The 144,179-nt window shown below is 42.2% G+C and overlaps 3 protein-coding genes across 7 annotated transcripts; 1 reads left to right on the top strand and 2 right to left on the bottom strand.

Annotated features, from left to right (window-relative positions):
* Positions 1-314: 314 nt before the first annotated feature.
* Positions 315-48,837, bottom strand: nexn (nexilin (F actin binding protein)). Of its 4 annotated transcripts, none has more exons than XM_060930943.1 (13): positions 48,710-48,837; positions 35,191-35,497; positions 34,712-34,903; positions 34,397-34,484; positions 34,128-34,276; positions 21,799-21,975; positions 14,882-15,082; positions 13,270-13,464; positions 7,921-8,115; positions 7,591-7,812; positions 5,840-6,028; positions 5,111-5,474; positions 315-1,376 (listed from the first exon to the last, which is right to left on the bottom strand). In XM_060930943.1, the coding sequence occupies exons 2-13, from the start codon at positions 35,437-35,439 to the stop codon at positions 1,363-1,365; spliced, it is 2,235 nt and encodes a 744-aa protein (XP_060786926.1). In that variant the 5' UTR covers positions 35,440-35,497; positions 48,710-48,837; the 3' UTR covers positions 315-1,362. The 4 variants fall into 4 exon arrangements, with proteins under 4 accessions (XP_060786926.1, XP_060786928.1, XP_060786927.1 ...); XM_060930945.1 differs by having other exon boundaries at positions 14,894-15,082; XM_060930944.1 differs by lacking the exon at positions 48,710-48,837 and adding an exon at positions 44,001-44,043.
* A 12,038-nt stretch (positions 48,838-60,875) lies between these two features.
* On the top strand, positions 60,876-86,637 carry tab3 (TGF-beta activated kinase 1 (MAP3K7) binding protein 3). The gene is made up of 7 exons (XM_060932586.1): positions 60,876-61,044; positions 65,477-65,641; positions 66,910-67,942; positions 78,289-78,449; positions 79,327-79,420; positions 82,419-82,493; positions 85,807-86,637. The coding sequence occupies exons 2-7, from the start codon at positions 65,540-65,542 to the stop codon at positions 85,953-85,955; spliced, it is 1,614 nt and encodes a 537-aa protein (XP_060788569.1). The 5' UTR covers positions 60,876-61,044; positions 65,477-65,539; the 3' UTR covers positions 85,956-86,637.
* A 3,864-nt stretch (positions 86,638-90,501) lies between these two features.
* On the bottom strand, positions 90,502-139,987 carry tmem47 (transmembrane protein 47). Of its 2 annotated transcripts, none has more exons than XM_060932585.1 (3): positions 139,476-139,987; positions 110,746-110,886; positions 90,502-97,812 (listed from the first exon to the last, which is right to left on the bottom strand). In XM_060932585.1, the coding sequence occupies exons 1-3, from the start codon at positions 139,711-139,713 to the stop codon at positions 97,634-97,636; spliced, it is 558 nt and encodes a 185-aa protein (XP_060788568.1). In that variant the 5' UTR covers positions 139,714-139,987; the 3' UTR covers positions 90,502-97,633. The 2 variants fall into 2 exon arrangements, with proteins under 2 accessions (XP_060788568.1, XP_060788567.1); XM_060932584.1 differs by lacking the exon at positions 139,476-139,987 and adding an exon at positions 124,779-124,978.
* Positions 139,988-144,179: the final 4,192 nt, after the last annotated feature.

Raw genomic sequence — 144,179 nt, 5'->3', positions numbered from 1 at the left:
AGAATTGTGCCAAGAGAATTTATAATTTGTACTTTAATTATTATCTCACTATGTTGAATTTGTGTATTAAGGCTTTTTATTTCTAAAATTAAAACTAACTTGTTTAAACCCCAGAAACTCGGCAGAAACAGGAATTTATTCTGTAATTTTTTTTGTTGTTATTGTTGTTGTTTTTTGTGGTAAAGATCAGGTCAATAATGATGCCACACACAAAAAAATAAATAAATAACAACACACGACAGTTTCATTTGTATTCATTTTATTAAAAGTTTAAATATCACAAATATTTTTAAAATATATTTCTAATCTAAACTAAACTCACTGGATGCAAACCTCAGCAGAGTGTTTATGAGCTAATCATGATCATCTTTAATCCAACATAAAAACACATGGCCTTCTGAAAATGTGAACAATTCATCAAATGAGCAACTTTAAATCACAGAGAGGATGAAAAGTGCTGGTTTTGTGTTGCTTTTAAAAATAAAGCACTGTTAAAGGAACAGATCAGTCAGAAATCAGTGAGATAATGACTGAGGAGAAACACTCGACTCGTGTGGGTGTTGATTAATTTTCCATAACAGTGGATCTGAGAGTAGTGCAGGTTTATATCCATGCTCTCATCTGAATACGTTATTGTTTCTATCATAATGGAGACGTGTTCACAGGAACGTGTACGGCGATTACAAAAAATCGTAGATGTGGTGAAGTTTCCTGTGAGGAGAAAGGTGTTTCTGTAATAGTTAATGGAAGGAGTCTCCAGTGTCAGCGCTTTGTAGCAGTCAGATGTGACGCTGTAACTTTACATTTTCTGACATCTTTGGGACGGAGGAGTTTACACTTTGCTGGTTTTTTGTAACATGACACACTTTTTTTTAGGCTAGTGCCATCAATATAATGATTTTGAGTTTCATCTTTTTCAAGATTGTCATGATTTCTGAGAGAACTGATTCTCTTCAACAGTACAACTCGACTTCCTTCATTCCTCCGTAAAGTAGAAACAGCAGTTGACCCTGTTGCGTTACTGAAGCCGTAAATCTTTCAAAATCGAAGAGTATGTATGAACAACTTATGGAAAGAAACTGTGTGTCTGTTTCGTGTTTTTGGCACAAATTCACTGAAAATCTTCTTTCTGGCAGCGAGGGCAGCTTTGGCATGTAAACAACACATCTTTCACTTCAACTTCGAGCGGATCCTTTGGAGGAATGGTGAAAATAAAACACACACACAGGCTGCTTTCCTCCTCTGAAGAAGAACATTTGGCCCTACCATGAGATATGAACATTTTCATAAAAGAACAGACATGAAAAAGAAAAGTTCCAGAGAGAGAGAGAGAGAGAGAGAGAGAGAGAGTGATGTGGTGTGTCAGTAGTCCTCAGCTGGAGAGAGAGACAGAGAGACAGAAAGAGAGAGAAAGAGAGAGTTATGATCATGCAATGAAAAACACATTAGATGAGTAGAGATGGACGATTCATAAGTGATTCATTATTTATAAATGACTCCTTTTTGTAAGTCAACAGGAGAATTAATTCATAAACACAGACCAATCTTTAAAACAATTCAACTACCAATAAAACAAGCTCGAAGGACTGCATTCAGATTTAGTGGCTTTTTTTCCAAAAGTTATGTTAATAGTTATGCTGGGAAAGTCCTGAGTATTCAGAGTCGGGTTATGCAGCTGCGTAAGTGGATTTTCTGGGCTCTTTATGAATATTTATTAGAATTACCTCCCAGAATTTAAATACAAGCAGTCAATTTTAAGTCTGCAAAAAGTCAGGGATAGAAAATACGGACCGAAGAAGTAAATAGCATTTTTTTCCAGTCTAACTTCAGTCTGGAGTTACATCTGAGGTCTGACAAAAATCAAGATGGAGACAATTTCAGTATTAAATCTTTAGTGTGCACTCAACTCTGAATACGGCCCACAGAGTGAACGTCGGAAAACAATGTAGAAGCCGTTCAGTGCTAATCAACATTTCAAAATTGATTGACAAGATAAATTTTGTAAAAATGTCTGCTGTCATTTCATTTGCGTGTGGCATCAACTGAGCAAGCTGGCTTAAGTGTTGGTGAATTAGCTGATTTTATCATTTGGTGAAAATTTGTTAGTGGGCAAAATATGCTGATGTCATTACATTATTATAATTAAAAATTTACAAAATGTTACAGAGATATGGCCTCTAGGAAGAAGGAGGTGTGGCCTCTAGAAATACAGAGGTGTGGCCCCTAAGAAGAAGGACGTGTGGCCTCTAGAAAGAAAGAAGTGTAGTCTCCAGAAAGAAAGAAGTGTGGCCTCTAGAAAGACATGGGTGTGGCCTCTTGAGAAGTGTGGCCTCTAGAAAGACAGAGGTGTGGCCTCTAAAAATATAGAGGTGTGGCTTCTGGAAAGGCAGAGGTTTAGCTCTAGAAACAGAGGGGTGTGGTCTCTAGAAAGAAGGAAGTGTGGCCTCGAGAAAGACAGAGGTGTGTCTTGTAGAATGACAGAGATGTGGCCTCGAGGATGACAGAGATGTGGTTTCTAGGAAGAAGGGAGTGTGGCCTCTAGAAAGAAAGAAATGTGGCCTCTAGAATGACAGTGGTGTGGCCTCCAGAAAGAAAGAGTTGTGGCCTCTAGAATGAAAGAAGTGTGGCTTCTAGAATGACAGAGATGTGGCTTTTAGAAAGAAGAAAGTGTGGCCTCTAGAAAGAAAGAAATGTGGCCTCTGGAAATACATACAGTGGTGCTTGACAGTTTGTGAACCCTTTAGGATTTTCTATATTTCTGCATAAATATGACCAAAAACATCATCAGATTTTCACACAAGTCCTAAAAGTAGATAAAGAGAACCCAATTAAACAAATGAGACAAAAATATTATACTTGGTCATTTATTTATTGAGGAAAATGATCCAATATTACATATCTGTGAGTGGCAAAAGTATGTGAACCTCTAGGATTAGCAGTTGTTTTGAAGGTGAAATTTGAGTCAGGTGTTTTCAATCAATGGGATGACAATCAGGTGTGAGTGGGCACCCTGTTTTATTTAAAGAACAGGGATCTATCAAAGTCTGATCTTCACAACACATGTTTGTGGAAGTGTATCATGGCACGAACAAAGGAGATTTCTGAGGACCTCAGAAAAAGCGTTGTTGATGCTCATCAGGCTGGAAAAGGTTACAAAACCATCTCTAAAGAGTTTGGACTCCACCAATCCACAGTCAGACAGATTGTGTACAAATGGAGGAAATTCAAGACCATTGTTACCCTCCCCAGGAGTGGTCGACCAACAAAGATCACTCCAAGAGCAAGGCATGTAATAGTCAGTGAGGTCACAAAGGAACCCAGGGTAACTTCTAAGCAAATGAAGGCCTCTCTCACATTGGCTAATGTTAATGTTCATGAGTCCACCATCAGGAGAACACTGAACAACAATGGTGTGCATGGCAGGGTTGCAAAGGGAAAGTCACTGCTCTCCAAAAAGAACATTGCTGCTCGTCTGCAGTTTGCTAAAGATCACATGGACAAGCCAGAAGACTATTGGAAAAATGTTCTGTGGATGGATGAGACCAAAATAGAATTTTTGGTTTCAATGAGAAGCGTTATGTTTGGAGAAAGGAAAACACTGCATTCCAGCATAAGAACCTTATCCCATCTGTGAAACATGGTGGTGGTAGTATCATGGTTTGGGCCTGTTTTGCTGCATCTGGGCCAGGACAACTTGCCATTATTGATGGAACAATGAATTCTGAATTATACCAGCGAATTCTAAAGGAAAATGTCAGGACATCTGTCCATGAACTGAATCTCAAGAGAAGGTGGGTCATGCAGCAAGACAACGACCCTAAGCACACAAGTCGTTCTAGCAAAGAATGGTTAAAGAAGAATAAAGTTAATGTTTTGGAATGGCCAAGTCAAAGTCCTGACCTTAATCCAATGGAAATGTTGTGGAAGGACCTGAAGCGAGCAGTTCATGTGAGGAAACCCACCAACATCCCAGAGTTGAAGCTGTTCTGTACGGAGGAATGGGCTAAAATTCCTCCAAGCCGGTGTGCAGGACTGATCAACAGTTACCGCAAACGTTCAGTTGCAGTTATTACTGCACAAGGGGGTCACACCAGATACTGAAAGCAAAGGGTCACATACTTTTGCCACTCACAGATATGTAATATTGGATCATTTTCCTCAATAAATAAATGACCAAGTATAATATTTTTGTCTCATTTGTTTAACTGGGTTCTCTTTATCTACTTTTAAGACTTGTGTGAAAATCTGATGATGTTTTAGGTCGTATTTATGCAGAAATATAGAAAATTCTAAAGGGTTCACAAACTTTCAAGCACCACTGTAGGTATGGCCTCTAGAATGACAGAAGTGTGCCCACTAGAAAGAAAGAAATGTGGCCTCTAGAAATACAGAGGTGTGGCCTGTAGAAAGAAGGAAGTATGGCCTCAAGAAAGACAGAGCTGTGGCTTCTAGAATGACAGAGATGTGACTTCTAGAAAGAAGAAAGTGTGGCCTCTAAATACAGAGGTGTGCCCACTAGAAAGAAAGAAATGTAGCCTCTAGCAAGACAAAGGTGTGGCCTCTGGAAATACAGAGGTGTGGCCTCTAGGAAGAAGGAATTGTGGCCTCTAGAAAGAAAGAGGTGTGGCCTCTAGAAAGACAGAGGTGTGGCCTCTAGAAAGAAAGAATTGTGGCCTCTAGAATGAAAGAAGTTTGGCGTCTTGAAAGACAGAGGTGTGGCCTCTAGAATGAAAGAGGTTTGGCCCTGGAATGACAGAGGCGTGGCCTCTAGAAATCAGTTGGGCTGGAGTGGGTGTGTCCTCGTCTCTGTGTGTCAGTGAGGTAGGTGTGGTCTCAGTGTGAGACGCAGTGCAGCTCCCTGAAATGCATTAACCATAAAACTGTGCTGTAAATTGTCGATGTGGCTTTTCTATGTAAATGTGTGATGATGGTTCCATCAGTAATCAGACAGGATCGAGAGCGATAAGGAGAAAGTGGTTAATGTGATTCAGAACACACTTCACTGCAGGAGAGGAGAAAGGAGACAGCAGCTGATCTGGAGTTAGTAGCAGCAGGAGAAGGAAGCCTGGCATGCGCTGGTTAATAGGGCGTGGCAGCGGCGGCAGCTTACTTTCGATAGTGAGGATACACGTGCTGGCGGCGCTACCGCGGCTGTTCACGGCCTTGCACATGTACTCGCCCTCATCCTCAGGGAAGGTCTCAGGCAGGTAGAGGCAGTAGGTCTCGCCACGCTCGATGTACTGATAATCCTCGCAGTCCTGCAGCAGCTCTCCCTCGAACCACCACGTCACCTCGGGCTTGGGCTCGCCTGTGATCTTAACCGTGAAGCGCACAGGCTCGGAGTCCACCACCGTCTGGTTCTTCAGGGGCTTTTTGAACCACGGAGCGCCCGACCGGCTGTGATCATCATCCTCATCGTAAGCCGCCGAGCCGTTCACAACGCTGCCTTCCTCTTCCTCTTCATCCTCCCTTTCCTGACACACATACACCACAACATGTTTTAGGGTCCATGGGGAAAATTCCAACATCCAAAACGTGCATGCAGATCCATCATGCATTAAGGGGGATGGATCAAACACTGTCATTCGGGATTTTTTTTTCTCAGTTTAATCTGGATTAACAGATATTAAGCAGTTTGATCAGTGCATCCATTTTGGCACAAACTCACTAATTGATCTGTGAATAAAACACAAAAAAACTTCCACGTCAGCACGCTCCCACATCTAACAACCCTTTTCCTCCAAAATCTCACAATTAACCATGGCATGGAATTGTCCCCTGGTCCTGTGGAAATGTCCAACCGTTAGCTCTTAAACAAAGCGTCCCATGTGACTTTTACTTTTTGGAGAGCGGCGTCGATTTCCTGCTGCTCGAACTGCATCCTCTGGAGCTTCTGCTCTTCGATCCTCCTCTTCTCCTCCTCCTCACGCGCTTTGGCCATCTGCTCAAACCGAGCGCGCATGTCCACCTTCTGCCTGAACGGCACATCCTCCACTTTCACTGCGCCCTTCGTGTCCTCGTCCTCGTCCTGCAGGGAAGAAAAAACACACGTCATATACATAAACAAAACAACAGACACATTTCCACCAAGGTTCCTAAACTTTTGGAGGAACTTATACGTTCTGGAGCTATTCAAAACTAGAAGGTGACAGTTTCTGTTCCTGTTCTACATCAACATCGTCCTGGAGAAACTGTGATCTGTATAAAAAAATAGCCAGCGTGGTGGAGATACAGGATCAGTCCGACTGACAGGATCTCCTTCAGAAACTCCTTCCTACTTCAGGAAACTAAATCTACTTCTCCGTTCAAATACATGGTTCTCGTGCCACGCTGTCTGTGGGTTGTTCTGGAAAATGTTTCTGGCTTTCTGAAAAAAGTTTAAGCACTAGTGATGGCGGATGCCATGGCCTAAAGGTTAGAGAAGCAGCTTTGGGACCAAAATGTTGCTGGTTCGATTCCCTGGACTGCTAAATGCCTGCAATGGTGGAAAAATATATAGATTTTTTTTTTATCTAAAGAGTTTCCTGGAGTTAAGAAAATGTTCCTGGGTTTGTTTGAAAAGGTTTCTGGTTTTCTGGGGGGGAAAGTTACTGGTTTATGAAGTCTTGTAGATTTTTGGAAGAAAAAATAACATTTCTGGAGGGCGGCACGGTGGTGTAGTGGTTAGCGCTGTCGCCTCACAGCAAGAAGGTCCTGGGTTCGAGCCCCGGGGCCGGCGAGGGCCTTTCTGTGTGGAGTTTGCATGTTCTCCCCGTGTCCGCGTGGGTTTCCTCTGGGTGCTCCGGTTTCCCCCACAGTCCAAAGACATGCAGGTTAGGTTAACTGGTGACTCTAAATTGAGCGTAGGTGTGAATGTGAGTGTGAATGGTTGTCTGTGTCTATGTGTCAGCCCTGTGATGACCTGGCGACTTGTCCAGGGTGTACCCTGCCTTTCGCCCGTAGTCAGCTGGGATAGGCTCCAGCTCGCCTGCGACCCTGTAGAAGGATAAAGCGGCTAGAGATAATGAGATGAGATGAGACATTTCTGGATTTCTGACAAACATCCTGGGGGTTTGTTTGTTTGTTTGTTAAGGTTTCTGGGGGTGCTGAAAACAGTTCCCTGTTTCTAAAGGTTTCTGAGCCTGTGAAAAAAAGTTATTGGGTTTCTCATTATGGGTTAATAAAAATTTTATGCACTTCTGGGGGGGAAAAAAACTTTCCTTGGTTTACAAGGTTCTGTGGTTTGTATAAAGTTTTCTGGGTTTCTGAAAGAGTACTTACGTTTATGAAAAGGCTTCTGAGTTTCTGAAAAATGCTCCTTTTTTGCTTGCGAAAAATACTGGGATTATGAAAAGGTTTGTAGATAAAAAAAAAAAAAATTGGGTTTTTCTGAAAGAGTCCTATGTTCCTGATAGAAAGTTCCTTGGGTTGCTCAAAGGGTTGTTGTTCTTCACCTCTACATGGTGTTACGTGAGTCACACAGTTTGCTTTTGTAGCTGTGTGTATTGTGTGTTTTAATCCTGAAGCTCGATATTTTCATCCCACCATCACAATGTACACCATAGATAAACAATAAAACCCAAGCGAGGAGGTCATGTTTGTGGTTTGTACCTCCACACGGCGCTCTGCTTCCCTCTCTTTGATCTCCTCATCAATGGCTTTCCTCCTCGCTCTCTCCTCTTCGATCTTCTTCTGGATCTCCTCCTCTGTCAGCTGCTTGATTTTCTCAAACTTAACCTTCAGGTTCTTGGCCTGAATGGAGCCGGTTCGCTTCAGTTTTGTCAGCTCCTCATACTCAGAGCTCACGATCTCCGTTGTCTCGTTGATCTCCTCCTGAGACACACGCAAAGTTTTTGTGATGCATCACTTCATTGATAACACACACACTTCTAACACTGTGTTTCCATGAGCAGTAAGAATAATAAGTTATAAGCTATTTACCTCACCCATCTCCTGACGCAACTGCTCAAGCTCTTTCTTCTCCAGCTCCATCTTCTTACGACGCGCTTCCTCCTTCTTCTTCCGTTCCTCCTCCTCTTTCATTTTCATCATCTCCTCGAAATTGATCTCCAGTTTCCCGGGATGCATTGCTTCCTGCGACTCCGTCCTCACCAGGGTGTCGTCCTCGTCCTGTACCTGCAGAGACAGACAGTGACGTGTGTCTTATAAGTATTGGCACCTCAGGGCCAAGTAATATAATGTTAATAAACTATACATTTTAAAGTCTTGCACTTTTATATTTAACTTTTATGAGATTTATAATATTATCAACTATTAGTCTCATAGTAAAAGAAGCGAGCATCAGACACCAGACACCAAGCATCAGCGAGCATCAGACACCAAGCACATCCGACATTTTGATATTTCATGATATATCTCATCTTTATAATTATCTCCTGTAGGTAAAAATAATTTTAAGCCATAAGTGCTGAAACACACAGCAGTCACGGCTTCAGTCACTTCAGTAAACAGCATCAGACAGAATCACAGCCATGAACATCACAATACATCACAGTGTTATTTATACTGTTTAATATCACACGTGCTCTCTACTGGTGCGCCAGATGTATTCATATAGACGTCACAGAGCAGAATATAAAACAGCCGAATAGAACAGAATAAAAACCAAACAAAATAGAATATAATTGAATTCATTAGAGGAGAATAGAATGGGATAAAACTAAATAGAACACAAGTATTGAGAATAAAATAGAATTCATTTCAGTAGAATAGAATTAACAAGATCAACTGTGAGCGACTGCTCACTGACGTATCCCCCCCATTCTCGCTTATATCAGAACACAAGCAATCGGAGGAACAGGACACTTATTATGAATGTTGACTTCAACAAATAATGAACCCTGAAACAAGTAAGTAAAGAGCAGTGTCTCTCCCCAGGGATTTCAAACAGCATCCTGGTAAACTGACATTTTGAAATAGCATTTTGCTTCTTGAAATAGCGTCAAAATCCATCCTATACGTTTCATAAAGCGGCGGCATGGTGGTGTAGTGGTTAGCGCTGTCGCCTCACAGCAAGAAGGTCCGGGTTCAAGCCCCGTGGCCGGCGAGGGCCTTTCTGTGTGGAGTTTGCATGTTCTCCCCGTGTCCGCGTGGGTTTCCTCCGGGTGCTCCGGTTTCCCCCACAGTCCAAAGACATGCAGGTTAGGTTAACTGGTGACTCTAAATTGACCGTAGGTGTGAATGTGAGTGTGAATGGTTGTCTGTGTCTATGTGTCAGCCCTGTGATGACCTGGCGACTTGTCCAGGGTGTACCCCGCCTTTCGCCCGTAGTCAGCTGGGATAGGCTCCAGCTTGCCTGTGACCCTGTAGAACGGGATAAAGCGGCTAGAGATAATAAGATGAGATGAGATGAGACGTTTCATAAATACGTTCAGTCGGTAAACAGAAAGTTGATGTGTGACAGACCTGAAAGTGGTATACACGGTATAGAACCCCAAGCTGAAGCTCAGTACCAAATATCAAGCGGTTGTGATTTGTAGCTGCTGAGAAAAGTGTTATGAAAATTTTGTAAATCCATGCTATATGTTTCATAAATACATTCTGTCGGTAAATAGGAAGTTGATGTACAACAGACCTGAAAATGGTATACACAGTATAGAACCCCAAGCTAAAGCTCGGTACCAAGTACCAAGTGGCTATAATTTGTGGCTGCTGAGAAAAAGGGTGTTTTGGAGCGACAGAAATACGGAGATACAGACAGATGGATGGACAGAGGTAAACCAGTATACACCCCCTCCTTCGGAGCAGGGGTATAAATATAATAGAACATAATCCATATTTATGAGAATAGAATAAATTAAATAGAATAAAATTAATCTGAAGCCAATCAAATAGTACCAAGTGGAATGGAACAGAATCCAACCAAACAGATGAAAGCAGAATAAAACTAGAGAAACAACATGGAAATAAATAGCTTTGATAGAAAGATAATTCAATAAGAGAGGACAGAATGTAGTTAAAATTAATGGAAATAAATAGAGCTGAATAGAATGGAGTACAACTAAATAGAATAGAATTTAACTGAATAGACATATGAGAATAGAATTTATATATATATATATATATATATATATATATATATATATATATATATATATATATATATATTTATATATATATATATATATATATATATATATATATATATATATATATATATTCTATCTACAGTCACTTGATATGAGCAATCGCACACTATGATTGGTTACACTACTACTAGGATATCAGCTCATATACCATGAGTAGAGAAAAACAAAATGGCAGAGCACATCAAGTCAGATATATATCACTTTATTATGAAATCTTTAAAAGAAACAGAAATAGCTAAATAAAAGAATTGTTTTCCCCTCAGTATCTCCAGTTCCACACTCCAGCCCAGTTGGTGGCGGTGATGCACCTTTAAGTTGGTTTGCCAACCGCCAAAAAAAGAAGAAAAGAAAATGGCAGAGCATGTTACTGAAGCAACTGAATATGAAATAAAAGCTCTACTTGAAAACAAAAAAGCAACAAAATATGGTATAAAAGTATTTGATGGTAAGAACGTATCTTTTTGATGGAATGAACGTATCCAACACTTTATTCACCAGAAGTAAATTCGCAAGCAAAAGTCACGTGACTGAATACAACCAATACCCAGAGGCGATTCTAGAGTCTGTTGTGGCCCCAAGCAAAAATTTCCAGGGGGCCCTTCTGACCAGTGTTCATCACCAATATGTTATAAATAATCTGACACCAACGAAAAATGTATGAAACCAAAGTTTTTTTAAATTCCAAATGTGAAAATACAATGGTAAAGAACAATAAAAAACAAAACACATAAGCCCTCAGGCCCCGACTCTCGGGGGGCCCCTGGGCCAGGGGGCCCCAAGCAGTTGCCTGCCTTGCCTGTTCACAAGCTGCGCGTCTGCCAATACCAAGGTTCAGCATGTAGCCAAGGCTGTCAATCACTACATTCCCATGTGTATCCATGCCTGTAGTACAACCCCGATTCCAAAAAAGTTGGGACAAAGTACAAATTGTAAATAAAAACAGAATGCAATGATGTGGAAGTTTCAAAATTCCATATTTTATTCAGAATAGAACATAGATGACATATCAAATGTTTAAACTGAGAAAATGTATCATTTAAAGAGAAAAATTAGGTGATTTTAAATTTCATGACAACAACACATCTCAAAAAAGTTGGGACAAGGCCATGTTTACCACTGTGAGACATCCCCTTTTCTCTTTACAACAGTCTGTAAACGTCTGGGGACTGAGGAGACAAGTTGCTCAAGTTTAGGGATAGGAATGTTAACCCATTCTTGTCTAATGTAGGATTCTAGTTGCTCAACTGTCTTAGGTCTTCTTTGTCGTAGCTTCCGTTTTATGATGCGCCAAATGTTTTCTATGGGTGAAAGATCTGGACTGCAGGCTGGCCAGTTCAGTACCCGGACCCTTCTTCTACACAGCCATGATGCTGTAATTGATGCAGTATGTGGTTTGGCATTGTCATGTTGGAAAATGCAAGGTCTTCCCTGAAAGAGACGTCGTCTGGATGGGAGCATATGTTGCTCTAGAACCTGGATATACCTTTCAGCATTGATGGTGTCTTTCCAGATGTGTAAGCTGCCCATGCCACACGCACTAATGCAACCCCATACCATCAGAGATGCAGGCTTCTGAACTGAGCGCCGATAACAACTCGGGTCGTCCTTCTCCTCTTTAGTCCGAATGACACGGCGTCCCTGATTTCCATAAAGAACTTCAAATTTTGATTCGTCTGACCACAGAACAGTTTTCCACTTTGCCACAGTCCATTTTAAATGAGCCTTGGCCCAGAGAAGACGTCTGCGCTTCTGGATCATGTTTAGATACGGCTTCTTCTTTGAACTATAGAGTTTTAGCTGGCAATGGCGGATGGCACGGTGAATTGTGTTCACAGATAATGTTCTCTGGAAATATTCCTGAGCCCATTTTGTGATTTCCAATACAGAAGCATGCCTGTATGTGATGCAGTGCCGTCTAAGGGCCCGAAGATCACGGGCACCCAGTATGGTTTTCCGGCCTTGACCCTTACGCACAGAGATTCTTCCAGATTCTCTGAATCTTTTGATGATATTATGCACTGTAGATGATGATATGTTCAAACTCTTTGCAATTTTACACTGTCGAACTCCTTTCTGATATTGCTCCACTATTTGTTGGCGCAGAATTAGGGGGATTGGTGATCCTCTTCCCATCTTTACTTCTGAGAGCCGCTGCCACTCCAAGATGCTCTTTTTATACCCAGTCATGTTAATGACCTATTGCCAATTGACCTAATGAGTTGCAATTTGGTCCTCCAGCTGTTCCTTTTTTGTACCTTTAACTTTTCCAGCCTCTTATTGCCCTGTCCCAACTTTTTTGAGATGTGTTGCTGTCATGAAATTTCAAATGAGCCAATATTTGGCATGAAATTTCAAAATGTCTCACTTTCGACATTTGATATGTTGTCTATGTTCTATTGTGAATACAATATCAGTTTTTGAGATTTGTAAATTATTGCATTCCGTTTTTATTTACAATTTGTACTTTGTCCCAACTTTTTTGGAATCGGGGTTGTAAAATAACCTTTTAAAAATTAATTTCTGTGGGAATATTTAAAAAATGTGACATGCAGATATCAGTGTAGGGAAATCCAACTGTTCAAATAAGACACTGAAGTCAGAAAGACAGATTAGACGAGAAAAGTGACATGGAAAATACACTGATTTGTCATTGAAGCACATGGGGATGGGTGGAGCAATGTATTATACTGCATCCAGCCAGCAGGGTGCGCTCTTCTTGTTTTTGCTTCACTTTTTAGAGACAATATGCTGTCCAAGTTTTTGTTTTTTTTTTGCAATCATTGCAATAAACCATAAAGTTAGCTAGCTGTACTGTAGCATGCTAGCATTTTGAACGATCAGCTCCTGAGCAGCTGAAATTGGTTGACTGGCTACAAAAAGCACAGATCATAAATCTTTACAATATTTCAAATATTTAAGAAAAATAAGGCATACCTTTTACCAGTTTAATGTTGTGGAACAGCCAGTGCTTTAAGACCAAGTTTTTAAATCACACTGTTTATGAATACAGCTAATGGATTGAACAGAATTATTATCAAAACTAAGGTTCAGCTGGAGACAACTGACAGAACTGACTCCAAAACAGCTCCCCAAATATCTAGAAGCCATTTTGTGTTCAGTTGATATTAACTCTCATGCTAATAAGGCAGGGAGCGTCGCCGTTTTTGCCACCTCGCCTCACCATGTTCTTGCGAGCCTCCGCAAACAGCCTCTTCTCCTCCTCTAGGCGACGCTTGGCCTCTTCCTCCTTCCTCTTCTGCTCTTCCTCACGTCTCTGCCTCTCCAGTTCCTCGAAGCTGATGGACAGTTTACCCGGAGTGGCCCCGGCGTCGACGCTCATGGCAGCCAGCAAGACATCGTCTTCGTCGTCTAGATGCTGAGAACACACAAGGCGTAAGATGTGTTAGCGAACTGGGGATGTTCTTCAAGCCTCAAGACTAAGATCTGTAGAAGAAATACGTAATAATTAGAAATGTTTACGCTAATGGCGTCCACCTCTAGCTGATGCTTCCTGATTGCTGATGTGACATTTGAACTGAGCCAAGTTCAAATGTCAACCTTGAGGCTAGCATGTTAAAGCTAAGTCCCGGTGTTAAGCCATGCTAGCTCAACATGGCTAGTTTTGAATACAAAAAAGTTTATTTTTCATCCACTTGTAACAATAATCCAGGTATTTTACTGTATCTTGTATCATGAATCATGTACAGTTTATTCATAAATATCTTTTCAAACTAGCGATAAGTCAACGATTTAGCGGAAATACTCGAACACAAATACTAACTGACACTATGCTAATAAAATAAAGCCATGCTAGCTCATGGTTCCTCATGGTTAAATTTTGGGTTAACACATTTTCAAATTAGAACAAATAGATTACTTAAGACTGACTTTAACTCCAGGTATGATGGTGTTTCAGGGGAAGTGTTACATTTTCAAATTAGCAATAAGTCAGTGATTTACTAGGAATACTAACTTCATGATGGAATAAATAGTTTGTGCTTTTATGCTAGTAAAATAACTTTCAGATAGGATGCTAGCTAGCATTTATACAAGGTTATGCTAAAAATGATAGCCAGTCTCTTTTATTAACAGTTTTAGCACAGTCTATTTATATAACACACTAGTTGTTAAGTCATGCTAGCATGACAGGATCTACGTTTGAGAAATTAGCACAATTTCAGGTTTTAAAGGTTTGATTTCTTGACACTAGTGACTTGTAGAGTCATTTTGGGATCCATGAAGGTGGATTTTTTTTTTTTAAGAAACGGTTGATTAAGAAAGAAATAATTCAAGACTTCAATAAGTAACTAAAGGCCTCTTGATGTTGTTATCATGATGCATCACAGCTAACATCTTTTATTAGCTCTTAGCCATATTAGCATGTTTAGTCAGAGTACTCTTTCTAAAGACATGCTGGACTCATGGAAAAGTTGATCAAGAATCCTAATAATAAATGAAAAAAAAAACAAAGATTAGCAAAATTCTGCAAACATGCTACATGTTGGCTAATATCATTCATTCACTGTTAGCTGTGTTAGCATGTTTGCTCAGATTCTAAGCTGAAAGACTTTCACACATCTTAAAATGGAAACTCTGCGTGTTTATCAGTGCAGTAATGTGTTCAATTCGACAGTGTGTACTGTTGAAATCTTCAAAAAAAAAAAAAAGGAAACATCGGACCGGACACTTTTCACACTAAACCTTAGCGTATAGTGTAAGCACATGATCCGAGGAATAACTATAGTTTGTTTGCGATCTATGTTTATCATTCTGGGTTTTTTTTTTTAACCCACGTCTGATCTGACCATGCTCTTTCTGGCGTCTGCAAACGCCTTTCTCTCCTCCAGGATGCGTCTCTTCCTGTCTTCCTCCACACGTTTGTGTTCATCCTCCAGTCTCTGTCGCTCTAGCTCCTCGAAGCTGAGCCTCAGTTTCCCTGGCCGGATCTCTTCCTTCTCACCCTGTTCGATGGTCACGTCTTCATCATCCTGAGCCTGGACCACGTGAAGACACAAACCAGAGACGTGTCAAGTTTTTCTAAATGTTACAGCTTTCCTTTTTTCTAACAAGAATTTTATATCTTATTAGTATAAATACGGAGGTGATTATAGAAAATCGTGTGCGCTGATTGGTCGAGAAATTTGGACTATTTCTCAATAATCACCAAGAGCGACTCGGCAAAACGGCGGCCAAATTCTTCGTGTGCAAGTGACGTCACGCTTATTTTCCAAACCGGAAGTCCGCCATGTTGGGTGATAACAACAACCAAGATAGCATCGCTTCACATGTGAGCTGCTGCAATGCTTCGTGATTTTCTTTTGATTTCATTGCCTCTGAAGAAAGACAATGCCTACTTTGTGTGCAGGATATACAGTAACTGCGGTAATAATGCTACTCTGGACAAATAGAAACGATTCTTCAAAATAATAAAAATGGCCACAAAACAGATGAAGAACTGTCCAGAGAACGCTGTGTGTACACTGTGGTTCAAAAACATACATCGTAAGGACTTACAGTGATCAGCGTAAATGAGTGCACCCCCTTTGAAAAGTAACATTTTAAACAATATCTCAATGAACACAAACAATTTGCAAAATGTTGACAAGACAAAGTTTAATATAACATCTATTTAACTTAACGTGAAAGTAAGGTTAATAATATAACTTAGATTACACATTTTTCAGTTTTACTCAAATTAGGGTGGTGCAAAAATGAGTACACCCCACAACTTCAATTCAAGATGGCGGAAATTCAAGATGGCGGAAATTCAAGATGGCGGCGCGCGTGGTTGCAGCGGCTTATGGCTGTCCTTTTCAGTGCTCTTTTTGTTTGTTTGTGTTTGTATTTCTTTCTTGCTTGTTTGTGCACCATCAGTTCTGCGAACATCCAGTACACCCGCCAGACACTTTCAGCCATCGGTGACCAACACCAGATATCTGTTTCGAGTGACTTTCTCTTCACGCATAACATCCCAGATGACATAGCGAGACCGCCGGGCTCTCCGTGGATTGTTGTCAGGTCTAGGAGGCGGCGCAGACGGAGGAGGGAGAGGAAGCAGAAGCGGGGCCGCAGGTCTGGTGCTATGCTAAGGCTAAGAAAACAACCACACAAGCCACCTCTACCGAGCCTATATCTCTCCAATGCCAGATCCCTGGTGCATAAAACAGATGATCTGGAATTACAACTCGCTGGAAATCGCTATGTTCGGGACTGCTGTGTTTTAATTATCACAGAAACCTGGCTTCATCCAGAAATACCCGATGCTAGCTTGCAGCTAGCAGGCCACACTCTGCTCCGCTGGGACAGGACCGAGGACTCCGGTAAGAGCAGGGGAGGGGGGCTCTGTATTTACGTGCATGATAATTGGTGTAACAACGGAACAATCATAGATAAACACTGTTCCCCAGACCTCGAGTACATGTCTGTAAGATGCCGGCCTTTTTTTCTACCGAGAGAGCTAACTGTGGTGATTGTCACAGCTGTGTATATTCCACCTGACGCCAGTGTAAACACAGCGCTCTCTCTCCTGCTGAACACCATAAACAAACAGCAGCGGGCCCACCCTGACGGTGTTCACATAATAGCAGGAGACTTTAATAAGGCCAACTTGAAGACTGTACTGCCGAAGTTTTACCAATATGTTAAGTGTTCTACTAGAGGGGAGAACACTCTGGATCATGTTTACTCCAACATCAAGCATGCGTACAGAGCCATACCCCTCCCCCACCTCGGCCAGTCAGACCATCTTTCCCTCCTGCTCTCCCCAGCCTACACCCCCCTCAGACGCAGAGCCAGGCCCACCACAGGGACTATCACAACCTGGCCTGACAATGCACTCTCCAAACTACAGGACTGCTTTAAACAGACAGATTGGGACTTATTTGAACACCAGGAGCTGGAGACATTCACAGGAACGGTGCTGGACTATATCAAGTTCTGCATTGGGAATGTGACGGTGGATAAAAACATCCGGGTCTTCCCAAACCAGAAACCCTGGATGACCAGCCAGGTCCGCTCACTCCTTAGGGCTCGCGATGCTGCCCTCAGATCAGAGCTCTGTACAGAGCTGCTCGAGCTGATCTGAAAAGAGGAATAAATAAAGCCAAGGCGGACCACAGGCTGCGCATAGAGTCCCATCTGTCCAGCAACAACACACGGGAGGTGTGGCAGGGCATTCAGGACATCACAAACTTCAGAGACTGTGATGCGTCAACAGGAGACTGGAGTGCGCCGCTAGCAGAGGAGCTAAATCGCTTCTTTGCTCGCTTTGAGACATCTCAGCAGCACTCATCTGCTCCTGCCCTGCCCCCACCACCACACAGTTCGTACATCACCCCATTCACTGTACAGGAGCACGATGTCAGACGGGTGCTCCTGGCAGTGAACCCCAAGAAAGCTGCTGGCCCAGATGGTGTACCTGGTAAGGTGCTCAGAGCGTGTGCCCACCAGCTCGCCCCTACCTTCACCAGGATCTTTAACCTCTCCCTGGCTCAGGCAGTCATCCCGCCCTGCCTAAAATCTGCAACAATAATCCCAGTGCCGAAGAAGTCTCCCGTCACCAGCCTGAATGATTACTGTCCTGTGGCCCTCACCCCAGTAATCATGAAGTGCTTCGAGAGACTAGTTCTTCAGCACATCAAGGACCACCTCCCCCCAGACTTCGACCTCTACCAGTTCGCATATCGCACAAACAGATCCACAGAGGACGCCATCACTGTAGCTCTCCACTCTGCGCTAAATCACCTGGAGCAGCAGCAGAGCTACATCCACATACTCTTTGTGGATTACAGTTCAGCTTTTAATACAATAATCCCGGACATCCTTATTAGAAAACTGGACACTCTCGGCCTCCCCCCCTCACATGTGCCTGGTTAAAGGACTTTCTTACTAACCAACCCCAGACTGTGAGACTTGGCCCCCACTTCTCCTCCACCCACACGTTGAGCACCGGCTCTCCACAGGGCTGTGTGCTGAGCCCCCTCCTGTACTGCCTCTACACCCACGACTGTAGTTCGACCCACAACAACAACCTCGTCGTCAAGTTTGCTGACAACACTACAGTGGTCGGACTCATCTCAAAGGGAGATGAGGCAGCCTACAGAGAGGAGGTCCTGAAGTTGGCAGCCTGGTGTTCAGAAAATAACCTCGCTCTGAACACCAAGAAAACCAAAAAGCTCATTGTTGACTTCAGGAAGCACAGCACCGACCTAGCCCCCCTCTACATCAACAACAAGTATGTAGAGAGGGTCCACACCTTCTGGTTTCTTGGCGTCCTCATCTCCGCCGACATCTCCTGGTCAGTAAACATCACAGCAGTCATTAAGAAGGCTCAGCAGCGACTACACTTCCTGAGAGTCCTCGGGAAGTACAACCTAAACTCCAACCTGCTGCTGACCTTCTACTGCTTATCCATCGAGAGCCTGCTGACGTACTGTATTACAGTATGGTACGGCAGCTGCACTGCTGTAGGCAGGGAGAGGCTCCAGAGGGTAGTTATGGCAGCACAGAAGATCATTGGCTGCCCTCTCCCCTCCCTGATGGACATTTACACCTCCCGCTGCCTTAGCAGAGCTAAGAACATTATCAAGGACAGCTCCCACCCTGGCTTTGATCTATTCGACCTGTTGCCCTCAGGGAGGCGCTACAGGTCCATCAGGACAAAGACAAACCAATTCAAAAACAGCTTCTTTCCAAAAGCCATAACCGCCCTGAACTTGGATATGCTCTGACTTTATAGTCTATTTATTTTACTATGTGACTCTCCTCGTGCAATACTTTATAATGTGCAGTCCTTTATAAGGGACTCTCTCTGTGCAATACTTTTATAATGTGCAATACCTCACTCCATAATGTGAAACACAGCACATACACCTCACCTCAGGACTGTGCACCTTACACACAGCACATACACCTCAAGTCTGTGCACCTACCTTACCTTGCAATACTTCATAAATGTGTAATATTTTATTTTATTTTATAATGTGACTCTCTCGTGCAATAATTTATAATGTGACTCTCTCCGTGCAATAATTTATATGAGCAATACCTCACTCCATAATGTGAAACACAGCACATACACCTCAGGACTGTGCACCCTACCCCCCTTATACACTCTCCCCTTTTTTCCCCCCTTCCTCTCTCTCTCTCTCTCTCTCTCTCTCTCTCCACGCTGTTTGCACTGTTATTGGAGATGCTTTAATCTCATTGTACATGTGTATAGTGACAATAAAGGCATTCTATTCTATTCTATTCTAACAAAAACTACTCCATCTAGTACTTTGTATGGCCTCCATGATTTTTAATGACAGCACCAAGTCTTCTAGGCATGGAATGAACAAGTTGGCGACATTTTGCAACATCAATCTTTTTCCATTCTTCAACAACGACCTCTTTTAGTGACTGGATGCTGGATGGAGAGTGATGCTCAACTTGTCTCTTCAGAATTCCCCATAGGTGTTTGATTGGGTTCAGATCAGGAGACGTACTTGGCCACTGAAACACTTTCACCCTGTTCTTCTTCAGAAATCCAACAGTGGCCTTAGATGTGTGTTTAGGATCATTGTCATGTTGGAAAAGTGCACGATGACCAAGGGCACAGAGTGATGGTAGCATCTTCTCTTTCAGTATAGAGCAATACATCTGTGAATTCATGATGCCATCAATGAAATGCAGCTCCCCGTCACCAGCAGCACTCATGCAGCCCCACATAAGGACACTGCCACCACCATGTTTCACTGTAGGCACCATGCATTTTTCTTTGTATTCCTCACCTTTGCAACGCCATACAGTTTTGAAGCCATCAGTTCCAAAAACATTTATCTTGGTCTCATCACTCCAGAGTATAGAGTCCCAGTAGTCTTCATCTTTGTCAGCATGGGCCTTGGCAAACTCTAGGCGGGCTTTTTTGTGCCTGGGCTTTAGGAGAGGCTTCTTTCATGGACGGCATCCATGCATGCCATTCCTCTGCAGTGCATGCCGTATTGTGTCACGGGAAATAGTCACCCCAGTTTGGCTTTCTGCCTCTTTAGATAACTGCAGTGAACCTGCATGCCAATTTTCTTCAACCCTTCTCATCAGAAGACACGCCTGTTGAGGTGTTAACTTCCGTGGACGACCTGGACGTCTCTGTGAGATGGTTGCAGTTCCATCTTTCTTAAATTTTTGTACCACTTTTGCTACAGTATTCTGACTGATAAGTAAAGCTTTGCTGATCTTCTTGTCGCCTTCACCTTTGTGGTGTAAAGAAATTATTTTCTTTGGGGAATTCTGAAGAGACAAGTTGAGCATCATGCTCCATCCAGCATCCAGTCACTAAAAGAGGTCGTTGTTGAAGAATGGAAAAAGATTGATGTTGCAAAATGTTGCCAACTTGTTCGTTCCATGCCTAGAAGACTTGGTGCTGTCATTAAAAATCATGGAGGCCATACAAAGTACTAGATGTAGTAGTTTTTGTTGTGAGGTGTACTCATTTTTGCACCACTCTAATTTGAGTAAAACTGAAAAAATGTGTAATCTAAGTTTATATTACAAAGTATCTACCAACAATGTGTGCTTGTGGTAAACGTTTTGATGTCAACCACGCCATGTCATGTATGAAAGGCGGTTTTATACACAGACGCCATGATGAAGTAAGAGATCTTTTTGCAGATTTACTTAACGATGTATGTCAAGATGTTGAAATCGAGCCACAACTGGAAACGCTAACCGGCGAAGCTTTGCATAGTAGCGCCAACTCATCAGATGAAGCCAGGCTAGATGTCTGTGCAAGAGATTTCTGGATAAGGGGGCAACGAGCATTTTTTGACGTAAGGGTGTTCAGCCCATTTGCTAAGAGCCACTTGAACCAGAAACTAGAAACAACATTCTCCACTAACGAGAATGAAAAGAAACGCCAATACAACCAACGCGTTATACAGATTGAACAGGGCTCCTTCACCCCTTTAGTCTTTACCCCCTATGGAGGGAATGGAAGGGAAGCGGAACGTTTCATTAGCGAATTATTGATTAAAGTTTCAAGGAAAAAGGACCAAGATTACAGTACTGTTCTACACTGGCTAAGAGTCAAACTGTCACTCATTCTTATCAAATCAGCTGTATTAAGTCTTAGAGGATCGAGAACCATTAAGAAACTGAACAATTACTTTGAAAATGTGGACATAGTCAAAAATTATCGAATCGAGTAGTTTATTTCAATTTTGTGGACAGTATATATTTTGATCCCTGGACAGGGTTTTAAATGAGTTTTTATTCAATATATTTATTTGTATGTTGTAGTTTTATTTGTTGAGAGATATTGTTAATAAAGTATATTTCCCACAATCTAAGTTTATATTACTAACCTTACTTTCACATTATAAGTTAAACAGATGTTATATTAAACTTTGTCTTGTCAACATTTTGAAAATTGAGATTGGGCTTTGGACATTGGGTTTGGGGTTTGGAATGAAGACCAGAAGGATGTTGATGAATCTGATTGAGTTATTTTGGTTTTGCAGGATGATGGGGAGACCCAGGGGAAAGAGATGGAGTGCGTGACTCCAGGGAAACTGCGTTTGATATATTGTTTAGAACATTGAGATATTGTTTAAAATGTTACTTTTCAAAGGGGGTATACTCATTTACGCTGAGCACTGTATATTATATATAAATTATGGGCCTAAGTACTAAGTATGGACCAAAGGTGAGAGTAAAGTATGAGTAAAGTGTGTACCATGCCCAGTTTGGCCTCCTCAAAAGCTTTCCTCTCCTCCTGGAGCCTCCTCCTGGCTTCCTCCTCAGCCTGCTTCCTCTGTTGCTCCTGCCTCTCCTTCTCCTGCTCCTCAAACGTCAGACGCAGCTTCCCTGGAGTCACGCGCTCCGTCTCTTTCCCCTGGGTCTCCTCATCATCCTGCAAAACCAAAATAACTCAATCAGATTCATCAACATCCTTCTGGTCTTCGTTCCAAACCCCAATCTGTCTTTCTACCTCCACCGTGTTCGTATCTGATCTTCCCAACCTGGTTTGTGGAAACGTAGGCAAGGCAAGTTTATTTCTATAGCGCATTTCATACACAGTGGCAGTTCAATGTGCTTTACAGAGGTAAAAGCAAAACAGTAAACAATAGAAAATAAAATTACATAAAATAAAGGGGGAAGAAGAGAGAAAAAATAATAAGAATTAAACAATAGTAGAAATAAAATAATAAAATGAAGTAAAAGTTCAGTAAAAAACAGCAGAATAAAATAGAATAAAAGTTAAGTAAAGTTTAAAACATGCAGAGACTGTAAAAGTTAAGTAAAGTTTAAAAACATGTAAAGATGGTATTTATCAGTTAGCAGAAAGCATCTGAGAACAGCTTGATCTTTAGTCTAGATTTGAAGCTGCCAACAGCAGGAGCATTTTTAATGTCCTCTGGCAGTTGGTTCCATAGCTGCACTGCATAGTAGCTAAAAGCTGCTTCACCACACTTTGTTTTAACAACAGGTTTTACCAGTAAATTTTGCTGCTGCGATCTGGTAGATCTGATTGGGTTAGGCCACCACAACATATCAGAGAGGTAATTGGGCCCTGTACCATTTAGAGATTTGTACACCAGCAGCAATGCTTTAAAGTCAATTCTGTAGCTTACTGGAAGCCAGTGAAGGGACCTTAGAATTGGAGTAATGTGCTCTGTTCTTTTTGTTCGTGTGAGAACCCTCGCCGCTGCATTTTGAACCAGCTGAAGTCGTTTGATGTTTTTTTTTTGGCAGGCCTGTGAAAAGGCCATTGCAGTAATCAACCCTACTAGAGATAAAGGCATGTATTAGTTTTTCCAGATCATTTTTTGACATAAGTCCTCTTAGTTTGGAAATGTTTTTTAGGTGATAAAATGCCGATTTAGTGATTGCTTTCATGTGACTGTCAAAGTTTAGCTCGCTGTCAATGAAAACACCAAGATTTTTAACCATATCTTTTGTTTTAATCCCCTTTGTGTCAAGAATAGTGGTAATCCTGAGTCTTTCATCTTTTTTCCCAAATAGAATTACTTCTGTTTTATCTGTGTTCAGCTGAAGAAAATTTTGTGACATCCAGTTGTTGATTTGGTCGATACACTGGTAGAGACATTCAAGGGGGGGCATAATCATTAGGTGATGGAGCAAAGTAAATTTGGGTGTCATCTGTATAGCAGTGATACAAAATTGAGTTGTTCTTGATAATTTGTCCAAGTGGGAGCATATAAAGGTTGAATAGTAATGGTCCAAGGATCGACCCCTGGGGGACACCACAGGTCAAGGACATTGATGTTGAGGTACAATTTCCCATGGTAACAAAGAAGCTTCTATCTTTTAAGTATGATTTTAACCAATTGATAACTTTACCAGTCAACCCAACCCAGTGTTCAAGTCGATATAGCAGTATGTTGTGATCAACAGTATCAAAAGCTGCACTGAGGTCCAGTAACACCAGGACCGATGTTTTGCCTGCATCAGTATTAAGACGTATGTCATTTATAACTTTAATCAGTGCTGTTTCAGTGCTATGATTGGCACGAAATCCTGACTGAAAGTTATCAAAACAGCTGTTTGATATCAAGAAGGCAGTTAATTGATTAAAGATAATTTTTTCAAGGATTTTCCCGATGAATGGTAGATTTGATATTGGCCTGTAGTTTTCAATACTGAAGCATCCAGATTATTCTTTTTAAGTAGGGGCTTTACAACGGCTTTTTTCAGGGACACAGGAACAATGCCAGTCTCTAGGGATGTATTTATGATCTGAAGCACATCTGTAATTATGAGGTGAAGAACAGACTTAAAAAAGTTGGTGGGCAGAATGTCCAATTCAGATGTTGAGGAACTGAGATTTTGTGCAGTTTTTTCAAGAGTCTCGTAATCAATCAAACAAAATTCTGACATTGTGTTGAAGTTGTCTGTCTGTGTCACTGGTGATTGCAGCTTTTCAGTTATTTGCAACTGAGATATATTATGAGCAATATTCTGCTGTATTTTATCAATTTTACCTTTGAAGAAGGATGCAAACTCATTGCATTTATTAACTGAGAGAAGTTCAGGTGCTAATTGTGGTGGGGGATTAGTTAGCTTCTCTACTGTTGAAAATAGCACACGGGCATTGTTCATATTCCTGTTGATGATGTTGGAGAAGAAAGACTGTCTTGCTTTACCAATTTCATAATTATATTTACAAAGCGGCGGCACGGTGGTGTAGTGGTTAGCGCTGTCGCCTCACAGCAAGAAGGTCCTGGGTTCGAGCCCTGTGGCCGGCGAGGGCCTTTCTGTGCAGAGTTTGCATGTTCTCCCCGTGTCCGCGTGGGTTTCCTCCGGGTGCTCCGGTTTCCCCCACAGTCCAAAGACATGCAGGTTAGGTTAACTGGTGACTCTAAATTGACTGTAGGTGTGAATGTGAGTGTGAATGGTTGTCTGTGTCTATGTGTCAGCCCTGTGATGACCTGGCGACTTGTCCAGGGTGTACCCCGCCTTTCGCCCGTAGTCAGCTGGGATAGGCTCCAGCTCGCCTGCGACCCTGTAGAACAGGATAAAGCGGCTAGAGATAATGAGATGAGATATTTACAAAGCATCTCTTTATGGATTTGATAATGGATGTGAAGTTGAGATTTGTGCCATTTTCTTTCAGTCTTTCTACATTCTCTCTTTAGCAATTTAACAGCTGGGTATTGCTTCCATGGTGCTTTCTGCTTGTCATTGACTCTTTTGATTTTGAATGGAGCAATATCATCCATAATTTGGGTCATATTTAAATTAAAAATTTCCAGTAAGTCATCTACAGAGTCTGACATTTTGGTTGAGATCCGAGAGAGAGCTTGCTCAAAGAGAACACGTGTTGTCGTTTATGACTCTCCTACCTATAGTCGTTGAGCTGTTCTGAATGTGAGGGGACATAGAAACATCAGAGAAAACAGAGAAATGATCAGATAAGGCCAGGTCAACAACAGTAGTAGAAACAGTAAGACCCTTTGTGATGACGAGGTCAAGGGTATGACCACGAGAGTTGGTCGGCCCCTGTACATGTTGTACTAGGTTGAAGTTGTCAATAAGTGCAAGTAGTTCTCTGGCATAAGTGTTTTCAGTATTATCTACATGCAAGTTAAAATCCCCAGATATAATAAGACAGTCAAACTCTAAGCAAATGACTGACAACAGTTCACCAAACTCTCCCAGAAAAACTTTGGCTGAATGTCTCGGAGGCCTGTAAATAGTTAATAACAATATGTTAGGAGAGCATGTAACAAGTGCACAGGCCTCCGATTTTTGTTTCTTCATACAAACTTTGTTAGAGATTTCTATTGTATGACTTCTACATTACTGAATCAAAACATTACAAAAACATTTTAGGAGTTCCAAATGTTCATTTGGCTTTTTTTCCAGGACAAAATTAAAAAGTTACAGGAAAAGAAATGTGTTATATCTGAGCAGCATAGTCCATAAGAGAGCACTTTTCAGATTAAAAATAAATAAATAAAAAACACACATAATGAAGGCTACTTTTTTTTTTTTTTGGGTACAAAATTAAGAAGCAAGGCGGCACGGTGGTGTAGTGGTTAGCGCTGTTGCCTCACAGCAAGAAGGTCCGGGTTCGAGCCCCGGGGCCGGCGAGGGCCTTTCTGTGTGGAGTTTGCATGTTCTCCCCGTGTCCGCGTGGGTTTCCTCCGGGTGCTCCGGTTTCCCCCACAGTCCAAAGACATGCAGGTTAGGTTAACTGGTGACTCTAAATTGACCGTAGGTGTGAATGTGAGTGTGAATGGTTGTCTGTGTCTATGTGTCAGCCCTGTGATGACCTGGCGACTTGTCCAGGGTGTACCCCGCCTTTCGCCCGTAGTCAGCTGGGATAGGCTCCAGCTCGCCTGCGACCCTGTAGAACAGGATAAAGCGGCTAGAGATAATGAGATGAGATATTTACAAAGCATCTCTTTATGGATTTGATAATGGATGTGAAGTTTAGATTTGTGCCACTTTCTTTCAGTCTTTCTACATTCTCTCTTTAGCAATTTAACAGCTGGGTATTGCTTCCATGGTGCTTTCTACTTGTCATTGACTCTTTTGATTTTGAATGGATTTTGAAGTTGTCAATAAGTGCAAGTAGTTCTCTGGCATAAGTGTTTTCAGTATTATCTACATGCAAGTTAAAATCCCCAGATATAATAAGACAGTCAAACTCTAAGCAAATGACTGACAACAGTTCACCAAACTCTCCCAGAAAAACTTTGGCTGAATGTCTCGGAGGCCTGTAAATAGTTAATAACAATATGTTAGGAGAGCATGTAACAAGTGCACATAAGTGTTCAAAGGATGTAAAATCACCAAGTGAGGATTGTTTACATTGAAAAGAGTCTTTGAATATATTTGCGATCCCTCCACCTTTTCCATGTCGGGTAGCACTCATGAAATTAAAATTTGGGGGAGCTGCTTCAATAAGGGTGGTAACACTCTTTGCTTGATCCAGCCATGTTTCAGTTAGAAGCAAAAAATCAAGATTGTGTTTGCAAATAAGATCATTAATTAAAAATGACTTGTTTGAAAGTGATCTAACGTTCAGAAGAGCTAGCTTTACAGAAAGTCTAGAAGTAATATCCGCTTGGGCACTCTGATGTTGTTTTGAAACAGGAAGGAGACTAGACTGGTTTACCCCCTGGGTTAAATATGCTCTATGTTTTCTATTTCTTATCAACACAGGAATAGAGAATGGCATAGGCGTACTGGGTCCCAGCTTGTTTTCAAAACTACACCCAATGCAGGGACCCACAGCACATCATACAAGACTCTCTGTATTTTCCATGAGGTTGGGAGGGGGAAGGATTGGAGATGTCATGTATTTTTTAGATGGTGAAAAAGATTGGTAGCCAGCTGAAAGTCCTGGGCAAACACAATTCAGTCTGTTGGTTGATTTTCAATGAACTGGGTACACTGCTTGACGCGAATGATTTGGGCTGGAAAAAGAGAGTGCAGCCATTGGCAGCAATCTCTGCATACTTTTAGGGAAATCCATGCGGGGGGAGACGGAGATGGTACAATAAAGTCAGAAGATTGGGACTGAGATTGGGACTTTGGTGAGGTCTTTGTGAGTGTCTCCATGACTGTCTCTGTGGTGACTGTCTCCCTGACAGTCTCTGTGATACTTGCATGGGGTCGAGATGTGGATGATGCAGCCTTGACATGATTGTCTTTGGTCAGGTCCTCAATAGGGATGGGTGATGCAGATATCTGTGGCTGCCCATTCTTAACAACATGTTCACATTCTCCATGTGATTGTTGATGACCTTGGCAGTCTGCCCCTGATGGTTCTTGGCAGTCTGCCCCAGATGGCTGTGTGTCCTTGTTGAAGCATCTCTGCTGTGCTTGCATGGGTAATTGTTTTGACTTTGTAGAGGAATTGTTGATATCTGTAACTGGTTCAGTCTGTGAGCACTTATCAGCAGTTCTGCTCAATGTTGGCTGAGAAAAGAATGCATGCTGGAGAGAGAGGCTGTAGTGATCAGCTAAAACTTTGGTCCCAATCCGGTTGAGTTCAGTGCTATTTGGCTTGAAGAATTCTCTGCGATTACAGAAAAGGTTAAAATTGTCTATGAAGTTCATACCAAATAAAAAACAAGTTTTTCCAAGCCAGGTGTTAAGACTGAAGAGTCTAGTAAATGCAAAGCTTCCCCTTGCAGGGAGTGGGCCACTGATAAAAGATTGTATTCTAGTCTTATAGAGGTCAGAAAAAAGTTTTCTGAAATCATCTTGGACAAACAGCTGTTCTCTGAAAACATAATTTGCTCCCACATGCACAACAATACGTTTGATAGTTTTATGCTCGGACAAGAGTTTCAAAATGCTGTCTTTGGTGTCAGAGATGGATGCATTTGGAAGGCAGCAAATAATCATCCCATGTCCTTTTAAATGTCTTACAGTGGAATCACCAAGAACAAGGGTTGTGGGATCAGGTGGTGTTACGAGCTGCTTTTTGCCTCTTCCCACAGCTCTTCGGTTGTGGTGCGATCTCTTTCCATGATGTGCTTGTCCGCCTGAAAATTCTGCTTCCACATCCCTGAGGCATTCAAATTTGTTCTGAAGCCTTATGGGCTGTGGATTAATAGCATGGCTGTGGAGCATGGGTTGCATAGTATCAGAACGAACTGGTGTTGAAGTAATTACTCTTCTGTTTTTATTTTTGGGCCTGCCACCCATCTTGTGCCAGTTTTCTGTACTCATATTTTGCCCTGTTAGAGCGATGTATTCATCCACTCGATCTGCAATGCCATCGGCCTGTCGGGGTGCAATCTCTGCATTCTCAGCCACTGTTTCTGTACTCCTTTCATGAGATATCGCTCTTAGTTCGTCCGTCTTTGGCAGGGCATCAATCTTTGATTCCAGGATAGAAATCCTCTGTTCTAGTTCTGTGCATTTTCTGCAGGATCTCCTGGATTTTTTGCTCCCTGGCATTTTGTTTTAAAAGCTAACTTATCTTGTAAAGGTGAAAAACAAAATGAAGAAATAGTGGAAATTAAGCAGGAGAAATAGTGAAATTAAGTGAAAAAGTAAAATAAAATAAAGATCAAGCAGGAGCAAAGCAAAGAAGTGTCCTACTCGCTTGAGTAGGAGGAGCAAGGCACTGAACGAGTGCCGGTTCTCATCATATCTCTTCTTCTTTTCCTCCTCGCTCTTCTTCTTCATCTCCTCCTCTCCAGTCTTTTCCATGTCCTCAAAGTTCATTTTAATCTTCCCAGGTTGCTTCTGTGATTTAGCTGGGATGACCTGCACCAAGACGCTGTCGTCTCCTTCCTGTGGTGCGAAGTTCAAAAATCAAACATCATGAAATCGAATGATTACGATTAACTAACATCGGATTGTTTTGAAATGTACCAAAATGGACACGCTTAACACGAGATCTTTGCCTCCAGAAGCATTAGTAGGTTTTCCTCAAAGATTAAATTTGTTTGCTAACAGAATTCCAAACATGTTCCCATATTTCTCCATATCTCCACCTTTAAGTCTTTGTTGTGTCGATATTGAGTCAAAACTAGTTGTTAAACCATTAAGAGACAGCAACTATTAGCCGTTTAAAGGAAAGAAGCAACTGGTGTGCGAGTAGGACGTTCAGTATCAGCAGATTCTTCAGCATTTCTCCATCTCTATTCTGAATTAAAACATGAAAGAAATAAATTCATTATCTGATCATCAGCTGGATCATTTGTTAATGAGTCTAAAAATGTCTCCAGATCTCCAACTTTTTTCAGGACATTAGATCCATTTCAGGATTTCTCTGCCTCATTTTTAGAGAAAGGTTCCAGATTAGATTAGATTAGATTAGATTAGATTAGATTAGATTAGATTAGATTAGATTAGATTAGATTAGATTAGATTAGATTAGATTAGATTAGATTAGATTAGATTAGATTAGATTAGATTAGATTGAACTTTATTGATCCCTTTGGGTGGGTTCCCTCAGGGAAATTAAAATTCCAATAGCATCATTACAGGATAAACAGAGAATAGAAATAGAGAAAAATTTCTAGATAAATTAAATTAAATTAGGTATTTACATATACAAATATATAAAAGAATAAGAATAAGATATGGAGAAGAGGAAGGGAAAAATCCAACAGAAGAGGTATTGCACATTATATTGCACATTATATTGCACATTGTCCAGTATTGCTTATTGTTAGGCTAGGCTACTGCTCCTTCCCGTCCTCTGTCCTCCTGTTACCCCTCCCCCCCCCCCCCCCCCCCCCCCCCCAGAGAGGAGTTGTACAGTCTGATGGCGTGAGGGACAAAGGAGTTTTTGAGTCTGTTAGTCCTGCACTTGGGAAGGAGCATTCTGTCACTGAACAGGCTCCTCTGGTTGCTGATGACGGTGTGCAGAGGGTGACTGGCATCGTCCATGATGTTCAGTAGTTTGACCATAGTCCTCTTCTCTGCCACCATCACCAGAGAGTCCAGCTTCATGCTGACCACAGAGCCGGCCCTCCTGATCAGTTTGTCCAGCCTGGCTGTGTCCTTCTTGGATGTGCTGCCCCCCCAGCACACCACGGTGTAAAACAGGACACTGGTGACCATGGACTGATAGAACATCCACAGGAGTTTCCTGCAGATGTTAAAGGACTGCAGCCTCCTCAGGAAGTATAGCCTGCTCTGTCCCTTCCTGTACAAGTGGTTGGTGTTGCAAGTCCAGTCCAGCTTGCTGTCCAGCCACAGCCCGAGGTACTTGTAGGAATCCACAGCCTCCACCTCGACTCCCTCGATCAGAACCTGTTGTGACCTTGGTCTGGACCTCCCAAAGTCAATGACCAGCTCCTTGGTTTTCAAGGTGTTCAGCTGCAGATGGTTCCTGTTGCACCAAATGGCAAAGTCCCTCACCAGGCTCCAATACTCCTCCTTTCTGTCATCCCTGATACACCCCACAATGGCTGTGTCATCAGCGAACTTCTGAATGTGACACAGCTCCGAGTTGCAGCAGAAGTCCGCGATGTACAGGGTGGAGAGAAGAGGGGCCAGCACCATGCCCTGGGGTGCTCCGGTGCTGCTAATCACAGTGTCAGACATGATGTCCTTCAGCCTGACGTACTGTGGCCTGTCAGTGAGGTAGCTGGAGATCCAGGTGACCAGGCAGGGGTCCACTCGCATCCTGTTCAGTTTGTCCTGAAGCATAAGGGGCTGGATGGTGTTGAAGGCACTCGAGAAGTCCAAGAAAAGGATCCTCACTGTGCCATTTCCCTTATCCAGATGCGAGTGGACTCGATGTAGCAGGTAGAGGATGGCGTCTTCCACACCAACACCTGCCTGGTACGCAAACTGTAGACAGTCCTGGGTGTGTTGCACCTGGGGTTTGAGGAGGCTGAGGAAGAGCCGCTCCAACGTCTTCATCAGATGTGAAGTGAGTGCCACTGGTCGGAAGTCGTTCAGCTCGCTGGGCCGGTTCTTCTTGGGAACTGGAACGATGCATGATGTCTTCCAGAGGGTGGGCACTCTCCCCAGCTGCAGGCTGAGGTTGAAAATGCGTTGGAGTGGTTCACCCAGTTCAGCAGCAGGTTACCTGGTCTGGTACTGTATCAGCACCACACCCACTTACCACTGGTGTCCCTCAAGGTTCAGTCCTTGGTCTGCTTCTCTTCTCCCTTTACACCCAGTCTCTCAGATGGATTATCTCTGCTCATGGTCTATCCTACCACTGCTATGCTGATGACACCCAACTGTTTGTCTCTTTTCCTCCTTCTGATACAAATCTCCACTCGCATCTCTGCTTGCCTGTGTGACATCCAGAGCTGTTTGGACAACCATCACCTGAAGCTCAATCCAGGCAAGACGGAGGTAATCTACATTTCTGCTCCATCCTCTCCACCCCTGGGGACATCTCTAGGTCTCCTTCACCCAGTGCAAAGAACCTAGGGGTCATGTTTGATGATGGGCTCCTCCTCACTGAATATTGCTGCAGTGACCCGGACATATAGATTCCTCCTTTATGACATCCAAAGGATCCGCCTTTTTCTTACCACCTACTCTACTCAGCTCCTGGTCCAAGCGCTGATCCTCTCCCACTTGGACTACTGCAACTCTCTCCTTGCTGGCCTTCCAGCTTCTACCTATTACAGCTCATGTCAAATTTAAGACATTGGTGCTAGCTTACCAGGCTCTCAAGGGGTTAGGGCCAGCATACCTCCAGAGTCTGATCCACCCCTACACACCAGTCAGATCCCTATGCTCCACTACTACTGATTGCCTGGCCCCTCCTCCTCTCTGCTCCTGCCCAGCCTGTTTTAAGACTACTGTCTGTCCTGATTCCCCATTGGTGGAATGACCTTCCCATTGAGGTCAGAACTGCCGACTCCCTGACCACCTTCAAGAGCAGAGTGAAGACTCACCCCTTCCTCCCTGCCCACTGTGTAACTGCATTTTGGTCTCAACCAACCAGGCTGTGTATGGTCTAGCCTGGGGTTAGCTGTTTTGAGTTCTCTATTTAGTTATACTTTGTATGGTTGGTTGGTTTCCTTGCCTGTTTGAGTATTGGTACTTCAACAGAATATTACACTCAGTATTGTTGTCACTTGTACAGTTGGCACTAGAACTTTCTTGTCTAGAAGTTCAGCACCTCGTACCTGTACCTGACTTTTACACTCGTATGTCGCTCTGGACAAGAGCGTCTGCTAAATGCCATGTAATGTAATGTAATGTAATGTAATGTAATGTTCGAACTGCCAGCCTGAATTGACATGTTCCTGAATCCTATACTGTCTCTGACACACAAAGAAACCCAGGCGAGTTGTAGATAAGGCCTCGGCGTTCCGCTGGCTCAGCTGCCTCTGTTTGCTCTGCATGAGCCCCAGATAGCAGCGCCTAATTCAGTCTGAATAAGTGGCTGACGGCTCATTTTAGACTGTGTGGGAAACAGTTGCTGGTCACATGTCGTCTGGACCTGCCAGTTTTACAGCCTCAACAATCAGATTTCTGGGGCAGATGCGCTGGAGACAGTTGGTCTGTTTATTTTTAAACAAGCAATGTGAATGTTTTCTCATTTCAAAGCAATAATCACTGATAATGTTTATTAGATTTATTGACTGTTAGCAATCTAATTAAAGGTGATCTCACTGTCTAACACACTTCCACGAGTAAAAAAGACAACAGTTCACACTCTGTTTTAAACCACTGTTTCCACACACCATGTGTTTGCGCTCTGAAGTGATTCTTGACTTTGCTAAGACCAGCTGCTTCACTGACTGGATATGATATCTCCAAAGATACAGAAAGTATGGAGAGATTTGTTGGGGTTTATTTCTGTTTATTCTTTAATTTGTCGCTGTAAATAAGGAATAAAATTGTTACCGGAAAAAAACAATCAATCATCGGTAATCATTGATTTGCTAATTTTTATCTGTTTAAAGTTACATTTAATAAAGCAGCTATTTAACAGTTATTCCACGAAATCAAGTCGCAAATGAGCTGATAGCCAACAAGGTGCGTAGCACTGACTTGTCTATAATCCATGTATGACAAGATTGAGTGGAGTAACTCTTTTATTCTAGCCACATTCACTGTAAACAAACTGGTGAAATGACAGGAGCAATTTGTGAAAAATGTGATAATAATTCTTGAAAAATAAAAAAGATGCATTCTTACCAGGGTGGCACAGTGGTGTAGTGGTTAGCACTGTCGCTTCACAGCAAGAAGGTTCTGGGTTCGAGTCCAGCAGCTGGCGAGGGCCTTTCTGTGTGGAGTTTGTGTGTTCTCCCCGGGTTTCCTCCGGGTGCTCCGGTTTCCCCCACAGTCCAAAGACATGCAGATTAGGATAATTGGTGGCTCTAAATTGACTGTAGGTGTGAATGTGAGTGTGAATGGTTGTCTGTGTCTATGTGTCAGCCCTGTGATGACCTGGTGACTTGTCCAGGGTGTACCCTGCCTCTCACCCATAGTCAGCTGGGATAGGCTTCAGCTCGCCTGCGACCCTGTAGAACAGGATAAGCGGCTACAGATAATGGATGGGCGTTCTTACCATCAAATGCTTTTATTCCATATTTTGTTGCTTTTTTTGTATTTTGGGGGGATTTTGTTTTCGAGTAGAGTTTTTATTTTGTCTTTGGTTGGTTCAGCAACACGCGCTGCCATTTTCTTCTTCTTCTTTAGGGTTTTTTTGACGATTGGCAAACCAACTTAAAGGTGCATTACCGCCACCAACTGGGCTGGAGTGTGGAACAGGAGATATGGGATGGGGGGGGGGGGACCCACTATATTCTTTTAGCTATTTCTGTTTCTTTTAGATACTTGATAACAAAATGAAATATCTGACTTGATGTAGTCCGCCATTTTGTTTTTCTCTACTCGCGGTATATGAGCTGATAGCCTAGTAGTAGAGTAGCCAATCAGAGTGCATGATTGCTCATATCCAGTGAATGTGGATAGAATAAAAACAGTCATTCCTTTACCAGCTTCTCACTTTTCTCTCTCTCTCTCTCTCTCTCTCTCAGTTTGTCCTGTTACTAAGAAAGTGTAAACGCCTCCATTCTGTAGATGTACAAAGCCTGGTACAAAGCACTGATAATGGAGACTCCTTCCCTAAACATGCTCACTCACCTCCTCCGCCCTCTTGGCTAACTCCTTCTTAATCTTAGCCTTCTCCAGTGCCTCCTGAGTGACCCGCTTCTTCCTCTCTTCTTCCATCTTTCTCCTCTGGTCTTCCTGCCTCTGCTTCTCCATCTCAGCAAACTTCCCCTTCACGGTGCCTGTGGACACATTGGGAGCAGAAACAGGGTTAAGGAAAGATAAAGATAAAGGATGATGTAGATTTGGATTTTGGTTGCCTTCAGAAAGCCGGTGTCTGTGTTTTACATCTTCGGACTTACCGATGATCTTGGGGACGTACGATTTCTCAACCTTTGCTGATTTTACTTCCTCCTCCTCCTCGTCACTGGAGGCGAGCAGCTCTTTTATCTGTGGAGGATAAGACAGCAGGTGGTTGTAAGGTGAGAAAGGATTTATCTGCAGGATCATCTGCTTTTACACGGCCTGCATCGTGATCAGGCCAGAACGGCTGGTATTCCTGTAAGTAATTAAGCCTGCATTCAGGAAACTGATTGGACCCCCTATAGTCACATGACCAGGCTCATAATTTTTGAATACACACTTGTTTCATCTGACATTGAAGCTCATATACTGACCATTTGCTTTTTGCGGCTCCGCTCTCGCTCTTTGATGTACTGCTCCTTGCGCTTCTTCTGCTCCTCATCGCTCCTCATGCGGTTCCTCTCCTCCCTGACCTTCTGCATGGCCTCAAACTTGTTCTTTATGTTCCCTTTGCCCACTTTCGGGATGTAGCACTTCTGCACTGGTTTGTTGGACTTGAGAAGCCTCTTTGGGAAGAAAGCAAGCAGGATGATGACAAGGATGTTCAAAACTGACGTTCAAAGGAGAACGTGCTTGAACCTAACATGACTATGTGATTAAATTAAAAACCTTCAATGGACATCCTTTAGAGCAAGATCACCTCTTTATACCAATTTTATGCCGTATCAATAACATTTATTAGAAAATGCCCATTTTATAACGTTTATATTTCCACACTGATCAATCAAAGGCCTTGTCACTCTTGGAGATCGTTAGTGGAGATAAGGGATGCAGGATATCATCTTCTCCATACCTCTTGTTTGAATGCAACGTCTGTCAGGTTGGCTCCACCCTTCTCCGTCAAATCATCCTGCAAGTTTCCGACCTCGTTCATGTTCTTCACCTCAGTGATGCTGGCCTCGGAGCTCTTCTGCAGCCTTTCACGCTTTCTCATCCTGTCGGTCTTCTTTGTCTCTTTTTCTTCCGTGATGCCGTTCATTTCCTTGTCCTGAGTCTTGCGCTTTGTGTGCTCTGTTTTACTGAGGCTTATGACGTCGGTCATTCTGGCGTCTCTGTTAGACAGGATGACAAGGCCTAAAGATGGATTCTTCAGATGAAGGCTATGATGAAGCCACATGCAGGAAGAAGAGAGAGAGAGAGAGAGAGAGAGAGAGAGAAATCAACAGAAATCAAAGGAAAGTGGCGCATGGTACATTTTAATGAAGCATAATTAGGCACGCTAATATATTAATCACACTTTAGGGAAAATATCACCATCTATACCAGGAGTGCAAAACTGAATTTATGTAACAGGTCACATGACCCTTGATCCAATGGTGAGTGAGCGGGATTTAGGAAACAAGTTTAATGACCAACAACTGCACATCAATTTGTCAACATTTATCCGAGTGCATAAACAATTTCAACATACACTGTTACCAACAAAAAATCATTACCAAAACTAAAGAAAGAAAGAAAGAAAGAAAGAAAGAAAGAAAGAAAGAAAGAAAGAAAAATCCAAATCACAGTTTTAAAATACAGCATCTTGCATCTTACACAAGTATTCACCCCCTTAAACTTTTCTAGATTTTACAACCTTTTTACAAAGAAATGCTGAAAGAAACAAAGAAGCATTTACCAAGAAATGCTGTCGACCAAAAATGGCTTAAAAAATAATGAAATTAAATGTTTCAATGTTAAAAAATACTATAAACAGTAATCAGTAAGCCATAATAAATGAAACAAAGTCGGTATTTGGTGTGAGACGGATCTTTGCTATAAAAAAAAAAAAACAGTAGTCTGAGGTCCAGTGAGGTCAGTTTTATATGGAAATCATCTGCAGGTTTTACTGAGCATCTTACAGAACCAGCCCCAGTTCTTCTGGACACTTTGACTGTCACACTCACGTCTTCATTTTACAACAAAACCTAGTAGCCTTCATTAATGTGTGCTCGCAGCGCTGGAGCAAACTGTTACTTTCACTCAAGAGCTTTCTACTTTATTATTATTATTATTATTATTATTATTATTATTATCATCCTAAGGTTTTTAGGACGCTATTTCTCCCTCAGTTTTCAACAAATCATCACCAAATTTACATGAAGAATCCCTCTGGGCTGAATTAAGTTTATATGACTTTTGGTGCTGATCTGGATCACTTATCTGGAATGATCCATGAAAAACCGGATTTTTTTCAATCACTTATAACTCTGTCAATTTTCATGACTTTTTCAATCAGTGTTTTTTTTTTTTATTATTATTTTTTTTTATTTTGTTCAGGGCAGCAGGGCGTAGCTTTTCCTCACTGAGCTTCATTCTTTATCTCTTACCGTTCCAGATCTATAGGGTACGGTGACCAGACGTCCTGGTTTGTAACAGCTAGCACAAATTACTGTGACTTTAGTCAGAGTCTCAATCTAGTTCTGTTTTCTTTTTTAATCTGAAAAGTGGTTTCTTATGGAATATGCTGCTCAGACATATTACAAAAAAAATTTCTGTAACATTTAATTTTGTGCTGGAAAATGAACATTTGGAGCTCTAAAATGTTTTTGTTATGTTTTGACTCAGCAGTGTAGAAGACATAAAATAGAAATCTATAACAAAGTTTGTATGAAGGAAAAATAAAGGGGCTAAGACTTTTGCACAGTATTGTATGTCAATCATTTTAACCTGCTAGTGAAGAGTTACACCATGAGCACATTTTCCCAGTAGCTGAGTTTATCACCTAGAGCAAGACTAGCTCTTTATTTCTAATCGTCCAATTCGATTATGGGCTGCAGTACGCTTTTAATTTAGAGCGTAGACTCTAACTTCATTTAGAAATGTTATCCTTGGCACCTCTGATCCCCACATGTGCTTTGGTTCCATGACTGGTTTCATTGGTTCCAACTGATGACAAGAACCTATAGTGTTAGAAACCCAAGCACAAGGTCTTGGGGGAAGCCATGGCCTACTGGTTAAAGAAGCAACTTTGGGACCAAAAGGTTGCTGGTTCAATTCCCTGGAATGGCTGAAGTGCACTTGAGGAAGGCGCCTAATCCCCAACTGCTTCCCAGGATGCTCTGGGTGCGTTGTACCGTACATCGCTCTGGATAAGAGTGTCTGCTAAATGCCATTAATGTAATGTATGGGGGGATTTCATGTTTGAATCCATCTGAAATTGAATCTTTGACAGTTCCTGATGCTTCTTTGTAGCTTTTTAAGATGATTACAGAACACAGATGATTATATACATTATATACAACATCGCACAAACATCACACATCCCATAATGTGATTAAATACATTTTACTGGCTCCCAGACGCTATGTAGAAAAGAATGAACCAATCAGGATCATGCATTTAATCTGCCGCCTCCACTCTGAACGCAGGTAGATCAAGGTGATGACTGATGAAGTGCAGGAGGGAAAAGAAGAGTGGATCTGGTTTCTCATCTCATCTCATTATCTCTAGCCGCTTTATCCTGTTCTACAGGGTCGCAGGCAAGCTGGATCCTATCCCAGCTGACTACGGGCGAAAGGCGAGGTACACCCTGGACAAGTCGCCAGGTCATCACAGGGCTGACACATAGACACAGACAACCATTCACACTCACATTCACACCTACGCTCAATTTAGAGTCACCAGTTAACCTAACCTGCATGTCTTTGGACTGTGGGGGAAACCGGAGCACCCGGAGGAAACCCACGCGGACACAGGGAGAACATGCAAACTCCACACAGAAAGGCCCTCGCCAGCCACGGGGCTCGAACCTGGACCTTCTTGCTGTGAGGCGACAGTGCTAACCACTACACCACCGTGCCACCCTGGATCTGGTTTCCAAAGACAAAATGACATTTTTAATATTGTACTATTGTCTAACAAGTGCATTTCTGTTCTCAGTTTAATTGAACAGATCACACTGTAGTTATATTTTAGCGCAGGGGTTTTCAAAGTGTGGGAGAGTCAGCCCCCCCCCCCCCCCCCCCTCAGAGAGCAAATAAACAACAGCGCCCCCCCCCCCTTTTTGTTGTTGATATACTTAATGTTCCATTCGTATTTTAAAAAATGGTTGTTGTACACATTATTTTTTTCTTTTACACATTTTAAACATCTGTGCTTTTTAAAACATCTTGTTTTACACATTTTAAACATCTCATAGCATCGTTAGCTAGCACCTCTTGGCAGACAACACACTGTGGCAGTGGAGCATCTTCAGATCCAGTCCATGAAAATCCAAACTTTAAATAATCGTGGTCATACTTCCTTCTTTTTTCAGTCCCCCCAGGATTCCGCGGGCCTTTTTTGTGATTGTTGCGGGTTAAAATGTCTGATGTTGCGGAGGGTTTTCCAAAAAATTGCGATGAAAGTTGCGGTGTTTTTTAGGTTTTTGTTGCAATTACATTGCGGGAGGAAGTGAAAGCTGCGAGAAATTGTTGCAATTTTCTCTTTTTGTGATTAAAATTGAGTGATATGTTAAATATTAAGTTATTACTGAAAAACTATTGATTAAAAAAACAAAGACACTGAGAAATGGTCCTATAAACAACTTTACCAATATAAAAGATTACCAGGACTACAAAAATGCAGAAAAATAGGCTTTACTTATCCAAATGCTCCTGTTGGTTCAAAAGTTAAAGTGCAGAGAACCTCACAGCACAACATGAAGTTACCTTCAAATATAATATAAATGCCTCAGCTTTCATGTAAGAAAAAAAAAACTATTAATACTAGTACTGTGTGCAGGCAGTCTCTCCTGAAGACTAAATTAAACAATAATTATAAACTAATAAAATAAATGGCTCAGGCTTCATAGAAGAAAAAAACAATTTGAACAGAATCTCATAGTATGATGCTGAAGCTGCCTAAACAATGGAAAATAAAATACCATTTTGGCAAAAATGTTGGCATCCATTAATTTCTTGTATTAAGTAAAAAAATAATGTAAAGTGCACACAGTCCTTCACTGTAAACATAACACACTTTCAGTAACAGAATTTAAGCCTACAGAAACACTGACTCGCACATGCAGTGTTGCCAGATACTGCTGACGTTTTCCAGACCAAAATATGTTCAAAACCTGCCAAAATGCACTTTAAACCACCCAATCTGGCAACACTGCGCACATGCTGCTTCTCTTGAACGTATACACGGAAGTAAGGCGGAAGGTAGTTTGTCGACGTCACCTCAAGACGACGCCAACGATTGGTCAAATTTGCGGGAAGGTTGCGGTGATTGGATATAATTGCAACACCGCCCTGAATTCGCGGGGATTGGTTGAATTTGCGTTGACGTTGCAAATCGCAACATCGCGAAATCCTGGAGGCTCTGTTTTTTGCTTGGCCCAGACTCTGTCTCCTCACTCACTGTAGCTTTAGGTACTAAAAATCAATCCATTTAGTCTCTGGCAAAGGCTAGCTGAAGTTCGCTAAATGTCCGCAATAGTAACTTATTCTGGTTTATTTTTTCTCACGTTGCGCCCCCCCCGAAGAACTCTGGTGCCCCCCAGGGGGGGCGCGCCCCACATTTTGAAAAGCCCTGTTTTAGTGGATATCCCATTCCACCTGCCATGACTAGCTTTTCACTAACTTTTGCAAACTTAAAACCAAAAAACATCTGCTTTAGGTTCCTAGTTCCAGTGCCAGAACTAAAGAAGCAAACATCAGCCATCAAAATGCAAATGTTCCCGGCTGGACAGCTAAAACTCGAGTAAAGGGGACGCCGTGTAACTTGAGTGAAGATGCTAACACCAGTAAAAAGGCACAACTGTTACCCACAAACTCAAGCACACTAAGAAATATGAGGGGGTTTTTTTGTTTTGTTTTACAACAGACAGTAGGCTATTTATTTTCACCCCAGAGGGCTTTTATCAAACTATTATCATGAACATGTTGAAGTGTTGTTACTCTTCCTACATTCACTTCACAAACATTGACAGTGTTGTGTTGTGTGTGTTTGGTGAGAACACAGCACTACACACTTGCTAGGTTTCTGCGCTAACAAGAAATTATTTTCAGAATGCTACATGGGACAAATACAGCTAAATTTCTTGTAACATCACTGCAATACTGTAAACTGTGAGATAATTAATCCGATATTAGAGCTTCATTTAGACGAAGGACATAAATGAGTATTCCGTTATTAGGAATGAACAGATAAAAAAAATTGTGATCTCAAAGTGTGACTTTTTTTCACTGTGGCATGGGTGTTGGTTTGAGCCAGATGGACTGATTTGAGTAGAGTTTACACAGAATGGTGCAAAAAACAAAAAACACTGAGTGCGCGACAGTTCTGTGGGTGGAAACAAAACAAACACCTTGTTGATAAGAAAGGTCAAAGGAAAATGGACAGATTGGTTCAAGGTTTGAGGTTTTTTGCCAGGAAGCAGTGCTTAATTTGTGAAGTGGGAGGTCCTGGAACGCAGGAGGTGGGTGGGTCCGGCAACTCAAAAAAAAAAAAACGGCGGGGGGCGGTTTACTATAATTTTACACACACGCCTATTGCATGACATGTATTGCAACAGCACCAGTTATCAAATCCTGGACAACAATGGACAACGCTCAGAATGTTCTCCAAACAGGCACTCAAGTTCACTCTCGCTCTCCACACATACGTTAAGGCAGGGGTTGGGAACCTTTTGGCTGAGAGAGCCATGAAAGCCACATATTTTCAAATACATTTTCGTGAGAGCCATATATATTAAATTATATATTAAATTTATCTTCTAAAATAACAGACTGTACTCATATCACAACCGGTTTATTTCACCATTGGAGATCAGATCACACAAGACATGAGTTAAATGACTCATTTTAAGGATTTAAGTAGGGGATTTAAAAGCATAGCCTAGGATTTCAAGCATATTTCAAGTTTAAAAGCAGTGCCAGCAAACATAAGTGCAATCAATTCAAGTAATAGTTAAGAAATAAAGGGTTTACAAAACAAGTTGGAGACTGGTACACTTGCAGCTGGTGCAGTGTCACTGTGTCCAACGTCATCCATTTTAGGTCGTTTAAGATCCGGCTGTCCTGGGACTTTGAAAAATTTTAGTAAGCTTTCTTGTTTTTTTGCCATTTTTTCCACAGCACAAGCTAACAGCTACAAAAAACCCAGTGTTCTATTGAGCGGAGGTGTACACCCCATGTCCCCCCCCCTTCCCCTTTCGCATAGATTTTGTGGATGTCATAGGAGAGAAATCAACAACAGATATCAAAATCAAAACCGAACACTAAACAAATTTTATTTACTTATTTATTTAATTTATTGTTTGATATTTTTTTTCCCTTTGTGATGGTCACGGAGGTGATCTGATCCATTTAAATAGCTGCCGGAACACCGAATGAAATGAAAATAGCTGCCGGATCCGACGACAGAGGTTCCGGATCTTGTTCCGTCTTGTTCCGGCTCAAATTAAGCCCTGCCAGGAAGGATATAGTAACTCATATAATCACTCTTTACAACCGTGGTGAGCAGAAAAGCATCTCAGCATGCAACAGAAAACAGAAGAACACATTGGGTTCCACTCCTGCAGCCAAGAACAGGGATCTTAGAATCAACAACAAGTTCCTATTAAAGTGGCCGGGGAGTGTAATGTGCTCGAGACACGTACTGTACAAATACAGTTACAATTTCTTTTTAAAGAACTTGCCAGAAACAATCCAAGAAAAACATCACCTAAGTGTGAGGTGTGTACGTTCATGTGGCTATGAACGAGGAAGAAAAAGATTACAATGTTACTTAAAATTATTAACCACGTTAATTAACATATTTCGTAGCTAGCAAGAAATTTAGCGACTTTTCGCAACTTTGGCGATCTCTATCTCATTGTCAGGCAAAAATCATCCTTTATTCTTTTCTTTTGCTAGAATAACACAATCTCGCAAATGTTACTGATATTTCCGAGAGACAATAACAACTTCAGGTGAGTTTTTTTTTTTACAACACTGCACATGATGTGAGATATGCAAATTAGACATGGTTATATATTGTGTGATTGTACTGTCGACTTTTAGCAACATTTCAGAGAGACAATATCGACTTCTGGTGCAATTTTTTTTAGCAGCACTGGCATTGCAACATGCATTTACACCATCTGTAGTACAGTAAGTGCCTGGTTTGGGTCACGGTGGTTTAAACGAAACTTTGGCAGAAAATATCGCAAACAAAAATAACAAGAAGACAGAGTCATCTATATCCCCCGCCCACCCTATATACCAACTATATACCAAGTTTCAAGATATTATTTGTCACATTTTTCAAGTTCTGCTGCAGGAAACCAACCCGACCTCTTTACACTGGCCTCAGCAGTGACCCATGGTATAAACCCACCGGACCTTTGGTCCAGGTGAGCTAAAAATTAAAATCTCTCACATTTCTTAGTATCAAAAGGCACAAATACATTACTTAATCAACACATATACCAACTTTCAAGACTATACCACTCAGTTTTCAAGTTCTGCTCCGGAATCAAAACCTACCCCAAGACTAACCTGAGAGACTAAGTCTGAAACTGTTTCCATGGAAACATGAAAAATTAAAATTTCTCAAATTTCTTAGTATGAAAAGGCACATCTACATCACCTTGTTAACATGTGTACCGAGTTTCAAATCCGTATCATGAATAGTTTTGGATATATGCTCCGGAAATGAACATTGCTCTTAGAAACTAAGTCAAAATCAATTTTTTATGTAAAAATTTGAAAAATACTTTTTTTCAAAAATCCAAAATAGCAAAAGGCACCAGTTCACATCTTGCTTGATATGGATACCAAGTTTCATGAAGATATCTTCAGTAGTTTTAAAGATATGGCCCAGAAAGGAAAACGTGACCGGATGGATGGACAGCTGGACGGAACCCGTTTCTATAGCCCCCGCTAAACTTCATTTGGGCGGAGGATAAAAACTGTGTGAGCGGGAATTTAAAAATAACACTGCTGCGCCCATCTCTAGTTGTGACCTGTTATGAACTAGCATGATGTAGCTGAGATTAAGAAACTGTCATAGCCAGAATACACTAAACCACGCCCACTTCTGGCTTAAATGTAAATACAGATATGGATACAGAGAGTGTGTTAAAGCAATTAACCAGGAAATTTTGAAATTATGGAGTTATGAAATATCATGACTATCCATTAACACAAGATGTTCTAGATGACAAAAATTAAGCAGACTTTTGCTTAAAAAACATATTAAAATTGTAACATCAGTCTGTTGAGCCATTTCCCCGGGCGTGGCCGTCCTGGATTAGCCAGATACAGGGATAACGAAAACGAGGGCAGCGCTGTGTGATGTAGGATTCCACATGACAGCATACCATCTCACGCATCAAATGGATGGAAGGTAAGCAGGTACGTATATATATTTTTAAATAAACAGGCAATAAACAAGCCACTACTTTATTCTGATTCCTTTTCTAATACTGCATTGCCATAATTTTTGTGGAGGAATGAAAAAAAATTGACCGAGACTATAATGCACTACACCATAATATTATACTATAGTCTAGTTGTCACAACAGAAGGACTCTCAGGTGCGTTCTGGACAGCGTGGGCTCTGAACTGACTCACGCATGACATGAATGATGCACCTGCACAGGATTAAGACACAATCAGCGCACCTATATAAGGACTCAGAATGCAGACTTACTTTGCGAAGTATTGCGTTGTTGTGACCTGTTACTGAGCCGTGTTTCCTGACTGATTTCCTGTTTCCTGTTCCTCATTTTTGACCTTGCTTCTGTCTACGATATTCTGTTTGTGCCTCGCTCAAATTTTTGCCTGTTTTACCGTTCACAATATATACGCCTGCCAATTTGGACCGTTTGCCTGTTTGTAGTTTATAATAAAGATCTTCTGCACTTAAATCAGTCTCCAGCCCTTCCTAACAGAGCACTTCACCCTGCTGACACAAGTATAGCATGCACTTGTACACCTCCACTGTGCTTGCAGAAAATGACATCACACACGATGGAGTAACGGCAGCCTCCCTGATGAAAAATAGTCCTGTCTATTTTCATCACTTTAGTGGTTATATCATTAAAGGAGAACTGAAGGCAAATTTTTTTATCAAAATTCTATTTCTCTCATTTTATTAAATATAAGAATGCATTTTTATAGCTATTTTGTCGCTGCTATAGTAAGTTCTGAGTGTTTGAAATATGCTCTGTAATATATCAGTCCATATGTCAAAGCAATGGCCATAAACAAGATTTGTTGCGACCTGTGCGAGACATCGTAGGACGGAAGTAAAACGTACAGCGGAAATCAAAGTGACCAACATCTGCCAACATTGTCAAAAGACACGTGTGCCCTCTTTCGAATGCTGACGTAATCAAGCCGGAAGTTTTGTTTGTTTTGATAGCAATCAGGAGAGTTTGAAAAAAGTAGGCAGTAATCATCGTTTAAACTCGTTTTTGTGCAATACTTCATTTGGAAAACAGTTTTCAAAATGGCGGCACTGACACCTGGCTGACACTTCACGTTTCGAAGTCTCGTACAAGTCTCTTGAAGATCGTGCGGATAAGGGACGCCTGCCGTGGACCAAACGAACTAAATTCAACACGGCTAAAATCCGAACAGGCCGATAAGTATAATATTTAATTGCAATTAGTTGCCAATACGAGTCACGATATAAGGTTACTAAAACCCAAAACATCATTGAATAACACGTTAATTAAGAAATAAAGCAAGTTTAAAAATGACTTCAGTTCCCCTTTAAGAGCAAATTCAACATGCAGCTTTTTTTTTTATAAAGGACAGACATAAAGACCGACTTTAAGCTCAGTTTGTTTATTTGCAAGATATTTCCTTTAAACCAAAACAAACACATATCAAATATCAAAGGTCATGATTGACTTTTTAACAAAACATCTTTAAATACACAAACACATCATTTCAAAACACCAACAGCTCTACTTCCGTTTCTTTGTCATTGATAACGTAACAGTTTGAATGTGTGATGTCATAATAGTTCGCATTTTATGGTGTGATGAAACTGCGTTACTCTTATCACCCGGAAGTTGATTATTTTCCTATAACAGCACGTTTACAAGTGTTTTATTCCTCTTATACCACAGCAATTTTCCAACAATTACTTTGTCATACTTTTTTATTCGGTTTTTAGTTGCAGTTAATGTTGTTGAACGAGTTAGTTCCTGTTCTCGCTTATGTTATAGCAGCTGTAAATAGTCGTTCCCTCACTATCCTCGCTTTATTCTCTTTAAAAAAACACACACACAGCTTGTCGTGTTACTGAGAAACCAAAAAAATAGCGTAAACTCTTAAAATTTAAAGACGTCCTTAAAGTTTTACACTGCAAACTCTGACACTGGAGACTCCTTCTACACTGTAAAAAAGAATAGTTGAGAATACTTGAAATTTCAAGGCAACAGTCTGCATTAATAATTTTATGTTTTGCCAACGATGTGCCCATGATAATCCAAACTATGATAACACTGTTATCTTTATTAAGAATTCTTAATTAAGTCAATTTTCAATTCCTCATTCTGCCAACATAGATTTCTCTTTTTGCTGAACAGTGGCATTCACAGTAGTACAAAAAGGCAAATGAGGTTATCACAATTTTTGGGGGGGCTTTTTTCACCTTTATTTGGATAGGACAGTGTAGAGACAGGAAATGAGCGGGAGAGAGAGATCAGGAAATGACCTCAGGTCAGAATCAAACCCAGGCCCCTGGATTTATGGTATGGCGCCTTATCCACCTGAGCCACGACAACATGAATTTCAACCGGAGAGAGAACCACATTGCCCAGCCCTTGCATTTGGGAGCGGAAACCCCGTGTCTTGGTCATTCAGAGCATGCGCTGAATAAACACCTGTGACAATTATGTATTTTCAATTCAGATTATTCACTATTGTATATTTACACATCATTGAGGTGCACCCTATCAGTTTGATGTGGATTTTTCTTGATGTGGATAATTCTAAAAAATAGAATTACGCTTTGTTCAAGTAATTCCATATTCACAATTGAATGGACAAGAAAATATGAATAATTATTAACGAACAGAAAAATCCACATCAAACTGATAGGATGCACCTCAATGATGTGTAAATATGCAATAGTGAATAATCTGAATTGAAAATACATAATTGCCACAGGTGTTTATTCAGCGCATGCTCTTAATGACCAAGACACGGGGTTTCCTCTCCCAAATGCAAGGGCTGGGCAATGTGGTTCTCTCTCCAGCTGAAGATCATGTTGTCGTGGCTCAGGTGGATAAGGCGCCATACCATAAATCCGGGGACCCGGGTTCGATTCCGACCTGAGGTCATTTCCTGATCCCTCCCAGTCTCTCTCTCCCACTCATTTCCTGTCTCTACGCTGTCCTATCCAAATAAAGGTAAAAAAAGCCCCCCCAAAAAATTGTGAGAACCTCAATTGCCTTTTTGTACTACTGTGAATGCCACTGTTCAGCAAAAAGAGAAACCTATGTTGGCAGAATGAGGTATTGAAAATTGACTTAATTAAGAATTCTTAATAAAGATAACAGTGTTATCATAGTTTGGATTATCATGGGCACATCGTTGGCAAAACATAAAATTCTTAATGCAGACTGTTGCCTTGAAATTTCAAGTATTCTCGACTATTCTTTTTTTACAGTGTACAAATGTTAAGTAAACATCTCCTTACAGAGAATTTCAGCATGTCAGTCATCTTTATGAAATGCTCCAGATGTCCTGAGAACCTTTTGTTTTTTTGGTTTTTTTTTTTTTTTTGCGTAACGTTTAAAATCCCGCAACATTTTTGCAGCGTTAACACAAAAATATCAAAAATACGCTATTTTCATGATTTTTTTTTGTACACCTTGAAATGAAGATCATTGTGACACAAACCATTTTAACAAGTTTTCATAACATTGTGGGTGTAATTTGTGCAACGCAAACAGCTAAACCTTGTAATAATTTGTAGAATAGATTTGAGGAACGTTGTAAGAACGTTCTCTGTCAGACCAAATCTCAGTGTGATACGCAGAGACTAAATTTAACCCACTGTCGATGAGGGTCCATGTGACCTATGGTTATTTTTGAGGACAGCTATGTGGTGAGGTTGAAGGAGGGGGAGGAACACACACACACACACACACACACACACAAATATAGCTTATATCATTGTACATTTTAAAATATAATGAAACGTATGTTTTCGAAATTGTCACTAATTTTACGTTGATGTTTTTCAGCGTGGCCTTTTTTTTAATTTTATTTTATATCTAATAAATGACGTCGAGTTTCTATGTCATTTCTACTTGTACATCTCCAACATAATGACACACACACAACATCTAAAGGTCAGAATATAACTGACGAGTCACTGATAGCAACAATATCAACTCAATTTGATAGCAAATTAATTTAAAAAGTCAATTTTATCACACTGTACACAATGAAAGTTATTCTTATTCTTATTCTTATTATAAAAAATTAATTTATTATTACCATGTTATTAAATTAAATAAGTGAAGTGGTAATATAGTATTGTATTGCAGTGTAGTGTTGCAGTGTTCCCAGAAGAGAAAATAAAAAATAAAGTTTATTGCACCAAACACTTTATATATTCATCTTTTTTTTTTGTAAAGATTTGTTATAAAGATGTCATCTGGAAAGTATGTTTAGCTCGGATTAGCCTTGCGCCATGATGGCCATCTATTTATGGACAACATTATCTGTTTCTACGTCACTCAATCACTCATTTCTGAATAAATCTCAGATTTTAATCTTTTTATTTATTTTATTAAAAATGCTGTCGTCCGTAACTTTTACACAGAGGTAGGGTTTTTTTTATTAAATCGTGAATTATTGTGAATTAACTAAGCATGTCATTTTATAATTAATGTCTACATAATATCAAGTTTAAAGATTTACTCTTTTAAGGCACTGTTCGTACAATAAATAAAATAAAATGACACAAAAGATAATCAAGAAATAAAAACGAAAAGTAAAATTAGAACCTAGGGATGGAAAGATGAAAATAATAATAATAATAAGGTAAAATATTGGAAAGTGTGTAGAAATAGAATAAAAGTTGAATATTTGTAAAATTATACAAAATTTATTTTAAAAAAGAATTATGTAAAAGTAAAGTGAAAATAAATCTAGTTAAAAGCTAAAGTTTGTTTCTAGCTGGGGGTTTTCAGAGACAGATTGACCCTGATGATGATGATGATGATGATGATGATGATGATGATGATGATGATTAATTCTCTGAGAGTTTATTCCCATGTGGATATGAATTTAAACATTTTTTTAATTTCCAAAATATTTAGTAATCATTTCTACACATAAAACACTTTTATAATTTCATGCATTTAAAAAAAATTCAGTAATTAAACCTACTGGTTTGTAGTTCCTCTTGACTCTCATAAGAACTTCTGTATCTGGGAAAAAAACTTCTGGTGTCCACAACGAGATCAGGATCAGTAATTCCACACTGCACTGTGTGTGTGTGTGTGTGTTACTCTGACTGACAGGAGAATGACTGAGGCTTACAGACGGATCTGCCCTCGCCATAAAAGCCCTGTTATACCGGCCACCACATTCCACACGCGTCACCACGCCACAGCTGTCAAACACCCCCCCACCCCGTCATGCACACATACATACATACACACGGCAGACCATCTCCCCCCCCCATCCCCACCCTCAATTTCTTTTACTCCTGTCCTGTAGCCGAACACTGTGGGCTCCATCGACAAACTTTTGTGCTTTGAGTAATTAGTGTTGAATCAACACCTACAGGTTCACAGAGTTCCACTAATCCCAAACCAACACTGTCAGAGTCCATTCAACACCAGAACAATGAACACATTATTCAAACTCTCTAAAAGGTTCATTTCATTCAACACTGTGAGAGATAATTCAACACCACCCGAGTTACATCAGCGCTGCTGGGGTTCAACACCAGGAGAAATAACTCATCACCATTCATTCAGCATGATGTGAAGTCATTCATAATAATAATAATGATCATAATTAAATACTGTTGGGTTAAAGTCGACACTCTAGGACTTAAATCAACACTACACAAGTTAATCCAAAACACTGCAGGAGAGAATTCAACACCATACAGCCTTACTGAGCTCTCAGAGTTTCTGTAACTCTGTAAAAATAAATGTAGCATTGTAACGACAGTAATTCAACATGATCAGAACTGAAGGGCTCATTTAACACTGTCACAGTGAATCCAGCCTGAATACCACCATCATTACAGGCTTAATTCAATACTTCAATACAGGAGTTCAGTTTACATCATGAAAGTAAATTCAACACTAAGCGATGGTTCAATAATATGAATGTGAACACGGTACGAAAGTGAGTAAATTCAACACCACTAGAAATAATTCAGCACTGTTTTAGACCAAAATTCAACACTGTATGAGTTACTTCAGGATAATACAGTCAACTTAATACTCAATGATAGATTATCAAGAGCAGAATGATTCAATACTCGTCAGGTTAATTCAACACTTCAGAAATAAACAAGGTAGGAGACAAATAAACTAAGAAATGAACTAACTAACTAGTTAATCAATTAATCAACCAATCAACCAACCAACCAATCAATCAATCAATCAATCAATCAACCAATCAACCAACCAATCAACCAACCAACCAATCAACCAATCAACCAAGCAATCAACCAACCAATCAGCCAACCAACCAACCAGTCAACCAACCAATCAACCAACCAATTAGCCAACCAACCAATCAGCCAACCAACCAATCAACCAACAATCAACCAATCAAGCAACCAACCAACCAATTAACCAACCAATTAACCAACCAACCAATCAACCAACCAATCAACCAACCAACCAATCAATCAATCAATCAATCAATCAATCAATCAACCAACCAATCAACAATGAATCAAGCAATCAACCAACCAACCAATAAACCAACCAATAAGTCAGTCAATCAATCAATCAACCAACTAACCAATCAATAAATAAATAAACCATCCAATCAACCAACCGATTGATTGATTGATTGATTGATTGATTGATTGACAGGTTTGTTTTGTTTTTTGGGGGTGTTTGTGTTGGAAGGAGTTTGTGCCTGGCACCAGAAAGTGTTTGTTTGTTTGTTTGTTTGTTTGTTTGTTTGTATAATGTATTGAATTTGTTAAATAATTTTTTATCTTAATGGTAATGAACATTTTTGTTATACAATTGCTGTTGACCAAATATCCCCACAAGGAGAGTAAAATCTGACCATTTTGACCTTATGGGGACATGTGGCTGGTCCCCACAAGGAAATTGTTGTTATTGTTGTTGTTGAAACAAAAAAAATAAATTAAAGGTCCAAAAGTTTCCTTTTCATCACTGAGGTTTAGGTGTAGGGACAGGATTAAGTAACTGCATTAATAATTATGTTAATTGAAGGTCCTCACAAGGACAGTGAGACAAGTTCAAGCACTTTATTGTCATTGTTAAGGCACAACGAAATTATTTTGTGCTGCTCCCAAAGGTCCAAAATACTAAGACAAAAATAAAACTTACTTAGCAAATACCTGAGAGGTAAGAAAGGTGATAGATAAATAAATAAATAAATAAATAAATACAAAATGGACATAAATACACTTAACAGAAACAATATGGAAATCAAGCAATATGTACAGATTGTGGATTGAAGAGAAAAACGATGTATTGCACGTCATATCTCAGACTGTAGAGATATCAGAGTTCAATAAGTTTATTGCAGTTGAAAGGAAAGTCTGTTGGTATGTGTGTGACAAACGTGTGTGTGTGTGTGTAGCTATTAGTCAGAGTTATCTTCCTCACACTTTTTGATAACCTAACAGCTGCTCAGAGCCAAACACACACACACACACACACACACACACACACACACACACACACACACACACACACACACACACAGGGCCATGATTAACAGCTCAGACTCAGCCTCAGGCTCAGACAGTGTCAGTGAAATGAAAAGATCACATTAGATTAAAGTTACTGTAAGTGTTTATTTATATCCGGAGTTCGTTCTTCCTCAGGAACTTCCTGTGTACTGCGATTCCTCTCTGCTCTTCTCTGACTGAAATATGGAGGCTGATGAGACAGCTGTCCGACTCGAACACTCTGTCCGAGGAGAGCAAATGACTGCAGCCCAGAAACCTCTGACGTCTCAGAAATCTCTTCAGCCTGGTCCCAGTGTGATGATGATGATGATGATGATCATGATGATGATGATATTCAGAAATGTCCACAATGACAGCGCTGCTGAACTCTGAGCTCTGATTGGTCAGGAGCTGGTGATTCATTTTCAGTTCTCATGTCGTTTCTCTGAGGGAATCTGTAAAGTTTCAGTGCAGAACACAAACCGGAGTGTTTAACTGTCAGAAAGAGGTCCATGCAGAACCCTTTTTGTGGAGCTGAGAACATTTAATTATCCAGGAAACCCTGAAAGAACCATTAAAGAACCATTAAAGAACCATTTTTCTCAGTGAGTGTGTGTGTGTATAACTGAGTAAGTGTGCAGTACAAACACCAAATTATTGATTATTATTTTACAGTGTACACTTAAAGATGGTGGTGTAGTGGTTAGCACTGTCGCCTCATAGCAAGAAGGTCCGGGTTCGAGCCCCGTGGCCGGCGAGGGCCTTTCTGTGCGGAGTTTGCATGTTCTCCCTGTGTCCGCGTGGGTTTCCTCCGGGTGCTCCGGTTTCCCCCACAGTCCAAAGACATGCAGGTTAGGTTAACTGGTGACTCTAAATTGAGCGTAGGTGTGAATGTGAGTGTGAATGGTTGTCTGTGTCTATGTGTCAGCCCTGTGATGACCTGGCGACTTGTCCAGGGTGTACCCCGCCTTTCGCCCGTAGTCAGCTGGGATAGGCTCCAGCTTGCCTGCGACCCTGTAGAACAGGATAAAGCGGCTACAGATAATGAGATGAGATGAGATGAGATGAGATGAGATGAGACACTTAAAGATCCTTTTTGGAAGCTAGGAACCTTTAATTAGTCAAAGAACCCTTAAAGAACCATTGAAGAACCTTTTTTTCCAACAGTGTGTGTATTAACTGTTCGTGAGGAAATCGATGATAAATTGATATTTTGATAAATTTCTGAATGTGTCAATATAATAAAAAGAAAACCACATGTTGGCTTGAAGATATGAAGTTTATCTTCTCATGTTGAAAAACTCGCATTTTTTATACGAAATACATCGCAGATCTGAGTGACATCTCATCTCATCTGTAGCCGCTTTATCCTGTTCTACAGGGTCACAGGCGAGCTGGAGCCTATCCCAGCTGACTACGGGTGAAAGGCGGGGTACACCCTGGACGAGTCGCCAGGTCATCACAGGGCTGACACATAGACACAGACAACCATTCACACTCACATTCACACCTACGCTCAATTTAGAGTCACCAGTTAACCTAACCTGCATGTCTTTGGACTGTGAAACCGGAGCATCCGGAGGAAACCCACGCGGACACGGGGAGAACATGCAAACTCCACACAGAAAGGCCCTCGCCGGCCACAGGGCTCGAACCCGGACCTTCTTGCTGTGAGGCGACAGCGCTAACCACTACACCACCGTGCCGCCCCATTATTATTATTATTATTATTATTATCCATATACATTCCTTTTGGGTGTTCAAAGCATCTTTCTCTTTCAAAATTCTCTCAAAATCTTCCGTATTTAACAAAGCAAACCTGGCGGCCATGTTTGTTTACAAATTGTCGCAGTTGCTCTCTCACTAGCGTAGAAGTTTTACATCTCAGACGTGTGACGTCATGTTCCTTTGACAACCATGCAATATTGTAAACCATATTCAATGCTCATTCTCCATTGGGTAGAGTGATGTAATACACGTAGGATAAGTGATATGCTAACAATATTACATGCTATCAAACTGAATGAATGAAACGCGCTAGAAGGGAATAGAACATGTTTTTATTCCATTGAAAAAGTGTCCTGTATGGATAATAATTGCTGATATTTCACTCTGATGATGTCACTCCCAGTGTTTTCCTGCTGTATTGTCAAAATGGCGAACCAGTTCAAAATTAACATTCTTTTGATTACCTTGCTTATATTTTTTTTTTGTGGATGTGTCCATATCATACAACCCCGATTCCAAAAAATTTGGGACAAAGTACAAATTGTAAATAAAAACGGAATGCAATGATGTGGAAGTTTCAAAATTCCATATTTTATTCAGAATAGAACATAGATGACATATCAAATGTTTAAACTGAGAAAATGTATCATTTAAAGAGAAAAATTAGGTGATTTTAAATTTCATGACAACAATACATCTCAAAAAAGTTGGGACAAGGCCATGTTTCCCACTGTGAGACATCCCCTTTTCTCTTTACAACAGTCTGTAAACGTCTGGGGACTGAGGAGACAAGTTGCTCAAGTTTAGGGATAGGAATGTTAACCCATTCTTGTCTAATGTAGGATTCTAGTTGCTCAACTGTCTTAGGTCTTTTTTGTCGTATCTTCCGTTTTATGATGCGCCAAATGTTTTCTATGGGTGAAAGATCTGGACTGCAGGCTGGCCAGTTCAGTACCCGGACCCTTCTTCTACGCAGCCATGATGCTGTAATTGATGCAGTATGTGGTTTGGCATTGTCATGTTGGAAAATGCAAGGTCTTCCCTGAAAGAGACGTCGTCTGGATGGGAGCATATGTTGCTCTAGAGCCTGGATATACCTTTCAGCATTGATGGTGTCTTTCCAGATGTGTAAGCTGCCCATGCTACACACACTAATGCAACCCCATACCATCAGAGATGCAGGCTTCTGAACTGAGCGCTGATAACAACTTGGGTCGTCCTTCTCCTCTTTAGTCCGAATGACACGGCGTCCCTGATTTCCATAAAGAACTTCAAATTTTGATTCGTCTGACCACAGAACAGTTTTCCACTTTGCCACAGTCCATTTTTAATTAGCCTTGGCCCAGAGAAGACGTCGGCGCTTCTGGATCACGTTTAGATACGGCTTCTTCTTTGAACTATAGAGTTTTAGCTGGCGATGGCGGATGGCACGGTGAATTGTGTTCACAGATAATGTTCTCTGGAAATATTCCGGAGCCCATTTTGTGATTTCCAATACAGAAGCATGCCTGTATGTGATGCAGTGCCGTCTAAGGGCCCGAAGATCACGGGCACCCAGTATGGTTTTCGGGCCTTGACCCTTACGCACAGAGATTCTTCCAGATTCTCTGAATCTTTTGATGATATTATGCACTGTAGATGATGATATGTTCAAACTCTTTGCAATTTTACACTGTCGAACTCCTTTCTGATATTGCTGCACTATTTGTCGGCGCAGAATTAGGGGGATTGGTGATCCTCTTCCCATCTTTACTTCCGAGAGCCGCTGCCACTCCAAGATGCTCTTTTTATACCCAGTCATGTTAATGACCTATTGCCAATTGACCTAATGAGTTGCAATTTGGTCCTCCAGCTGTTCCTTTTTTGTACCTTTAACTTTTCCAGCCTCTTATTGCCCCTGTCCCAACTTTTTTGAGATGTGTTGCTGTCATGAAATTTCAAATGAGCCAATATTTGGCATGAAATTTCAAAATGTCTCACTTTCGACATTTGATATGTTGTCTATGTTCTATTGTGAATACAATATCAGTTTTTGAGATTTGTAAATTATTGCATTCCATTTTTATTTACAATTTGTACTTTGTCCCAACTTTTTTGGAATCAGGGTTGTATAAAGAACATTACATGGTGGTGTGAAGATATGAAGATTATAAACTTCATATCTTCATGCCACAGTGTAATATCCTGTATATACAGTACCTTGAAAAAGTATTCATACCCCTTGAACTTTTTCACATTTTTCCACCTTACAACCACAAACTTAAAAGTTTTTTACTGAGATTTTATGTGATAGACCAACACAGAGTAGCACATAATTGTGAAGTGAAATGAAAATGATAAATGGTCTTCAAAATTTTAAACAAATACAAATCTGAAAAATGTGATGTGCATTAGTATTCAGCCCCCCTGCGTCAATACTTCATAGAGCCACCTTTTGCTGCAATTACAGCTGCAAGTCTTTTGTGGTATGTCTCTACCAGCTTTGCACATCTAGACACTGACATTTTTGCCCATTCTTCTTTGCAAAATAGCTCAAGCTCAGCCAGATTGGATGGAGAGCGTCTGTGAACAGCAATTTTCAAGTCTTGCCACAGATGCTCAATGGGATTTAGGTCTGGACTTTGACTGGGCCATTCTAACACATGAATATTCTTTGATCTAAACCATTCCATTGTAGCTCTGGCTGTATGTTTAGGGTCATTGTCTTGCTGGAAGGTGAATCTCCTTCCCAGTCTCAAGTCTTTTGCAGCCTCCAACAGGTTTTCTTCCAGGATTGCCCTGTATTTAGCTCCATCCATCTTCCCATCAACTCTGACCAGCTTCCCTGTCCCTGCTGAAGAAAAGCATCCCCATAGCATGATGCTGCCACCACCATGTTTCACAGTGGGGATGGTGTGTGCAGGGTGATGAGCAGTGTTAGTTTTCCACCACACATAGCGCTTTGCATTTAGGCCAAAAAGTTCAACTTTGGTCTCATCTGACCAAAGCACCTTCTTCCACATGTTTGCTGTGTCCCCTACATGGCTTCTTATGCCTGTCTTTCAACAATGGCTTTCTTCTTGCCACTCTTCCAAAAAGGCCAGATTTGTGGAGTGTACGACTTATAGTTGTCCTGTGCACAGATTCTCCCACCTGAGCTGTGGATTTCTGCAGCTCCTCCAGAGTGATCATGGGCCCCTTGGCTGCTTCTCTGACCAGTGCTCTCCTTGCTCGCTCTGTCAGTTTAGGTGGACGGCCATGTCTTGGTAGGTTTGCAGTTGTGCCTTACTTTTTCCATTTTTGAATGATGGATTGAACAGTGATTCTTGAGATGTTCAGAGCTTGGGATATTTTTTTATAACCTAACCCTGCTTTAAACTTCTCCAGAACTTTATCCCTGACCTGTCTGGTGAGTTCTTTGGTCTTCATGATGCTGTTTGTTCTTCAGTGTTCTCTAACAAACCACTGAGGCCTTCACAGAACAAGTGTATTTATGCTGAGAGTAAATTACACACAGTAGGACTCTATTAACTAATGAGATGATTTCTGAAGGCAATTGATTGCACTGGATTGTATTTAGAGGCATCAGAGTACAGGGGGCTGAATACTAAATGCACACCACATTTTTCAGATTTTTATTTGTTTAAAACTTTGAAGACCATTTATCATTTTCGTTTCACTTCACAATTATGTGCTACTCTGTGTTGGTCTATCACATAAAATCTCAAAAAAACTTTTAAGTTCGTGGTTGTAAGGTGGAAAAATGTGAAAAATTTCAAGGGGTATGAATACTTTTTCAAGGCACTGTACCACTCAGTCCTGATGATCTTTACTCTTCTCCACCTGTTTACTGTAATGATTTATAATCAATTCACTTATGGATTGTTCATTAGGAATGTAAATCTATATCAGGATTTGTGTCTACGCTACTTTGTGAGAATGTTTTCTCGATGTCCTAGTGCACTTGATGGTGAAGCAGGGAGCTATTTTGGAAAGAAAAGGAAAGTAATGGTTCCCATCGCAGTTGCTGACTCACAGATCCTCGGATGCATCAGTGTGGGGTCGTCTTACGAGCCTGAGATCATCAGAGACATGATTTTGTGAAACACATGGATATATTTTGAGGTAAGACCTAATTTCGTGCGCTTTCCCTCTTCATAGTGAGATCTTGTCCTTGAGGAAAGTCAGCGTGTGAGTGAAGCGGTGTGGAGCTCAGCAGGAGCTCCTGTAACCTGAGGACTGACCCAGCATGCAGCTCTGTCTCATGGACGCATTTGGATTTCGTTTAGACAAAAGGATGAAGGTCAAATCTGTGCTGCCTTCGAGGAGATTCAGAAAATAAAGCACTCATTATGAGTAAAACTCTAAACAAAGAAAAGACGTCTCTCGGTTTTCTCAAGGGACGTAAAGGCTTCTGGAATCGGTTCCTTGGGCCAAAGTGAAGTGTAAAGGCTGAAAATAACACACACCTGTGGGCAGAGATCAGAGCAAGAGGACAGCTAGCTTACACACACACACACACACACACACACACACACACACACACACACACACAGCTGCCATCGTCCCGCCTCCACACCACCCTCACAACCCTACAATCTTTCCTTTTTTTTTAGTCTTTCTACTCTTCCCTGTCATTGCTGAAATTTTTCACATTTTCTGGAGTTCAATCAAAAACTATACATCTTTAAAAAAAAAAAAAAAAAGCTCTTTGTACCAGTTCTGTGTTCTGATTGGTCAGAAGGTGTTGATTAATGTTTTATAACAGCAGCTTTGACAATAGTGCAGGTTTTCGTTATCGTTTCCATGGCAACGGCTCATTCCCAGTGACTCGTACAGCAGATGGTCCACTGATAATAAACAGAATAATAAATAAATAATAATGAGTGTTTTCAAGAAGAGGAATAAAACACTTGGGACATACTGTTATAGGAAAATAATCAACGTTGTAGTAGTGACAGTAACTCTGCTTCTTCATATCAGACTCAGACTGTTGTTTGTTAGAACAATTCAGTAGACCTCATCCAGAGAACCTGGGACCTCAGAGCTGTGTTGCCAGATACTGCTGACGTTTTCCAGCCGAACATATGTTCAAAACCTGCCAAAATGCACTTAAAACCACCCAATCTGGCAACACTGCCTCAGAGCTGTGAGGTGGCAAAGCTGCTCGAGAATGTCCTTCAAAAGTCCTTCAGGAGTGAATAATGGTGTGTGGAAGAGCAGTGTGTTCTCTGACAGGTCTCCATTTCTGCTGGAGGGAGAACACAGCAGCACTCTCGGCTCCCAGTGGAGACTAGATTAGTGTGTGTGTGTCTGTGAGAGAGAGAGAGAGAGAGAGAGAGAGCAGCGTTGACTTCCTGCCCACAGTGACTTATCAATGCTGAATAACTTTCCCATGATTCAGTGCTCTCATCACAGTCACACATCTGATCCTGAGGAAAAAAAATAAAAAGAACACAAGCACGAGGTGATGTGGAGGGTATTTATAGCACACACACACACACACACACACACACACTTGTTTAATAATGAGTTGTGTGCAGTTTTATGAACCTGATCAATCTGTGACTGTAAATAAACTACTTGACTTCACACTCTGCTCTCTGCTGCCCTCTACAGGCCCAACAGGGAGCGCTCTGAGGAGTGACATTAAGGCCAATTTATGCTGACAACGCAGTCCTCGCAGATGGCGTCGTAGATGGCGTCGTAGATGGCGTCTGCGAAGCCCCCCCCCCCTTCGCAGACGCTCTGCGTGCACCTCCCAAAAATTGTGACCACCGCAGACAGCCTCGCAGACAGCGTCGCAGACAAGAGGGCTCTGATTGGTCCACTCTACATCTGCTGTACACGCACTTCCGCTTCCCTACTTTCTCGGTTTGGTTTGTTTTCACGACCGCCATTTTTAAAAACACGAGCGAAGATGGAGCAGCACGAAGAGCGGTTGATCGAGGAAGTGAGGAAGTACGTACATCTATACGATTCCAGTTCTAGTCATTATAAGTAACCGGAGGATAAACACTCCACTAACCACACCCACAAACTACTCCTAGCGATTTCGCAACTTCGCGCCCCCTTACGTTGTGGCGGTGAATAACATCGCGCACGCCTATTACTCCCCCCTCAACGATAAATTACAACTGTCTGCGAAAAGCTATCTGCGAAAGCCTTGTCACAAGAGCAGGCAGAGGCCTTTACACAACTCTACAGAATATTTATTTATTAATTTATTTATTTATTTATTGTCGGTTAAACAAATCAGTGTCGGAGTTGCATAGCGATAAATAGCGTTCGTGTAGTTGTATAAGAACAGAATAAAACAGAATGGAACAGTGTATGATATAAGAGAACAGTATAAGAACAAAACAAGAACAGGAAAAATAGAATACAACAGTATAGACAAGAACAGTATAGAATCTCATCTCATTATCTGTAGCTGCTTTATCCTGTTCTACAGGGTCGCAGGCAAGCTGGAGCCTATCCCAGCTGACTACGGGCGAAAGGCGGGGTTCACCCTGGACAAGTCGCCAAGTCATCACAGGGCTGACACATAGACACAGACAACCATTCACACTCACATTCACACCTACGCTCAATTTAGAGTCACCAGTTAACCTAACCTGCATGTCTTTGGACTGTGGGGGAAACCGGAGCACCCGGAGGAAACCCACGCGGACACGGGGAGAACATGCAAACTCCACACAGAAAGGCCCTCGCCGGCCACGAGGCTCGTACCCAGACCTTCTTGCTGTGAGGCAACAGCGCTAACTACTACACCACCGTGCCGCCCCCAGTATAGAATATAATAGAATTAATCAAAAATCAACAAAGAATGGCGTTCTATAGAATAGAACAGATTCTGTGTAAAATAAACTTCTGTAGAATGGAATGAAACAGAATAGGAGGAGAATATGATAGAGTTCAATAGAATGGAACAGAATAAAGTTTGATAGAATACAACAGGATAGGTGTGGTCTCCTACACAGGGCTCTATAGAATCTGTATCAAATAAAGTTATATAAAATAGAACAGAATAGGGGGAGTACAGAACAGAGCTCTGTGGAATAGAATAGAATTCTATAGAATAGAATTCTGTAAAATAGAATAACAGAAGAGGGGTGGTATCGAATAGAATTCTACAGAATAGAATCTGTATCCAAATAAAGTTCTGTAGAATAGAACAGAATGGGGGGGTACAGAACAGAGCTCTGTGGAATAGAATAGAATTCTGTAGAGTACAACAGAACAAAGCAGAATAGGATCATATAGAATAAAGTGCTTTTAAAACAGAATGGAGGTGGTACTGAATAGAGTTCTCTAAAATAGGATAGAAAGAAACAGAATAGAACTGTGTTGAATTAAGTTCTGTAGAATAGAACAGAACTGAATAGAAGCAATAGAGATGTATATCGAATAGAATAGAAGCATGTTGAATAAAATGTTATAGAATAGAATAAAGTTGAATAAAGTGCTGTAAAATAGAACAACGGGATAAGGGTGGTCTGTAGAATAGAATAGAAACGAATAGAATCATGTTGAATAAATTCCTGCAAAATGGAACAGAGCAGAATAGGAAAGAGTTCTGTCGAATAAAACAGAATAGAGTTGTGTTGAATTAAGCTCTGTAGAGTAGAACAGAGCAGAACAGGGACGGTGGAGAATAGAGTTCTGTCGAGTACAATAGAATTTTAATCAAAGCAACAGTTAACCGTTGTTTATACTCATTATAGTGAGTTTAATGTGTTTATTTTTTAGTTTAAATAATTTATCTTTGCCGAAATATATTCAAAGAAAAAAGTTTGGTATTATTATTATTATTATTATTATTATTATAACTGAAAAAGAGCGAAACCTGCACGCGGCTGCAGTGTCGGGGATTAAAACTTGCGCTGCTTCTCCGCGCCGCTAGGTGGCAGTAATGTCCCGCCGGTTCCGTGGATAAACGCCACAAAATAGGGTGAGCAGCAGCGGGTTCGGTGAGTTTAGCCTGTAGTGTGTTGGAGCCGCTGGAGAATTTGAAGCGCTGCAGGATTTGTACTGATGTTCTAACCGCAGCGAGCAGAAAATAAACTCCGAAATCCTGCACTGGACTTCAATGGCAGCGAGGAGCCGCGGCACGGTACTGATCATGTGCTCAGGGGCTCGCGCGGGTTTGGGGGACACTTTAGCTTCTGCGCCAGTGCTTTCATTCCGAGCGAGATTTACACACAGAGAGAGAGATTTACACACACACACAGAGAGAGAGCTTTATTCAGCGGCTCAGTGATGGTGATTGATGAACTAACCCTGGCTGGAGAGAGAGAGAGGCGTTTACCTGCAGCAGCCTGAACATTTCCTCTGTCATAACATCCTCTATTATTATAACTATCATCATCATCTAACTCAACCAGTTGTGATAAACGACATGTTTTCCCTCGATCTTTCCTCTTTATTGTCTTTATTATTCACGATGTGTTCTTGATTATCCGTGTTAGTTTTATTTACAGCTGCTGACTGTCAAACTGGCCGTTTGTTTGTTTGCGACACTGTTTCCGGTTTCTCGAGCTCGCCAGCAATCTTACTCTTTTTAATGAAACTCAACAAGCATATTGACTCCTAATAAGATTTATGTAATTTAATAAGGGATTAATATTCCCAGTTATGTCAATTTTTCTGCTTGGCTGTCTATAGCAACCGCTATATTGTTGCCAGCTAACAAACACGACGTTGCTAACGCCATAGCAGAGGGCTGTTCGATTCCTGAACTCTGCGTCGACTCTGATTCATAAGAGTCGATTCGAATCGACTCTATAATATTTTGAAAATGGGGTCTTTTTAAAAAGGGGAAAAAACAATAAATTCCATAATAATTCTACAAAAAATGTACGCTAAATACTGTATAATATAAAATAGATAATGCACATCAGTGATGTGAACGATAAGGCATGCAGACGGAATTAAAAGCTTAGGAGTCGATTCATGTTTCCTGAGCCGTTTATTCAGAAAATCGGCACTTTTTTTGTTGAATCGATTCCCTGTCTTAAACTGAAAGGGATCTGTCGCACACACTGGCTAACTAAATAACTAAGGGTTTCATTGCACTAGCCAGCTTTTTTTTTTTTTAAGTCATGTTCTTAAATGTTTTTGTTTGTTTTAAAGTGTCAGATATTAAGTTATTTTTGTGTGTCGTGTGAAAAACAGCGTTAGCTTGCTAGCTAAGCTGTAGCTTGACACAGCGTTTCATTGCAGATGATCAGAAAAAGACGCCAGTTTCCTTTTTAAAAACATTTAAATAGTAAATTCAAATATTTCCAGTTAAATTTTTTAGGTAAAATTCATAATCTAAGGACGTAACTGTGTAGAACATATTCGTATTTTCTCGATACCTACATGGCTAATAATATGCTAACGTCCAGTCAGATGAATTAGCAAGCTAAAGCCCTTACCAGATTACCAGAATAAAAATAACTTTTTAAAATACTTTATTGGATTATTGTGGTTTTATTAACTTAATCTTTTGGCTTGAGGTCTTTTAAAATCTGCTATTTAACCTTATCTTATGTTCAAACTATTTGTCCATGACTTTAGAAAATAGCAAAAGGTGTTTTTCCTCAGGGAATAATGTGACCTGTGTTCATTTAATTAATAAATAAATTAACCTATATAAATTCCTCTAGTTTATTTTTGAGTTTTGTTGACATGAAAATAATTCCAAAGCCAAGTTGGAATTATCTCATGTGAAATGTTGAATAAGGATTGTATTTAAAGCAGAATCATGTCTTTATCAGAACCATATAATTCATCTTTTTAATCTATCATTTCATTTTAGTTCAAATAAGGGTTAATAAATTTCTCTCATAACTGAGCAGAGTCTCTCGAACGCATGGCGTATTTGTTGATATGGTGAGCGTTCTGTAAAGAGATGTTTACTTAAAGGTTCTGACTGTGAAATTGAATTCTGAGCAAAAAATGTTCTGTTGCTGTTGGAGTTTTGAGATGTTTCGCTGCTCCACACGTACGCCGTGTGCCCCGTGTGTGAATGTTTTGCCGAGATAAAAAGCATCCCGCATTTTACAATTCCGGAGATCGCCAACGCAAGCGAGCAACAATATCATCACATGACCACCGTGGGGCGTGTCTGAGCTACTTTTAACCAAAACGAGTCGGCGTGGGTGAACATGGCGGACTCGGCTCTCCCTCCAGCGAAAAAGAAAAGGAAAACCTGCCTCGTGAGTGCAACTGCAAGATAGAGCGGGGTTAGACGACGTATCGTTTTTCTGGACAGATAACTAAATCATTCTAGCGAGCGCTTAGCTGTCTTAGCCTTAGAGTGCAGGAGCTCGACTGCACGGTAGCGAGTCGATGATGGAATTCTACACCTAATGTTTTTTTTCTTACAGAGAAAGAAACGAGAACAGAGAAGATATAAATATTCATCTTTTGTTTCACGAATCTATTTGCGAACGTCAACCACAAATTGCGTCCTTGCGACTCAAAACTCTCAAGGGTCGATGCCGAGTCGCAATGTTTTCTTGGAGGCGTCGCCATCTTGGTATGATGCTAATTAGTTACAGCTCCTCCCTCGTGTTCGGTTGTTTGCGTACGGCTGTACTGTTTACCGCAAGAGGGAGGAAAACGGTTCCAAAACAAAGAAAAGCGACCCTCAGGACATCAGAATGATCACATCTCATTTGTTCACATGATATTATTATTGCGAGACAGAGGAAAATGCCATGCACGATAAAAATAAAAAAAATAAGTGAAAATTTCAGATGACTTTGCAGTCAGCACCTTTAACTCATGTTCATGGAAGGAGTCTCCAGTGTGAGCGCGCTGTAACTTCAGACATTTTCAGGACGGAAGAGTTAAAGTGACCGACTTCTCATTAATGTGACAAATTCCTGAGGAATAAATCACTTTGTCGAACGTGATGCTTTAGGAAAGTAATCTGTTTACATCACACCACTGTGTCTGGTATGAACGAAGCACAATGTGGGAGAAAGTTCATACTGCGAGTGTGTTGGCTAACAGCTTGCGTAAATGTCTGTCTGTCTGTCTGTCTGCATGACATTTAATCCTATTTATATAATTTCAGCTTTTGCTGAGTCTTTCTTTCTTTCTTTCTTTCAAACCTCCTGACCAATCGGATCACAAGACAGTGGACAAATGAGGAAAAATGAACATGAAGGATGAAGATTTATGAAAAGTTGATCAGAAACATTTCTTTGGAAATATTTAGACCAAAAATGATGTCATTTTAGGACGTCCGGTCATGTTCTTGAATCATCTTAATTTTCTGATCCACACAGTTTCAGCTAGTTATGTAGCTGAGAGTAGCTAGTTGCTATGGTTACAGTGTTCGTGTCGCATGAGCTGAATGAATAATTGCTTCTGTTAAAATTAAACAGCAAGTGCGAAAACATCGTAAATTAGTCTGAAGTCAATATCACAGGTGACGGAAAATTACATCTTGGGAGGTAAGACGTTCTGTCTCGTTGTTTTGCTGAAGAACCACATATGGGCTTGATGGTTGGGTTTCTACATGCTTTTGGTCGTGTAGTGTAATTCTAGAAAGAAGGACTGTTGAGGAAATGGTAGAGAATTTTTGCTTTAATTTTGTGATATCTTGACCTGCAAAGATGTGGGTGTTTTTGGTTTTGTTTTTTGTAGTGGTACAATTCGAAAATACAGTTCTGTGCAAAAGTCTTAGGCACGTGTAAATAAATGCTGTTAACCAAAAATAGCTTTAAAAAAGGAAATGTTTCAAGATTTTTAAAAAACAATATAAACAGTAATCAGTAAGCCATAATAAATCAATATAACAAAACTGATATTTTGGGGGGTAAAACCAGTAGTCTGAGGTCCAGTGAGTGCAGTTTTATGAGGAAGTGAGCTGTAGGTTTTCCTGAGCATCTTCCAGAACCAGCCCCAGTTCTTCTGGACACTGACTGTCACACTCGCTTCTTCATTTTGCACCGAAACCCAGCAGCCTTCATTATGGTTTCTTTTTTCATCTGAAAAGTGCTCTCTTATGGAATATGCTGCTCAGATGCATTACAAACTTCTTTTTTTTTTTTTTCCCTGTAACATATTTAATTTCGTGCTGAAAAAAAATGAACGTTTGGACTCTAAAATGTTTTTGCAGTGTTTTGACTTGATAATTTAGAAGTCATAAAATGGAACTCTATAACAGTTTGTATGGAGGGGAAAAAGTAGAGGGGCTAAGACTTTTGGACCGTACTGTAGATCAGATGTTTGCAGCTCTGCGTCAGATCCGTGAATTTAATTAGAGCAGTGTTGGTAATCAGGACTCTGTTCTTAAGTGAGGTTGTGTGTGTTTTTTTTTTTCCTCTCCTTTTCCCCAGAGCGGCAGTTTTTCCACCAGTCGCTGCTCTTTTTGCATCTTGCTGTGCGCCATCTGTTAATTCTGCACCAGCACTGCTCCATTACTCACTTCCGAGCTCAGTGCCTTCTCTGGTCCACTTCATCATCATGATGCTACGTGTGTGTGTAGAGTGTGAGTGTGCTATATTGCTGACTGATCGTGTGTGTGTGTGTGCACACGTGTGCAGGTGATGAGAGAAGAGCAGCTGCTGCCCTCGCGGCTGCCGGCTCAGTAAGGCTGTGGGCTCAGCATGGCACAGGGAGCACCGCAGTTGGACTACCACGTCCTGCAAGACCTGAAGCAGCGTTTCCCCGAGATCCCAGAGAACGTCGTGTCCCAGTGCCTTCTGCAGGTGAGCTCGGTCTGGGAAGAAAAATAAATAAATCAGACACTCTGCCTTCACACTAAAACCTAAAGAGAGAGCGACTCGGCCTCCTGCTGCTGAGTCTTTGTTCCCTTTGCTCGTGTTTGCTCTCTGGTCAATAATTGATGATTAGAGGAAGAAGCCAGAATTCTGATACCTGCTGGTTACGGAACGCTGACTCACAGATACGGGATGCTTTGAAACAACCCATGTCCAGACAAAAATAATCGTCATCATAATCATTATAAAACTGGAATAATTAAAAAAAACAGTACATTGAACACGCACCATTATTAAGCAATCCAAAAAGTTATATAGCTATATTTATTGTGATAAAGAATAAAACTATAATAAATATAAATATCCAGACAATTTAAAAAAAAAAGTGTGTGGGGGGGAATAAATAAATAACCTGTAATTGCTGGTAATCTATACAAAGATTATAATAATTTTATTTTTTATCATGATAAAATATCATTTATGAAGTGTTAAAAGCACAATTATTTTTATATTCCTTATTAAACAATTAGTTGTTAATCTTATACCTGTAATTCTTGTTTATAATGAATTTCTCAAACGTATTATCATTCTAAATCTGTACAAAATAATTTTAATGTACAACAAAAAAATTAACATGAGACCTATAATAAATAACAATGTATAAATTAACTTTGAAAATAAATTATATATGGAATTTTTTGATATGTATAGAATTATAGATATTTTTATACCTAAAAATATATTTTTGTATGATTTTTATATTATATATAAAGTTTAGATATATGTAGAATAATATAGATATTTTATATCTAAAATATGTAATTTATTATATATTAAATGTATAAAAATAACCTAAATATATAAATAACTTAAAATAACCAATAAAAACAAATTTTTAATATTGTTAAACTTGCAGAATTTACTAAAATATTTTTAAAGGATTGTTATAAAAATATATATAATTTTTAAACCCTACTTATTTTTAATATGTGCTCAGGAGCAATAAGTGATTTTTCTATCCTTATGACAGTTTACAATATTATGAAATTTTTTTTCTCTGAAGAGAATCATGGGACTGCGCTCGCTGAGAAGTGAGATCGTTCCTTTAGTTCATGTTCAATTCAGTGATTAATTTTCTTTCTTTCTTTTCTTTTATGTATTGTTTTGCTGAGTCTGGAGGTCCTGGAGATGCAATATTTATTTTATTTAAAAACTGACATGGTCTCTCATTCGTTGTCCTTTTTTCCTCTCTTTAGAATAACAACAACCTGGAGGTGTGCTGCCACCTGCTGGCTCAGGAAAGCAGTCGCTACCTGTACGAGGAGTTCCACAGCCCGGAGGAGGTGCACCTGAACCGCATGCTGCACATCAGCGTCAGTGGCTTCCCTCCGCCCGAGAGCACCAACGCCAATGCCAACTCCAACACCGGCTACACCACCTACTTCATCAGCGACCGTGGGCGTTCAGCCAGCACGCCCACCCCTCCGCCCACCGTGCAGGGCATTTCGCCCACCTACACCCCCGTGCCCTCCCGCTACATGACCCCCATCACCCTGGCGCTGTCCTCAAACATCCCGTCTGCCCCTCAGGCGCTTCAAATTCCTCCTGGTGCGTACGGGAACAGCGGGAGCCCCCTGTACATGCGCCCTTCTCCTTCTCAGAGCCCTCAGCCCTCGCCCTGGGCGTCGCCCGGCGCGCCCGTGTACTCTCCCTCTCCTTACAGCACTCCACCGTACCAGTCGCCCTACAGTTCGCCCCAGCACCATGCCTTTCTCCCCATCAGCCCTCCTACCCTGCCGTATCAGCATGTCCCCTACAGGCCCTACATGCCCACCAAAGGCTCCATGAAGAACCAGATCGAGATCACGCTGGACGGGCGGCAGCGCAGTAACTCGCCCATCCACGCTCCCCAGGGGCCGCTCTACATGCCCAGCAGCTCCTCCCCAAGCTCCCCATCCAGGGCCATTAGCATGGCACCACCCCCTGGCACCTCCTTTCACCCGGGCGTGTACCGGAGTGGCACACGCCCCCGTCCCGCCTCCTCTCCTCAAGCCGGAAGCTCTGCCTACATCAAGATTAAAATGGGGCCGAGTCAGCAGCTGGGATCAGGATCTCCGTCGCCGCCCGTGGAAACGGAGTCGCTCCTGAACATCGTGGATCAGGGCGAGAAACATGGTGCTCCCGCCCCCATCCTGCCCATCTCGGCCACGCCAGGCAGCGGAGTCAGCCACATCAGCCCCTTGCCCCGACGCTCCAGCTCTGGCTCAGATGACTACGCCTACACACAGGGTAAGTCTTTAATTAATGTCATTAATAATGACTTTTTATTTGTATAGCGCCTCATTAATTATAATCGTTGTCATGGTTACAAAGTGTCAGGAGCACACATCTTTATCACAGCCATGTTGTAATCAGCGCTGTTCAATTCTCCATTCTGATTGATTAGATTAGATAGAACTTTATTGATCCCTTTGGGCGGGTTCCCTCAGGGAAATTAAAATTCCAGTAGCATCATTACAGGATAAACAGAGAATAGAAATAGAGAAACTTCTAGATAAATTAAATTAGGTATTTGCATATACAAATATAAAAAAAGAATAAGATAAGGAAGGGGGGGAAGGGCCAATGGAAGAGGTATTGTATTGTTTATTGTCAGGTTAGGCTAGGCTGCTCCCCCCCCCCCCCCCCCCGAGAGGAGGAGATTGGTCGTACAGATGGTGGTGATTAGTTTTCTATAACAGCCACTCGTTCTTGTTATTGTTTCTATAGAGATCTTGCAGTCACGTGACCGGAAAGTACACAGCCGCCATCTTGTTGGTAAAAAACACCGCTGAATACTGCTGGACTCGTGTACAAAATGGATAAATTTCAACTGACGGACTACACGGCTCATTTTTCTAATGAACAGATAACTAGATATATGTCTAAAATAAACGACCTACAGATTAGTGACCCTTATCGATTACCGGACGTAGTTTTCACGACCGTATCAGTGGATATTGAACTGCCAGAGGTGGAATACCCAGATGTGTATAATTACCTCATTAACTTTCCCTCGCTGTTCAGTGGTGAAGCACTGCGTGCTTATAAATCTCTGGACAGTTATCTTTACAGAAATTCAGGATTTGTCAGCCGCCCTCAGATGTGGCATCTTGTAAACAAGAAAATAACAATCCTCATTGGACGGGTAAGTCACTTAAGTATTACTAGTACTGATACTAGATATATCAGTAGTATTGAGTATAGCACTGACCAGCCGATTATAGAATAGAATAAGGTAATTCCAGCTGTAATTCCAAATCGTCCGTCTTGTTTACATGGATCTGGCGTTGGAGAGGTAAAGGCTTAGCAGTGGAGATTTGAGTTGCTGTTTTCTGAGCTTAGTCAACAGGCCGGCTCTGCCTGCAGCCTCGCTTTTGCTTCCTCTCCCGGCGCCGCCTCCTTCGCCTGCCAGACCCGATAACAATCCACGGAGACCCCGCTGGTCTCGCTATCTCGTCCGGAATGTTGTGCATGTGATGGAAATCGCTACAAACCGTCATTTTCTGTTGGAAACCAATGTCCAGTAAGTCCATACGGTTGTAGTGGATATTGAAGTCCGGTACAGACGAACAACATGCAAAAATACACACAAAAAACGTGCACAGGTAGGGAGAGCTTGTAGCCGCAGCCGTTGTAGTAGAATTGTGTATATAGTAGGGTTTTCCAGAAGAAAAGGTAGAAGTAGAAGGCGGAAATATGGCGTTTCACCGACAAGATGGCGCCTGTTACAATCTGGATCGGCTGTGACGTCACATGCAAGATCTCTGTAGTAACAGATCATTCATAGGGATCGTTGATGTGAAGTTTCTTGAAAGGAGGCATTTATTTATTAATGTTTATGGACAGTCAGTGTCAGAAGTGAAGCTGTAACTAATGCTGTGTTCACACTTATACCGGTACGAAACTGGTATAACTGTATCGATACAAAGTATACCGGTACAGTTTAGCGCATCTGTCCACACTAGCGAGAAATGTTTACAGTTTTCTTTCACGGAAGTTGAAATGCGCGTGCGCGAAATGTTTCCGTGGTTACCGAGTAACTTCCTTCTGAGAATATATGGCGGATGAAACAACGTGTGTGTGCTTTTTGTTGTCAGTGTACAGTCTATATTTCTGGTGGTCATTTATTCAGTCGAATCGTATAAAATGCGCGAGGCAGTTCTCCCCCCTCACTTTCTCCCTCTTTCCTTCTTTCTCTCCCTTTTCCCCTCTTCCTCCTTTCTTCCTCCCTCTTTCCCCCTCCCTCCCTTTCTCCCCCGTTTCTTTGCTCCATGTAGCTCCACGGTTGTTTTGAGCCATTTTGACGTTTTATTTGCAGCTGGAAAGCACGGGCGTATTGTATGAATAACCCGGAAGACGTAGGAATGGTTCATTGCGCATGCGCATTATATTTGTATCGATACAGAACCGCTTCATCTGTCCACACTACAGTGAAGCACTACAGTCAGTGCGTTTACATGCACATCCAAATCGAGCTACTGTCGGTAATCGAGCTAAGGGTCCCAGCAGGGGTGCCAGAGAAATCCAATCCTACATGCACACAAGGAAATCGAGCTATTGTGTGAGGTACATTGTGCACCCAAGCCACAGGTGGCGCTACACGCCCCATCGTGTTGGTACACTTCCGGTTGTCGTCATGAAGAAGAGCTATTCAAGAGTATAAACAAAGTTATCAGCAGTGTTGCCAGATACTGCTGACATTTTCCAGCCCAAAACATGTTCAAATCCGCCAAAATGCACTTAAAACCGCCCAATCTGGCAACACTGGCAGTTCCGTGTTCACAAGTTCCGTGCTCAAGCTGTTAGGCTTGCTCTAACAGACTGTATGGCTACAAACTGTCCTGCGCAGACCACTGTTTTGTAAGACAACTTATTTTGCACAATTGTATATTTTTCTAAAGTCCATTTTTTGCTTACAAAAAAAATTTTTTTTTTTGCTTACAATTTAACTTATGTCTTAATAAACACACAAAAAGTTCAAGTGTTTTGTTTTTATTGACATTCTTCAGATGTTGGACATGTATATACAGGCCTGCTGACAGGGGGGGACAAACGGGTATGTTGTCCCGGGCCCAGGAATGGGGAGGGCCCAGAACTGGGCTCTCATGAAGTTGTGATTATTTTTATTTCATTTCAAAATGTGTTGATTTGGGGGAGAAATGTGCTATATTTGCATGCAATAAATGATTTCTAGATCTTTTGCCTTTATTGTCTTTGAAAAAGGCATCAGGAACCCCCACCACCCCTAATGCAAAAATGGTTTGGTCTGACTCTTTGATTAAGGGGAAAAAAAGACATCGTTCGATCATAGCGCTTCGACAATCAGCGTGCGTGCCATTTGCCAACATGCACAAGTCAGGAGCACAGAAAAGAAAAGAGAAGAGAAAAAGAGAGGAAGAAACCAAGAGACTCAGGGGCTCACTGCATAAATATTTTAAAAAAGATTGGGATGATGCAGCAGGTACTAGCAAAGGCAGTGGGGCAGCTGAGCCAGGTAAGACCAGTGTTGGGCACGTTACTTTCAAAAAGTAATTAGTTATAGTTACTAGTTACTTTTCCCAAAAAGTAACTGAGTTAGTAACGGAGTTACTTTGTCATAAAAGTAACTAATTACCAGGAAAAGTAATTATTCCATTACATTTTGTTCCCCCTCAAAAAAAATCAAATTCAATTAGTGTAATCATAATAAAAGTGAATGTTAAATGTGTTTAATGACTGAAATGGACACTTAACAGAACCAATTAGTAACGTTATCTACACCTATATTAATATTTTTGTGGGACAATGTGAGAAGACATCTATCAAATGTAATATATTTTTGTAGTTATTAAAATTACTAATTACTGGCCACTGACGAGGACAAATGCTTTGTTCCTCGACATAATGTGCATTGCACGTAAACACTCTTGCCTTTTATTTCAAGTAATGAAAAGTCCTGGGTCCGGTTTCACTAAAGTAGTTTAGACTGGTCTATGGGTTAAGATTGGTCTTAAGTTTCTTTATAGACCAGTCTAATGCAAGTAAAACAGTTTCACAAAAGTTAAGACTAATTTTTTAAGTCTAATTTTAGGCTTAAAAAGTAAGACACCCTCCCCCCAGTCTAATATGGGTCTAAGGGCTATAAAATTTAATTAAAAAAAAAAAACAGTCAAGCCGTAAGTGCCATCAATGTCAATAACTACAAGAAAGCTTGAAATGTTAAGGCAGTGAAGTACATTGCAAGTATGTAATACACAAATTTAGGCTATTATAATCTAACTATAAAGTATTCAATAAAGAACAAACAGTGTAATGCCAGCTTATTCATTTTATTACTTATAAATATATATAAATAATATAAATATCAATTCATTTATGCATATAATTACATCACCACTCATCACTTATCTCTCTCTCTCATACACTCTCACACACACAACACACACACACACTACTACATCACTCCTCCATCTGCGCGAGTCTCTTCAATTTAAGTTGCAGTCTTTCCTTTTGGTAGGCTCTTCGTGTAGTGTCACATCTGCGCAGGTACTGGGTGATGACAACTCCGAGGGTGAAGGAGCCTCAGCTTCAACGTTGCTAGCAATGTTGCTAAGGGAGTTGCTGCTGGGTCTGGCGAAGCCGGTTACTCCGCTCTCCTTTCCTCCTTTCACTCACCAGAATAAGGGCGACTCATCGCCATAAATGTTGATGACCATTTCGGTGGTTACTTTTAGTTTCTTCAAACCCCCTCCTCCAGTGGGGGTGTTTTTACGCACGGCAGCAACATCTCTTCTCGCAGATGGATTAACGTTATTCACAGACGACGTTATTTTTTCCCACACTTCATGTTTTTTCTTATTGCTACATTCTTCGCTGAATTTGCCTAATAAAACGTCTTTGTAGGAATTAAATTCCTCTAATATAGCCAGATTTTCCGAGTGGCTGAACGACCACTGTCCGCCATTTTTTTTTGTTTTGAAAAGAGTCTTAAAATACCCACAATCCTTTGCAGCATAGTATGACTTAAGATAGTCGGAGTCTTAACTGCTTTGTGCAACAGTATTTGTTAGACGTCTATGCTAAGCCCGACTATACCCGCTGTCTAAGTTAAAGTCATAGTCTAACTTAGTGAAACCGGCTGCTGGCTGTATTTCCAGTGTGAAAGCGCAGTGCCGGGCTGACCGCTCGCCATCGCTGGGTCTTCCGATTGAAAGAGCGCGCAGTAGTGCAGTAGGCGTGGCCTACCTATGTATGTTGTCCAAATCTACTCTGATTGGCTTACTGTGCCGTTGTCTCGTGTCTCCCCGCCCCACACGAAAGCAGAGTAAAGAAAGGCTGAACGAGCAGCATGCCAGATGAGAACAGCTTTAATAAAGTAACGCATAGTATTTTATTGTAAGTAATGGGAACGGCGTTATAACGATGTAAAAAGTAATTAGTTAGATTACTCGTTACTAAAAAAAGTAACGCCGTTAGTAACACCGTTTATTTCTAACGCTGTTATTCCCATCACTGGGTAAGACACAGCCAACTTTTTCCAGCCCCGTAAAGTAACCCCAACCAAGGCACGCGCGGCACGCAATTCATGTTACAAACGAGGGGAGAGAAAGTCACACTGAACACCATATCAAACGCACAGGGCATTGAATCATTTCATAACCACAACGGCTTAATAACATTGTGTTTCATATATCTGATTGAAGCTAAGAATGTTTCTCGAGCGGTGTGTTCTTCTCTGCTTTTCACACTGGACAGTACGCACACACGCACAACAAAAGTCCAGCGCATTGCATTTCGCACCTGAATAGTTGCAGACTAAGGAAATGTTAAAACTGTAAAAATGATGAAATGGTTGTTGACCGGTTGAATGGTTTTTGAATACCTGTCATTTAAGGGTTGGAGTGAGTAGAGACTGGGATAAGAGAGGTGTGTGGGTTGGCCGGGGGGGCCCCCCATTCAGAGCATTTTGTCCCGGGCCCAGCCAAAGCTGTCAGAGGCTATATATATATATATATATATATATATATATATATATATATATATATATATATATATATATATATATATATATAAAATATACACAATGACTTGTTTATGTACACAATTCACAGCTGTGCAACAGCTGTACAGATGTATTTGGTGATACAGTAAGTGAGCTAAATTTTAACAGTGCAAACAATGCCACAAAAAGAAAAGATTCATGCCGTTGTCATGATTCGTTGTCATGCCGACCGAGACTGTGTTGTTTCCTGCTTGCGGTCTCGTCACTCGTCCCTTCCGGAAGGGGCAGTGCTGAAGTAAGTAGCTCGATAGGGTTTACATGCACTAAGTAGCTCGGCTACAATCGCATAATCTAGGTCGTGTAGCTTGATTACGAGAAATCCAGTTCGGTTCGATTTCAGCCGAGCTAAAGTGTTTCCATGGCATTTAGAACTTCGATTTCAGTCGAGCAACAGCAGAAATTCGATTTTCTCTATGTGCATGTAAACGCACTGAGTACCGATACTGTACCGGTACGAAACCCATACATTTGTGGGTTTCATACCGATACAGTTATACCACTACAGTACCGGTATAGTTGCTAGTGTGGACAGGTGTTGCGGTACGAAAGTAGTTTCGTATCGGTACAAAATCCCTAGTGTGGACGGGGTATAAGTTTTCTGACATGACTTTCGTTAGTAAATTGTAATCTTTGGGAACTTGCTGTAATATGAGAAGAGAACACACTTCAGAATGTGCAGTTTTTGGAAAAGTGTCAACTTCAGGATGGTGATAGAGATCATCAACACGCACTTAAACTTATTTTTATGACTTTTTTTTTTTTTTTTCTTTTCTTAAATTGGGTCCTTTTTTGCGAAAAGTCTGCCGGTTTGTTATTGAGGCGAGTGTCATGATGTTGCTGTAAATATTGAGGGGTTTTCAGTAATTCGCACATGAACATCTGGCGTGTTATTTCCCTACTTTGGAGACACGGTAGGTATCTGTGTCATGTTATTTTGTACAGACCGTGTGTGTGCGTGCGCAGGCGGGCGGGCGTGTGTGGGTGTGGGCATGTGTGCTAAATATCAGGATAATCTCATGTGTGTTTATACTGTGTGTGAATAAATAGAATAGAATGCCTTTGTCACTATACACATGTACAATGAGATTAAAGCATCTCCAATAACAGTGCAAACAGCGTGTAGAGTGGGGGGGGAGGGTGTAAGGGGGGTAAGGCGCACAGTCCTGAGGTGAATGTGTTGCGTTTCACATTATAGAGTGAGGTATTGCACAGAGAGAGTCACCTTATAAATTATTGCACGAAGAGAGTCACATAGTAAAATAAATAGACTATAAAGTCAGAGCATATCCGAGTTCAGGGCAGTTATGGCTTTTGGAAAGCAGCTGTTTTTGAATCGGTTTGTCTTTGTCCTGATGCACCTGTAGTGCCTCCCTGAGGGCAACAGGTCAAACAGATCAAAGCCAGGGTGGGAGCTGTCCTTGATAGTGTTCTTAGCTCTGCTAAGGCAGTGGGAGGTGTAAATGTCCATCAGGGAGGGGAGAGGGCAGCCAATGATCTTCTGTGCTGCCTTTACTACCCTCTGGAGCCTCTCCCTGTCTACAGCAGTGCAGCTGCCGTACCATACTGTAATACAGTACGTCAGCAGGCTCTCAATGGATGAGCGGCAGAAGGTCAGCAGCAGGTTGGAGTTTAGGTTGTACTTCCTGAGGACTCTCCTGAGCCTTCTTAATGACTGCTGTAATGTTTACTGACCAGGAGATGAAGATGCCGAGAAACCGGAAGGTGTGGACCCTCTCCACATACACATTGTTGATGTAGAGGGGGGCTAGGTCGGTGCTGTGCTTCCTGAAGTCAACAATGAGCTCTTTGGTTTTCTTGGTGTTCAGAGCGAGGTTATTTTCTGAACACCAGGCTGCCAACTTCAGGACCTCCTCTCTGTAGGCTGCCTCGTCTCCCTTTGAGATGAGTCCGACCACTGTGGTGTCGTCAGCAAACTTGGCGATAAGGTTGTTGTTGTTGTTGTTGTGGGTTGGACTACAGTCATGGGTGTAGAGGCAGTACAGGAGGGGGCTCAGCACACAGCCCTGTGGAGAGCCGGTGCTCAACGTGCGGGTTGAGGAGAAGTGGGGGCCAAGTCTCACAGTCTGGGGCCGGTTGGTAAGAAAGTCCTTTATCCAGGCACATGTAAGAGGGGGGAGGCCGAGAGTGTCCAGTTTACTGATAAGGATGTCCGGGATTATTGTGTTGAAAGCAGAACTGTAATCCACAAAGAGTATGCGGACGTAGCTCTGCTGCTGCTCCAGGTGGTTCAGTACAGAGTGGAGAGCTATGGTGATGGCATCCTCTGTGGATCTGTTTGTGCGATATGCGAACTGGTAGAGGTCGAAGTCTGGGGGGAGGTGGTCCTTGATGTGCTGAAGAACTAGTCTCTCAAAGCAGTTCGTGATTACCAGAGTGAGGGCCACAGGACGGTAATCATTCAGGCTGGTGACGGGAGACTTCTTCGGCACCGGGATTATTGTTGCAGATTTTAGGCAGGGCGGGATGACTGCCTGAGCCAGGGAGAGGTTAAAGGTCCTGGTGAAGGTAGGGGCGAGCTGGTGGGCACATGCTCTGAGCACCTTACCAGGTACACCATCTGGGCCAGCAGCTTTCTTGGGGTTCACTGCCAGGAGCACCCGTCTGACATCGTGCTCCTGTACAGTGAATGGGGTGATGTACGAACTGTGTGGTGGTGGGGGCAGGGCTGGAGCAGATGAGTGCTGCTGAGATGTTTCAAAGCGAGCAAAGAAGCAATTTAGCTCCTCTGCCAGTGGCGCACTCCAGTCTCCTGTTGACGCATCACAGTCTCTAAAGTTCGTGATGTCTTGTATGCCCCGCCACACCTCCCATATGTTGTTGCTGGACAGGTGGGACTCTATACGCAGCCTATGGTCCGCCTTGGCTTTTTTAATTTCTCTTTTTAGATCAGGTCGAGCGGCTCTGTACAGAGCTCTGTCACCCGACCTGAAGGCAGCGTCGCGAGCCCTGAGGAGTGAGTGGACCTGGCTGGTCATCCAGGGTTTCTGGTTTGGGAAAATAAAAACAGAATGCAAGAATTTGCCGATCATGGAAACCCTGTATTTAATTGAAAATAGTACAAAGGCGACGTATCAAATGTTAAAACTGAGAAAATTTATAGTTTTCTGAAAAATATAAGCTCATTTTGAATTTGATCCCAGCAACACGCTTCAGAAAAGTTGGGACGGGGCGTGTTTACCTCTGTGTTGCATCGCCTCTATTTTTAACACCACTGTAATTAAATGTTTGGGAACTGAGGAGACCAATTGCTGTAGTTTTGAAAGAGAAATGTTGTCCCATTCTTCTCTGAAATGCAATTTCTGCTGCTCAACAGTTCAGGGTCTCCTTTGTCATATTTTGCGCTTTATAATGCGCCAAATGTTTTAAATGGGAGACAGGTCTGGACTGCAGGCAGGCCACTTAAGCGCCTGGATTCTTACTACAGAGCCATGCAGTTTTAATATGTGCAGGAAGGCCTTCCCTGAAAAAGATTTAGTCTGGATGGCAGCATATTGCTCTGAAACGTGTTTATATCATTCAGCATTAATGATGCCTTCCCAGATGTACAAGCTCCCCATGTCATGTGCGCTAACGCCCCCTCATACCATCACAGATGCTGAATGCTTTTGAGCTGTGAACTGATAACAAGCCGGATGGTCCCTCTCCTCTTTAGCCTGGAGGACGTGGTGTCCCTGATTTTCTAAAAAGAATTTCTACTTTTGATTCGTCAGACCTCGGGACAGTTTTCCACTTCGCCTCAGTCCATCGCAAAAGAGCTCGGGCCCAGAGAAGAGGGCGGGGTTTCTGGATATTGTTTATATCTGGTTTTAACTTGCATTTGTGGATGCAGTAATGAAGTGTTTTCACAGACGATGGTTTTCTGAAGTGTTCCTGAGCCCATACAGTGATTTCCACTCCAGACACGTGTCTGCTTTTAATGCAGCGTCTCCTGAGGGCCTGAATATCACAGGCATCCAATGACAGTTTTCAGCCTTGTCTCTTGCACACAGAGATTTCTCCAGATTCTCTGAATCTTTTAATGATATTATGGACCATAGATGTGATCCACTAATTCTTTGCAGTTTTACATTGAGAATGTTTCGTTATTCTTAAATTGTTGCACTGTTTGCCCACCTGGTCTTTCACAGAGCGGTGAACCCCCCGCCCCATCTTTACTTCTGAGAGACTCCGCCTCTCTGGGATGCTCTTTTTTTATACCCAATCATCTTACTGACCTGTTGACAATTAACCTAACCTCGTCTGTTGTCCCTGTCCCAACTTTTCTGAAACATGTTGCTGGCATTAAATTCAAAATGAGCGCATATTTTTCAAAAAACAAAAAATTTCTTAATTTCAGCGTTTGATATGTTGTCTTTGTGCTGTTTTAAATAAAATATTGGCTTTCCATGATTTTGCAAATCACTTTGTTTGTTTTTTATTTACATTTTACACAGTGTCCCAATTTTTTTTTTTTTTGTAAACGCGGTTGTAGATATGTAATGTATGTGTCGGGTCGGTTCTGATCCGAACGTGTCCTCCATGTGATCTGTAGCTCTGTTGCTGCACCAGCGCGCGAGAATGGAGCGTCTGCGGAAGGAGCTGCTGGCTGAGAGGCAGAAGCTGGAGCAGCTGAAGGCCGAGGTCAACGAAATGGAGTATGACGCACTGCAGAGGCGCTTTAGACGCGTCAACAGCTCCAGTCTAATCCCACAGGTAAGCGTGCGCGCATGCTCGCACTAGTGTGTCGGACCCAGTACTGATTGGGGTTCAGGTTCTACTTCATTTCCACCACCAACATTACAGTGATGACTGGAAAATTGTCGTTTGCATCATGATTATAGCAATGTTATAACACCATCATTAAAGGTGCGGTCAGTGTTTTTTTTTTTTTTTTTTTTTTTTTTTGTCTGAATACGGAGTTAAATATTTAGTTCCTTATCAACTGGCAGCTTTGATAAAATGTCCTCAGAGGAGGAACTCCGGTCTCTGTGACTTCTCAGGCTGATAAAACGCGTTATCCATGTACAACCAGTGAGGATGAAGATGAGGATAAGGAGGCATCTGTGTGTAAGTGACGATTCTCAGAGCGCTGCCTCTTCACCAGGTGTACTAGTAGCATCCAAGAAGCATGTATGCATGGTTTGGGGGTGCGCTGTATTTGTTTATGAAAATCGCTGATTGTACCTTTAAAGTCCATCATAGAAGTGCTGAATTAAGATTGGACTCTGGAGCAATGGGAAAAGGTGTGTCATGTGGTCTGAGTCCAGATTTGCCCTATTCCAGAGTGATGGGTGTGTCAGGGTAATAAGGGAAGCACACAGAGAGAGATGCACATTGTGAACGAATTGTTTTATACAGACTATCAGACATCCCAATGAGATCACATGACAGTATGAATGTGCACATTATATTAAAGATCTGGGTGTGTGTGAGAGAGAGTGTCTGTGTGTGTGAGTGACAGAATGTGATTAACATTGTTGTATCAGATTCCTCATGATGGTGATAGAAATCAGACACTTTGAGTGATGGTGGTGCACATGTTTCTTTTTAATAGTGTGTGTGTGTGTGTGTGTGTGTGTGTGTCTTCCAGCCTGAAGAGATGACCAGAGTCCGATCGCAGAACAGACAGCTGCAGATCGACATTGACTGCACCATGAAGGAGACGGACCTGCTTCAGTCTCGAGGTAAATCTGAATCCGTGTGAAGTCGGTTCCTTTGGATCATTCACTGTTTGGTTTCACATGGGATGTTAATTAAAGGACCAAAATGCCAAAAAAAAAACCTTTGGATGAGAGAGTTGGAGAAATGAAAATGTACCCTGATCAATGGAGAAAGTGATGGCGGCGATGCCACGTGAGCCAGTCGATATACGAGTCTGGAATGATTGCCGAGGTATCTTGAGTTCTCCAGCTGTGTTCAGATTCCTCACTCATCCACTATCTAGTGAATCAGCCATTTTGTAGCGCTGTCCAAATTCTCAGCTGTATGTTTTATTTATGTATGATGATGTGCACTACGAAAGCACTGAGGCTCACCAAAATGTAGTGAACAGACAAACTGTGTCCTACTTTTTTTTTTTTTCTTTTTAAAATAATGTTTATACAGTAGGCTCTCATCACTGTGTTGTTTTTCAGAGAGATCCTGCACACAATCATATCTATCGAATAAACAAATAATAGGAATAAGAATTAAAAACTAAGAGCGAAGTATTTCTAAAATAATAAAATAATATATAAATACATATCCATTTGAAAGAGTTGTCAGAGCTGCAGAAAAAAAGTCAATTATTTTAGAATATTTTTAAAAAATGTGTTATTTACCAGCTGGGAGGTCCGTATGGTGAAATACCGTGACCGAGGTCTTGAAAGTACTGGGCCGAGGTCAGTATTTAAGGCCGAGGTCACAGTATTTCACCATACGGACCGACCTTAAGCTGGTAAATAATATTTTTTTTTTCTTTACCAAATTCTAACAGAAAACGAGAGCGCCCGAAAGGGAAAACCGAGCCGAGCCGCCATTTTGAATCCTCGTTCATGGCTGTAATGCAAATGGCTTCCTCCTCGGTATACAAGTGCACTTCCATGGCAGGAAAAAAACTACATTTTGCCGCCTATGTAGTCCCCTATTTATACAAATAGGAGTCATTCAGGATTCAGCCATGTTTTTGCTCGGCGTTAGCAAGTTAGAGGTTTTTAGCTTTCTCCTGAAATGTTTTCTTTTATTTCTTCTTCCTCAGGGTAGTAAAACTCGCTTTCGCTGTGAACACTGTCGTTATCGCTGTCCATGCTGTAAAATTAATGCTATTCTCCTGAGAAATGCTGGCAAAAATTAAGATTTTTGATAATCTTATAAATCTTAAAAAAAGATAAATGTTGACAAAAAATGCTACTATGTTTGTTGTTGTGAACGAGCGAGTCACCAGAGGTCCGTAACTGGGGTCCGTATCGTAGGATACGGACCCGCTTGCCAGCCAATCAGAGCGCAGGATTTGGACTGCGAAAAAAATAATTTAATTTATTCTATCCACATTCACTGGATATGAGCAATCATGCGCTCTGATTGGCTACTCTACTACTAGGATATCAGCTCATAGACCATGAGGAGAGAAAAGCAAAAATGGCAGCGCGTGTTGCTGAACCAACCGAGGACGAAATAAAAACTCGACTCGAAAACAAAACCCCAAAAAATACAAAAAGAAAAGAAACAACGTGGAATAAAAGTATTTGATGCTAAGAACGTATCTTGTTTTCAAGAATTATCGCTTTTTTTTTTTTTTTCCACAAAGTGCTCCTGTCATTTCGGTGGTTTGTTTACATTCTAAGCGGAAATTTTGTCGGACGTTTTGTATGAAGTTTTTATGTATCGAATTTGCAAAAATTAAAAATGCTTCATTTTTCAAAATTCAGTGAATTTGGATAGAATAAAAGTTATTCCACTCAATCTCCTCATACATGGATTATAGCCGCTATCAGCTCGTGTACGACTTGATTTTGTGGAATAACTGTTAAATATTCGACTGCTTTGCGTGGAGTAACGTTAATTTACAGTTAAGATTAGTGTATAACAGCGGAGTCGTTGTTGTGCTTGTGTAGGTGGGTACAGTTACTGACTGTAAATAAATTTATCCCAAAATAACAACGTTGGTGTGTATGGCCTAACACATCTGGTGCAGATGTTGTATCAGAGATAATAATTACGAATATCTGGTGCATAATTATCACAGCTTCACATCCAAGTAGTTTCTGAAATGCATCAATAGCTGCCCTTATCTTATAGTGAGTCTTCTACATAGCGAGAGAGAGAGTGGGAGAGTGGGTGGGTGGGTGAGAGAGAGAGTGGACAACCTGAACACAGCTGATATTAACCGACAGCCTGGCAGCTCCGCCCACGTCCCCTCATCTCATATTAGCGGTGTCTCGTCTTGTATCGATCTCGCCTGTACGGTGCGTCCTCGCTGTTCATCACAGTGAGTGGAGAATGTTTCGAGTTTATTTATATGAAATAAAATCTATCATATTAAGTGTGTTAAGACTACACAAATTAAATAAACACGGCCTCCAGCAAAACATCAGGAGTTCTTCTGAGGACTGGACAAATCATTTTAAAGCTCGTGGTGATTAGGAAGTGATTTAAATGTCTGTCTGCTGTCCTGGGTCTCTGATGTTTGTCTAAAACATGAAATTAAAACACTTTATTATTAATTACTGTACATAGTCGGGGGGGGTTTCTTTTCTTTTCATAGAACGTTAGTTTTCTTTTTTCCGGAGTGTGCAGGTCTGTCTCCTGAGTGGAGGAGGGAAAAAATCAATATGTTGTGATTGATTTATTTATTCATTTTGTGCAAATTGCATTAATCTAAGAGCCCTTTCTATTTTCTGTAAAGTTTGTCCTGCTGTAATTAAGCACTTTGTTTATAGCATCATTATACAGCAATCTAATTTAACACTCGCGCTTTGTTTCACGGTATAGTGCATACATGCGCTGTATAATCTGTCCCGTCCCTGACTCTGATCTCATCCCCCCTCGACTAATAAATGTTCAGTGTGTTGCCACGAAGTTAATGGAAATGTCCCTGTTTTTAATTTTTTAGCTTAATAGGTTTTAAGGTTAATGCTATTCTTAGATTCTGGTCTTTTTTCCCTGTATCAGCATTAGGATGGGGTTTTGTTGTTTGTTTTTTAGGCAAGTTTGACCCGAAAGCCATGAACAACTTTTACGATAACATCCAGCCTGGTCCGGTTGTCCCGCCCAAAAAAGGTGAGATTTTCTTTGTGCATCATTGACCACCAAATCATTACTTTCAATCAGATTTGTACACACACACACACACACACACACACACACACACCTCGTGTACCCTACAAGACCTTCAGCTATGAGCTCTGGACTTATGAGGCTCATGTAGATAACTAGTAATGGATACCTCATGGTTTTTGGTGGGTTTTTTGTGCCCCCCCCCCCCCCCCCCCCCCAAATTATGAGCCACAAACCACATCCAGCTCTTTCGTGATGCAGTTTGAGACACAGTGATGCACTTCCTGTCCTTTATAAACATTGGCTGAGCACTGGACTGTCATACTGGTGCCCATCTCGTACAACTGGAGATCTGAAAGCAATACAGATGTTAAACTAGTTGTAATTTAAACTTTGATGTAAATGTGGATCATTCCTGATATTATTATTATTATTATTATTAAACCACATCTTTAAACACAAGGTTTAAAACCACCGTCATGCTGTTACAGGAAAATAATCACTGGCAGGTCGGTGTCTTGAAGCAGTGTTACTGTTACCACTCTGAAGTTGATTATTTTCCTAAAACTGTATGACACTGAAAGTTTTAATCCTCTTCTACCACAGCACTTTACCAACTGTTAAAAATTTTCATTTATTAAAGAACAAGTCACTTTTTATCTGTTTATAGTTGCGTTTAATGTAGTGGAATGTTATGAAGCAAGTTGGTTACTGTTCTCGTCTACGTTATAGCAGCTACAAACTATCGTTCCTTCACCCGCCCCCTATTTTTTTTTTTTTTTTTTTTTTTTTTTATATTTCTCTCTCTCTCGAACTTAAGACAAAAATCCACAGCTTGTCATGTTCTCACAAAGAAGTGTATCCTCTTCTGTTCCAAGTGCTGGTACTGGAGACTCCTTCCATAAATGATCAACAAACATCTCCTTCCATGTCAAAGTTTTTTAAATCAGTTTATTTACAAGTTCCTGTGAACGAGCTTTTACTATAGAAACAATAGAGGGCTATCGCGTGACGTCACCGTACCACGAGATTTTGTTAGGGCGCCATATTGGAAGACCTCAAGTACATACATACATGCATGCATACTCACAATGTAAAACAAACTACAAGCGAGAGTGAAGTGACACGATGGCTGATAATTCGGGTTATGTGAGTACATTACCAGCTGCAGAAAGGGCACGGTATGTGGAGAACTGGCTGTGATTGATGGGTTTGACCCATATGATAAGACTCGGGGCAAGGGAGAATGGAAACATAAGGAGGACCGGACACCAATTCTGCCATCTGTTTGCTACCCAGACATTGTAAACTATTTGTTGTTTACACCCAGTGCCTACACTGCTGATGACTTGAAAGCCTACAAAGGGCTACAGGCTTATAATTATGTTGTTAGCGGCTTGGTTCGTGATATTACAGCTGTTATTAAGAATAACCTACACATAGTTATGGCCAAGGTAATCTTGTTGATATTTATCTTTTAATAATATATCTTTTCAGTTGAAAAATTAATACTTTTTTTGTTACTATTAAGGTATCCATAATTTAGGTTAATTTATCCAAATTATACATATGTATTTATGATATATGCCTACACAACAACTATGCTTTATTTATATAATAGGAGGGAGAGCAAGCCCCAAACCATCCTAAATTATTATTATTATTAAATTGTAGAAGTCCGGGAGGCTTGCTCCTCATCCAGTTATCAACTTGGGGCCAATTTAGCATGTTTTAAATCTGAATTTCTTGTGTTTGCTTACCTCAAAGTGTTTTCAAGTACATGTATTAAATTTGTATTTCACAATATTGCAATATTTACAGTTATTGACATATGAAAGTTTCTCAACATATCGCTTCTTTTCAGCAGGCTTCAGGGTTTTGAAATAATCTGCCATGTCCACAGATCATGCACAGACTTATCCATTATATCCACAGTTTTTTGCCAAGTCTCACACAGGTTTCTTTCAAGTCTACTGTTGGGCCAATAAATCATAAATAAAACAGCTCAGATTTGTTTAAGTCGTTTGCCACTCCACTTTATTCTCGTGGGTTCACATACCGCTGCCGTTATTTCCCCCTAATCACGAGTTTGTTGGTCTTCCAATATGGCGCAGGGTCTGTTTACTTCCGGTTTCGGGTGACGTCAGTGAAATCCCTCTATAACGTATTAGAACAAGTGCGTTAATAGAAACCTGCGCTACTGTCAGAGCACCTTCCAACCAATCAGAGTCCAGGATTGAGTGGCGTTGTGCAAGGTGTAGTGCGATGTTTGTTAGTGTAGTGATACTGTACAGCTGCAGGGTTCTAACTAGAGCAAACCATCAGAGTAGTGGCACCAATCATAACGGCCAGGGGTCCGAGGGCCGCCTTGGGGGCCCCCCCAAAGCTCATGGGTTCTACGTGATCGGAGATGCATTCTAGTGCATTTCCTGGCACTTGCAGGCCTCCCTGAGAGTCGCTCTCTTATTTTGGTGATATTAATGCGGTTTTTTTTGGGGGGGGCCAAAAGTTGCTGTGATTGTTTTTTGATTGAAGACTTCTTATAATTTTCAACTCTGTTGGTGACATTTATGGAATAAAAATAAAATGACCAGTTGATGTTCAACGCTGACAGGGAGTGGAGTGTGTCCGAACGTAGAACATTCGCGTGGCAGCGCGCCGTCACCACCGCGTCGGGACAACAAGAGAAAATTAAACAAAAGGCCACATTTTCAAGATTGACAAGTCTTTTTATTAATGTAGCGGCACCTTTTACAGGCCTGTCAGCAATATCGTGGGCGAAGCGGTAAGGAAACACTTCAGCAGCGTATCGGGTCAATACACTGAAAAGGCCGAGTTAGAACCCGGAGTTGCAGTGAGGACCCGTTACAGTTCATCCTGTGAGGCGCAGGAGGAGACGTCCTCCATCCGCTCTGCTCCTTAAATACCTTATTGATTTTTTTTTTTCCCTCTTCTCTCAATTTAGCACTCGCTCTCTTTCCTCTGCTCGCCGTCTCACTTTAATTCTCTCTAACCTCCTCTGACTCTGAGATCGGAGGTGAAGTGCTGCGATATCGTGTTACCGACTTCTCATCATCGGAACATCTCTTCAAAACTGAACGTCACTGCTGAATGATGTAGAGAGGAGTCAGGAATGTCTTCTCTGTCTCTCCATGTCCCCCCCCCCCCCCCCCCCCCCCCCCCCCCGTCTTTTCCATGACTTTCTTCTAGCTCTTGTTCTGTTTATCTATCTTTTGTTTGTTTGTTTGTTTGTTTGTTTGTCACGCTCTAACTCTATTTCTCTCTTTTGGTTCTGTGTGTGTGTGTGTGTGTTTAGATAGCGGAGGAGGGCCCAGACCAAAGCCGGCGCCGCCGCAGCGTGACGAGGACTTCGAGGGCGCTCAGTGGAACTGTGAGAGCTGCACTTTCCTCAACCACCCGGCTCTGAACCGCTGCGAGCAGTGCGAGATGCCGCGCTACACCTGAAACACCGCCGTTTTTAGCACAGCCCCGCCCATGGCTCAAACAAACACCCCTGCCCCCACCCCGCCAAACCTTTGCCTCACACCACCTTTCCCTTCCCATCATGCACCTTTCCAGGCCCTGCTGAGGGAGATGCGACCAAATCAGTGTACTCATCCCCCCCCTTAGGTCATGCTCCCTTTTGATCTTAATCAGGCCCTGCCCCCACCCTGCTGGGCCTTAATCTGGCCACACCCCCTCATCTGTGCACTTGTTTGAGTGACTTTTTTTTTTTTTCTTTTCCTACTGAAAATTGATCAGGCGAGCCTAAGTGAGCAAAACGGGGACTGGTCGGCTTCTGAGCTGAGGTAGTGTGGTGGTGGGTGGGTGAGTGGGCGTGGCCACCTTTCCAGGCAGAAAGAGACAGCTATGTTTACACGTAGAAGGGAACCTGAGCCGACCGGACGGTAAAGCGACGCAGGCCAGGCTCTGGTTGATCTTACTGTAGACGTCACACTGTATGTGCTCGTGGAGAGCTCCTCGCTGAGTGAAGAACACTAAGAGACAAAAGTGCACATGAATTCTGTCCTACCTGGTACTTTTATGCATATTATGCCATACTGTATTGTGTTCAGAGGTGTTGATTTATTTCCTGTGCAAATGCATCACGTTGCTGTACTTAATAAAGGAGTCGATTCTATGTGATGACACTCGCAGCTCGAGCTCTTCATTCTGAAAGCTGATGGAGCTGAACTTTGTGTTTATTGGTAGCTACTTTAACAAACTCCTCTCTGTGTGTGTGTGTGTGTACAGTTGCAGTCAGACATTGACATACAGCAGCATGAATGTCACGGCGATATCCAACTTTCAGTGAAATAAATATATATATATATATATATATATATATATATATATATATATAATTTTTTTTTTTTTTTTTTTTTAAACTGTTCTTTTTCTGTCCCAGAATGATTGTACAACATTAATAGAAAAAAAAAAAGAGTTTGGTGCACAAGTTTTAATTTATTTTGGGTTTTCTGAAATCAACACGGGTCAAAAATGTACATAACCGCCTAATACTTGCTTAAATGTCTTTTATTGAGTTTCACCTTCACCAGATGCTTTTGTTCTCCATCGACAAGCTTCTGTGAGAATTCTGGTTGGATATTTTTCCTCTCTTCTTGCCAGAATTTGTCGAGTTCAGTTAAATGTTTTTTTTTTTTTTTTTTTTTTTTTCCTGGAACGGACCCGACTTTTAATCACAGTCCACATATTTTCGACAGGGTTGAGGTCAGGACTTGTTTTAAGCTTAATGTCTGTCTGCTTTATCCATTACACATCCAGCTCTTATCGCTTTTTGGGGTGATTGTCCTGTTGGAACACACAATTGTGTCCAAGTTTCTGATGGTTCGAGGTTATGCTTAAGAATTCTGGAGTTCTTCATGATTCCATCCACTCTGTGCAGTGCATCAGTTCCACAAAGTTGATGCTGCTCCCACCACCGTGCTTGACAGTTAGTACAGTGCTTCTCTGGTTATTGTGGCCAAACATCTCAATCTTTGTCTCATCTGACCATCAAACTTTCCTCCAGAAGGCTTTTTCTTTGTCCATGGTCAGATGGAAACTTTAGTCGAGCTTAAAGGTGTGGATTTTGGAGCAGGAGCTTCTTTCTTGTACAGCAGCCTCTCAGTTCATGGTGATTTTATAAAACTCACCTGACTGTAGACAGCGTTCCAGCAGCTTCCAGTTCAGGGCAGGCTGGTGCCTTGGTGGCTTCTGGGTTGTTCCTGATCATCTGAACCAACTTTCTCTGAAGTAAGGGGTCAGTTTTGGTTGTCTTCCAGCAAAGTGGCTTCACCTCCTAATAATTTGTACTTACATGCCATTGACTGAACTGATCTAGGAATCTTCAGTTGTTTATGATCTATGATCCTTTCTTAGATCTGCACTGAGCTCCTTGGACTTTCCCATTATACTGTGTTTGTCAATCCAATGAGTGTCAATCAAACCCTTTTTATGTTGTGTACAGTGAAGCTACCAGCTGCAGTCAATCAATCACTAACAGGACGTGAAGAGGCTTTGGCAAGGTAAGACATTTTGGAAATTTCAGCACCACTGAATTAATCATGTAAGTGGGTGTACATATATTTTTGACCCTGTGTGTGTGTGTGTATATATAACTTTGACTCTACTGATTTCAGAAAATCCAAAGTAAATTACAACTTGTGCACCAAATTCTTGTGTTTTCTCTCTGTTTAATGATGAATGTTATACAATCGTTCAGCAACAGAAAAAGAACCGTTCAGAGAAATCAGTGAAAGCCGAATATTGCCATGATGTTCGTGTCCCTGTCCGTAAACTACTTCTGGCTACAGCTGTGTGGCTGCACTGTGGATGCTGCTGTTGATAAATAATGCACAATGTGGACAAATACGATGAAAGTTCACTATGGATTTCAGTTGTTAAATTACGGCGCTTACAACTTGGTTAAACTATTTTGTGGAACGAGTAGCACTGATCCAATTTGTGTTCTATAACATGCACTACTTCTGCGTATGCAAAATGTACACTTAACACAAACCGTTTTCCTTCCACCAGACATAAAAATGCTGCTTGTCTTTGCTTTCGTGACGTCCTGTAGAATCCACTCATAAATCTGATTTTTAGTTTTGTTTACTACCTGAAGTAGTACACCATCTACTGTACGATACTAAAACACTGACCTATCAGAAGCATTGCTGTATCCATGGAAAAAGAGACCAGCCACTTTTTCAGTCGAGCAATGTGACTTGACGGGCTACAAGCTCACAGGTTGATAAACATGAGTCTTGGGCACGTGGAAAGAAATGCTGTAGACCAAAAAAATAGCTTAATGAAATGTTTAAACATAAAGACTATAAAGAGTAATCAATAAGCCATAATAAATGAAAAAGCCAATGGTGTGAGACGACCCTTGGCTTTAAAAAAAAAAGTCTCCGGTCCAACGAGTGGAGTTTCTGAGCATCTTGCAGATCCAGCCACAGTTCTTCTGGACACTTTCACACTCACTTCTTAATTCTCATCTCATCCCCTCATTATCTGTAGCCGCTTTATCCTGTTCTACAGGGTCGCAGGCGAGCTGGAGCCTATCCCAGCTGACTACGGGCGAAAGGCGGGGTTCACCCTGGACAAGTCGCCAGGTCATCACAGGGCTGACACATAGACACAGACAACCATTCACACTCACATTCACACCTACGCTCAATTTAGAGTCACCAGTTAACCTAACCTGCATGTCTTTGGACTGTGGGGGAAACCGGAGCACCCGGAGGAAACCCACGGGGAGAACATGCAAACTCCACACAGAAAGGCCCTCGCCGGCCACGGGGCTCGAACCCAGGACCTTCTTGCTGTGAGGCGACAGCGCTAACCACTACACCACCGTGCCGCCTTGCTTCTTAATTTTGTACCAAAAAAAAAAGTAGCCTTCATTATGTGTGTTTTTTTTAATTTATTAATTTTTAATCTGAAAAGTGCTCTCTTATGGACTATGCTGCTCAGATATAACACATTTCTTTTCCTGTAACTTTTTAATTTTGTCCTGGAAAAAAAGCCAAATGAACATTTGGAACTCCTAAAATGTTTTTGTAATGTTTTGATTCAGTAATGTAGAAGTCATACAATAGAAATCTCTAACAAAGTTTGTATGAAGAAACAAAAATCGGAGGCCTAAGACTTTTGCGGTGTGCGTGTTTTATGTATTCAATTGCGATCACGTTTGAGAAAAACGTGCGAGAGAAAATGATTTGCGATGCTTCAGGGAAGCCGTCATGTTTCCTTCTTGTGATTTTTATTTACCTGAGTTGATTAATGTTTAATCTTGTACAGTTTGGCCCTGTTTTAGTTAAAACTTTTTCATTTAATACTTTTGTGGAATGTTTTGACGAAGTAATGAAAGAAGGAGAAACTTCCAGATGGTGCACTGTTTGCTTCTACGCTCCTTACTTTTGAGGGCTTTTGTTCTCAAGCTCCAAATTATATTTTCAGTCTAACTCATGGTTGCTTTACTGTACAAAAGGAAATCCAGACATTTTTGCATGGCTGATGATGTCACTTACTTCACATGATCCTTAACGTGGGCATATTTGGTTATTTTATTACAGCACATGGATATTTCCTAGATATCTTGAGCGGGGCGGCACGGTGGTGTAGTGGTTAGCGCTGTCGCCTCACAGCAAGAAGGTCCGGGTTCGAGCCCCGTGGCCGGCGAGGACCTTTCTGTGTGGAGTTTGCATGGTGTCCGCGTGGGTTTCCTCCGGGTGCTCCGGTTTCCCCCACAGTCCAAAGACATGCAGGTTAGGTTAACTGGTGACTCTAAATTGAGCGTAGGTGTGAATGTGAGTGTGAATGGTTGTCTGTGTCTATGTGTCAGCCCTGTGATGACCTGGCGACTTGTCCAGGGTGTACCCCGCCTTTCACCCGTAGTCAGCTGGGATAGGATCCAGCTTGCCTGCAACCCTGTAGAACAGGATAAAGCGGCTACAGATAATGAGATGAGATCTTGGTGAGCTGCTCGTCGTTGTTGATGATGAAGAAGTCTCCTTGCACATCACATCAAGTTTTTGGGGAAAAATGGTCTCAAATTGGTGCCTTTCAGTCATTTATCAGCTCTAATCATTGACATAGTGGATGTGGGAACATCTTACTGACAAAACCCAGAGCCCAGACCTGTGTGCGGTGAGGAAATGTGTTTTTCCGATTACAGCAGACGCGTTTCCTGTTTTCATGCTGCTATAAGTAATGCGAGCAGTATGCGGTTTTCTTTTATAACCTGTTTATTTTGTTAGTGTATATAAATCAGATTCAGGTCACAGATGTATTCTGGGGTTTGGGGGGGGGGGGAAAGACCCCCAGCAGAATTCATATACACTCTCACTCGCACTCAAAAGGCGTTTCATGCTGTTCTCTCACTCTCTCTCTCTCTCTCTCTCTCTCTCTCTCACACACACACACACACTAGACTGACAGTGCTAAGAAATACAGTCCTCTATTCCACCATAACAGAGTGTAATTAATACTTCAGTAAGATTAATAAATTGACCTGTGAGCTATTGATCAGAAACTAGTCTAATTAGCAAGGCTTGGCTAAACCACAAGACCTACAGGTTTCCTAGAACATCAAACATCATCTACACATTTCTACAGTTTCTTTTCCCCAATTGCATCAGTGTGTGCATTTTTAAACCATTAGCATGTGCTGCTCATTAGTTATACAATATATTACAAGTGCTTTATTCCTCTACAGCGATTTGCTAACAACTCAGATTTTTATTACTTAAAAGATAAGTCATAGATTTTTTTTTTTTAAACATACCGGTAGTTATGTTTAATGTTGTTCTTGCTTATGTTATAGCAGCTATAAACAGCCGTTCCCTCACCAGCCTCTCGTTATTCTCTCTCTTAATTTAAAAAAAAAAAAAAGTTACAGCAGCTTCACCTCTGACTGGTAAAAAGTGCTGACACTGGAGACTCCTTCCAGAAATGAACACATTTCTCCTTAGAGAACTTCACCACTATGATTTTTTTTTTTTAATCTATTTTGTTTTAAATAGTATAATTTATAAAGAGGAACATCTGCCGTACGAGTCCCTGTGAGTGATCTGTTGCCATAGTAACAATAACGTGATAGAACGAGTGCATTAATATAAACCTGCGCTACAGTCAGAGCTGCTGTTATGGAGAATTAATCAACACCTTCCGACCAATCAGAATCGAGCACTGCGTAATAAACACGTATGATGATGTAATTGTGGGCGTTTTAAATCTCACCCTGTGTTTCGGGGCAGTGTTTGTGCTTCTGTTCAGTCGGCAGTATGAGCTGATTCACTTCAGCGGCTTGGAATTGATGTTTTGTGCCACTAGGGTTTGGAAACTAATTGTATTTTTTGAAATTGTATTTAATATTTGATTTTTTTCTAAAGTTAAAATTATTTAAATTTGTTGGTAAGGGGGCCGCGTTTGGGGGTTTAGTAGCGTGTTTTCCATCGACTTACCACTTGCAGGAGCGATAGCTAGCTGGTTAGGTAGGCACTTCCTGTTGGTGTAGTTTGTAGCTAGAAAACTGGTGTCATTAACTCTCACTCGGTGCCACCAGAATTTAAAAAATGTATTCAGATTAAATTGGAATTCATATCGATTTCATTCAACTTTTAAAAGTAAAGCGTAACATTTCAGATCAACAGAATGAAAATCCACACTGTAACAAAGGCCTGAAATTTAATTATGTAGTAAATCATATAAAATTTATAAATTACCTCATACAATTGCAAAAAAAATTTTCACATTCCTATGCAAATCTATACATGGCCGAGCACTTTGGAAACGCAAACGCAGCCAATCCGCATTCAAGAAAGCTTTCCGCTACATACATCCAAATCTCAATTTGATGCGATTAATTTGTGCTGCGACAATTTATTTATTTTTACATTTAGATATTTACATTGTTTCAAATAATTTTAAAATTCAATGCAATTAATATGAAACTCAAACTGATTTTGTTCCAATCAACATCAAACCTAAAATTTCAAAAGTGGAAATTTCTCATTTACATAATGAAAATCTACATCTTAATTAATTTAGAGACTCGAGCCTTTATCACGTTTGGAATTTAATTCTATAAATTCTGATTCAGGTTTTAAACGTTATATCAGAGTCCATCAGCAAACAACTGATGTCATTTCAGCCAGTCAGCAGTCAGTAAAATTCCCGGGTGCCTCTGATGGAGAACCTGAATTTCACTGAATTTGTCCCAACAGTCTTCAGAATGAAAATTGAATATAACTTCAAAATGACAATTTCAATATCTCATCTCATTATCTGTAGCCGCTTTATCCTGTTCTACAGGGTCGCAGGCGAGCTGGAGCCTATCCCAGCTGACTACGGGCGAAAGGCGGGGTTCACCCTGGACAAGTCGCCAGGTCATCACAGGGCTGACACATAGACACAGACAACCATTCACACTCACATTCACACCTACGCTCAATTTAGAATCACCAGTTAACCTAACCTGCATGTCTTTGGACTGTGGGGGAAACCGGAGCACCCGGAGGAAACCCATGTGGAGAACATGCAAACTCCGCACAGAAAGGCCCTCGCCGGCCACGGGGCTCGAACCCGGACTTTCTTGCTGTGAGGCGACAGCGCTAACCACTACACCATGAGGCTGCCCGCAATTTCAATATATAACACGAAAAATTCAGATTTACAAAAATAAATTACAAAGCCTGTTACAAAGGCTTGAAATTCCAAATTAATTCTAACCTTGGCGATACAAAGCAAATCACATTTGATGCTGTAGTTCCTGGTTCACATTTATACGCTACATCGAATCCAAACAATTAGCAGAATTTCAGCCAATCAGCAGCCCATAGAGTCACACAGTCTAGAAATTCGATTTCAAAGTTATAATAATTCTAATGTTTTTGATGACGCAGCATTTCCCAGATGAGGAAATCCAAATTTTAGTGGCAGTAGTAATATTTCATATACACTAAAGAGTCCAATCATGGTTCACAAGAAAATAAATAAAGATCGTAACGGCGTACAACACAACTTTTTTGACATGGCCTTCGAGCTGATTAGTGAGTCGTGATTTAACCAGCAGTCATCCAGCGAGCCCTTTATTTTATCATCAGGTACAATAATATCTTCTGTTCGCTCCAATAAGGTTTAAAAATATACAGAACTGATAAACCTCTGACTTAAGGGATAAATTTACTGTAGTGTTTTCATTTTTTTTCCCCAATATCATGAACCGTAATTAAACTGGTATTATGAGGTGAAAATTTTTACACCAGTACATGCCTATGTATAAAAATTTCACTTTTAGAAAACAGTTTTAACACATTTTGCAATTGGAAGAAAAGAAAACCTGTAACCACGGACGAACATCTCAGGACAGATGGCTACGGTGGAAGAATCGTGAAGGTAAGTGAAGACGCCAGAATCTGAACAGCAAACAACTAAAATCAGATTCAGCATTTAGCCATATTTTGGTCTTTTTGCTAAAACTGATCCTGAACTGTTTGTTAGCTTCAGATGATGGATTAACACGGGGGGAAACAAAACAAAACGAGAATAAATATCACAGCTAGCCCTATTAGTTCCATAACACACACACTTACTTATCATAAAGTGAATGCACTTCTTACATGTGCGCTAATGAACCTCACAGTAATTTCCAGAAAAGCTAATTAACCCATGTTGCTCCAGTTAGCATGCTCTAGCCATAAATCTTACTCTATCACCCTGACATTAGCTACAGTGTGCTGAAAATATGCTAATATACGATAAAAACAAATCTATTCCAAGCTCAAACTGAGCTCCAGGTTTCTCGCTGGATAAAACACCCTTTCGTAAGTCATCTTTGTTTCCTCATACAGTAGAGTCCAAACGTCTGAGTGCAATAAAGCTAAGTAACACAATCCTGTCTAATTATATTTTCTCAAATAAGACTCAATGGTGGTTGCGTGTTTTTGCCAACTACATCAATTATATTGTTTTCTCACTGACTGAAGGCAGTAAACCTGATAACAATGCCAACGTCCACAGCTAGTCGTTAAGAGATTAATGTTGATGGATAGTACACCATTTACTTCCTAGCAGCACACGAAATATCCCACAGTATTAACAAGAGGAGAAATTATAGCTACTCGGCAAACTTCATAGCTGGCTAACAATAGGAAAAAACACTTTACCCAGTAATTAAAAGCTAGAAAACGTTTAAAAAATGTCAGCTAGCTAATATGCTACATCAAAAAAGGAAAAAAAAAATCTCAGGATATCCCCACACAAAATTAGCTGTTAGCAATTAACATCTCACAGCCAAACTAGCTAGCTAACCTGAGAGAGAATCCTATATATAAAGCTATAAATTAACTAATTAAATTCACTAAAATTGTCTCAGCAAAACTAGCTAGCTAAAATTAGAGTAGATCCCCTTTGTTCAAGGATATACTCACTGAAAGTTAGCTAGTGAAGTTAAAAAAAAAAAGGGGGGGGGGTGCTAGATGATAAAAAATACAAAAAGCTCGATCTCTAAATAATATCCGAAAACATTTGATTTGTTAAACGATATACTCATATAAAGAAAGATGGCTCACGTGAGAATGTCCCACAATAAACTAGCTAGTTAATGTTCAAGAAAATTGAGTTTCTTTGAGGATATTCTTAAAGAAAAAAAATAGCTAGTTACAAAACCGTAGAAAATACCTCACAGAAAAACTAGTTAGTTAACTTTAGAGAAAATCCCATTTGCTAGAAGCTATGCTAATACATCCATGGCTAGCTAGCTATCAAATGTTAAGAAATGTACCACAGCAAACCCATTAGCTAACATCAGAGAAATGTGTACTTGTTAAAAGATATCCTCCTACAAAGAGAGCTGGCTAGCTCACATTAGAAAATGTTCCACAGAAAATCTAACTAGCTAATGTTACTAACTTTTCTTAAAGAATACCCTAATACAAACATGGCTAGCTACCAAAAATTAGGAAATCTCTTACAGCAAAACGAGCTAACTAACTTCAGAGAAAATTCCATTTCTTAGATGATATCCGAATGTAGATAGCAAGCTAGTCACTAAACATTAGTAAATGTCCATCCAGCAGCATAAATAGGTTGTGAACTTTAGAGAAAATCCCATTTGTTAAAGATTATTCTGTATCTAACAAAAGTTAGGAAATGTCCTGCAGCAAACTCGTTTGCTAGCTAACATTAGAGAAAACTGTTAGAAGAGATCCTTATACAAAGCTAGCTAGTTAGCAAACACTGAAATGTCTCACAGGAAAACTAGTGTCCTAACATCAGTGAAAACTGTATTTGTTAGACGATATCCTAATATAGGTAGCTAGCTAGTTTTCCTGTGAGACATTCCAATGTTTGCTAACTAACCAGCTATCTTTGTTTTTGAAGATACCAAAATAGAAAGATAGCTAGCTAGTTATCAAACATTGTGAAATGTCTCACAGAAAAACTAGCTAGCTAACTTTTAGAGAAAATCCCTTTTTTTAACAAGATATGTTCATATATAGCGAGCTATCTAATAAACGTTAGGAACTAGCTAGTTACTCGATATTAGGAAATGTCTTGCAATAAAACTGGCTAGTTAATGTTGAGGGGAAAATGGTCGTATCTTGATGTGATTCAAGTGTAAAAGTAGCTACTTCGCCAAAATCAGTCAGTCAGATATTTAACAAATGGTGTTTTAGACCCAGTCATGCTGTCTCGGCTCTTGTGGAAATAAGGCATGAACAGAATGTTTGGGTAGAAGGGGTAAAGACTTTTTGCACTCAGACTTTTGCACCCTGCTGTTCAGGAACTGTTCAGTATTAGAACTGCTGTAAGACCTTCAGTCATCCTCACTTTGGAATACAGAGACGCATTTTACGAAGAAAAACAAAGCCTGGATGGAGGAAGTAGCAGACAGACACTGTTGGTGCATATAATCGCTAGCTAGTACAGTTAGCTTGGTTTGCTAATCTAACCTAAAAAAAAAAAAAGAAGCAATGTATAAATTAAGGAAACAATCTTCACATTGATTAGTTTAGAAGCTACTGTGTATATATACACTCGCTGGCCACTTTATTAGGAACACCCCTACATCTACCTGCTGTTTGATGCAGTTCTTTAATTGCTTGGCGGCAGCGCGATGCCATCATAAAATCATGCAGATACAAATCAAGAGCTTCAGTTCATGTTCACACGTCAGAACGGGAAAAATTGTGATCTCCCAGTGAAGTGTGACTTTCTCTCACTGTGGTATGGGTGTTGGTTTGAGCCAGATGGACCGGTTTGAGTATTTCAGAAACTGCTGATCTCCTCCTGGGGTTTTTACACAGAATGGTGCGGAAAACAAAAAACAACGAGTGAGTGAGCGAGCGACAGTTCTGTGGGTGGAAACAAATGCCTTGTTGATAAGACAGGGTCCGAGGAAAATCCACAGATAGGTTCGGGATTTTTTTGTTTGCCAGGAAGGTTGCAGTAACTCGTATAATCATTCTTTACAACCGTGGTGAGCAGAAAAGCATCTCAGCATGCAACAGCAGATCATCACATTGGGTTTCACTCCTGCAGCCAAGAACAGGATCTTAGAATCAAGAACAAGTTCCTATTAAAGTGGCCGCTGAGTGTATATTACCACCCCACGAGCAGCCCGTCACTTGCTGCTGTGAACAAAGGTGAGCATATGTTCTATGTTGTGCTTTCTCATTACAGAAACCTAACACACTCTGTGTGATGTGTGTAAGTGGAGTGTGTGTGCATGCAGCAGGTCCGATTGTAAACCCCACTCCAGATGGAGCGCTCCGCAGGGATCGGCACATGACTGCTTCCAGAGATCTCCCCAGAGCCTGATGCTTAAAGATCAGAGATGGATCAGTGGTGTTGGAAATGTGATGGAAAGATGAGAACAGACGGAACAGAGTGAGACTTCAATAAAGGGATTTTAAAAGGATGATGATGCTGACGTGAGATTGGTCAGTCCGGAATCAATCGGACGAGCTCTGCACCCAGTTTTGCATGTTTGTTTTTTGTTTCCCAGGAAGCAAATAAAAGTTTGGTGCGTGAGCTGGCAGGAATGCGAAAGAGCATCGTATGATGGGAGTGGTGATGGGGTGTCAGTGGGGGAGGGGTAAGGGTGGTGGGGGTGGAGTCGTGCAGCAGGGTCAGTAGTAGTCGTCGTAGTTCTTGGGGTTCAGGCAGTACAGGATGGCTCCCCCGAATGAGAAGATGGTGGCGCCCCAAGCCAATCCGTAACCCCAGTTGAACTCATGGTACATTCGCAAGCTGATCGTCTCGATGAACTTGATGGGGAACAGAACCAAGCTACAGGCCTGTAGGACAACTGCAGGGAGAAAGGGGGGAAAAAAACAAACAAACAAATGGTCAACACATTTGTAGCTAGCTAAAAATAACCTTGTGGTAGTGAACACTAACACTATCTAGCTTCTAGTTGCATCAGGCAGTGAACTGCTACCATGTCGGTTGCCTAGCGACCTGTATCATAGCTTATGAAGCTAAAAGTAGCTTCATGTCTTAAAGCTAAAGATAGGAATGCTACAACTCCAACTCTATGTTCACATGAGTAAGTGACAGGTTGCGAGGGTTAATTAAGACACGCGGTTAGGTTAATATGGGACGGCCTTGGGCTGAGGTGCCCTTGAACGAGGCCCCTAAAGGCCAATTTATGCTGACAACCCAGTCCTCGCAGATGGCGTCTGCGAAGCCCCCCCACCTTCGCAGACGCTCTGCGTGCACCTCCCAAAAATTGTGACCACTGCAGACAGCGTCGCAGACGAGGGCTCTGATTGGTCCACTCTACATCCGCTGTACACGCACTTCCGCTTCCCTACTTTCCCGGTTTGGTTTGTTTTCACGACCGCCATTTTTAAAAACACGAGCGAAGATGGAGCAGCACGAAGAGCGGTTGATCGAGGAAGTGAGGAAGTACGTACATCTATACGACTCCAGTTCTAGTCATTATAAGTAACCGGAGGATAAACACGCCACTAACCACACCCACCAACTACTCCTAGCGACTTCGCGCCCCCTTGCATTGTGGCGGTGAATAACATCGTGCACGCCCATTACTCCCCGCTCAATGATAAATTACAACTGTCTGCGAAAAGCTATCTGTGAAAGCCTTGTTGCAAGAGCATGCAGAGGCCTTTACTCCCAACTGCTCTCCGGGCGCGGTTAGCATGGCTGCCCATTGCTCTGGGTACGTGTGTGTGTGTGTTCACTGCTTCAGATGGGTTAAATGCAGAGAGGAAATTTCACAAGTGTGTGATGAATAAAAGTTGTGCTTTCTTTAATTTTCTACGTAAATGCGTGATGCAGAGTGGAAATTAGAGGCGGAGGCAAAAAATGTTTGCTCTGAGATTAGGCAGGTTCCTCAGGGATTCCTCAGTTCAATTCTATCACACACGTGGTCTGACATTTCTTCATTTCCCCCATGCCCAACTTGCATTCTTTCCATTCCTCTTCCTGTCTGATGCACGAAAATGGGAGAAATACTTATAACCATGGCGGTTTCACCTTATCCATCATATACGACCTGTCATTAAATACATATAGAAATATTATGAATTCTAAAGCTTGGAGGAAGGAAAGAAGTAAATTAAAAAAAAAAAATAGTACAGACAGACAAAGGGAAGACTCACAGTCTTGAACTGGCTATGTTACAATTTTAAGAAAGGAAAAAAAAATCAACAAATACAAAGAATTTGACAGATTATGAGACGTTCAAGCAAAAGTTTGAGGAGCTGCACTGAGTCATGAAAGAGGAGGAAAAAGTAGGTTGAGAATTAAGAGAGAGGGATTTTTTTCAATCCTCAGAGCTAATCACAATTTGTGATGAGTTCCTCAACAAAGCAGAGTGACTTCAAAGAACATCAAAAAATCCACTTAAAAGAAGTCTTTAAGTGTATGTCTGCGTGATTAATTCGAAACGAAGAAAGACTAATTAGTGAAACAGCTGTGTGCCGGGGTACGATGCTGTGACAAACTTCCTGTTTCCACTTTCGCTTGCCCCGAGGACACGTCCCAGTAAGCCGTTCCGCTCCGTTAATACATGCACCCTCGTTTGCGGCGTACGCGGAGAGACGAATGACGACGGATCTGAGTAGGAAGCAGACGTGAGTAGATGTGCATACTACTAAAGAAAGGGTTCAGCCAAAGACCACATTTACATAATTCCTGCTTTTTCTCCAGATGTAAGTGATCGCTCGGGATACAGTCTGACGTTTCGCCTTTTTAATTTTGCAGTGGGGTTCTTCGTACACTGCTTAACAAATCCAAGATAAATAAACGATGTAAACCAGATTTACTCAATGTGATCGCTCTAAACAGGATGATTCACCTTCGAGCTGGATTAGTTTAGCCAGATTGAGTTATTCCAGATAACCACGTGCTCCTGTTTGGCCTGGAGGAAGCGGATTGATATTTATTAGCTTTCTTATTTTTATTTAGCTACTTATTTGCTTTTGTTTGGAACAAAATCATCAGTAATGTGTCATATTTAGCCAAACGGCTAATATCCAGACCAAGCGGCATCCTCCGCTCCTGAAAAACGAAGCCAGTGTGGAAGTGCTAAAATCTGCAGTTCCTCGAATGGCCACTTGAGGCAGGCTACAAAAGTGAGTCAGTTCCCATAGACCTCCCTGTTAAAATGTCCAACTTTACAGCAAAAACAAACATGTTTACAGCCTGGTACAAGAACACGATTTCGGTCTCTGTAGCTAGTTTCCCCCTTCGTGACAACTGTATGGGGGTGAATTTTTATACAATTCAATAGTTTAAATTATATTGAGTATTGAGTATATTACATTTATGCATAATTGGGGTGGGTCTGATTTCAGTGACAGCTGGGTTTGTCATATTGTTAGCTGCTAGCTGGCATTACATCAGAACTTACCTCAGAAAATAAATAATTTATGGAGCCTTGTCTATTTTTGTCTAAGAATTTTTCTATCAAAGAGAAAACACAACTTTTAAACACCACTACACCTGTAAGTTACTTTAATCAGAATCAGAAACACTTCAGAATCAGAAACACTTTAATTGCCAGGTATGTGGACACACGAGGAATTTGACTCCGGTTCACTTAGCTCTCATAGTACAAAACAGATTAAAAAAAAAGCGTATACACAAAAACAACAAAAATAGTTGCATAGTGCAAAGTAATCCAGGTAAGTCGAGTATGGAATAGTTAAAGGGCTGATGACACGAACATGACTCTATGCAATTTCTTAAATAAACTATACAACATGGCAAACATGTTAGATTTCTGTTATAATTACGTGAAAAGAAGCTGTTGTTACGCGAATATCCAACTTTTAATTGCACAGCGCAAGAAAACTGGGTCCGTGGCTTGCGGCCATGTTGTGACGTCAGCGGAAGAACACGCTGCGGTTCTCTGGCTGTTCTACTCAATGGAAATGGCGCATGAAAACGCCGGTGAACTCTCTAGCTCTTCCTCTTCTGGGAGTCTAGAATTATGTTGTGAGTGGGATAGATCGGAAGAATCAAGCGATGACGAACACGGGTGCATCCAACTGTACAGGTTTGAACCTGTTACTGTGCAATCTGAGAGCGACTCCGATTCCGACTCAGAGATGGACAGCGGACAGGCAGACAGCCCAGCATTGAACACCACAAGGTTGGATAACAAGGCTTGGTAGGTCAACCCGTATTTGTTCAAAATGTTACGGAATCAATATTTTAATATTGTGTATTGTTGTCTTGCATGTGTAAACACTGCTTATATCATGTAAGCCGTATGCTACACTGAATACATAGTTCCTAATGGAGCATGCAAACGGCTAACATAAGCTTACGACTATGCCTGATCCGTGATACATTTAGGATAATATTGGCAGGCACGTCTTCTAATTTATGGCTTCTTAGTTTTATCCTTGAATGAAGCAAAATATTTGATAACCTACATCAGCGTAAGCAAATGACAATCTGTAGCCTACTTGTCTGGCTAAGTTAGCTTTCCCTCAGTGTTTGCTTTGAGAAACAAATTCTTTCAACTTGGCAATAAGAGACCACAATCTCATTCTCATCTCATTATCTGTAGCCGCTTTATCCTTCTACAGGGTCGCAGGCGAGCTGGAGCCTATCCCAGCTGACTACGGGCGAAAGGCGGGGTACACCCTGGACAAGTCGCCAGGTCATCACAGGGCTGACACATAGACACAGACAACCATTCACACTCACATTCACACCTACGCTCAATTTAGAGTCACCAGTTAACCTAACCTGCATGTCTTTGGACTGTGGGGGAAACCGGAGCACCCGGAGGAAACCCACGCGGACACGGGGAGAACATGCAAACTCCGCACAGAAAGGACCTCGCCGGCCCCGGGGCTCAAAACCAGGACCTTCTTGCTGTGAGGCAACAGCGCTAACCACTACACCACCGTGCCGCCCTAAGAGACCACAATGCAAAGGCAAAATACTACAACTGCTACTACAAATCTGTCACATCAACAAACCAGCAAGTGAGGAGGAAGACTAGGTGATATGATGCCCATACCCATAGATCAGTTTTTTTTGTATTAGCACTAAGAAGACGTAAACAAACCATCCAACACCATCGAAGACAGTGCAAGCTTTCACAAGCAAATACATGACTGATATCACGCCGACTTTATGATTACATTTATGATTATCATGAATGTGTACTCTATGATGTGTACTCTATGAGCGCTCTGGAGCGAGTCACTTCCAAGATGGCCGCGCAGACCGCATGGTTACTATTTTTAGCATCATGTCGGAGCACTCTATAGCTCTATGTACCTTTATCTTATGTCGTTTCTCAACACATGTTCTGACAGTTGGACTGTCTTTGGAGGAGTCGCCTTGTCCCAGGCGACTGCTGGATCCGGCATAGCTACTAATAGACCCCCTCCAGAATACTGTAGGCACTGCTGATGGTAGCAGCACACGTTTGTGCTGAACTGCACACCCAAGAGATTCTTTTAAGCTGGGAAGGGTGTCAAAACAATCCAAATCGAAGTGTTCAGAGCACAGGACGGATGTTGGTGAGGGCTCCCACTTGTCACGAGTGTGCCTGACTTGCTTCACCCACTTCGCATGCAGCTCGGGATCTCTGGGAAACTTGAATAAACTTACCCCATCCTTGTGGGTTTTGGAGCAAAAGCCGGCAACACAACGCGAAGGTATATATATATATATATATATATATATATATATAAAAATAATAATGTATAATACTAATAATGATAAAGTGAACACCTGCCGCATCAACAACAAACTGGTAAGTTAGGAGGAAGATTCTTTCGCTGACGTCATATAGCCCCTCCTCCTCTTTCGTCTCCTGGGTGCTGCAGCCCCGTCAAATTTGCCCAAATAGCCGCGTTTTTTTTTTATCATAACTTGTAAAATAGGCGCCTTCGTGAATTAATATATGGATCATCGGGAATTACTTTTTATGTTATAAAACATCGCCAAAGATGTCAAAAACGTGTCATTAGCCCTTTAAATAAATATAAAGTATACAGTGTGCACAGAATGACGGTATAAGTGTTCAGATATTTTACAAGTGATATTACTGATATATGAATCAGGATTTTAGCTGTTCATCACAGAAAGGATTTCCCTTTTGGTGCAATATGGTGCATAGTGCAAAGATGAATAGTAAATTTAAATAAGTATAAATACAAGTAACAGTGAGCACAGAATGACAGTATGAGTGTGCAGATATTTTGCAAGTGATATTACTGATATATGAATGTGGATTTTAGCCGTTCATCACAGACAGCCTGAGGGAAGAAACTGTTCTTGTGTCTGGTTGTTTTTGCATACAGTGATCTATATCGCCTCCCTGAGAGGAGAAGATTAAACAGATTGTGACCAGGGTGTGATGGGTCCGCAGAGATGTTACCTGCCCGTTTCCTGACTCTGGACAAGTATAGGTCTTGGATGGAGGGCAGGTTGACACCAATAATTTTTCTCTGCAGACCTTATTATCCGTTGCAGTCTGTTCTTGTCCTGTTTGGTGACCGATCCAAACCAAACAGTGATGGAAGAGCAAAGAACAGACTGAATGATGGCAGAGTAGAATTGTGTCAGCAGCTCCTTAGGCAGGTTGAGCTTCCTGAGCTGGCACAGAAAGTACAACCTCTGCTGAGCCTTTTTGATGATAGTGACTGTGTTTGTCTCCCACTTCAAGTCCTGAGAGATTGTGGAACCAGAAACCTGAAGCTTTCAACGGCAGTCACAGTGATGGTGATGGGCAGCAGAGTGGGGGGGGGGCTCCTCCTAAAGTCCACTGTCATCTCCACAGTTTTGAGCGTGTTCAGCTCCAGATTGTTCTGACCGCACCACCAGACCAGCCGTTCAACCTCCCGTCTGTATGCAGACTCATCAATGTCCCGGATGAGGCCGATGACCATTGTATCATCTGCAAGTTTCAGGAGTTTAACAGACGGGTCTCTTGAGGTGCAGCCGTTTGGTACAAAGGGAGAAGAGCAGTGGGGAGAGCACACACCCTTGGGGGGTGCCAGTGCTGACAGTCCGAGTGCTGGATATGATGCTCCCCATCCTCACCTGTTGCTTCCTGTCAGTCAGGAAGTTTGTAATCCACTGACAGGTGGTGGAGGAGGGCACAGTGAGCTGGGTGTGGAGGATGTCTGGAACAATGGTGTTGAATGCCGAACTGAAGTCCACGAACAGAATCCTGGCGTACATCCCTGCAGAGTCAAGGTGTTGCAGGATGTAGTGCAGTCCCATATTGATTGCATCATCCGCTGACCTGTTTGCCCGGTAGGCAAACTGCAGGGGGTCCAGCAGGGGGTCTGTGATGACCTTCAGGTGTGACAACACCAGTCTCTCAAAGGACTTCATGACTACAGATGTGAGAGCTACAGGCCTGTAGTCATTCAGTCCTGTGATGGTGGTTTTCTTGGGAACCGGGATTATTGTGGAGCGTTTGAAGCATGAGGGGACTTCACACAGCTCCAGGGATCTATTAAAGATCTGGGTGAAGATGGGAGCCAGCTGATCAGCATAGACCTTCAGACAGGAGGGTGACACACCATCTGGGCCAGATGCCTTCCTGATCTTCTGTCTGCGAAAAAGCTGACAAACATCCTCTTCACAGATCTTGAGTGCTGGTGTGGGGTCAGAAGCGAGAGGAGGCAGAATAGCAGGGGGTGTGAATGGGTCTTTAATGTCTGAGGGGGGGAGAGGTGTGAATTTGTCAAATCTGGAGTAGAACACATTCAACTCGTCAGCCAGTTGATGGTTCATTGCAGTGTAGGGGATGGTCTCCTGTAGTTATGGGCCTTTTCCACTACCCTTTTTCAGCTCACTTCAGCTCACTTCAGCCCAACACGGCTCACGTTTCGACTACCTCAGAGCAGCAAGACTGAGCTCACTTCAGCCTTACTCAACACCCAAAACTCGCACGGTTTTGGAGTGGGGCTGAAGTGAGCCCAACTGAGCCGAGTGGGGCTAGGGGCATGAGGAGACACTCCCCTGTGCACTGATTGGTGAGGAGGAGTGTCCTCACATGCCCACACATGCCCCGCGAGCACGCTGGGATCTGTAAACACCGTAAACCCGGAAGAAGAAGAATTACAAACAAGCTTACCATTACACGTCATCTCTTGCTAGCGAGCTCGAACTCCGTGTCAGAAACTGTTCCATCGTCTGTGTCATCCGTATCGTCTGTGTCCTCGTCGTCTTCATTGAGAAGGAATTGAAGAAGTTCCCTCTCTTTCTGAAGCCTTATGCACCTCGCCTCATCTATATGCTCTTGCCAGTATCTGTTGGTGTTGTCGGTGACAACAAACCACAGCACCAAGACCAGCAACACTAACAACTCCATGTGCTCCATGTTTATTGTTTACTATCCGGGTCGTGAGACTACCGCTTAAAAGGTCACTGATGTCACTGTTTGCGCCGCCTAACGACATCACGTGACGTCCACCCACTTTCGCTAACTCCACCCAATGTGTCCACCCACTTCCAGCCAGCACGGTTCAGTGCGGTTGTAGTCGAAATGCAGCCCCACTCAGCTCGACTCAGCCCAACTCAGCACCGCACGGCTCAGCCCAACTCAGCCGCGTTGGTAGTGGAAAAGCCCCATTAGTGATATTCTTCAGGCCTGTCCACACTGATGCCGGATCGTTGGCTGAAAGGCTGTTTTTAATCCTTTCAGCGTGGCTCCTCTTAGCTGAGTTCACCTCTTTCGTCAGTGTGTTTCTGGCCTGTTTGTACAGGACTCTGTCCCCACTTCTGTAGGCCTCCTCCTTGGCCTGGCGAAGCTGTCGGAGTTTTGCGGTGAACCAGGGTTTGTTATTGTATGTGCAGAAGGTCTTGGTGGGCGCACACACATCCTCACAAAAACTGATGTAAGATGTCACAGTATCAGTCAGTTCATGAAGGTCTGAAGCTGCAGCCTCAAAAACACTCCAATCAGTGCAGTCAAAGCAGGCTTGTAGTTCCGCTTTGGCCTCATCAGACCATCTCCTCACCGTCTTGACTACAGGCTTAGCAGATTTCAGCTTCTGCCTGTAGGACGGGATAAGATGAACAATGCAGTGATCGGATAGTCCCAAGGCTGCACGGGGGACAGAGTGGTATGTCTCGTCTTCATCCGCTTTATCCGGGACCGGGTCGCGGAGGCAGCAGTCTAAGCATGGAAGCCCAAACTTCCCTTTCCCCAGACACCTCTGCCAGCTCCTCGGGAAGAACGCCAAGGCGTTCCCAGGCCAGCCGAGAGACATAGTCCCTCCAGCGTGTCCTGGGTCTTCCCAGGGGCCTCCTCCCGGGGGAACATGCCTGGAACACCTCCCCAGGGAGGCGTCCAGGAGGCATCCGAAAAAGATGCCCAAGCCACCTCAGCTGATTCCTCTCGATGTGGAGGAGTAGCGGCTCTACTCCGAGCTCCTCCCGAGTGACTGTGCTTCTCACCCTAAGGGAGCGCCCAGCCACCCTGCGAAGGAAACTCATTTCGGCCGCTTGTATCCACGATCTTGTTCTTTCGGTCATTACCCAAAGCTCATGTCCATAGGTGAGAGTCGGAACGTAGATCGACCGGTAAATTGAGAGCTTCGCCTTTTGGCTCAGCTCCTTCACCACGACGGACCGGTAAAGCGACCGCATCACTGCAGAGGCTGCACCGATCCGCCTGTCGATCTCACACTCCATCCTTCCCTCACTCGTGAACAAGATCCCGAGATACTTAAACTCCTCCACTTGAGGCAGGACTTCTCCACCAACCCAGAGAGGGCAAGCCACCCTTTTCCGGTCGAGAACCATGGCCTCGGACTTAGAGGTGCTGATTCTCATCCCAGTCGCTTCACACTCGACTGCAAACCACCCCAGTGCATGCTGAAGGTCCTGGTTTGAAGAAGCCAACAGGACAACATCATCCGCAAAAAGCAGAAATGAAATCCTGTGGTTCCCAAACAGGATTCCTTCCGGCCCCTGGCTGCACCTAGAAATTCTGTCCATAAAAATCATGAACAGAACCGGTGACAAAGGGCAGCCCTGCCGGAGTCCAACATGCACTGGGAACAGGTCTGACTTACTGCCGGCAATGCGAACCAGACTCTTGCTGGTTGCTCTTCGTACAGGGACCGGATAGCCCTTAGCAAAGAGCCCCGAACCCCATACTCCCGAAGCACCCCCCACAGAATACCATGGGGGACACGGTCGAATGCCTTCTCCAGATCCACAAAGCACATGTGGACTGGTTGGGCAAACTCCCATGAACCCTCGAGCACCCTATGAAGAGTATAGAGCTGGTCCAGTGTTCCGCGACCAGGACGAAAACCGCATTGTTCCTCCTGGATCCGAGGTTCGACTATTGGTCGAATTCTCCTCTCCAGTACCCTGGAGTAAACCTTCCCTGGGAGGCTGAGAAGTGTGATTCCCCTATAATTGGAGCACACTCTCTGGTCCCCTTTCTTAAAAAGAGGGACCACCACCCCAGTCTGCCACTCCAGAGGCACTGTCCCCGACCGCCATGCGATGTTGCAGAGGCGTGTCAACCAAGACAGCCCCACAACATCCAGAGACTTGAGATACTCAGGGCGGATCTCATCCACCCCCAGTGCCTTGCCACCGAGGAGCTTGCAAACCACCTCAGTGACTTCGGCTTGGGTAATGGACGAGTCCACCTCTGAGTCATCAGCCTCAGTCTCCTCAATGGAAGACATGACGGTGGGATTGAGGAGATCCTCAAAGTATTCCTTCCACCGCCCGACAATGTCCCCAGTCGAGGTCAACAGCTCCCCACCCGCACTGTAAACAGTGTTGGCAGAGTACTGCTTCCCCCTCCTGAGGCGCCGGATGGTTTGCCAGAATTTCTTCGAGGCCGACCGATAGTCCTTCTCCATGGCCTCCCCAAACTCCTCCCAGTTCCGAGTTTTTGCCTCCGCAACTGCCCAAGCTGCAGCACGCCTGGCCTGCCGAAACCCGTCAGCTGCCTCAGGAGTCCCGGAGGTCAACATGGCCCGATAGGACTCCTTCTTCAGCTTGACGGCATCCCTTACTTTTGGTATCCACCACCGGGTTCGGGGATTGCCGCCACGACAGGCACCGGAGACCTTGTGGCCACAGCTCCGAACAGCTGCGTCCACAATGGAGGTAGAGAACATGGTCCACTCAGACTCAATGTCCCCCGCCTCCCTCGGAAGCTGGGAAAAGCTCTCCCGGAGGTGGGAGTTAAAGACCTCCCCAACAGAGTGTTCAGCCAGACGTTCCCAGCAGACCCTCACCATACGTTTGGGCCTGCCAGGTCTGTCCAGCTTCCTCCTCCACCAGCGGATCCAACTCACCACCAGGTGGTGATCAGTTGACAGCATCGACCTCCGACCTAAGGTGTCCTGGTGCCACGTGCACTTATGGACACCCCTATGCTCGAACATGGTGTTCGTTATGGACAAACCGTGACTAGCACAGAAGTCCAATAACAAAACACCACTCGGGTTCAGATCGGGGAGGCCGTTCCTCCCAACCACACCCCTCCAGGTGTCACTGTCGTCGCCCACGTGAGCATTGAAGTCCCCCAGTAGAACAATGGAATCCCCAGTCTGAGGACCCCTCAGTACCTCTCCCAGGGACTCCAAGAAGGCCGGATACTCTATACTGCCATTCGGCCCGTAGGCACAAATAACAGTAAGAGCCCTCTCCTCAATCCGAAGGCGCAGAGAGGCGACCCTCTCGTTCACTGGGGTGAACTCCAACACATGGTGGCTGAGCTGGGGAGCTATAAGCAAGCCCACACCACCCCGCCGCCGCTCACCATGGGCGACTCCAGAGAAGTGGAGAGTCCAGCCCCTCTCGAGGAGCTGGGTTCCAGAGCCCAAGCTGTGCGTGGAGGTGAGCCCGACTATCTCTAGCCGGTACCTCTCAACCTCCCGCACAAGCTCAGGCTCTTTCCCCCCCAGCGAAGTGACATTCCATGTCCCAACAGCTAGCCGCTGTGTCCGGGGATCTGGTCGTCGAGGCCCCTGCCTTCGACTGCCACCCAATCCACACTGCACCAGTCCCCTACTGCTACCTCTGTGGGTGGTGAACCCACAGGAGGTCGGGCCCACGTCACCTCTTCGGGCTGAGCCCGGCCGGGCCCCATGGGCAAAGGCCCGGCCACCAAGCGCTCGGAAACGACCCCCAACCCCGGGCCTGGCTCCAGGGTGGGGCCCCGGCTGCGCCATACCGGGCTACGTCACGGTCCTTAATTGTTTTTCCATAGGGGTTTTGGTGAACTGCTCTTGGTCTGGCCTGTCACCTAGGACCTGTCTGCCTTGGGAAACCCTGACAGGGGCATAATGCCCCCGACAACATAGCTCCTAGGATCATTCAAGCACACAAACCCCTCCACCACAATAAGGTGGCAGTTCTAGGAGGGGCAGAGTGGTATGAGTCCTTTAAAACAGTGTAACAATGGTCCAGAGTGTTAGTGTCCCTGGTGGGACACTTAATGTGCTGTTTATATTTTGGCAGTTCATGGCTGAGGTTTGCTCTGTTAAAGTCCCCCAAAACAATGAGCAAAGAGTCCGGGTGGTTTTTCTCCACATTGTTTATCTGGTCAGCCAGGTGTTGTAACGCCTCATTAATACACGCCTGAGGGGGGATGTGAACTCAACCAGAATAAACGAGGAAAACTCTCATGGAGCATAAAACGGTTTGCAGTTTATGAATAATGACTCCAGATGAGGACTGCATGATTTATTTAGAACTGTGACATCAGTACACCAACCTTCGTTAATATAAAAGCAGACTCCACCTCCCCTCGTTTTCCCCGTGAGCTCCGTTTCGCGGTCTGCTCGGTGCAGGTGAAATCCAGGCAGGTGGAGAGAAGAGTCTGGGATGTGCTCACTGAGCCAGGTTTCAGTGAAGCACAAGGCAGCAGATCTGTTAAAATCTGTGTTGATTGTGTTGAGGAGCAGCAGTTCGTCCATCTTACTGGCCAGAGAGCGGACTGTATTAACAATTATGGTTACACGCCCGGGGTTTTTTTTTGGGGGGGTTAACCGGTCATTGAGTTTAAGGTCTATCTTATGCAGCGGCTTCTTTTAGCTTAGCCAGTAGCTTGTTGGTTAGCTTGCATGGCTAGCTTGTTAACTTCGAGGTGTTCCACCTGTACTATTCCAACTGCCAGACTTCACTATCCCTGCCCCTTTCTCCATTTATAGACAAGCTGGGAGTCAGGTGGAGTCAGGCGCTGCCAAGATGGCGATGCCCATAGCCTCTTTATTTGAGCTTCAAACCCGCTCTTTAGAAATCCTATGAGTGACGTCACAGAGGCTTTGTCCATTATTTTTAGTCTATGATCCAGACTCGCTGATGATTTAACGTGACTGGATTGGGCACTGAACATTTTCTAAACACTCATGCTCAAGAAATCACATGATTTCTGCTCACGTCATTGGTTGATTTTCTGTTCATCAAAATAAATCGTGTGCAGGATCTGTTTAAGCAGGCGCAGTTCAATCTCTGTTCTGAACAGAACCATAAAAAAAGTTTCAAATACTATCTTCATGCAGTTATGATGGGAATGGGATTAAAGCTTATATCCTCATACTAACACTTTAATTAAGAAATATATCTCCATAGACATAACTCCATAATGAGTCTTAGCAAGACGAGATGAGGGCACGAGTTTCATTAATCTGAGGATTTGCAGTAGTTACATTAACCAACGTTCGGTACTATTCCAATGTGGCTATCTCAATGCATAAAGAGCGTCCCCTGCTGGCCAGAAACCAGTGTGCGCCATGAGTGCATCAGTCACCTGCAGCGAACAGCATGACGGCGACGGGTCTGTAGAAACGCCTCCTGCTGCATGTGCACACGGAGACCAGGGCCACCATGAAGGAGATGAGGATGAGGAAGGCTCCTCCGTGCAATAGCGCCAACGTAGCGATCTGCCAATCTGCAACACAAACACAGAGCACGTTTACTGGAGGGGTGTGAATCTTTCTGCTCACTGTGAGTCGACTCTTTGATTCACGATTCATTGGCTTCCGTTTTGATTCAAAAGTATTAAGAAGGAAACTTGATTCACTCTACTGAGATTCGATTTAGCGATTCAAACCAAATCGTACTTTAGAAACGCCAGATTTTAGTGTTGAAGCAAAGCATGTGGAGGGTGAAATTTAGCACTTTGACCCTCCATAAATGTGTTTTGTTTCTGTGAATCGAATTGTTACTTTGAATCTAAATCAAGAGGGCGGCACGGTGGTGTAGTGGTTAGCACGGTTGCCTCACAGCAAGAAGGTTCCGGGTTCGAACCCAGTGGCCGGTGAGGGCCTTTCTGTGTGGAGTTTGCATGTTCTCCCCGTGTCAGCGTGGGTTTCCTCCGGGTGCTCCGGTTTCCCCCACAGTCCAAAGACATGCAGTTAGGTTGATGTGGGGAGGCCTTGGGCTGAAGTGCCCTTGAGCAAGGTACCGAACCCCTGACTGCTCCCCGGGCGCTCTGGTGTGGCTGCCCACTGCTCTGGGTGTGTGCGCGCGTGTGTTCACTGCTTCAGATGGGTTAAATGCGGAGGATGAATTTCACTGTGCTTTAAGTGTGCATGTGACAAATAAAGGGTTCTTCTCCTTCTAAATCAAATCTCTATTCAGTAAATCAAGTTTCCTTCTTAATACAAAATGAATCGTGAAACAAAACAACATGAATTAAGTCACATTCAGTCATTTGTAGTCACAAATGCGTGAGGATGGTGTAGTGGAAAAGAAACGCACGAGTGGACAGGAAGAGTTATCCTTAAATCAGTCTTTCCCTCCTGAATCTTGCATTCTCGTCATTCCTGAGTGTTCAGTAAATGTTAGAATTGTCCTCAAGCCTCTGCAATACATGTGTGCGTGCGTCTGCGCGCGTCCCTTCTCCAATCTGGACACTCCCAAAAATAAGTGATGAGCCTGACTGAACAGCTGATCAACACAATGTGTTCTTTGTCCATAATCCTCTGTAATCCTCTTTGTCCGTAATTCTCTGTACCTCACTTAACACTTTGTTCTGAAAGACTCCACTTCCTCATTCTCTCATACAGCCATGTGTCAACCCAAGGTGAAAGTGAAGTTTGACACTGGCTTAGCCTCCATTTCGGGGCGGGTCCCTGATTTGTCAGCTTTTGTTGCCTAGTTTCCGCTTGTCTACATATGGACAGGTTAATGTAAATGCGTGTCAGTGTGTGAGGACAATCTCAGTGCGTCTGGACGTCCTTGTTCGGTGAGTAAACACTTGCTTTCTTCTAGGATGCTGCTTGAGAGTCACATCAGCTAGTGTGATGCTCTGTTTTGGCACGTGATTCGTTCAGGATGGTGGATCAACCGTGACTGTGGTAACGAAACAGTGTGAATGTCATCACCATGGTTACAGGGAAAAAGAAACATCAGTTTTGGACGAGTTGACAGAATATTTTTCAGTTTTAAAAACGTACTCGCAGTTCTGACTTCAGTCATCCTGGTATTGTAATCACAAGCTGGATCGTAACCATGGCGACAGTTATAACTCTATGCTGCCTTCAAGTGGAGCTTGTGATTACGACATGGGAAGTCGTGCAGATAAAGTACTTGGCATTCAAGTGGCGCCATTTTGAAAACACTGCTGCTAGGCAACGGCAACATGGACACCAAAAGACTTCTCGTTAAAGCTAATGTTAACAATTTAGCAAGCTAACATAGTGTAGCATGATAAGATGAGGCCGTTGGGAATATCAACGTTTTCCTCAGACATATTATAAAATTATGATAAATTCTATGTGACTAAAATTTCAATATATGAACTTATCACCCACTGAAAAACGTACCTCCAGCAAAAAAAAAAAAAACAGGCGTGCAGGCACTAAGACCACGTGGAAAGAGTACCTGCTCAAAAACAGAAGAGGTTTAGGCACTAGAACCATGCAGAAACATCCCCTGTTCAAGCTGTTGGTTCTCCATCTGCTTCGCTCTCCTCTCGTTCGCGCAAAAACGATTCAATTCATACAATATTTAGCTAGCAATGTCAGGACCGGCGGCACGGTGGTATAGTGGTTAGCGCTGTCGCCTCACAGCAAGAAGGTCCGGGTTCGAGCCCCGTGGCCGGCGAGGGCCTTTCTGTGCAGAGTTTGCATGTTCTCCCCGTGTCCGCGTGGGTTTCCTCCGGGTGCTCCGGTTTCCCCCACAGTCCAAAGACATGCAGGTTAGGTTAACTGGTGACTCTAAATTGAGCGTAGGTGTGAATGTGAGTGTGAATGGTTGTCTGTGTCTATGTGTCAGCCCTGTGATGACCTGGCGACTTGTCCAGGGTGTACCCCGCCTTTCACCCGTAGTCAGCTGGGATAGGCTCCAGCTTGCCTGCGACCCTGTAGAACAGGATAAAGCGGCTACAGATAATGAGATGAGATGAGAACCCCCCCAAGTGGCAAAAGATGGGGGACATGCAACATTTAAAATAAATAAATAAATAAATAAATAAATGTGTGAGTGGTGTCTTCAAACACATTCTATATCAAGTTAGCTCATGTTATGTTACACATTTTTAAATGTGGAGCGCTGGCCATACAAGTAGGCATGTGAGCAAAATTTTCAACATGGTTAAATACTAAAAAAAAACAAAAAAACAGTACAAATAGAAAGAGTTTGAAAATCTGTTTAAAATGGTACAGAGATCTGGTTTATAGGTTGAGTCCGAACAAAACACTGCTCATTTGAAACTTGCATTAATTAGCATTACTGCAGACTTGCCAACTCGACTGATTCACGCCATAGTATAGATAGTTTTCACATGACGTCACAGAGTCGGGGATTCCCTAGTGGCGGCCATCTTGCGGGTCAAGCTTACCGTACGGGTCACTGAGCACACATTGTAATGCGTGAGTACAAAGTCTTCAAAAGAACCCAAGCAGGCTATTTAAAGCTAGCAATGGTGCACACCTGTTGTATTCATGGCTGTCGTAATAGGTCAGATGATGAAGTCAAGCGGAGCTTTTATGGAATTCCCACTGTACGGGAGCACGAAGGCGAGCAAACAAACTCAGCATACAAAGGAGAAATCTATGGCTTGCAAGAATCAACTGCAAGGATTATCAGCCTTCCAAACACAGCAAAGTCTGCTCCGATCATTTTATAAGTGGCAAGTTGTTTAAATAAACAATCAATTGTGTTTAAGTTTGTTTTTGGAAACCAAAACATCATGTGAACAATCTGTGGAGAATGCCTAACTGGAACCACTGAGTGTACGTTTACATTGTAATGTACACTTAATATCGCTCGTTTGTCACGTTTCTATTTGAAACTTGTCACTTCACTCACGCAAGGGTCATTTTTGAAAAACATTTTAGGTCTATTCTGTATGATTTGATTTGTGTTTGGGATGCAAACAGTGCGCCTTTTGGCGGATGCCGCCTGAATCGCGCAGATCCGGGGGTTTTTTTAGGGGGGCGTTGGGAGTGTCTGATTGATTATAATTTCAAAGTAAATTCTGTATTAAAATTACTAAATAAGCAAATCTGTTACAGTCCATGAAACAGGAAGTATAAGGGTGAGAAAAAAACAGTTTAAATCGGAAAGCTGCGCACATTTGCGCAGCCCGAGCGGTGTGCAGGACTGCGCAAATGTGCGCAGCTTCCAGATTTAAACTGTTTTTTCTCTCATGATAAAAAAACGAGACCGTCAATGTAGCTCACTCCGGCCTCGTCTAGTCCAGAAGGAACGATCTAAAGTGGGCCAATAAATGTTGTAAACTATATACACTATATACAAGCTATATATAGAAGTGATATCCACCCTAGGAATACCGACCTATTTACCAGAAAGAATCCAAAATGGTGAGGAATTGACCTTTTTGTTGAACTGCTCATTAAGGCTTAATTAGTCCATAACTTCATTAATAATTGTAATGAAGCAAATCTGGGTAGAAGTTATATGCACCCTAGGTACCCCTACCTTCATGCCAGAAAGAATCAAAATTGGTGAAGAATTGAGGGAGAAGGAGTGATGTGTGGAAACTGTTTGTTAGGGATTGATTGATTACTCCATATCTTCATTATTAATTACAATTATGCAAATTTGTGTGTACCTTCCTGCCAAAAAGAATAAAAATTGGTAAAGAATTGAGAGAGAAGAAGCGATTTTCATGAAATGTGGACACGCCCAATGTACAAAGGACAACACATGATGGCATAAACTCATCACCTGTCAGCCGGATGAGCGACAAAAAAAAAGTCCTGTTAGGTGAAGCTGAGATCCAGTGGAATGGCGCGATAATGGTGTTGAATCTAAATTTAGAAGGGTGCAACTGCATCACACAATCTTATTTAATCAAGGGTCAAAACTCTGGTAAAATTTTCACAAATGAAATTAAATCGCAATCTGCATATTACCGTCATATAACAAGGCCTTTTGCCAAGCTTCGAGAAATGTGTCCAAAAATTGTGAGAGGAGTTGATGTCAGAAGGAAAAACACACCTTCATGAAATTGTCAAAGTACAAGGTTGTTAATCAAGGGCTGTAACTCCGGTAAAATGTGACCAAATTTAAAGGGGAACAGAGGGCAATATATAGAGTAAATATAACAATAAAACACACATTAACGAACCTTATTCAAGACTTACAAAAGTTTTTTGTTCTAAGGTTGGAAAGTTAGTGTTTTGAAAGTAGCTCGAGCAAACTATTTCCGCAGTTTGAACAGCCCGCCATGATATTAATTTTATCCAATCAGAATGCACGTTCATTTTCTCTGCGTAACACTCATGACGTATGTAAGTGCCCAGTTGTGTTGGCTCATTGAGGTTGGGAATAGCACGTGTGAAATACCTGTTTCTGCCTCTTGCGACGATTTCGCAAGTCCACGGGTGGCGCCTATCTCATTGCAGCAAATAAATTCTGCTGGACTCGTGAGCAACTCCACATTACATTTTCCACACGAGCACCACGCCGTGTCACCTGCACGCAGACGCTCTGCCCCACGCTCGCCACGCCCATGGTCAGCATCAGTCTCATCCTCACCGTCATCCGAGCTTTCTTCTCTTATTTCATCACCGGAGTCGAGAGTACCTCTCCTAGCTATTTTAAGTTCGTTTCTTAAGACAAGGATTTTTTAAGATGTTACCTTGTTGACAGTTTCGGCGAGAATCTTCCGCCTTCTTCAAAACAGTCACCAGATGTGTCCTGGGGGAGTGACCTGACAGCAGGAGGCGTGAACTACCTGTCAAATTGGGCGGGACGTTCACGCCTCCGTAGCGTAACATCAGCTGATAAGGCACGTCACCACTCGACATCTGGTGACTGTTTTGAAGAAGGCGGAAGATTCTCGCCGAAACTGTCAACAAGGTAACATCTTAAAAAATCCTTGTCTTAAGAAACGAACTTAAAATAGCTTTAATAGTTAGACATAATGAACTTCCACTACCTAGTACCTCTCCTAGGTTCAAACTGGTACCCTTCTAAGCCATAGCCTGCTTGCAGTGTGTCTTGCGGGATCTCTTCGTATGATTCGACAGAGCTGTCGCTTTCACTTGATGCGCCCGACGCCATGATTACACGCTTATCTCCTCTATTTCGGAGAGTTCCGCTAGTGCAGTGGGTAGCGCTGACGTCACGGTCTTTTAAAAATGGCGACTCTTGTGCGGTTTAGTGTATAAAGTATTATATTTACAATTACCAAGATATTTCGTTGTTTTCTAGTATATAAATTTGATAGAATACTTAATACGTTACTTTGTCACATCAGCAACTGTATATATTATACTTGGTACCCCTTTAATGAAATTACGATATGCGTAAAACCGACGTACAACAACGAATTTTGCCAAGTTTGGTGAAATTCCTCCACAAACTGTGAGAGGAGTTGATGTCAGAAGGAAAAAACACTCACGAAATTGTCAAATTATAATTTTGTTAATCAAGGGCTGTAACTCCGGTAAAATGTGACTGAGTTGAACGAAATTAGAATATGCGTATTACTGACATATATAACAAGGAATCCTCCCAAGTTTCGTGAAATTCCTCCAAAAATTGTTGATTTCAGAACGTCAGCACCCTTCCCAGGACGGACGGACATCGCCACGACGTAATCCCCCTTCAGCCAGCGGGGGATAAATAAAACAAGCTAACAACTTCTAGAACGATGATGAGTCACATAAAACCTCCAACGTCATCGTTCACGTTTTAACAGAAAACTTTCACAAACCCTCCAGCACTGCGTTTTAAACTATTTATGAAGACGCTCTGTAGATACTCCTCAGACACCGCTAACACGGATGCTAATAACATAAGACTAGGCATTGTTTGAAATCAAATATTTCCCAGCACTGATTACGGGTTAAAAGCTTTTGCTTGTTGAGTTGAACGTACAGTCCTGGGACTTCAGTTCACATTTATTTTACACACCGATGTCCTGATGAGACACAGCTCCGTTCTGAAACACAATCGAGTTAGAAGGAAGGAAAAGGTTTATTTGTCCGTCTCGAGGGGGATGTGCTGATCTGGGAACGAATGCATGTGTTGAAAGAATGGAGGAGAAAAAAGAAAGGACGGAGTGTGTGCGCGTGCGCGGTGGTACAAAGAAGTAAAAAAGAAAAACGCTCAGATTTCAGAGTGAGAAAGGCGCAGGGGATGGGGATGGATGGATTACACGGGCACGGATAACAATAACTGTGTAATTAACCACAAACTCACTCTCTCTTTCCTTCTTTCTTTCTCTCTCTCTCTCTCTCTCATATACATACTCATACACACACACTGGTTTTTTTTTTTTTGCCTAATTGTAAAACAGTGAACCTTCTTGCACCACTGAGAGCTCATCACCGACTCTGTTCAGATAAATGGGGCGTCACATAATGGATGCTCCCCTCCCTCCCTCCCTCCCTCTTTCTCTTACTCTCTCGTTTTCTCCCTGTTTCTCCATCTCTCCATCTGCCTTTTATTCAGAAGCACTCTAAAGATACTTGACTGGAGTGGAGCCTAGAAATAGCACCGAATCCTCCACGGAGCACTGACAAGACGCGAAGGGAAGGGGGAGGGAGATAGACGAGAAGAAAAGGAAGAGATGTCAATGCATGAGAAATGGAGATGCCAGACCTCATCGCTGACGGCGCATAAGCGCAAATGTGAAAACTCTACGGCTTGCTGATGGAGAAATAGAGAATGGCGACAGGCCATGAGTAGATGACGGGGTGACAAGATGAGAACAGAAGCCCAAAAAAGAAGCCGACAAGATTAACACACTGGGTCATATTACACCTTTAAAAAAAAAAAAAAAACAGAAATACTTCAATTTCAAACACCAACATTGGATCCGAACTTCACCACATGACCATAAGTACATTCCTGTGGTGATGAAGGACCGGGTTAAGATAACGAAAATGTATTACCACAAAAAATAAAGACTTCAGATGATATTTGAACATTTCAACATTCGAGATTTAGAAATCGTACCGAGGAATTTACACGTCGATCCAGGTTTAAGAGCTCAAGGAAGCACGTTCCCGCTCCGTGATCTTTTAAAGCCATTCGTTTGTGAAAACCTAAGAAAACATGAAACCAAAATCACAGCCCATTTCACGAGCTATCGATTCAGCTCAGTGTTTTATGGCATTAAATGATGAATCAGCACGTTTCCTCCTGCTCAGCTTCAGTTACAAAGCACAGGCTTTCAAGGAGACGTCACTCACACCGACACGGAAAATGCTTCTCTCTTCAACAAGTGCGACATCACTGTGCTAATTTACAACCTTTTGCTAATTAAGCCATTACGCCGTTTAATAAAGCGTTTAAACTCCATCGTCGCTCTGAAACTCTTTGTTACACGTGCGGTTATATTTTTTCTTTCCCCACCAGGTTATGAATATTCATGAACAGAACTTTCTGACTGTTTATTAAAGATTATTTTAAGCTAAGTGAAGATTTTCAAATGAACACACTTTTGATGTGTGCATTAGACAAGCTAGTCGCTGCTAGCTAAGTTTAGCATGGGTACAGACGGAGTTAGCATGCGCGTCAGTCCTGTTAGCTATGATAGCTAGTGTGAAGGATTTAAAATCATTTTAAGTGACCTAAACAAATAAACTTTGTTCAGAGAGTGCTATATTAAAGCATTCAGTACTCAAAACTCTAAACATTGCTGCGTTAACTCAGTATTGTGTGTGTGTGTGTGTACACACATTTTGAATGAAAATCAAAAGCAGGATTAAAATTAGCCCAGATAACATTACAGGGGGAAACATGAGCTCCTTTTTAACTAACTAGATGCCACTTTAATGGTTACGTAGCAACCCAAAGTTAGGTAACTTAACGTTAAGTGTAAATACACTCACTGGTCACTTTATTAGGAACACCTTTACACCCACCTGCTGTTTGACGCAGTTCTGGAATCAGCCGATCCCTTGACGCATCAAATCACGCAGATACAAATCAAGAGCTTCAGTTAATGTTCACGATGTTCAAACATCAGAACGGGAAAAACTGCGATCTCAATTTTTGTGTGACTTTCTTTCACTGTGGCAGGATGGGTGTCGGTTTGAGTGTTTCAGAAACTGCTGAGCTCCTCCTGGGGTTTTCATACACAGCAGTCTCTAGAATTTACACAGAATGGTGCGAAAAACAAAAAACAGTGAGTGAGCGAGAGAGCGAGCGACAGTTCTGCGGGTGGAAACAAACGCCTTGTTGATGTTGCAAGTCAAAAAAAAAATTCAACCTAGGTGATTTTTTTTTTTTGGACCTGGGTTAAAATTTTTAACCTAGCTCATAATTTCCAACCTAGGTAAAATTTTGGATGCTCTAAGATTCTTAAAAGGGATTTTCCATCACTTCTTTTGTCTTTCTTTCTTCCATCCACTTCCTCTGTCTACACCTACCGGGTATTTCTTCTTGTCTGTCTATTCCTATCTTCAGTAACTAATTAGCATCTTTTAAAGATATCTTTTTTTCATATTTAACCAAGATTCAAACACCTTAACCACTAGACCAACAACAACAACTACGATAGATACACTGCGTTCCAAATTATTATGCAAATGACATTTTTCACTGGTTTTCCAAAATAAATAACTAAATAACAAGTCATCATAATTTAAGTCATCAACCGTTAGAGTACAAAGCAAATGTTTTTGAACGAACCTTCCAATGATAACTGTATTTTTTAAAAAATTGAAAAATTGAAAATGCACTGTTCCAAATTATTATGCAAAGCAGAGTTTTAAAAGATTTTGTTCTTGTAAAGAACTAAAAATGGCCATTTGTGAAACTGGAAGCATCAGCAGGTGATAATTACTCAAAAACATCTTACAGTTCTAGTTCCATTACTGGATTTGTAGCTGATTCACAGCACACACAATTGTGCAGATTAAGGCGCATTAAGAAAGGTTTCTGTCCGATAAATACATTCGATTAAGAGAATATATGCTAAAATATATTACAAAGCAGGAAAAAGGTGAAACAGTTCAAATTTGAAGCTGCTGGTAGCTCTGGAGTCCCACAAACACCAAGATGTTATGAAGAAACCTTCTATTTGGCCCACCTTAACTAATGCTCACAAGCAGAAACAACCTAGAAATACAAGAAAACCACATGCATGAGTGCATAGGTATTCTTAACAGCATGAGATGGTGCACTGCCATGCCCATACATGAAGACGATATAAAGTGGTCAGTAGTCAGTCTTAAACTCAACATACTTCCCAAACATCATTTTCACACATTTGGGTACCCTAAAGGAGGCATCCAGGTGTCTCCCCATGATTCCAGCCCAAATCATGACTCTGTCTCCTCTTTGCTGATGTAGTAGCCTTATTAGGACATGGTGGTCATTCACCAACCATCCACCTGGAGCATCCAGGGCACTCAACAGTGCAAGGACACTCAACAGTGAACAAGACTGTTTGAAAAGTAGTCTTTATGTATTTCTAGGCCTACTGGAGTCGTTTCTGCTTGTGAGCATTGGTTAAGGATGACCAAATAGAAGGTTTATACATAACTGCATATCTACACCTTGGTGTTTCTTAGACTCCAGAGCTACCAGCAGCTTCAAAAGTGACTTGTTTGTTGCTTTGTAATAGTATTTTATCATTTACTCTCTTGTTCTGATGTATTTATCTGGAAGAACCTTTCTTAATGTGCCTTTATCTGCACAAACCTGTGTGTGCTCTGAATCAGCTACACATCCAGTAATGCAACTTGAACTGTAAGATTTTTTGATTGAACTAGTTTTTGATTCCAGTAATTATCACCTGCTAATGCTTCAAATTTCATAAAATGGCCATTTTCAGTTCTTTACAAGAACAACATCTTTTGAAACTCTGCTTTGGATAATAATTTGGAACAGTGCATTTTCAGTTTTTCAATTTTTAAAAAAATACCGTTATCATTGGAAGGTTCGTTCAAAAATATTTGCTTTGTACTCTAACGGTTGATGACTTGAAAATTATGATGACTTGTCATTTAGTTATTTATTTAGGAAAACCAGTGAAAAATGTCATTTGCATAATAATTTGGAATGCAGTGTAGATAGATAGATAGATAGATAAGATAGATAGATAGATAGAAATTAGTTAGTCTAATCTTATTACATCATCAAGTAGTTTAAAATATAAAGTCTTCCCAAATCCGAACCCTAAACCCAACCCTAGATACAGTAAGTCTCCCTAATATAAATCGCAAATTATGAACTGGGTTAAAAGTTTTAACGTAGATTGAAAAATTCCACCTGATCTACAATTCTGACCTGTAACACTAATAAGAGAGGTCAGAAGAAAATAGACAGGGGTGTGTTTCCCAAAAACATCGTAGCACAAAGATCATCATTAAATGATAGAGCGAGCATCACAATGAACACTTTCTCTCCTAGTTAAGATGCTCTTAGCATTAAAGTGCATATTCTGGACCAATTTTGTGTTTTTTTGTTTTTTTTTTTAATATGAAAGTATGTCCCTTTACACACTCATCCAGAAGGGTAATTTTGCACAAGGCCATCTGTCTACAGCAGAAAAAAATAAAATAAAGCGCGTCTGGAAAAATCCCAAGGGAGTCTGGAGCCAGATTCGTGACGTCACCTGCGGAAGCGCCAGCAGGCTGCGCGAGCTTTGCACGGTTTCAGTGCACAGCCTGTGTAGACCAAGCGCTCCCATTTCTCTCTCATTGTCCGGTCTTTTGGGAAACGATGAGTACTAATCCCATCAAGATTGGTGTTGCTACACCCTCCTACGATACATCTGTTAACCATTTTAATAATTACGCGATAACGTTGAAGAAATTTGCAGAAAACCACCAGGCCGTTTTCTCATAAACAAACCAGCACTGACGTAGGATTCAGAAGGAGGCGTCCCACACGCGACGTCATGAAAATCAATGTTTGCCGGGAAATCCAAATGCCAAGTTTTTTCAGAGGAGACGAATTCGCCTCAAATGGCTTGATTTCAACTGAATTTTTCTGGTATTGCGCAAGGGGAAAAAAATTGCACAAAATGCAAAACGTGACAGATATTTGACAAAAGTTTAATATAAAATAGGAGAATTACATTGATCTTGCTCCTGAATTTACCTGTGATATGCATTTTAAAAGGCTTTTGGAAAACCCACCCCAGACTGGTTCGAGCTTTTTTGCCAGGAAGGATATAGTAAATCATATAATCACTCTTTACAACCGTGGTGAGCAGAAAAGCATCTCAGCATGCAACAGAAGAACACACTGGGTTCCACTCCTGCAGCCAAGAACAGGGATCTTAGAACCAACAATAAGTTCCAATTAAAGTGGCCGGTGAGTGTGTACTCATGTAAGGAGTTTTAATCTTTATAATTTTCTTATGAAAGTACTAATTTGTTGATTTTATGACAAGAAACTAGCGTATTGTTTTTCTTCATGTAATGTTACCCGGCATATGTTTATCAGTAGGCTAAAAATACAAGTTCGGAAAGTTATTACACACAAAACAACAGAGGAACAGAATCCTGAAAAGTTAAAATAAATTATAAATGAAGTTACATGTGAACAAAAATGTACATTTCTCACAGCTGAAGCTGATTTTCTTTTACTTCTTTTTCTGTTCACCGCTCTTTTGCGACATGCACAATTGACATTTCCATAAAATTAATCTTGACATAATAATAATAATAATAATAGCATTCTCACCTCATTATCAACCCAATTTGTGCAACAAGCTAAACCATCAACTGCGTTGTAAAAATAACCCAGCGTTTTTTCAAACATTCGCTCAATAATTAGCTAGCTGTACCAAGTCTTCACGTTTTCTAATTCACAGTCAGTCAAACACACTGAAAGCACAACCGTTCCTGAGAAACGAGGTGTGAAACAGTCTGTTCACGTTCCTGTCAGTTCCTGAGCTACAGAATGGATGTACAGTGTAAACAGGATTCTGCTTAAATCTATGAATATCACAGCAACGCTAACAGACCCAGGAAATAAACAGCCTCACAAATCAGATGCTAAGCAGAAATCACACCGACGGGCCGATCACAACAACGTTCCCCAAGGACGCCCGTGCATGAGAAAAAGCTTTTGTGTTCAAGCATTTCGAACCACAGATGCACTAATAACAAAGCAGCCAACAACAGCAGATTGTGAAATAATGCCTGGACCTGAGAGTTTAGCCGCACATTAGCATGAACTTAGCTTTTGTGGGCATCAGTTGTTCCTGTACTGTGGTGTCATGTTCAAAAATAAAGCGCACAGGAACTAACGTTGGGGGGGAGAAAAAAAAACACCACCGAGGGCCGTTTATTGTTCCAGATAGTTGAGGTTTGGCTATTTGGCGTGTGGAATTAACTCGTTTATGGAGGGTTTTGAGTCAGAAGGTTAAGAATTTGCTCTTTCACAGGGATTTGGTGGATTGATTGGAAAAACGAGCCGTTATTTAACAACTAAAGACAAATAATGTTTGATATAGTGAAGTTTTCTGTAAGGAGGAATGTGTTTTCTGATGTCTTCAGGACTGAGAGTTTACTAAAAAACGTCAAGGTGAAGGAATAAAATCAGTCAGAACAGGAACGAAGTTGTTTCATGGTCATTCCGCAACGTTAAACGCAACTGTAAATGGATAAAAAGTATGATTAAAATTTTTAATTGCTGACAAACTGCTATAGTGTAAGAAGAATAAAGCACTTCAGATGTTGTACGTTGGAAAATAATCAACGTCAGGGCGGTAAGAGGATCTCTACTTCACTTTGAGCTGTATCACCCCACCCCCACATGGATTAGTTTTCTATTGCTGTGTTCACACTTATGGAGCACTTGCATGTGACGTCACAGCCGATCCAGATTGTGACAGACGCCATCTTGTCGGTCAAACACCATATTTCCGCCTTCTACTTCTGGTTCTACTTCTACCTTTTCTTCTGGAAAAACCTACTATATACAATTCTACTACAACGGCTGCGGCTACAAGCTCTCCCTACCTGTGCACGTTTTTTGTGTGTATTTTTGCGTGTTGTTCGTCTGTACCGGACTTCAATATCCACTACAACCGTATGGACTTACTGGACATGGGTTTCCAGCAGAAAATGACGGTTTGTAGCGATTTCCATCGCATGCACAACATTCCGGACAAGAAAAAAAAAAAACATTCCGGACGAGATAGTGAGACCAGCGGGGTCTCCGTGGATTGTTATTGGAAGCAAAGCGAAGGAGGCGGCGCCGGGAGCAAAAGCGAGGCTGCAGAGCGGCCTGTTGACTAAGCTCAGAAAACAGCAACTCAAATCTCCACTGCTAAGCCTCTACCTCTCCAACGCCAGGTAAACAAGACGGACGATTTGAAATTACAGCTGGAATTACCTTATTCTATTCTATAATCGGCTGGTCAGTGCTATACTCAATACTTAAGTGACTTACCCATCCAGTGAGGATCATGTTCTTGTTTACAAGATGCCACATCTGAGTCGCTGACAAATCCTGAATTTCTGTAAAGATAACGGTCCAGAGATTTATAAGCACGCAGTGCTTCACCACTGAACAGCGAGGGAAAGTTAATGAGGTAATTATACACGTCCGGGTATTCCGCTGGCAGTTCCATATCCACTGACACGGTCGTGAAAACTCCGTCCGGAAAGCCATAAGGGTCAAAAATCTGTAGATCGGTTTTTTTTAGACATATATCTAGTTATCTGTTCATTAGAAAAATGAGCCGTGTAGTCCGTCGGTTGAAATTGATCCATTCTGTACACGAGTGCAGCAGTATTCAGCTGTGCTGTTGACCGACAAGATGGCGGCTGTGTACTTTCTGGTCACGTGACTGCAAGATCTCTATACCGGTACGAAAGTGGTATAACTGTATCGATACAAAGTATACCGGTACAGTTTAGTGCATCTGTCCACACTAGCGAGAAATGTTTGCGGTTTTCTTTCACGGTAGTTGAAATGCGCGTGCGTGAAATGTTTCCGTGGTTACCGAGTAACTTCCTTCCGAGAATATATGGCGGATGAAACAACGTGTGTGTGCTTTTTGTTGTCAATGTACAGTCTGTATTTCTGGTGGTCATTTATTCAGTTGAGAAAGAAACAAACAAATCTCCGTTCTTCACTATTTTATTCAGCGAAGACATCGATTGAGGTGTGAGACTTTGCGCATGCATATTATATTTGTATCGATACAGAGCCGCTTCATCTGTCCACACTACAGCGAAGCGCTACAGTACCGATACTGTACCGGTACGAAACCCATACATTTGTGGGTTTCGTACCGATACAGTTATACCGCTACAGTACCGGTATAGTTGCTAGTGTGGACAGGTGTTGCGGTACGAAAGTAGTTTCGTATCGGTACAAAATCCCTAGTATGGACAGGATATATAACTGCATGACCTGAAGTGTGAGAGTCCCTACTTATGACACAACTTATTTGAATACTCGATTCTGATTGGTCAATTACGGCATTATATACATCACAGTTCCGTGAAGATATGAAGTTTATGAACATGAAGATAACCTTCATATCTTCACATTACCGTGTAATGTTCTTTATATTATATGGACACATCCACAAAAAAAAAAAAAAGGTCAAGTTAATTTGAAGAATTTTAATTTTGAACCAGGTCACCATTTTGACAATGCAGCAGGAAAACACTAGGCGTGACATCATCAGAGTGAAAGATCAGAAATTATTATACATACAGGACACTTTCTCGATGGAATAAAAACATGTGTTCCATTCCTTTCTAGCGGGTTTCATTCATTTGGTTTGACAGCATGCAATATTGTTAGCGTATCGCTTATCCTACGTGTATTACATCACTCTACCCAGTGGAGAATGAGCGTTGAATATGGTGTATGATATTGCATGGTTGTCAAGACATCATGACGTCACACGTCAGAGACACAAAACTTCCGCGCTAGCGAGTGAGCGACTGGGACAATTTGTAAACAAACATGGCCGCCAGGTTTACTTCGTTAAATACGGAAGATTTTGAGAGAAAGACGCGGTGAACACCTGAAAGGAATGCGTATGTATAATAATAATAATAATAATAAGCAGAAGAAGAAGAAGAGGAGCAACTTCATGCCCAGTTTATGAGGGAGATGGATGGGACCGTAAGCGAGAAAAGCTGGGTGTGGTTAGAGAAGGGTCATCTGAAAAAACACACCGAAAGACTGATCATGACCGCACAGAGTCAGTCACTCAGGAAAATGCGATCAAGTCCAAAATCGAGAAGTCTCAGGAAGAATCCCTATGCAGACTGTGCAGGGGGAAGGATGAAACAGTGAACCACCTTCTAAGTGAATGCCCCAAGCTAGCACGGTCGGAGTACAAACATCGACATGATAATGTAGCCAAGGCCATCCACTGGGATCTGTGTAAGCAATATGATATGAAATGCGAGGAGAAATGGTACGAACACAATCCCAAGCCAGTTATAGAGAACAGCCATGTGACGGTATTGTCGGATTTTACGATCCAGACGGATAAGTCAAGTCAAGTTTATTTGTACAGCGCTTTTAACAATAAACACTGCCGAAAAGCAGCTTTACAGAATTTGAACGACTTAAAACATGAGCTAATTTTATCCCTAATCTATCCCCAATGAGCACGCCTGATAAGAGGCTCATGCACAACAGACCCGATATTGTGGTGGAGGACGAGAAAGTGTGTCGCATCATTGCTGTTGCTTGCTCAGGTGACAGTAGGATCCCGTTGAAGGAGGACGAGAAGATCAAGAAGTCTCGTGATCTGGTTATAGAGATGTGGAAGATGAAGAAAGTTGTTATCAGCCCAATTGTTATAGGAGCGTTGGGTAGCTTCACCGACAGACTAGAAGGATATTTGCGCAACATGCGTGTAGGGTTGAAACCCTTTACTATGCAGAAGACTGTTCTGCTTGGATCAGCGAGGATCCTCCGCAGAGCCCTGGACTGCTGAGGCTACTTGTTGTGGCCAGCGCAGGACTCACCAGTACATACGCACTGTGAAGGAAATCATAATAATAATGCTGACCGGCTTTTTTTCGTGGTCTATCCATTCAGCTAGAATGATATTGAACACCAGGCAATATTATTTAAATCTGTCACTCAGATCCGCGATGTGTTTCGTATGAAAAATGTGAGTTTTTCAACACGAGATGATAAACTTCATATCTTCAAGCCAACATGTGATTTTCTTTTTAATATAATCGACACATGCACAAACAAAAAGTCCCCAAATTTATCAAAACATCGATTTATCATCGGTTTCCTCACGAGTGACAGATAGAGACTGATGTCACGGTTTTGGTTCTCCATGTCCCGGATGGAGCTCGGATGAAAAATCGGAGTGGTGAGTGGTGTATTTCACAGTAAATATATATATAAATAAAATTTTATATTTTTATATATATATATATATATATATATATATATATATATATATATATATATATAAATAAAACACGCTGTTGCTGTGAACCATATAATGAGCATAAGCAATAAAATCATTTTTAAATCATAATTTTGTCTCAAATTGCATCATAAGATCCATGGTTGAAATAAATATAAAATAACTTTTTGGCTGCAAAAATGTTTAAGGAACTGCTGATTTATACAATACTGTAATTATTTTATTTTATATTTGCATGATTTCTCATGGGCGGCACGGTGGTGTAGTGGTTAGCGCTGTCGCCTCACAGCAAGAAGGTCCGGGTTCGAGCCCCGTGGCCGGCGAGGGCCTTTCTGTGCGGAGTTTGCATGTTCTCCCCGTGTCCGCGTGGGTTTCCTCCGGGTGCTCCGGTTTCCCCCACAGTCCAAAGACATGCAGGTTAGGTTAACTGGTGACTCTAAATTGACCGTAGGTGTGAATGTGAGTGTGAATGGTTGTCTGTGTCTATCAGTGCGTTTACATGCACATCCAAATCGAGCTGCTGTCGGTAATCGAGCTAAGGGTCCCAGCAGGGGTGCCAGAGAAATCCAATCCTACATGCACACAAAGGAATCAAGCTATTGTGTGAGGTACATTCTGCACCCGAGCCACAGGTGGCGCTACATGCCCCATCGTGTTGGTACACTTCGGTTGTCGTCATGAAGAAGAGCTATTCAAGAGTATAAACAAAGTTATCAGTTCCGCGTTCACAAGAATAACGACGACGAGGACAGCAACATCGATATATATTCAACTCCTTAAGCTGAATGAGCATGAACTCTATCTCCTCATTGCTCCAGAGCACGTTTCTACTACTGTTGTCATGCCGACCGAGGCTGTTGTGTTTCCCGCTTGTGGTCTCGTCACTCGTCACTTCCGGAAGGGGCAGTGCTGAAGTAAGCAGCTCGACTACGTAGCTCGATAGGGTTTACATGCACTAAGTAGCTCGGCTACAATCGCATAACCTAGGTCGCGTAGCTCGATTACGAGAAATCCAGTTCGGTTCGATTTCAGCCGAGCTAAGGTGTTTCCATGGCATTTAGAACTTCGATTTCAGTCGCGCTATGGCAGAAATTCGATTTTCTCTATGTGCATGTAAACGCACTGTATGCGTCAGCCCTGTGATGACCTGGCGACTTGTCCAGGGTGTACCCCGCCTTTCGCCCGTAGTCAGCTGGGATAGGCTCCAGCTCGCCTGCGACCCTGTAGAACAGGATAAAGCGGCTAGAGATAATGAGATGATTTCTCATCAATTTTATCATCAACGAACGGAAGAGTTTTATGAGGATGTTTATTCTCGTGCACACACCTCAGCCTGAACAACACTTTTTTAGCTGCATTTTGGTTCCTTTAAAATGTGCAGTGTGAAACCACGCCGATATAAAACTGTATTAATCAGACTAATAGGTGCGAAAGTGCCCTAGGAATCTATTTTTCTCTCCCCCTAATATTAACCACTACATTCCAGCCCTATTTTTATTCTTCGGCAGGTCCTGTGGCCTGAAGAAATGAACATTCCAACATTCCTTATTTCCCCTGAGGCCGGAGTGAAATTGCTGTATATGGCATCATCAGTCAAGATGTTGGTGGGGTTTTTTTTTGTTTGTTTGTTTTTTTACGAGTTGTAGAAAGAGACACTGAAAACGGGCATCTCATTATAAAAATCTCTTTTGTTTCCTTTACCTTTTCTTTTTATCATCCTGCATCAACCGTAAAGCCTCATCAACCTGAAGAATGACATCGTTTCCTCCACCACAAAGTGGTCACTTTTAATACGTGACGTTCGTAAACAGGTTCAGGGTTCTTCCGGTTCCGATGCTGGGAACATAAACAAGCCTGTGTTACCATATAAGGGTCAGGGTTTTGAATTACGAATGCGTTTGTCACTACAGGAAGTTGTGAGCGAGCTGTCTCGGACTGCTGTCTATCAAACAGCGCTCTCCTGGGAGGCCTCGGGGGGGAAATAAAAACAACAGTCTGAGCTCTCAGATTGTCTTTCCTAGTCTCTTGAAATGTTTTTCCAACACGACGTCTTTGAAGCACCTTGAGACGTGCGTTTGGAAGAAGCCAAGCAGGACGAGATCTTATCCCAAAAGAAAATAAAATCCCTGCAGGATCCCGGCAGGGGAAATGCTGATAAAGATCAAAACATTAATTACTGAAAGCTAGATCTCATCGGCTTGGTGCAACGCCCTGCGCTCCGTCAAATGGCGACAACAGCTGAGAGCAGGAAAAAATAAAACTACACCAAATACCAACACACGTGATGAAAAGAGGGATGAGAGTCAGCCACGGAGATGCGTGTTGTGCTCCGAGATTGTTTTTAACACACCCTGGTGCACTTCCCTTCTCCATTTCCTCTTTGGCGAAATCACGGCCGTTTCAGGGTGCCAATACTTTCGCTGCACATTTAAATTTTGCTTCGTGACTCCTTGGAGGTTTGATGGCAAATGAATCATGGTTCCTTTTCAAAACAGCGGTGGAGAAAGTAAAGAAATAAAATCTAAAACTTCAACCGTACTACTCATCTCATCTCATTATCTCTAGCCGCTTTATCCTTCTACAGGGTTGCAGGCAAGCTGGAGCCTATCCCAGCTGACTATGGGCGAAAGGCGGGGTACACCCTGGACAAGTCGCCAGGTCATCACAGGGCTGACACATAGACACAGACAACCATTCACACTCACATTCACACCTACGGTCAATTTAGAGTCACCAGTTAACCTAACCTGCATGTCTTTGGACTGTGGGGGAAACCGGAGCACCCGGAGGAAACCCACGCAGACACGGGGAGAACATGCAAACTCCACACAGAAAGGCCCTCGCCGGCCCCGGGGCTCGAACCCAGGACCTTCTTGCTGTGAGGCGACAGCGCTAACCACTACACCACCGTGCCGCCCCAACCGTACTACTGTATATAATAAAAATATAAAAGGTATACAATTTATTTAACATTATTATAATGCCTGTTTTATCTGTACATTACATCCAACATATGTTTTATTTTTTATTTTATTACTTATATATTACGAGTTAACAAGTACTGAACACACCCTAGCTAGTTAACACGCTCGCGAGTTAGCAAACCGACTCGCTCGATAAATAAAACCTGCCAAATATAAAATAATAAACTGCTTACTTTTTCTTCTTTTAACATCAGAACGCTAACACCACACGGGCGAACAACATTTAGTACATCACTAACATTCGCTGAAACAGCTAGCTAGCTTAGCACGCAGATCCCATGGGCACGTCATCTACAAATAATTTGCATATCAATTCGTATTGGCTTAAATTATTTTGTGCGTCGTCATTTCCTTTACTATCGATTTCACAAGTACACCATTACCATAATGATTCTGCTCATCATTAAGCTAGCTAGCTATTTTAGCTAGCACGCAGGTTCAGTGCCTAAAAGTTTCCGCCTGCTTTGTCGAAAATAATTTGCATATCAATCTTGATTGGTTCAAAGCTCTTGAGTTTATTTTCTGGAGCTGTCATTTTATCAACCATGATTTTTGTCGAACAGCTCGGCTCTGTGGCTGAAGGTGTTCGCGAACCAGAACTTGCATATCAAACCTGATTGGTTTCAAAGCTTTTGAAGCTCCTCCTACCCCAAATAGATCCACCCAAGAGGAGTTTAAACATCGTAATTAAAATGTCATGATGTAGATATTTTGCGCTTGTGTGTGGTGAGGGAACGTGGACGAGGGTGTGTTAAAAATAGGACTGAAACAGGGACAGGTCCACACACACACACACACACACACACGCACTCGTGCACCTATGGAGAGCAGAATTTAGCTTTGTGCACGCCCTTCACATTCTGCATCAGCACAAAAAGTACGTTCTCACACACTCTAACCAAATTCCTCTGTCTCCCGTGTGTGTGTGCGGGTGTGTGCATGTGTGTGTGTGAGCATATTAATGCCTTAATTTAATAGTTAATCCTTAATGCAAACAAATCTCTAACCGAAACGTCTATCCGGGACAAGCCGTGTAGTCAGCAAGTCGATAAAAGCGTTCTGTAGAGGGCCACATTAGCCGAACGGTAATTTCAACGCTAATGAGATTTGTTTAATGCACAGTCCATGACACACGGGGAAAATACAAGAACAAGTAGAGTGACGGATTATGGTGAGGTTTGGGTCGATAAAGCTCCGGAACGGACGTGGCTCCGACTCCTACTTTCCTGCTTCAGGAGTTTAGATGGAGTCCAACTCAGCTTTTTTTTTGGTAGGACAAAAAGCATAAACAAAGAAAAAAATATTTTTGTTTTTACACGATTGATGAAAACCTTCTTCTTCTTCTTCTTCTAAACGACCTCTAAACCACCAACATCTCAAATATTCACTTTTCTTCTCCAATTTCATTCCAGACCGACATCAACCTGCAATAACAAAGTATCTTGAGTTTCATGTACTCGGTGGGAAATGGGCCACTTGTTGCCGTGGTAACTAATCTGCGTGCACACTAATGTCTCGGGGGAGTTAGCATGGCCAAGTTAGCCTCCCTTCTCACTGAACCCTGACAAAAAGCCCATTTTCAGGGCAACAAAAGCAGAAAGAAATCCCAGCTGGGCCCGCTGTGACATTCCCACATTGTCCGAGAGCAACGACTGGGTGAACTCAAAGAAAGAGCAGAACGGAACATGAACTAGCAATTAGCGATTAGCACCTGCTGTAAACATTTCAAAATATTCAGTTTGAACCTGTTAAACTGCGTTTGTGATGCTTTGAGGCCGACAACTGTCAGTAAAACGAGGCTTTGTTTTCTTCACTTCATAAAAACGGCATGGCAAGTCGTCACAAGCGCGGTTTAGCTAGTTAGATATGCTAATTTCATGCTAACTTCATTCCCCAGACTGTTTTATAAATACGATGCCTTGTATACAGTATCACCTTATAAACAGGGTTACAGTGATCAAAACATATCAGATGTTAAAGCTAGACTCAATCATCAGTTATGAATATTCTGTGATGCTAATTATTAATGCGTTAACGTAGCCACTTAGGACAGTTCTGAAGATAGACAGGTCAAACAGGGTTACGTTTAATCACATAAGGGTGTAAAAAGTGATTGATCCTGTTTAAAGTTTGTGCAGGGTTTTGTTTTTTGGACCAAACTTTGAAGATCCGGGCCATATCACTCCTGAGATACGGCCTCATTAGGACGAAGTCATGGTGGTGTCCTGGCAGGAGATTTAGTGGAGTTCATAGCCATCGTTTCACACCATGCTGAGGTCCATCGAGCACCGAATGGTCCGAGACGTCCCTTACAGCCCTTACTTAAATTGTGCACACAGAAATTTGTCCATTAATGCCGCTTTTCCACTACCAATGCGGCTGAGTTGGGCTGAGCCGTGCCGTGCTGAGTTGGGCTGAGTCGAGCTGAGTGGGGCTGTTGGAGTTGCATTTCGACTACAACCGCGCTGAACCGTGCTGGCTGGAAGTGGGTGGACACATTGGGTGGAGTTAGCGAAAGTGGGTGGAGGTCACGTGATGTCGTTAGGCGGCGCAAACAGTGACATCAGTGAGCTTTTAAGCGGTAGTCTCACGACCCGGATAGTAAACAATAAACATGGAGGACATGGAGTCGTTAGTGTTGCTGGTCTTGGTGCTGTGGCTTGTTGTCACCGACAACGCCAACAGATACTGGCAAGAGCGTATAGATGAGGCGAGGTGCATAAGGCTTCAGAAATTCTCGTAATTCGTAATTCTTCTTCTTCCGGGTTTACAGATCCCAGCGTGCTCTCGGGGCGTGTGTGGGCATGTGAGGACACTCCTCCTCGCCAATCAGTGCACAGGGGAGTGTCTCCTCACGCCCCTAGCCCCACTCGGCTCGGTTTGGCTCGCTTCAGCCCCACTCCAAAACCGTGCGAGTTTTGGGTGCTGAGTAAGGCTGAAGCGAGCTGAGTCGTGCTGCTCTGAGGTAGTCGAAACGCGAGCCGTGTCGGGCTGAAGTGAGCTGAAAAAGGGTAGTGGAAAAGGGCCATTAGGGTCTTGTCCTGGGCTGGTAGTTCTCTTAGAATGCACAGAGATAAAAAATAAATAAATAAAAAAAGTTTCAACCTGAATCATCGTTCCAGTTTGTGTATTCAGACAGTATTTTTGGTACTCGTCAAACAAAATGAGCAACATACACTACGCTGCAACCGTACCATAAAGTAAGTTTGTGTCCCCACCTTTAATGACAATGAGTCAGAGTCTCCAAAAAACATCACTGAGCCATGTGCTCTTCTTCCCCCAGAGACGAACAATAACTAATCAAGTCCGCAGTCAAGTTAACAATACATCTTAACGCCATAAAACAAAAGCTTAACGAGTTTCTCTTAGGTGTTGATCGGTAACAATTATCAAGAACGGCAATCATTGTCAAAAAAATTCAAAGTCCTTCCCGCACCATTCATGGTGCGTTTGGCGGTGCCGATCTCCGTTTCGTAGCCCTCGGCCTCTCACCTAGATTACATAGCTAGGTTTACAGTGGGGGGGGCGTGTCCTCTGGTAACCACAAGAGTTTGACTCCCCACTCACATCTGTATTGCAGCATGCCTTGCCAGATGGCACGCTGCAATACAGCATTGGGCGGCATGGTGGTGTAGTGGTTAGCACAGTCGCCTCACAGCAAGAAGGTCCAGGTTCGAGCCCAGCGGCCGGCGAGGGCCTTTCTGTGCGGAGTTTGCATGTTCTCCCCGTGTCTGCGTGGGTTTCCTCTGGGTGCTCCGGTTTCCCCCACAGTCCAAAGACATGCAGTTAGGTTAACGTGGGGTGGCCTTGGGCTGAAGTGCCCTTGAGCGAGGTACCAAACCCCTGACTGCTCCCCGGGCGCTCTAGTGTGGCTGCCCACTGCTCTGGGTGTGCGCGTGTGTGTGTGTGTTCACTGCTTCAGATAGGTTAAATGCAGAGGATAATTTCACTGTGCTTGAAATGTACATGTGACAAATAAAGGTTTCTTCTTCTTCGGGACGGTATGACCCGACTGTCAGAAAAGAAAGAAAGCACAACTTTATTCATCACACACTTGTGAAATTTCCTCTCTGCACTGAACACACATGTGAGCAATGAGCACACACACACACATACCCAGAGCAGTGGGCAGCCATGCTAACAGCGCCCAGGGAGCAATCGGGAGTTAGGTGCCTCGCTCAAGGGCACCTCAGCCCAAGGCCGTCCCATATTAACCTAACCGCATGTCTTTATACTGTGGGGGAAACCGGAGCACCCGGAGGAAACCCACGCAGACACGGGAAGAACATGCAAACTCCACACAGAAAAGCCCTCGCCAGCCGCTGGGTTCGAACCCGGAACCTTCTTGTTGTGAGGCAACCTTGCTAACCACTACACCACCGTGCCGTCAGTAGAACTCGTGAGCTCCTGATAGAGAGGCAGATACACTAACCACTAGGCCACCCACTGGTCTACGGCAATCATTGACTTCAAAATATTCCTTAAAAGGACTTTATTTTACAAACTAAACACAACTTTACTTGAGTCTTTACTCCGTAAGCACTGTTGTCATGGCTATTCGCAAACGTAACATACTCGCCGCCTGTCAGAAAATGCAGGTGAATGGTCAGGGTGTAATCGCAGGAAGGGTTTTATTTAAAAACACGCTGGCAAACAGATCCAAATCAGTAATCAAAAATCAAAGTCAAAAGACAGGCAATGCTCAGGCGAGGCACAGACAGGAGATGAAAGGCAGAGACAAAGGGCAAAATCCAAAAAACAAAACAGAGTCAGAAACCGGAATATCAACATGGTGCTACAAAAAGGCTTGGTAATGTGAGACACAAGGTACAGCATGGATACTTCACGCTGTGGTTGCACTCTAATCTGGAACAGGTGCATGGTAATTAGTCCTAATGGCACCGCAGTGCTGTGCACACATGGACGTGACACCATCGAAGACAAACTTCATATCCTGGAGCGTCTAAAGCGTGGTGAAAAAGTGACAAATTTGCCTAAAGAATACGGTGTCCTGAAAGAGTCAATTTCAACTTTTAAAGAAAAAGAATCCCAAGACTTCGTACATAACTGCGATCAACATAACGGGCTGAAAAGAAAGACGATGTGGAAACCAAACTATGGTGAGTGTGACTCGTTTCCTTTACTTTGTAAATCTATAAGTGAATTAAGCTTAAATCTAAATTAAACACAGTTGGTCTTGTTTTACGTCAGAGTGAGTGTTTGGTGTCACGAGCGGCGCCATTTCAGTTTTACGAACTTTTCAGTATAACGAATTATCTGGACGCCCAACAAGGAAGAAGTTTGTTATAGCAGGGTTGCAGTGCTTATGTTCTTGTTACAGTATGTTTAACGACAGAACAAGAGGACGGCCGACGCGAGCCGTATCCGCGAGCGCGGTCGTTAAAAGCTGCACCGTGATTCATAAAGAAAGTGTAAAGGAAGTGAGTGCCTCAATGCTCAGCGCTCAGTTCTCAGAGAAATTAAATGCTCACAGTTTCGTTGTGCCAAACCCACAAAACACTGTCGTGCGAGAGCTCGTTTTAATGCCCACGCTCACTGATATTGCTTTGTGCGCTCAGGCCGGCGGTACTAACGCTCAACATCTGTTATCAGGAGACAATTTGTTTGCTTTGATCATTCACCATGAAATAATTCCAGAAATGTCATTTCATATCATCCAGTCGTCAGCATGAAAACAAACACTTGGTTTACGTCACTCTGTATCACTCGGTATCAGATCCTGATATATCAGAGCTTTTTTTTTTACAAGTATGAGTAAATCAGTTAAAGGAGAACTGAAGTCATTTTTAAACTTGCTTTATTTCTTAACGTGTTATTCAATTACGTTTTCAGTTTTAGTAACCTTATATCGTGACTCGTATTGGCAACTAATTGCAATTAAATATTATATTTATCGGCCTATTCGGTTTTTAGCCGTGTTGAATTTAGTTCGTTTGGTCCACGGCATGCGTCGCTTATCCGCGCGATCTTCACGAGGCTTGTGCGAGACTTCGAAACATGAAGCGTCAGCCAGGTGTCAGTGCCGCCATTTTGAAAGCTGTTTTCCAAACAAAATATTGCACAAAAACGAGTTTAAATGACGATTACTGCCTACTTTTTTCAAACTTTCCTGATTGCTATCAAAACAAACAAAACTTCCAGCTTGATTACGTCAGCATTCGAAAGAGGGCGCACACGTCTATTGACAACGTTGGCAGATGTCGGTCACTTTGATTTCCGCTGTACGTTTTACTTCCGTCCTACGATGTCTCGCACAGGTCTCAGCGAATCTCGTTTACGGCCATTGCTCTGACATATGGACTGATATATTACAGAGCATATTTCAAACACTCATAACTTGCTATAGCAGCGACAAAATAGCGATCAAACATGCATTCCGATATTTAATAAAATGAGAAATAGAATTTTGATAATAAAAAATTTGCCTTCAGTTCCCCTTTAACCCTGATACCAGTATAGGTTTTAACGCATCCCTAACTTTTTTTTTTTTAAATACCAGAACACATTTTTGACCCTTAAACAAACTCAAGATTCCTTTTTCAGAATGTGAAGAAGACGTGAACACAACACCTGGGCTTTAGAAGTGTCCAGATTTTTGCTAAATGTGCTACGTGAATAAAACTGAATTTAGACTTGACTATGATTGTACCTGACATCTGAGAGCTTTCTATTAAATTCATACGCATCTAAGTGGATATATTTCCTTTTTTTTAAAGATGTGCAACCTTAAGTTGACCCTAAAGTGAGAACTCAATGCTGAAGGATGTATATGATCACCGGCCACTTTATTAGGAACACCCCTACATCCACCTGCTGTTTAATGCAGTTCTGTAATCAGCCGATCCCTTGATGCATCAAATCACGCAGACACAAATCAAGAGCTTCAGTTAATGTTCACAATGTTCAAACATCAGAATGAGAAAAACTGTGATCTCAATTTTTGTGTGACTTTCTTTCTTTCACTGCGGTACGGGTGTCGGTTTGAGCCAGATGAGTATTTCTGGTTTGAGTATTTCAGAAACTGCTGATCTCCTCCTGGGGTTTTCACACACAACAGTCTCTACACAGAACGGTGCAAAAAAAAAAAAAAAAAACATTGAGTGAGTGAATGGGTGGCAGTTCTGTGGGTGGAAATAAACACCTTGTTGATAAGAGAGGACAGAGGAAAAGGGACAGATCGGTTCAAGGTTTGATGTTTTTTGCCAGGAAGGATATAGTAACTCATAGAACCACTGATATGCTGACAGACACTGAGATGAACTGCTGTAATGTGATACGCTCTCATCAATACAGCACTAACGTCAGACAGACAGCCGGTCATTCAGATGCGCAACGGATGTTTCATATCGGATTGTCCGCAGTAGACTGTGGTCTGGAAAATTCAAACCGTCAGGCCACTTTTTACATTTCTAGACGCTTGACTCCAATTATTTTGACTCCAAATATTTTTCCAGCCTCATCGAAGAAACTTGATTCAGTCCACAGATACAGTATTGAGATATAATTAATTCATTAATGATATAATTTTCAGCAGAAACATATCAGATCACTGATCTACAGATGGATATACAGAGATATCAGTGTTTTAGTGATGCTGTAGCTTAATATCCAGGTCGATAAACTCTCTCAGGACACGGGCGGAGGCACAAATATGCAGAAAACACATCTCAACATTACTGCTTTAACAAGAACTGATTACAAATAGCAGTGCAATGTTGATTTAAAGTGAAACACTACTACAAGAAATTATCAGTTTGGTCATATTTTTGGATAAATATAATCTGTACTAAAAAATATCAAAATTCAAACAGAAAAAAATGTTATTTTATTGTTTATTTGTCATTTTTCAGACAATGCATTATCCAAAAACTTTGAAGGGTTTAAGCTCCGCCCATTTCATGTAAATGTTATGCATTCTTATTCTTATTATTATTATTATTATTACTAAGATAAAGACACATATCTTAAGTTATTAACATTAAACTACTAACAACATTAAATAAAATATAGACAAAGTGCAAAAAAATTACAAAAATGCTAAAAACATCCTGCTTACAATTTATATGTATCTTGATTCTTGAAAAAAAAAATTAGACCTTCGTTTTATTTCTATCCCTCATTCGAAGGATATTCCAGATGAACTGATGAAATGGTGATTGTTGTCAGATTCATGTTGGATTTTATACAGAAAAATGATATTTTTTTTAACAGTGTGTGCTATTTTCTTTATTCAACAATTTAAAAAAAAAAGGTTTTTTAACAAACTTTTCTGTAAAATGTCTTCACAGTGAGGGAAATCAACATTTTTTAAAATTCTATCATCACCCACTGACTAAATATTGGGTTTCATTAAGCATGCAAATTGTGTGCATATTTGATTAGAAGAAGCCTCACTTGTGTAAACAAATACCTTTTTTTCTAGAAAAAATCTTTAATAAATCTAATAAACTAATCAGTTGTGAGATTAATACCTGAGTGTTTTTTGAATAAATGCCCTGCTCACCTGCAGATAAAGAAGGATGTTTACAGATGTTGAACAGCTCTTGCATCAGGATCTGATCACTGAAGGTGGTCGATATTTGTAACACATTTTATCGTGATACCGATACTGTACCGTGAGGGAGCTCTCCGGGATGAAAGTGTGTCCGGCTGATTTGTTTGTTTATCGTGTGTGTGTGTGTGTGTGTGTGTGTGTGTGTGTGTGTGTGAGAGACCCACCCGTGTTGAGTGTGCCGCTGCACTGCCACGCGCTCGCGCCGGCGGATTTCCAGCAGGACTCCCACAGGGAGAGGTAATACTCCTGGTCGGCGGTGACCCAGGCGGGACTGAGCACGGCGCCCACGTCCAGGCACAGCGCCAGGAACACGCACACCAGGCCCACCAGCTTGAGGGGCGTGGGCGCCGAGGAGGAAGCCGCGCCGCGCGCCTCTTCCGGACCGCTCGCGGACGAGGCCATCAGCAGCGGCGGCTCGGGACTCGGGGGCTCGCGCTCACCGCTCCTGCTGCTGCCGAGGCTCCGCGCGGAACGGAGAGAGAGAGAGAGAGAGAGGCAGCAGAGACACAGAGAGAGAGAGAGAGAGAGAGAGGCAGCAGAGACACAGAGAGAGAGAGAGAGAGAGAGGCAGCAGAGACACAGAGAGAGAGAGAGGCAGCAGAGAGAGAGAGAGAGAGAGAGAGGCAGCAGAGAGAGAGAGAGACACACAGAGAGAGAGAGAGAGACACACAGAGAGAGCGGAGGGAGTCAGACGGAGGGTCGCGCGCTCTGAGGATGAGGATCCGCACTGCACATTACTGAACACAAAATACGGCGCACCTGCAGGGTCCTAAAGTCCGGACATCTGCGCTCTCTCTCTGTGTATCTGCTACTCTCTCTCTCTCTCTCTCTCTGTATCTGCTACTACTCTCTCTCTCTCTCTCTCTCTGTCTGTATCTGCTACTCTCTCTCTGTGTATCTGCTACACTCTCTCTCTCTCTCTCTCTCTCTCTCTGTCTGTGTATCTGCTACTCTCTCTCTCTCTCTCTCTCTCTCTCTCTCTCTCTGTGTATCTGCTACTCTCTCTCTCTCTATCTGCTACTCTCTCTCTCTCTCTCTCTCTCTCTCTCTGTATCTGCTACTCTCTCTTTGTATCTGCTACTCTCTCTCTCTCTCTGTCTGTGTATCTGCTACTCTCTCTCTGTGTATCTACTACTCTCTCTCTCTCTCTCTCTCTCTGTCTGTGTATCTGCTACTCTCTCTCTGTATCTGCTACTCTCTCTCTGTGTATCTGCTACACTCTCTCTCTCTCTCTCTCTCTCTCTGTCTGTGTATCTGCTACTCTCTCTCTCTCTCTCTCTCTCTCTCTCTCTCTGTGTATCTGCTACTCTCTCTCTCTCTGTATCTGCTACTCTCTCTCTCTCTCTCTCTCTCTCTCTCTCTGTATCTGCTACTCTCTCTTTGTATCTGCTACTCTCTCTCTCTCTCTGTCTGTGTATCTGCTACTCTCTCTCTGTGTATCTACTACTCTCTCTCTCTCTCTCTCTCTCTCTCTGTGTATCTGCTACTCTCTCTCTGTATCTGCTACTCTCTCTCTGTGTATCTGCTACTCTCTCTCTGTGTATCTGCTACTCTCTCTCTGTGTATCTACTACTCTCTCTCTCTCTCTCTCTCTCTCTCTCTCTCTCTCTCTGTGTATCTGCTACTCTCTCTCTGTGTATCTGCTACTCTCTCTCTCTGTGTGTATCTGCTACTCTCTCTCTCTGTGTATCTGCTACTCTCTCTCTGTGTATCTGCTACTCTCTCTCTGTATCTGCTACTCTCTCTCTCTCTCTGTATCTGCTACTCTCTCTCTCTGTGTATCTGCTACTCTCTCTCTCTCTGTATCTGCTACTCTCTCTCTCTCTGTGTATCTGCTACTCTCTCTCTCTGTGTATCTGCTACTCTCTCTCTCTCTCTCTGTATCTGCTACTCTCTCTCTCTCTGTGTATCTGCTACTCTCTCTCTCTGTATCTGCTACTCTCTCTCTCTGTATCTGCTACTCTCTCTCTATGTATCTGCTACTCTCTGTGTATCTGCTTCTCTCTCTCTGTGTATCTGCTACTCTCTCTCTCTGTGTATCTGCTACTCTCTCTCTCTGTGTATCTGCTACTCTCTCTCTCTGTGTATCTGCTACTCTCTCTCTCTGTATCTGCTACTCTCTCTCTCTGTGTATCTGCTACTCTCTCTCTCTGTATCTGCTACTCTCTCTCTATGTATCTGCTACTCTCTGTGTATCTGCTTCTCTCTCTCTCTGTATCTGCTACTCTCTCTCTCTGTGTATCTGCTACTCTCTCTCTCTGTGTATCTGCTACTCTCTCTCTCTCTCTGTATCTGCTACTCTCTCTCTCTGTGTATCTGCTACTCTCTCTCTCTCTGTATCTGCTACTCTCTCTGTGTATCTGCTACTCTCTCTCTCTGTGTATCTGCTACTCTCTCTCTCTCTGTATCTGCTACTCTCTCTGTGTATCTGCTACTCTCTCTCTCTGTGTATCTGCTACTCTCTCTCTCTCTCTCTGTATCTGCTACTCTCTCTCTCTGTGTATCTGCTACTCTCTCTCTCTGTATCTGCTACTCTCTCTCTCTCTCTCTGTATCTGCTACTCTCTCTCTGTATCTGCTACTCTCTCTCTCTGTGTATCTGCTACTCTCTCTCTCTCTGTATCTGCTACTCTCTCTCTGTGTATCTGCTACTCTCTCTCTCTGTATCTGCTACTCTCTCTCTATGTATCTGCTACTCTCTCTCTGTGTATCTGCTACTCTCTCTCTCTCTCTCTCTCTCTCTCTCTGTCTGTGTATCTGCTACTCTCTCTCTCTGTATCTGCTACTCTCTCTCTGTGTATCTGCTACTCTCTCTCTCTCTGTATCTGCTACTCTCTCTCTGTGTATCTGCTTCTCTCTCTGTGTATCTGCTACTCTCTCTCTGTATCTGCTACTCTCTCTCTCTCTCTCTGTATCTGCTACTCTCTCTCTGTGTATCTGCTACTCTCTCTCTCTCTCTCTCTCTCTGTCTGTATCTGCTACTCTCTCTCTCTGTATCTGCTACTCTCTCTCTCTCTCTCTCTCTGTCTGTGTATCTGCTACTCTCTCTCTCTCTCTCTCTCTCTGTCTGTGTATCTGCTACTCTCTGTGTATCTGCTACTCTCTCTCTCTCTCTCTCTCTCTGTATCTGCTACTCTCTCTCTGTGTATCTGCTACTCTCTCTCTCTCTCTCTCTCTGTCTGTGTATCTGCTACTCTCTCTCTCTGTCTGTGTATCTGCTACTCTCTCTCTGTGTATCTGCTACTCTCTCTGTATCTGCTACTCTCTCTCTCTGTATCTGCTACTCTCTCTCTCTCTCTCTCTCTGTCTGTGTATCTGCTACTCTCTCTCTCTCTCTCTCTCTGTCTGTGTATCTGCTACTCTCTCTCTCTCTCTCTCTCTGTCTGTGTATCTGCTTCTCTCTCTCTGTGTATCTGCTACTCTCTCTCTCTCTCTCTGTATCTGCTACTCTCTTTCTCTGTGTATCTGCTACTCTCTCTCTCTGTGTATCTGCTACTCTCTCTCTCTGTGTATCTGCTACTCTCTCTCTCTGTGTATCTGCTACTCTCTCTCTCTGTGTATCTGCTACTCTCTCTCTCTCTCTGTATCTGCTACTCTCTCTCTATGTATCTGCTACTCTCTGTGTATCTGCTTCTCTCTCTCTGTGTATCTGCTTCTCTCTCTCTGTGTATCTGCTACTCTCTCTCTCTCTCTCTGTATCTGCTACTCTCTTTCTCTGTGTATCTGCTACTCTCTCTCTCTGTGTATCTGCTACTCTCTCTCTCTGTGTATCTGCTACTCTCTCTCTCTGTGTATCTGCTACTCTCTCTCTCTGTGTATCTGCTACTCTCTCTCTCTCTCTGTATCTGCTACTCTCTCTGTGTATCTGCTACTCTCTCTCTCTGTATCTGCTACTCTCTCTCTATGTATCTGCTACTCTCTGTGTATCTGCTTCTCTCTCTCTCTGTATCTGCTACTCTCTCTCTGTGTATCTGCTACTCTCTCTCTCTGTGTATCTGCTACTCTCTCTCTCTCTCTCTCTCTGTATCTGCTACTCTCTCTCTCTGTGTATCTGCTACTCTCTCTCTCTCTGTATCTGCTACTCTCTCTGTGTATCTGCTACTCTCTCTCTCTGTGTATCTGCTACTCTCTCTCTCTCTCTCTCTGTATCTGCTACTCTCTCTCTCTGTGTATCTGCTACTCTCTCTCTCTGTATCTGCTACTCTCTCTCTATGTATCTGCTACTCTCTGTGTATCTGCTTCTCTCTCTCTGTATCTGCTACTCTCTCTCTCTCTCTCTGTATCTGCTACTCTCTCTCTGTATCTGCTACTCTCTCTCTCTGTGTATCTGCTACTCTCTCTCTCTCTCTCTCTGTATCTGCTACTCTCTCTCTATGTATCTGCTACTCTCTGTGTATCTGCTTCTCTCTCTCTGTATCTGCTACTCTCTCTCTCTCTCTCTGTATCTGCTACTCTCTCTCTGTATCTGCTACTCTCTCTCTCTGTGTATCTGCTACTCTCTCTCTCTCTCTGTATCTGCTACTCTCTCTCTGTGTATCTGCTACTCTCTCTCTCTGTATCTGCTACTCTCTCTCTGTGTATCTGCTACTCTCTCTCTCTCTCTCTCTCTCTCTCTCTCTCTCTGTCTGTGTATCTGCTACTCTCTCTCTCTGTATCTGCTACTCTCTCTCTGTGTATCTGCTACTCTCTCTCTCTCTGTATCTGCTACTCTCTCTCTGTGTATCTGCTACTCTCTCTCTCTCTCTCTCTCTCTCTCTCTCTCTCTCTCTGTCTGTGTATCTGCTACTCTCTCTCTCTCTGTGTATCTGCTACTCTCTCTCTGTATCTGCTACTCTCTCTCTCTCTCTGTATCTGCTACTCTCTCTCTCT

This window comes from Neoarius graeffei, chromosome 10 (assembly GCF_027579695.1).
Source record: "Neoarius graeffei isolate fNeoGra1 chromosome 10, fNeoGra1.pri, whole genome shotgun sequence".
Classification (NCBI taxonomy): domain Eukaryota; kingdom Metazoa; phylum Chordata; class Actinopteri; order Siluriformes; family Ariidae; genus Neoarius; species Neoarius graeffei.
Note: the sequence above shows the minus strand (reverse complement) of the source record. Positions and strands in the feature narration are given on the sequence as shown.

Bases quoted from the DNA above. Each gene is read 5' to 3' on its own strand.
- nexn (XM_060930943.1), bottom strand. From the start codon at position 35,439: ATGACCGACGTCATAAGCCTCAGTAAAACAGAGCACACAAAGCGCAAG. The intron at 34,277-34,396 runs GTAAGTCCGAAG...ATGTGTCCACAG, and splicing joins GTACGTCCCCAAGATCATCG to GCACCGTGAAGGGGAAGTTT. The intron at 15,083-21,798 runs GTACACACTTTA...CACGTGGTCCAG, and splicing joins AGGAGGCCAAACTGGGCATG to GCTCAGGATGATGAAGACGT.
- tab3 (XM_060932586.1), top strand. From the start codon at position 65,540: ATGGCACAGGGAGCACCGCAGTTGGACTACCACGTCCTGCAAGACCTG. The intron at 67,943-78,288 runs GTAAGTCTTTAA...TGTGATCTGTAG, and splicing joins TGACTACGCCTACACACAGG to CTCTGTTGCTGCACCAGCGC. The intron at 82,494-85,806 runs GTGAGATTTTCT...GTGTGTGTTTAG, and splicing joins GGTTGTCCCGCCCAAAAAAG to ATAGCGGAGGAGGGCCCAGA.
- tmem47 (XM_060932585.1), bottom strand. From the start codon at position 139,713: ATGGCCTCGTCCGCGAGCGGTCCGGAAGAGGCGCGCGGCGCGGCTTCC. The intron at 110,887-139,475 runs GTGGGTCTCTCA...TTTGTGTTGCAG, and splicing joins CAGCGGCACACTCAACACGG to ATTGGCAGATCGCTACGTTG. The intron at 97,813-110,745 runs GTGACTGATGCA...TTCTCCCTGCAG, and splicing joins CGTCATGCTGTTCGCTGCAG to TTGTCCTACAGGCCTGTAGC.